Source organism: Vipera ursinii (genome assembly GCF_947247035.1).
Source record: "Vipera ursinii genome assembly, chromosome: 4".
In the NCBI taxonomy this organism is placed as follows: domain Eukaryota; kingdom Metazoa; phylum Chordata; class Lepidosauria; order Squamata; family Viperidae; genus Vipera; species Vipera ursinii.
This window is the reverse complement of record NC_139514.1, coordinates 64,612,129-64,736,536: the sequence shown is the minus strand read 5'-3', so window position 1 is coordinate 64,736,536 and position 124,408 is coordinate 64,612,129. Positions and strand designations below refer to the sequence as shown.

General features: G+C 38.4%; 2 protein-coding genes and 1 long non-coding RNA gene across 11 annotated transcripts; 1 reads left to right on the top strand and 2 right to left on the bottom strand.

Annotated features, from left to right (window-relative positions):
• Positions 1 to 17,587: 17,587 nt before the first annotated feature.
• Positions 17,588 to 30,878, bottom strand: LOC310640490. The gene is made up of 3 exons (XR_014492541.1): positions 30,742 to 30,878; positions 24,346 to 24,495; positions 17,588 to 17,757 (listed from the first exon to the last, which is right to left on the bottom strand). It is a non-coding gene; the product is annotated as an uncharacterized lncRNA (long non-coding RNA).
• A 233-nt stretch (positions 30,879 to 31,111) lies between these two features.
• PDK3 (pyruvate dehydrogenase kinase 3) lies at positions 31,112 to 71,261 on the top strand. 9 transcript variants are annotated; one of them, XM_083362065.1, is made up of 15 exons: positions 31,112 to 31,583; positions 41,852 to 41,993; positions 44,673 to 44,744; positions 46,700 to 46,884; positions 55,323 to 55,412; positions 57,421 to 57,498; positions 57,998 to 58,074; positions 59,955 to 60,056; positions 60,558 to 60,665; positions 64,353 to 64,466; positions 65,107 to 65,231; positions 67,377 to 67,421; positions 69,126 to 69,184; positions 69,840 to 69,923; positions 70,970 to 71,261. In XM_083362065.1, the coding sequence occupies exons 1-12, from the start codon at positions 31,478 to 31,480 to the stop codon at positions 67,402 to 67,404; spliced, it is 1,227 nt and encodes a 408-aa protein (XP_083218191.1). In that variant the 5' UTR covers positions 31,112 to 31,477; the 3' UTR covers positions 67,405 to 67,421; positions 69,126 to 69,184; positions 69,840 to 69,923; positions 70,970 to 71,261. The 9 variants fall into 9 exon arrangements, with proteins under 9 accessions (XP_083218191.1, XP_083218192.1, XP_083218190.1 ...); XM_083362066.1 differs by lacking the exon at positions 69,840 to 69,923; XM_083362064.1 differs by having other exon boundaries at positions 69,840 to 71,261.
• A 16,805-nt stretch (positions 71,262 to 88,066) lies between these two features.
• On the bottom strand, positions 88,067 to 120,613 carry PCYT1B (phosphate cytidylyltransferase 1B, choline; the record flags this gene model as incomplete). The annotated part of the gene is made up of 8 exons (XM_083361745.1): positions 88,067 to 88,334; positions 89,844 to 90,032; positions 92,149 to 92,291; positions 102,765 to 102,843; positions 104,180 to 104,331; positions 105,340 to 105,456; positions 114,802 to 114,901; positions 120,497 to 120,613. The coding sequence occupies 8 exons, from the start codon at positions 120,611 to 120,613 to the stop codon at positions 88,122 to 88,124; spliced, it is 1,110 nt and encodes a 369-aa protein (XP_083217871.1). The 3' UTR covers positions 88,067 to 88,121.
• Between the last annotated feature and the right edge of the window lie 3,795 nt (positions 120,614 to 124,408).

Below are 124,408 nucleotides of genomic sequence, written 5' to 3'. Positions count from 1 at the left end.
TCGCAAGTACCCCAGGCCTAAGCTATGCAGGGCTTTAAAGGTTATTACCAGCACCTTGAATTGCATTTGGAGGGTAACCGGAAGCCAATGCAGCTCGCACATGAGTGGTGTAACATGTGGGTACCGAGATACTCCCATAAGCACCCGCGCAGCCGCATTTTGCACCAGTTGAAGCCTCCGGGTGCTCTTCAAGGGCAGCCCCATGTAAAGAGCATTGCAGTAATCCAGGCGAGAAGTGGCTTTGGGGTGAGGTATCACCAATATGCAGATGATACCCAGTTGTTCATCTCCACTCCAAGCCAACCCAGTGATGCCCTTGACATGATGTCCCGGTGCCTGGAGGCGGTGCGGGTCTGGATGGGAAGGAACAGGCTCAGGCTTAACCCCTCCAAGACCGAGTGGCTGTGGATACTGGCATCTCGTATTGTCCAACAAGTTCCATCTCTTTTGATGGGGGGAGGTATTGCCCCCCTCACAAAGGGCTCGCAACTTGGGTGTCCTCCTGGATTCACGGCTTAATTTGGAAGATCATCTAACAGCCGTGATCAGGGGGGCCTTCGCACAGGTTCACCTAGTGTGCCAGTTGCGCCCCTTTTTGGACCGAGATGCCCTATGCACGGTTACCCATGCCCTCGTCACTTCTTCTGTATATTCTTCTTCTAAAAGCAAGTTTGTGTGGGTGGGTGTGTATGTAGAAATGTTTTAATCAAGTAAGAAAATAATCCTATGCAAAGACATTGTTCAAAGATGCTATTAGAGATATTTGATTGATTTTTATTTCTAATCAGTTCTGTAACATGAGTTTTCTGAAGACATTGAAACACATAAATGTATGAAGCATGAACACAAAGGCTGAGCGAACATTTTTCAAAGGTGTTTTCAGAAAAATGTAAACTTATTGTCTTTTTTTTAATGGGTACATTGTATTTGCAACCGCCCCAACAATTCTTGTCCATCTTTGTTTAGCCTTGGTACCAAAAGCGTGTAACTACTCGCAAGTTTAAATATAGTGCTATCACTTTGTTCCTTTAAACTGCTTGAGGCTATTTCCTGCTGCACAGAATAGATAGTAGGAGAAGGGAAAACAAGCATGTTAATAACAGTGAGCAAATTAAGCAAATAAACTGTATTTATTTATTTTTTAAGTTACTGATTTTAAAAGTATTTATTTTTGCCTGTGCCAAGAAAGCAATGCAGGGAGGCACAGGAGAAAGAAATAGCAGAAAAGAAATCAGTTGTTGGATTTTCTTAACGCTAACAATTAACTAATGCAAATCTGTGTAGAGACGAACAGCACAGGCATGTAAGTTCATTATGGATATATATTATTCCAGCAAAGAACAAAGGCATGACAATTATTCTTCTCTTAATTTCCACTCTTTTCTACCTTTTCCCTGAAGCATAACAAACTGGTGTGTACCAATTGCTGCATCAGCTAGGTCACCATTATACCAATTTAAATTGTCACTTTCTATTAAAAGGTCTAACTCCAGTTGGCTTCTGCAGAAAGTGTATTGCTCTGACAGTGACATTAAACAAAGAAACTGTCTCTTTCCAATGTCACTGAGAACACATTTTAAATAAGGGTTTAGTTATACCATACTAATTTAAACTACATTATAGCTTTTTAATCAGAGAATAGATCCTTGATTTGTTTTCCCCAATCTTAAACTCAGTGACTGTTTCTTTGATTACTGTAATAGATTTAAATTTCTCTCTACATGTGATTGTGATGTAGCATATAGATATTTTTTGAAACAACATTATTTTCAGTTGCACTACAGAAGTTAAAAATCTTAAATTTATTTACATGATGCTTTACTTATTTTATTATTTATTTATTTATTTTATTATTATTATTATTATTATTATTATTATTATTTATTTTATTATTATTTATTATATTATTTAGCAGTTCAAAAGCATGTAAAAATGCAAGTAGAAAAATAGGGACCGCTACGGTGGGAAGGTAACAGCGCTCCGTGCGCCTTTGGCGTCCAGTCATGCCGGCCACATGACCACGGAGACGTCCTCGGACAAGCGCTGGCTCTTCGGCTTTGAAACGGAGATGAGCACCGGCCCTTAGAGTTGGAAACGACTAGCACGCATGTGCGGGGGACCCTTTACCTTTACCTTACTTTACTTATTTATTTAAGGATATGCAGTTAATTATGCTCTTATTTTCCTCTGCATTCTTCAAAATATACCCTTATTTTAAGAAAGATTACTAGATTCTCTAAAAAAAATGCTAATATAAAATCCTAATATTATAAACAGAAAAATTTTTTGATTTTACATTTTGTTTTTTTAAATGTTTTATTGATTTTTAAAAATTACAATCTTGAGTGCTTAGTAAACAATATGCTGTCTGGGTTCACATATTTAACATTAATTTCTTCAATGTAAAACTGTTCAATACTGCACAATCCAGTATTTTTTCCCTGATACTCCTTTCTTCCCCATATTTTTTCCATTTTCCCCTCATTACACAGTTACAATTCTTGGTACTATTGATGTATACAAAGCTAGATATAAACATCAACATATTTTACTAATATTGTACAAATAACAATAATATCCATTTAATCTCAAGAGCTAGTGGGAGAGAAAGAAAAACTTGACTTTTGACTATGTCTGGCTGGGAGAGACTTTTGAGCTCTTTTCAGGGAGGTTGAATATTTTGAACACTTTGAACATTGTGGATTACAACCTTGCCTGACTGACGATTTTTGGATACCTGAAACAAAGAATCAATATAAAATATTGCTTTCAGGACTGGATATATACCTATTGGATTATAAAGGATACATATAAAGACCAGAAAACTAGGTGAAACTTTCTTTTTTTAAAAAAATATATTTTATTGATTTTATTGATTTTATTGATTTTTTTATATTTTGATATTTGGTAAACAAAGGAGGCGGTCAGCCAGGTGGGCTCAGAAGACACGATGGAGAGGCGGGCTTGGGGCGGCCATGCCGAGGCCGGCTGGCGAGGGCCGCTGCGTGGTCTGTGGGCGAGAGGGGCGCCAGGCCCACCGGAAGTCCCCGGAAGTTCCTGGAACGGGCTGGTAGGCACGCTCTTCCCCGGCTCGCCGGAAGTCCCCGGAAGTTCCCCAAACTTGGAACGGCCTGGTGGTGGGTGGGCGCTCCCTCCCCAAGGGGGATGCAGGGAGGCGTCCTGCGGGGGGGGCGGTGCAACCACCCCACCAGCGCCTGGGGTCCAGCTCCACCCCACGGAAGGCGGCTCTCGGGCCCCTGCGGGGAAGAGGGGCTGCTGGGGGGGCTCTTGCCTTTGAGCTCTGGCCGGGAGGACGCCTCTCAGCCCAGGAGGCTCTTCTCAGGGGAGGGCGCGGGAGACGCGCAAAAGGGGCTGTTTCACCTGAGGGCTCCTAGGCCTTGTGGGGGGCGGCGAGGGGGCAACTTTTGCCAATTGCACCTGCACATACAAGACCTGCAAAGGCGAGAGCGGAGGGCTGCCCTGCCCTCCCTGTCTGTCGCAGAGGAGGCAAAGGCCCGACTGGCCCCGCTGGCCCTCCTGCTGCTCCCGCGCTTCTGCCGGCCCCCGAGGCGCAGCGCTTCCCGGGCAGCAGGCAGCGCCGGAGGGCAGCTGCCACCCCACCATGGCCGGTGCCCCTCCTGCTCCCCCCAGGCCTTGAACTTCTCCCATTGGGCGCAGGGCGGGGCAGCTCCGCCCACCGCCTTTTTTACAACTCATGTGCCGCTTCCTTCTCACTGTCGGCCGAGGCGCGCTCGGCCCGGGCTCCCGGTCCCTCTTCCTGGCCGGCTTCCTGCCCTGCCCCTCATGGAGCTGGACTGGGCGTGCAGCCTCTCGGTGTGGCTGCTTTTCCTGGGCAGCCTGGCGGTGCGGCTCCTGCGCTTGGACCTGTTGCTGAGCCGGCGGCTGCTGCTGCGTGTGGGACTGCTGGCCGTCCTGCAGGCGCTGGGCCAGGCCGTCCTGCCGTTGCCCCTCAGCGCCGCGCTCACGGCGGCTGCCTGCTGGCTCGTCTCGGCCAGCACCGCCCGGCGGAAGCGCATCCCCACAGGGGGGAGAGCGGTGCTGGTGACAGGTGAGTCCGGTGGGCGCGAGGCCCTCCCCTCAGGCCAAGAGCTGACAGGAAGCGCCGCCTTCGCATGGGGAGAGCCGCCCGACGCTCCCACCCAGCCGTGTCCCGGAGCCGCGCCGGAGATAGCTCGGTTGCGCGGGGCAGCCTGGCCCGGGCAGGGTCCTGGAGAGCCAAGGGTCCCAGGCCCGCTCCATCCTCCCCGCGTCAGGACCGAGCCTGGGTGAGGGGGAGGGGCTTCCTGCCGCTCCCAGGGTCTGGCGTTTGCAAGGGGGAGGGGAAGGGGCTTAGAGGCTCTTGGGGGTGGGAAGGGAAACTCACGATGGAGGGGGGACTGGACTAAGGAGGCTTGAAGTTGCTTTGCAAGAACGGGGACGCTCGACTGATTTATGTTTTTTTTCTGGCGTATAAGACGACCCGGCGTATAAGACGACCCCCCCAACTTTTGAGAAGATTTTCATGGGTTAAAAAGTTGTCTTATACGCCGGAAAATACGGTAATATTGCAACTGGAGCATTACACATGGCAATAAAAATAACATGTTTTATCAGCCTAATTTATTTTCATTTCTGAAGGACAAAAAGTGGACAAAACATAGACATTTCTCGGAGTGACAATAGATTACAAAAATAACACAATTACAATTTTGTGGTATTGTTGGCTTTATTTAGTTGTTCAAGAATATTTGAGCCAGAGTAATGGCTGTTATTTTATTTTAATAGCCTTTGAAGCTTTTTTCCAGTATAGCAGAGAGTCCCTTATGTCCTATGCAACATGTTCTCAGTGAAGTGTATTAGACTTGTTAGGAGTAAATGAGTCATAACATTTCAGCTTTCTGTTATGTTCTGAGTTGTTGCAGTTATTGCTCTGAAAGATATAGAGACAGTCATCTCAAGACAAATTTCTCTCTCTTTCTCTCTGATGGTTATATACACAATTTTTATGTCTCCACATTTATATTTCTAACTTCAAAGCACTCCACATTTTACCACTTTATAGCCAAGAAAAAACAGCTTCAGAAATCGATTCACATCTGACCCTCACAAGAATAATTTGCAAGGTAAGGAGATTGAAAATCACTTTCTTGACAGAATTAGGAACACTTTCAGCTTCCATTTTTCTAAGCAGAAGATACCCACACTTATCAAACAGTCTGTGAATTCATTGGTAATCAGGAAACCAGGAGGCAGGAGGAGAATAACATTATGACTGAGAGGTGCAAATAAAGCAAAAAGATTGTTTTACAGACAAGTGGAGGAAAGAAAGGTAATAGAAAATAGAATGAGGCTTTAATATAGATGCTATGTGACGGGGAGCAAGTACATAAATATGAGTTATGTAGTTAAAATTATTAGGAATCTGGAAGGCACTTGGCATCATGCATTATTTTCTTCCAGAGTTTTGTGGTGTGAAAACACTAAGGAGTATTGACATTACATTAACCGGTACCCTCAAAACTGCATTTTAAAGTCAGTTAGAGCCATCAGATACAGACCAAAGATAACTGGAAGGCACCACCTATAGAAAGCTACACTGTATGAAAATACACTGAACAGTAGAACATAAAATAATAGGGGTGGAAGGGATCTTGGAGGTCATGCTCTAGCTTGAGTCCCTACATCATTCCAGACAAATGGCTGTCCAGTCACTTCTTGAAAACCTCCAGAAACACAGCATCCACAATTTCCAGAGGCAAGCCATTCCACTGACTAATTGTTCTTGCCGACAGGGAAATTCTCCTTAATTCTAGGTTGGATTTCTCTTTAATGATCTTCTACCCATTACTTCTTCTCCTGCCCTCAGGTATTTTGGAAATTAGGTTGACCCCTTATTCTCTGTGACAGCCCCACACTATCCTCAAGTATTGAAATACTGCTAACGTATCATCCCTCTTTGTTAGACTAGACATACCTAGTTCCCTCAATCTTCATTGTATGGTTTAGCCTCCAGCCCTGTTATCATCTTCATTGTTCTTCTCTGCACTCTTTTTAGGGCCTCAACATCTTTTTTGTATCATGGTGACCAGAACCGGATGCAGTATTCCAAGTGTGGTCTTAATAGTGATGCTATTACTTCACATGATCTTGAAACTATTCCTCTGTTGATGCAACCTAGGACTCCATTAGCAGATTTTTGGCAGCTGCAGCACTCTACTGGCTCTTACTTAAATAGTGGTCTACTAGGACACCTAGATTCTTTTCACAGTTACTACTGTTGAGCCAGATACCACCTATTCTACCCTTGTGCATTTTATTTTTCTCTTCTGTGTAGCACCTTACTTTTCTTACCACTGATTGGAATTTGTGGGATTTTTTTGTTGAAACTTGTTTTATAGGAATGCCATGTTCTCAACTCTGGATTTAGAAAATGCTGGTAATCTACTAGAATCAAAGTGCAGCACCAATAGCAAAAGTCCTATGTTTCATATAGTGAATTTCAAATATAAACATGATAATGGAGTGAGAGGAGTTGCTATTGTGGAAGATTACCAGCAGAGAACAAAAAAAAATCAACTGTCAGCCTGCCATCATCAAGGCCTACCATCCAGAGGGGTTTCAAGGTATTTCCATTATGAAGAAGAATGCTATTCAAACAATACAGGACACAAACAATCCCTAGCATTACAGGGAGTGCAGAATTATTAGGCAAATGAGTATTTTGACCACATCATCCTCTTTATGCATGTTGTCTTACTCCAAGCTGTATAGGCTCGAAAGCCTACTACCAATTAAGCATATTAGGTGATGTGCATCTCTGTAATGAGAAGGGGTGTGGTCTAATGACATCAACACCCTGTATCAGGTGTGCATAATTATTAGGCAACTTCCTTTCCTTTGGCAAAATGGGTCAAAAGAAGGACTTGACAGGCTCAGAAAAGTCAAAAATAGTGAGATATCTTGCAGAGGGATGCAGCACTCTTAAAATTGCAAAGCTTCTGAAGCGTGATCATCGAACAATCAAGCGTTTCATTCAAAATAGTCAACAGGGTTGCAAGAAGCGTGTGGAGAAACCAAGGCGCAAAATAACTGCCCATGAACTGAGAAAAGTCAAGCGTGCAGCTGCCAAGATGCCACTTGCCACCAGTTTGGCCATATTTCAGAGCTGCAACATCACTGGAGTGCCCAAAAGCACAAGGTGTGCAATACTCAGAGACATGGCCAAGGTAAGAAAGGCTGAAAGACGACCACCACTGAACAAGACACACAAGCTGAAACGTCAAGACTGGGCCAAGAAATATCTCAAGACTGATTTTTCTAAGGTTTTATGGCCTGATGAAATGAGAGTGAGTCTTGATGGGCCAGATGGATGGGCCCGTGGCTGGATTGGTAAAGGGCAGAGAGCTCCAGTCCGACTCAGACGCCAGCAAGGTGGAGGTGGAGTACTGGTTTGGGCTGGTATCATCAAAGATGAGCTTGTGGGGCCTTTTCGGGTTGAGGATGGAGTCAAGCTCAACTCCCAGTCCTACTGCCAGTTTCTGGAAGACACCTTCTTCAAGCAGTGGTACAGGAAGAAGTCTGCATCCTTCAAGAAAAACATGATTTTCATGCAGGACAATGCTCCATCACACGCGTCCAAGTACTCCACAGCGTGGCTGGCAAGAAAGGGTATAAAAGAAGGAAATCTAATGACATGGCCTCCTTGTTCACCTGATCTGAACCCCATTGAGAACCTGTGGTCCATCATCAAATGTGAGATTTACAAGGAGGGAAAACAGTACACCTCTCTGAACAGTGTCTGGGAGGCTGTGGTTGCTGCTGCACGCAATGTTGATGGTGAACAGATCAAAACACTGACAGAATCCATGGATGGCAGGCTTTTGAGTGTCCTTGCAAAGAAAGGTGGCTATATTGGTCACTGATTTGTTTTTGTTATGTTTTTGAATGTCAGAAATGTATATTTGTGAATGTTGAGATGTTATATTGGTTTCACTGGTAAAAATAAATAATTGAAATGGGTATATATTTGTTTTTTGTTAAGTTGCCTAATAATTATGCACAGTAATAGTCACCTGCACACACAGATATCCCCCTAAAATAGCTATAACTAAAAACAAACTAAAAACTACTTCCAAAAATATTCAGCTTTGATATTAATGAGTTTTTTGGGTTCATTGAGAACATGGTTGTTGTTCAATAATAAAATTAATCCTCAAAAATACAACTTGCCTAATAATTCTGCACTCCCTGTAATTTTGCATCTGTCCCATTTGTCCTTTGTGTAACTTCATCCATTTGGTAGCCTGTCCTTTTATGTTTTCCCTGCCATTGATCCAAGGCAACTTGCCAAACCTCCCAACTTCACCTAGACATTAAGGTCTTTAAAGACCAAGGGGGAGAAAAAGCTGGATGTGCTTCAATAGGATGCAAAAGTTGTGTGTATGTGAATGAAAATGAATAAGCTGAATTTTTAATTTTTTCAATAAAATTAATGATACACTGTTTCATTTGACTGAGCTGTGATTTTTGTAATTCCATCAACTTAAGTTTATTCAAATATAAATGACATTATTAGAATAGTATTTTGAAATTAGACATTAGAATGTTTAGTATTCAGTGTTTAGTGCCTGCCCAGTTTTTTCATCATGCTAAGCCATCTTTTGTTTATCTTTGTTTATTGAATGAAACACATTGATTTAGCAATAAAGGAGAGTATTTGTAGCTCAGGGTTGAAATGAGGGGTCCTTGGAGCTCTCTGAGTTTGGTTCTTTTCTTGCAGACATTTCATTACCCAAACAAGGTACCATCATCAGTGCTAGTAAAGAGTGGGATTTGCTCTCAGTTTATATTCTAATCTAGGGGTTTGCAATAACAGCAAAGCAGAAGGTCAGAAGCTGAATTATGTGGCACATAAAAGTTCTGACTGCTGCCGGTGGTCTGGTAAGATATGAAGTAAAAAAATGTTTATTTATTTGTAAGTTTGTTTGTAAAATTTATTGGCCACCCATATTATTTCACAGTATTTTATTCATGCTCTCTAGTAGAACACCTAGTGACCTCTCATGGATTATTAGCAGAAGTTCTTCTGTGGAAAGATGCAAGTAGAACTGGAATCAATTTTCCCCATTATCAGAGTACAGAGGGTTGTGGGGGGGACGGGTTGAATCTTATGAAAAGTTCTGAATCTGGTACTTTCTATATCCATTGGACTTTAACTTCCATATTTCCCAAATGGCATAATCTTTGTGGACTGCAAATTATGGGGAATTTTGCCTATTTAAGTAAAAAAAAGTCAGTTATTGTTCCTTGAATTTGACTTGCTTTTTTGTTTCCTATAGCTGATTTGAAATGTTAATGTTAACAAATCCTTGGAAGATCAAATTCTTTCATGGTCTTGAGTCCTGACTATTTTGAATCTCCATTCCTAGAAGACAGGAAGTATATAGCAAATCTCAAACAGTAACCTGGACAGTTTGTTTATTGTTGAAGAAGGAGAAAGAGAGAGAGAGAGAGAGAGAGAGAGAGAGAGAGTGAGAGAGAGAGAGAGAGAGAGAGAGAGAGAGAGAGAGAGAGAGAGAGAGAGAGATGATGTTCTTGTTCATTTGTACACTTGTTCATTCTGTTTATAATTCTCTAATTATTTGCAGGAATAAAATTACCACTATAATTATATCATTATAATGTAATTATGGCTATATTAATTGAGCAATTATATAAAGCCAAAGTTCATTAATACAGAGTGCATAAAATAGAAGCTTGTCTTCACCGAGTGTCTGAGGAAGGAAAGGATGTTGCCAAAGTGCTGCCATTTCAAGCAAAATGCTAAATCATTGCAAACAAAGCTAATTTTTAAAACCACACTATTCATGAAATAGCATGAAATCTTTGCCCACTTCCTGGACAAAATATAATGGTCCTTTAAAAGCAGAAGAGAGGAGGAGGAGAATTAACTATGGTTAATTAAAATAAGTCGTGATGAATTTTCTAAATTATTTTATTTTTCTGCTGAGATTCAAATCCAAATCTCTTTAGAGATTTGCTCTATCTCATATAATATCTTCTATCAGATCTCAGTATTCTTGGCAGAATCTGACTTCTAAGATCATTGCCTGCAACTCCAATATAAACCCAAAAGGACCCCAAGGAAGTCACCATTATAATAAGTGGCTCATTAGTCAGCATGATGATGAGGCAACTGCAATTTTGGAAATAGCCTTTCTAGTAATAAACAGCACTTCTATGGAAAGGAAAGAAACATACTTAGCTAACATGCTAGGTATGATAAAGTATATAAAACTGTTACACCAGGCAACCAAGGAAATACTCTCAGCACCCAACTAATAAAATGTATGCCCAAGATATTTTTAAGAAACAATTTTATCCAATGTATGAAATCAGTTGAAATTTTGAAAGCCCACTTTAAGAGTACTCTTGCCTTATAGATAGCCTATAAGTAACTTTAAATAAATGAATGAAATTAAAATAAGATTATTTATGGATTATTTATAGGCCAAAATAATTCTCTCAAGGTAGATTACAGAATTCATAAAAAAGACATTCACAATTAAAATCTAGTAAACAATTTGGACTAAAACAAATAAAATAATGAAAAAGACTTTTTAGTTGTGCTGGTGAGCTGATGGAGTTACAAATACTAGCTGGTGAGCTGATGGAGTTACAAATACTTGTACAATGAGAATGCCTTACCTGAGAAAATTTAGCAGATATAACAATCAGAAAATTAGGTAAAAACTTTATTGACTCTCAGAAACAATTACGGAGAAAAAGGAAATCATTCGCTCTACACAGATATTACTGAATTTAACCCATGATTAAGTGGTTGAAATTTACAGGGAAAAATAGTTTATGCTTTTCTTTAAATTTTAAAATGGTAAGGTTCATAGATTTGCTATGAACATGGTAATAGAATCAGATGAGTTTATTTTATCTAAACTTCCTTTGGAAGTGGATATTATCTAAGATAATATTATATAAGATAATATTTTAGATGTTATCTAAAATTCCAGATCGTTCATCCCATTGGACAGTAAATGTGGTGCTTAATGCATTACAGAATTAATGCATAATTAATCCACAGTTGATGCACCTTCTTGCCTAGTAAAAAAGTACACACACAAGAGCTTTAGTAGTAAATAGATATCACAGTAGATCCAATAGTGTGCATCAATGGGTGGAATGGCTGTTGATTCTGAAACATTATTATTTTTTTTACAATCTCTCATGTTCACCAAAATCTGCTCCAGAGATAGAAAATTACACAGATCCATCCTGGAGCCAATTTGGTAAACAGTTTTGGGAACATCTTCAGTATCATCATGCAGAAATGTAGAAAGAAGGAATTTCTCTGTGGAAGTACTGATTTTTTCTAGACCATTTAATAGGTATGTTGGTTGTGGATAAGTGTTTAAAACATCTGGAAAGCTCAGAGTCCATTGGATTTGGGCCGCTAATACATTCAAATAAATCATCCATCCATCTGGAGGACACCAAGCTGGAGGAAGGCGGTCTGTCACATTCACAGCCTCAGATTTTTTATAAAGAACTAATAAGTAAAATCCTTTGCTAGAACAGATATTGTTGGAAGAATGGATTGTCCTGGCCACCCTGTTCCCTATGTAGGAACATGTTAGCAAAACACTCCTTTTCCACCTGGCTGACCTGGACTGACAGACATTTTAATTATGTTTACAATTTTTTATTTATTTTTAATTTTTTATTTTAATTTATTGCACAGATGATTTTAATTTTATTTTTATCTTAATTTCTGTACTTATTATATGTTATTGTTGTTAGCCGCCCTGAGTCCTTCGGGAGATAGGGCAGGATATAAATCCCATTAATAAATAAAATAAATAAAAAAATAAAAATGGGGAAAAGAAGGATCACCTTCAATGTATGAACAGAAATCCACTTATGCAGTATAGGTTGGAAATCGTCACTGTCACATATAACTAAGAAAATCACACATTTATTTTTCTAGTCAATCAAAAATTGTAGAAAAAATTGTTTTTAACAAAGCACAGAATAGTGGACAAACTGATAAGATTTCACGTATTCATATATTAGATATATCCAAATAGTTTAAGGCAGCAGTAGGAATATATTTCTCTTGATCATTTCATCACTAGGACTTCATAATATCCTTGGCTATCATCCAGCCATTGCTTAAGTAATATAAAGTCTATCTTTTTTTCTAGTATGTTGTCATCATAATGATTGATGATGCTACAAAACACAATAATTACTAATGAGGAAATGGCCTACTTGTTCACATTTTAATCATTTGGGTTCAGCAAATATTATTACTATACAGTATGGATTTTTTTTAAAAAAAACCTTACATGTAGACTCAGAAAGATGAAAGAGCATAAAAAATTAAAATTTACATTCTTTACCTCTATCCCATAGCCTCTGCTTGCATATACAGTAAGAGTAGTTTGGCTCTCTATTCACGTGCCTAATCATCTAAACTTTCTCATTGGTAGGATTTTTTTTCAATTTCTCACGCTATCTTGGAAATCAGAAGGATGTTACTTAGTACAGTGCTCTCTTTGTTCTTTCCTTTTTGCAGTCTCCTCTAATCCAGAGCTAGCTTCGTGCAATAATATTCTGGCTATGCAAGGGGTGATGACTTGTATTTTCATCTTCAGCAAGAGGACCTGGTACAGGTAGTGTTTGAGAATTGTAGTGGAATCAGTCCATTACAGTCACAAGTTGTGATGGTCATTAAACAAGGTGGCCTCATGACCACCTCACTTAATAGTCCTTGTCCCTACTCTTCCTGACAAGGTCATTAAATGACCGTGCAGCTCATTAAGTGGAGATTGAAAGGGGGGCTGGGAGGACTAAAGCAGGCCCAGGCTGACCTGCCCTAGACCTTCCGCACCCCTCCTTGTGGCACCCATGCTTTGCTTCTCAGCGCTCAATGTCCCCACAGGCCTTGGACGTGCTTCCCATCCTGCCAGGTCCCACACCCTCCTTCACTGATTATGCATTTACCTTCTATACAGTAGATCCCCAGGGAACGAGAGCAGGCTGCTTTGTTCCTCAGCATCCCTGCAGGCCACATGTCATTGTCACAAAAGTGGGTGCCATTTTTGAAGCAGCCACAAATAATTGCGGTTGCTCAAAAATCGATGCCTGCTTCCGGGATAAAGCCATGCAACCTAGAGATGCCAAAGAGTGGAGCAGCTTGCCCTCCTACCCTAACATAAGCTCTGGAACTCCAAATATCTACAGAAGGTAACTGAGTGATAAGCAAGCAAAAGCCCTGGACATGACTTGGGACCAGGGCTATTTGAAGAACTGCTTCTCCCTTATTACATCTACATAGCCCATCAGGACAGAAAAGCAAGGCATGTTATGGATCCCATCAATTAGGGATGTTTATCTAGTGGGACCACAAAAAGTAGTCCTTCTTGGTGGTAGCCCTTCTTTAGAGGTATTGTTGGCCACCACCCTGTTGTTCTTCTGAAAGGCCCTAAAAATGTGGTTTTGTCAGCAGGCCTGGGACCACAAATTGAAACGGAGCTGATCAGATGGCTGATCTGATTGGGTTGTTGCTGCCATGAAGAGTGAGGGGGGAGGTTTCTTATAAGATTATATTATATGGTGGACTTTTTTTAATGTTGTAAGCTGCCCAAAATCACCTGTGCATGAGTTGGGCAGCTATATAAATTATATAAATAAAATAAATATAGTAAAATAATAAATATGAAATAATAAATGTAAAATAAAATAATTAAAAAAAATAAAACAAAATATAAAAAAAATAATAAAATAAAGCAAGTAAGCAAACAGGGTCAATAGGGAAGCTGGCAGGAAGTCGAAAGTTGCTCCCACTGCTTTTTTGCCATGATCATTCTGTTTCCCTGTTTAGGTAAGGAAATATTTCGGAAAGGATGACCCAACAGGTCATGGGTTGTATAAAAAGGTAAAGGTAAAGGTTCCCCTGCACATGCGTGCTAGTCGTTTCCAACTGTAGGGGCCAGTGCTCATCTCCGTTTCAAAGCCGAAGACTTGTCCGAGGACGTCTCTGTGGTCATGTGGCCGGCATGACTAGATAGTTATCTGCTAAAAGGATAAATGAATTTGTGAGACACTCTTCTGTGAATAATAGTAGTGATTTTATTGAGCAAGAAATCAATCTACTTCTATTTACAAAATTAATTTTTAATGTACTGTATATTTTTATTTTTAGGGATGATTTTTTTTGTTTTTAATTTTTGTATTGATTTGGTTTTAACTACCCTGTAAACCGCCCTGAGTCCTTCGGGAAAGGGCGGTATATAAATCCAATAAAATAAATAAATAAAATAAATATCAAAGGATTTTCAAACTTTTTATCATATGCCCACTGGCATATGCAAAGTGAAATGTAAACCTTGCTCTCCCTGTGTTGGCAAACCTAGAGTGCTGGCAAAACCATTTTCTTTGGCCAAGCCTACATTCACCTAGTGCAGGCCAAGTAGGGAACAAAGTCCAGAAAGAATTTTAATAGTAGTCCTGCTATACATGAAGAAGTGTGATCAAGCTTTTATAAAATGTAATTCCTTCAGCAAGCTCACAATTTCAAAACTCCTGGATTAGGTCCTAGCTCTCATGCAACTATGACCCCAGACTGTATTTTCTCTCCTATACCAACTCCAATAGTGGTGGTGGTGGTGGGATTGTTAGATATGCTTTGGGTTTTGTATTGAAAGGTGAAATTCCTCTTCATCTTCAGCATTTTAACAGAGATCTGAAGGTTTAGTGCCAAAACTGACTGATACTTACAACTGTTCAAAGTTCCTTCCACCTTGACTAAACCCCCAATTCCAGCTGATGAGAACTAGCTCCAAAGCAAAATGCTGCCATCACGTTTGACTGTGGGCATGGAAAACATTTGCCAATGTGCAATGTTACTTTTGCACCATACTTTTTGAAATTATGGCCAAAACGTTCAACCTTGGTCTCATCAGAGCATAACACATTTTCCCATATGCTTTTGATAGACTTGATGCAGATTTTGGAAAATGTAGCTTGGATTTTATTTTTATTTTTTTTGTAAGAAAAGGCTTCTATCTTGCCACCTTACTGCACAGACCAGACATATGAAGAATATGAGATTGTTGTTATATGTAGTATACAACCAGTACTTACCAGAAATTCTTGCAGCTCCTTTAATGTTGCTGTAGGCTTCTTGGGAGCCTCTTGGACCAGTTTTCTTCTTGGTGTTTTTTTTTGCATCATTTTTGCAGGTACATCCAGTTCTTGGTAGTGTGACTGTTGTGCCATATTTTCTCCACTTGTTGACTGCCTTCCTTCATTGTGTTTCATGGTATAACCAGTAGCTTGGAAATCTTTTGTACCCCTCTCCTGACTGATACCTTCCAACAATGAGATCCCTTTGATAACTTTGTAAGCTTTTTGCTTTTGGTAAATAAATGTCAGAAAAATCCTACTGGAACAGCTGAACTTTATATGGACTTGATCAGAATTACTTTAATTGATGCCAGGTATTTACTATTTAACATCAGTGTCATTGTGAATGGTTTTGAATACAGCTATATCCTTCTTATAAGTAGGTGTGCACATTTATTGTAAACAAGTTTTTTTGCCCTGAAAGATTTCAGTTTGTTTTTCCATTGAATTGTACAGCTTATATGTTGTATTAAAGGTGGGGGGAAAATCTGAAGTGATTCATCTTGATCTGATTTTTTTAAATCTCAAAAACCTAGCGTTTTAGCAGGAGTGTGTAGACTTTTCATATCTGCAGAAGGGAGGGAAATAGATCCTATCTAGCTAACTAGCTCCAAAACCAGTAATGTGGGGTTGTGAATGAATATCATTCTTTGCACATTTTTATTGAGCTGCTGGACAAGCACTGTATAGTTCCTACACTTTCTCAGCATTTCAAATTTGATGGAAATAATTACCGGGTTAAGCATAATTTTGACAGAGTAGAAAGTAAAAATAGTGAAGATGTACATGTGTTTAAAATGAATAGAGATATATTCATTTCTTAGGTGTCACCAAAAGATAAGAAAGAGCAGGTGCGAAAGATAAGTATCCTTTTTACTGGGTAACCCAAAAAATAAATTTATCACCTATGGAATTGTACTTGACATCTTGTAGAAGCTTTCAAATATTATATAAATCAATGCTGTTTGTTCCTAGTTTGATGTATAGAATACTAATATGGGAAAATAGGTTTATTATCTTGTTTGAATAATAAGTTTCAATATTAATGGAACAGCTTGCCTCCTGGAGTTGTGGGTGCTCCATCATTAAAGGTTTTTAAAGAAAAGATTGGGCAAATGTTGTCTTTGGGAAGGGAGATGGACTAGAAGGCCTCCAAAGTCCCTTCCAACCCCAAGATTCTAAGTTCAAAAGATAATGTCTGATCCAGGCATGTAGTTTGCAGTTTTTGCCCCCCAAATCAGACATTACTCATTGGGGTATCAAATGAGCATTTGTGACTGAACATTGATTTAAGGAAATCATGCATTTGCCTTCTAAGATAATTAATGTGGAAATATAAAGGAAATATATGGGCTCAATGCTTTTTTCAGTTATAATAAATCAAATTGTTTTAGACCAAATTCGTTATAGCTAGCATACAATAATCATGTTTGTCACATATTATTGGCTCTGTAAATAAATGATGTGATTGGGATTGAATCTTTGCATCCATCTTATTAGGCAGATATATAGATTCTTACTGGATAGCAACACATTCTTCTGGAGTAAACAGATTTAGGATTATTTTAGCTGGATTCAATTTATATTTTTCACAAACTTTGGTAGTCTATAGTTATTAGTCGTCATTGACAGTCTTTTAGTATCTTTGCTTTCATAATGATACTCTTATTATCTAGGTTTCACAATAACAAAATACATACTTGCAACAGCTATTTTACTGGATACTTTAGTAATCATGCTGTTATAGAGAGAAAACAATTTTGCACTCACATCATGCTGTAGCTCTATTGTACAGCCTTCAATTAAAGATATGATCAATTTCATAAAAACCTAGGGCTACCAGCTACTGTAAAAATGCAGTCACTAGTTGACAGCAGAGTTAATGTTTACTATGTTTACTATGTCTCTTTGCTGCCATCTTATGGTCATCTAGATCTGGTAGCCCTACTTGGACTTGACTGATTCATAACATTATTAAAAGGAATGATGCCCTGGAAAATGACCCAGAGGTTTTGTGCTATGTGATCATACACACGTTCATGTATAGCCAGCGGAAATTAATTCAAGATATATATATCGAATTATGGTTTTGATTTCATTTATTTTGGCTGAAAATACTTGGATGAATGTTTGATCACTCACGTATAACTCTAACACACTTATCCAGTAAAAGGAATGAGCTAATTGTTAAATTCAGTTCAACAAGTTCCTCATTAAGAACAAATTACTTGAGTTTGAAATCTGCTAATTTTCCAATCAGGGTAAGTGTTTGCACTTGTGATTTGGAAATAATTACCACAATGTATAACATCTTAACCTATGTAGAAGCTAATGAGAGAATTCATTTCTGTGGAATGAGAAAAAAGCTGAAATAATTTGTGATGTCCTATAGATTTTTATTAGCTAAACACTATGTCATTTGTACATCTGATAACTTTTACAGACAGTTCTAATTGTTCTTTCAAGTTGGTATGTATTTCACTCTGATTCCACAGAGAATGTTAATTTATGTTAGAATTATGTCTATCTTGATGCTGAGCAGTCATTTCAAACCTGGAAGAAATAAATTACATTATATTATCAACACAGATGTCACTATAACTAGCTTTAGACAACACAAAAAGTCAAATCCATATTATGGTTAAACATGATGTATGAACTCAGCCTTTGTGGAGTCATGTTTTATGGCTTAATATATGAACTCAATGTAGCCTAGCTATGATTAAATCATGGCTCAGAATCTTACTGCTTTGATCTCTATGTCAGCCTTCCCCAATTTGTGGCTTTCAAAGATGTAAATCTATGTTTTTAATTTAGACTGCACTGTTTTTAGTATAATGCTAAGAATGATATCTGTTCCATTTGGGGATGTAGTGAGATAACCTAAAATAGACAACTTTAAAGTTATTGCCACTTGAGTAGGAATGTCTGTTAGCTTCCATAAACCCAGCTGTTGGCCCTGCTGCTTATAGCCTTCCTGGAGGCATATCTGACCACAGTAAAAACAGGATTTTCCAAATATACCTTCGCATGGACTCTTCTTGATTTTAGTGAAAGCAGCAAAGAAAATTCACCATTAAGCAGAAAATACATTACTCTAAAAAAAAGACAGAAATCTATATTTGGAAATACATGGTAATACATCTCATTATAATTGGGAAGACTGTGACCAATTGTTTGTTTCACTTTTGCTTTGTTGTTGGGGACATCAGGGTCTCAGTTCTGCCTTCATGTGATTTCAATTCTTCAGATTAAGAGAGAAATTGATAGTGTCCAAATAAAATATTCAAATAAAATACTTTCCAAAACAAGATTCATGGCTGATTTAGGTCAACAGTTTTTATCTGGGGAAAAACGCTTTGCACCCTTATTTCTTCCTTAAGGATATATTTCAAGATATCATTTCCCCCCAAACAATGCAATTTACTAGTTTTAACCATTTTCGTTGTTTCTTCCTATTGCAGACTTAAAGCTATTTAATACAATTTTCGGTAATACAGAAGACCAATGCCAGTATGCTATCTTATGAAATTGTACCAAAAGAAAAAATGTGAGGAAGCAAGAAATTTGTTTAGGAACTGATAGCAGTAGCAGTGAATTTTATTACTGCTCTATTATTTTAAGCAGTGCTTTTTTTGTAAAAGAAAAAGGTGCCGGAACTCACACGTCATACAACCCGCCTTGCCTACCCTACAAGGTTCCATCCAAAAAAGGTGCCGGAACTCCGTTCTGAGCGTTCTATGACAAAAAAAGCCCTGATTTTAAGCCAGAATGAGTCTTCAACAAAATTTTGAATATTATTACGCTTATTTTCTGAGAATTTAGAGACATTTAATCAGAGATAAGTTCCGGTTTTCAAGATGAAAAGGATGCAGAGAAGTGAAAAAAAGAGCACATTAAATCAAAGTTTATGTCAGAATCCATTTATATCATATTCATAAATGGAATGTTTCAAACATTATCCCATGGATTCTGCCATCTCCCGAAGAGAAGAGAATAAATGTGTATTGAACCGGCAATAGGCATTTCAAAGGAAAGGAGAAGCCTTTTGAACTGGGGAAACAAAAGGGGGGGCTAGCATCTGGCTTTTGTCACGGAAGAGAGCAATAAACATGAAGGGTCCTAACTTCTTTTTTCCCCACAAGATGGATGATACGAGAGGAAGGATGGGGGACTGACCAAATGGGGATTAAGGGGGGTTAAACCGGGAACTCTTTATAAGGGTTTACTTCGTGGAAATATTAAGTCCTGTCTCGTTTCCTACAACCAAGCATGTCATAGTAAAGATTCTTTTTGGAATAGATTTGACTCCAAGAATTTTGTCTTCCTAAGACGTGGTTTGGGGTGGGTCCTGACAGTTTAGCTATTAGTTTTGCCAATTATCACAATGAGTCAAAACGCGACTAATACAAAACCATTTCTATAACGCAAATGGACAATTTAGAAGCAATGCTTGTTTTAATAAATATTACAAGAAAGGTAATTTTATAATGAATTATATGAATTATAGTAAAAATAATTATTATTCCAAGAAGATCCATGTACAACCATTTTGGGCTTAATTCCAGATAGCGTTGATCTCATGGCTTCATCTACTTTTCTTAAGTATTGATGCATTTTTCCATTTAGTCTGGTTTACTAGCAATAGTAGCAAAATTGGCATTTTCCTTTGAATCAGTGCAGCTGAACAGTCATTGTGGTCAATCTGTTTTCTATTGATGGAATTTTTGCTTCTAGAAATAGGAGCATTTAGTTCCATAAGGTTTGTCTTAGAGATCAGATTTGTAGGGTATTTAGCCCATAATTTACAATATCTATATAAATTAGTTTTTAACCTTTTTCTATCATGAACAAGCTTTTCAGTCTCCACCTTTTTATGTTACGTAGTCACAGCTAGATCTTCATTCTGTTCTAAATTCCGGATTGTTTTCAGCTGCATCTTGGGCTTTAATCATCTGTTAAAAATATTATTCTTGATGTTGTGATTCGATTCATGGGAAAGCCTACTGAACAAGAAGTGCTGCAGAAATACTCTCAATTAAGCATTTATTTTTCTTCAATTCATTCATATTTTATGACAGTTGCAGTGTCCCAGGATCATATGATTACCTTTTGCAACCTTTTGACAAGCAAAGTCAATGGGGAAGCCAGATTCACTTAGCATGTTACTAATTTTTCTTTTAATTCCATTTATATCCCGCCCTTCTCCGAAGACTCAGGGCGGCTTACAAGCTTAGCAGTAGCCTTCATTCTATGTATATGCCTGCTTATTAGGGCTTTCGCCCCCCCCCAAGCGGCATTATTACAAAGTCAGCTTAATTGCCCCCAACAATCTGGGTCCTCATTTTACCTACCTCGGAAGGATGGAAGGCTGAGTCAACCTTGAGCCTGGTGGGATGCGAACCTGCACTAATTGCAGGCAGCTGGTGTTACTTAAGGAGGCATTAGCCCACTGCTCCACCAAGGCTCTTTTAAGAATTTAACAACTGCAGGGATTCACTTAACAACTGTGGCAAGAAAGGTCATAAAATGGGGCAAATTTAATTTAACAAATGTCTCACTTAGCTTGGGCTAAATTGTGGTTGTGGGTCAAGGCCTACCTGTACTGTATGAAGAAATATTAATATTCAATTACTTTTAAATTTAATTTATATTCTGGTTCCATTTTGCTCTGTATTAGATTGTAATCCCCACTAAATTCCAAGGCCAACAGAAAGTCAAACAAGATGAACACCTCTGATCTACAATATAATCAAAGTCATGTCCATACAGAGCTAATTTCCATTTGGTGTGAATGGAACTTCCATTGAAATAGATGATACATACTGTATATGTAATGTTAGTTTGCAAATGGTTGTAAGTCGAGGACTAGCTGTATCATTTGTAATTGTTTCCAGAGAAGAATCCTTTAATTCTTTTAAAAATCAAAGGTATTTAAGGCCATTTCCTCAGTAGTGACTTACAGCACTGTCACACCACTTCTAGCCATTTTTAAAGTAATAAAACCAATTCCTAGAACACGAGTGTCAAACTTGCCATGTCACGTGACGTGTCACAACGTATCACTATTTTTTTTTGCATTGCCAGAGCTGGGGTGGGTGTGGCCTCTGTATGATGCAACTGGCCCACGGGCTGGCAATTTGACACCCCTGCTCTACAAGATGCATTAACTGAGGACATGGTCTTAGAGAAGATGAAGTGTTTTCTAACTTAATAACGTTAAAAGATTGTTATTTTTGCTTAGTTCTTAAAATTAGCTATTTGAATTCAATCTTTCAGATTTTGATGCAATGATATTTTTCCACAGAGCCAAATGCATCGACTGGGTTAAAAAACAAACAAAGAAAGCCAAAGTTAATTTGTCATTCTAGACTTGTGTTATTGTTACTAGGTTTTTCCTAGAAAATCATCTTGAAACTATAGCTCTAGTATCAATTTTCACTATTCTGAGATTGTATGAAATACCCATATTTTGATCAAATACAGGAAATAAAATCCTTGCCCTCTTATTTCTGTGTATCATCTACCTAAAAGAGAAAATTTCTCTTAAATATAATTTATATGCTCTCCAAATGGTCACTAGATGGCATACTAAATTTGCTTCCTACACCAACCAGGGAAGCGACTGAAGCCTGGGAAGCAGGCCCCAAGTCAGTCAACAGGAGTGCTGATTTACCACCAGCCTATCAAGTACTTAGACGGTGAGGGCTGGGCAGCACAAGCAAATGAGCTAATGATTTAAAAGCCAGCCATCAACACACCCCAATCAACTTCTCAAAAGCCACCTACAACAGGCACTATAAATACCATACACAGAACAAGACACACTGCTAGAGAGAAGTTTTCTGCAGATGGGCTCCAGAATGAGTCCGAAAGCTCAGAAGACAAAACCTCTGGTCCTGATGACCGACCCAGATCCTGCAACATTATCCTGGAATAAATATATTTACCTTCACTCATAAAGGTCATGTTGTTTTAACAATACATATTTTAATTGTACACTCTAGACAACTTATGACCCACTAAGTCATTGTTTTAGAGATTTCTTTACCAGATATATACAATGCTGCTCACTTCAGAAACACTTCGGATGTCTTCCTGAGACGCCATTAAAAGGAAGGCTTTTCTGCCACCTGTATATTTGTCCAAATAGGACAAATAGGGTAAGGGCTAATCTGAACTCAGGGCAGGAAAGAAGGCTGCAATTGAGAACTCTCCATCTGTGGGACTGAGAGAAGGAACTGTACAGAACAAGCTGGCCATACTACCTGGCCTTGTTCATTGACCAGAAACCACTCAGAGCAAGATGTCTTGAAATCTCCAAGCCCTGAGCCATGTAGGACATTAATCTTTGCAGGACTTTGAATTTTGATCACAAAATCCTGCAGATGGATTCCTTCTAGAAGTTGGGGAAGGGGAATCTGCATTTTTCCCCACCAGTTATCAATCAATTAGTGGGCAGAGAATTTACTTTGGATTTTTTTTCCCAAGAGAAAAATTGCACAGCCATTCTCCTGGGTTCTCACATCAGTGCACTTATCAGCCTCGCATGGCTGGCTGGAGAATTCTGGGAGTTGAAGTCCACCCATCTTAAGAGTTTCCAAGACTGAGAAACACTGTTCTAGAGAGTTTTACTATTTATTTCTCCTCTCAAAATTCCCAGAATTATGCTGTTGATCTTCAATGATGATGATGTTGGTGACAATAAAAATAGCACCTGTCCACTTTCTATCAATTTTGTCCCATTTCTACTTTAATGAAAGAAATTCCATATATGATCCATCACAAAATAGTTCTTACCTGCCTTATTGCAATCTTCACCCATTTTTTCTCACCCCACTCTGCAGAACACCTGATAAAATTCCAGGTAGTTGAAGGAAGTGATTATGCTTTCCTCTCAGGCTTCTCTTCTCCAGGTGAAATGTGTCTAACTTCCTGAACTCTTCATGGATTGAAACCAATCTCATTTGAAGATGAGGAGGAAAATGAAAAACAGGAGTGTTGTTTCCACCAACTTCATGGAAAAGTAATCCAGCTACGTTTCTCGGGACAGCCTAAAATTCACCATCCGTCCAAACGTTCATTTACTTTACAAATGAAGACCTTGGCTCTCTCCTTCCAATGAATGGCAGACATTAACCTATAATTTGCTGGAGAAATCGCCTTTCCAAAAATGCTACTTTTTGTTTAGCACAGAACATAGAATCATAAGGCTAGAAAGAGCCTCAGAGGTCTTCTAGTAATCTAGTTCAGTCTCCTGCTCAAGATAGGAGACCCTATACCATCCCAGGCAAATGGTTGTCTGGTCTATTCTTGAAAACCTCCAGTGATGAAACACCACAACTTTGGGAGGTAAGTCATTCCACTGTTTAATTATTTTCATTTTAAGGACATTACTTCCTAGTTCTAAGTTGGATCTCTCTTTAATAATATTCTACTGGGTACATCTAGACAGCACACTAAAAAGCAGAGACATCACCCTGCCAACAAAAGTGCGTATAGTCAAGGCTATGGTCTTCCCTGTTGCAATGTATGGCAGTGAAAGTTGGACCATAAAAAAGGCTGAGCGCCAAAGAATTGAGGCCTTTGAACTATGGTGCTGGAGAAGACTCCTGCAAGTCCCTTGGACTGCAAGGCGATCAAACCGGGCAGTCCTAGAGGAGATGAACCCTGACTGCTCTTTAGAAGGCCAGATCCTGAAGCTAAAACTCAAATACTTTGGCCATCTAATGAGAAGGAAGGACTCACTGGAGAAGAGCCTAATGCTGGGAAAGATTGAGGGCAATAGAAGAAGGGGACGACAGAGAATGAGGTGGCTGGATGGAGTCACTGAAGCAGTAGGCGTGAGCTTAAATGGACTCCAGAAGATGGTAGAGGACAGGAAGGCCTGGAGGAACGTTGTCCATAGGGTCGCGATGGGTCGGACACGACTTTGCAGCTAACAACAACATCTTGTCCTGTCCTCAGCTGCTTTGGGAAATAAGTCAATCCCCTCTCCAGTGTGAAACAAGCAAAATGTAAAATCTCCTCCACATGGAACGTGGCACCAGCACTCCTCTGCTTAACATAACTGAAAACTTAGGAACCAGGTGGTTACAGAAACTTGTCCCTGTTTTTAAAAGCCAAGTTCCTCCCACTCACATTTATATTTTTTGCCAGTTGCTGCTTTCACTCACTGCTCACATTCAAACCCACAGCATGCGTTTGTAAGTCACTTGAACTCATGGCTTGGTCGTGAGGGGGTACCAGAGGTCAGTCCCACATATGGCTGCTTTGTATCATTAGTAGAAGCTAAAAGACATAAAAGTAGCACATTAAAAATGAAAAGTATCCAGAAAGTAGCAGACAATATCAACAAGAGTTAGACAAGGCAGCTAAATTCAATATCCATATTCAAGGGCACTCTTCCTTGCGCTACTGACAAACAAGAGAACAGTGTCTTCCTTTTCAAATTTTCACATTCTGGAAGGATCCGCCTGCTGTTTGCTAACAACCATTAAATTTAAGGAATGTTTATGTTATAGAATCAAAGGGCTGGAAGGCATCTTGAAGGTCTTCTAGTCCAACCCCGTGCCCAAGACAGGGGACTCTATACAATCCCAGGTAAATGGTTTTCCAGTCTTTTCTTGAAAGCCTCCAAGGATAGAATACCCACAAATTCTGGAGGCAAGTCATTCCACTGGTTAATTGTTCTCCCTGTCAGGAGATTTTTCCTTAGTTCTAGCCTGGATATCCCTTTGATGAGCTTCCAGCCATCTTTTCGTGTCCTGGCATGTGTGTGCTTATGTCTCCACAAAATGTGATTGAAGCAATTATTTAGCTTAGAGAAGAAAAAGAAACCTTAAAAATTGGATTTGGTTTTTTTTTAATCCACTAAGGAGTAGCCATTTGAGAAGTAAAGAGACCAACACCCCAATTTTCTTTTGCCCATTCAGCTGAAGGGTTACAGAGGGACTTCTAAGTATTCCCCATACTGACAGTTCATGAGTGTTAATAGATGTGCAGGTAACTACTCTTAGGATCTCAAGAACCTTCACAGCTATTTAAGCCTTTTGCAAATTAACTGGAACTTAGCCTGAAGGGACACCAATGGAATTCTCTTAGTTTCTCCAGTATCAGCAACCCTGCCAAAGAAACAAGAAATGATGAAGAAAGAATCATCCTGTAACAGTGGATTGGCTTCCTTAGCACTTGGAGTGTGTCAAGTTCAGAGAAGGGGAGAAAGACATCCTGATTCAAAGTCTGAAGAATTGTTATTTATCAGGGTAGATGCCTTTTTCTTTCAAGCCATAACTTCAAGCACTTTCCTTGGGATGTGTGCCAAAGGAAAGGCTCTCTGAACTTGGTCTATTTCTTGCAGATATTTCATTACTCAAACTAGGTAACATCAACAGTGCTGATTATATTATCTAGTTTGGGTAATGAAACATCTGCAAGAAAACAGCCAAGCTCAGAGGACACCAAGGATCCCAAAATTGCCCTCTTTCTCTCTCTTCCTCCTCCTCTTTACCACAAACTCCACTCCCTTCTCACTGATATTGCTAGAATAGAAATAGAAATAGAATAGAATAACAGAGTTGGGAGGGACCTAGTCCAACCTCCCGTCCAAGCAGGAGAACCTACATCAATTCTGACAGATGGCAGTCCAGTCTCTTCTTGAAAGTTTTGGGAGACTTCTTATAGTTTTGGGAGACTTCAATCTACCATCCCCTGGGAGGCTCATCTGAGCTAGCTCGGGAGTTCATGGCTTCCATGACGGCCATGGACCTGACGCAAGTAATTTCTGAACCAACTCATGAGGGAGGCCACACCCTTGACCTGATTTTTTTATCTGGACGGTGGTTGGATGATCTTGGTGGGGGCTCTCCATTTATTATGCCCCTGTCATGGACCGATCATCACCTCTTGCGGCTGGTCTTCCGTTTTGCCACCCCCCGCCGTGGGGGTACGGAGCCAATTAGATGGTACCGCCCCAGACGCTTAATGGATCCTGATAGATTCCAAGCAGCGCTGGGGTCCCCACCTGCCTCTATTGCTCACAACTTGGCGGATGCCTTAGTGGAAGCCTGGGAAAGGGCAGCCACTGAGGCACTTGACCGGGTTGTACCCTTGCGGCCCCTGACCCGGTGCAGATCCCAGCGAGCTCCATGGTTCTCCACGGAGCTCCGGGAGATGAAGTGTCAGAAACGGGGCCTAGAGAGCTGCTGGAGGTCTAGCCGATCTAAATCCGACCGGTTGCGGTTAAGAACCCATATTAGGTCTTATCTCGCAGCGATGAGGGTGGCGAGGTGTAATTACTTCTCCACCCTCATCGCGTCCGCAGATAATCGCCCGGCCGCCCTGTTTAGGGTGACTCGCTCCCTTCTTAATCAGGAGGTGAGGGAGGATCCCTTGCAGGGTCGTGCCGAGGAATTTAGTCAACATCTGTCGGATAAAATCGCTCGGATTCGGACCGGTTTGGACTCCAGCTGGGCAGAGTCTGGCGAACAGGACACGGGCGGTCTTGTCAATGTTATCTGGGAGGAGTTTGATTCTGTGACCCCTGATGAAGTGGACAGGATTATGGAGAGGCTGAGCTCCACCACATGTTTATTGGATCCGTGCCCTTCCTGGCTGGTTTATGCAGCTAGGGAGAGGACACGAGGCTGGCTCCAGGTGGTCATATCCGCTTCTTTGAGTGAGGGTTATTTCCCCACCGTCTTGAAGGAGGCGGTGGTGAGGCCTCTCCTCAAGAAGCCTGCCTTGGACCCAGCTGTATTGAACAACTTTCGTCCAGTCTCCAACCTTCGCTTTCTTGCAAAGGTTGTTGAGAGTGTGGTGGCGCATCAGCTCCCTCTGGTCCTGGATGAAGCGGATTATCTGGACCCCTACCAATCGGGTTTCAGGCCCGGGTACAGCACGGAGACGGCATTGGTCGCTCTGGTGAATGATCTCTGGAGGGCTCGGGATAGGGGATATTCCTCTGTCCTAGTCCTATTAGACCTCTCGGCGGCTTTCGATACCATCGACCATGGTATCTTGCTGCGGCGTCTCAGGGGATTGGGAGTGGGAGGCACAGTTCTTCAGTGGTTCTCCTCCTATCTCCTGGGTCGCTCGCAGTTGGTGTTGGCAGGGGGGCAGAGATCGGCCCCTAGGTCTCTCGTTTGTGGAGTTCCTCAGGGGTCGGTTCTCTTACCTCTCCTGTTCAACATCTACATGAAACCGCTGGGTGAGATCATTCGTGGTTTTGGAGTTGGGTATCATCAATATGCTGATGATACCCAACTTTTCATTTTGACCCCAAACCACCCCAGTGATGCCCTCGCTGTGATGTCCCATTGCCTGGAGGCGGTTCGGGTCTGGATGGGGAGGAACAGACTTCAACTCAACCCTGACAAGACTGAGTGGCTGTACATTCCGGCATCCCGGGACATTCAAAATGTTCCACCGCTTTCTATGGGGGGTGAGCTCTTACCCCCCGTGGATAGGGCTCACAACTTGGGAGTCCTCCTAGACTCACGACTTACCCTGGAAGACCATATAGTAGCCGTGACTAGGGGGGCTTTCACCCAGGTTCGCCTGGTGCGCCAGTTGCGGCCCTATCTGGACCGGGATGCCCTGTGCACGGTCACTCATGCGCTCGTGACCTCTCGCCTAGACTATTGTAATGCTCTCTACATGGGGCTTCCCTTGAAGACCACTCGGAGGCTCCAACTGGTACAGAATGCGGCCGCGAGAGTTGTCTTGGAAGTTTCCCGGTACTCCCATGTTACACCTTTGCTCCGCGAGCTGCATTGGTTACCAGTTGTCTTCCGGGTGAGGTTCAAGGTCTTGGTTATGATCTTTAAGTCCTTACATGGCATGGGTCCGGGATACCTCGAGGACCACCTGCTGCCGGCGTCAACTCCCCTCCGCCCTGTGCGTTCCCACAGAGAGGGCCTCCTCAGGGTGCCTCCAGTCAGGGAATGTCGACTGGTGGCCCCCAGGGGGAGGGCCTTCTCTGTGGGTGCCCCGGCACTATGGAACCAACTGCCGGTTGAGCTCCAGATGGCATCGGACCTCCGATCCTTCCGTCGCGGGTTGAAGACCCACTTGTTTGAGTTAGCTGGTCTGGCCTGAAGGGGAATATGGGTTTTTTAATTGGTTTTATTATTTTACTATTGCTGTATTTTAATTGGGCACAGTTTAATTTTCTTTTAATTTTTGTATACCTATTTATATATGCCCTGTGAACCGCCCTGAGTCCCTAGGGAGAAGGGTGGTATAGAAATCCAATAAATGAAATGAATGAAATGAAATGAAAGCCTCCAGTGATGAAGCTCCCACAACTTCTGAAGGCAATCTGTGCCTTTGGTTGATTGTTCTCACTGTCAGAAAAATGCTCCTTACTCCTAGGTTGAATTTCTCCTTGATCAGTTTCCATCCATTATTCCTTGTCTGGCCTTCAGGTGTTTTGGAAAATAGGTTGATGCCCTCCTTTGTGACAGCCCCTCAAATAATGGAACACTGCTATCGTGTCATCCCTGGTCCTTCTCTTCACTAAACAAGCCATGCCCAGTTCCTGTAACCGTTCTCAATCATCTTTGTTGCTCTTCTCTGCAGTCTTTCTAGAGTCTCAACATCTTTTTTATAGTGCGGTGAACAAAACTGGTTGCAGTATTCTAAGTGTGGTCTTACTAAGGCTTTATAAAGTGATATTAGTACCTCACACAATCTTGATGGAATCAGTCTGTTAATGCAAATTAGGATTGCATTGGCTTTTTTGGCTGCCACCACATAGTTGGCTCATATTTAATTGATTGTGCACTAAGACTCCAAGATCCCTCTCACAGTTACTGCTATTAAGCCTGGTTCAACCCAATCTGTTGTACTTTTTTTTGCCTAAGTGTAGGAATTTACTTTTCTCTGTAGTGAATTTCATTTTGTTAGATAGGGCCGAGTTCAGGTTTGTCAAGATCCATCTGGGTCTTGAGCCTAACATCTACTAATTTAGTCACTTTGTCAAAGAATTCAAATAAGATTGGTTTGGCATGATCTGTTTTTAACAAACCCATGCTGACTTTTAGTTATTATTTTACTTGTTTCTAGATGTTTGCAGATCTGTTTTTTTATTATCTTTTCCAGTCTCTTCTGGGTATTGATGTTAGGCTGATTGGTCTGTAGTTTCCTGGGTCTGTTCCCCCCCCTTTTTTTTTGAAGATGGGAACCACATTTCCTCAATGCCTTCCACAATGCAGCGCTTCTAATATACTTGAAAAGTTCTTTAAAATTCAGGGAGATATTCAGATGTATCTGCCTTGAAAGTAGCCCATGTTGAACTGCATAGCACAGTCACACATCAGGAGTTGACCACAGGAAATGGTTTGTGACATTATGACATTTTGTATTATGTTATAAAATGCTTTATGATAATTTTTATGTCATAATTGTTTATAAAATTTGCCAATTTTCAGTTCCATAAAAGGCATGAGTCCCGGATTTAGAACAATTCAGTAAGCTGGCTTGTTTGGTGTTGAAAAAATGTTGCCATATGCACTGTTTCGCCCAGTTAAAAGTTATAGACATGAGTTTAGTAGTATTTAGATATTGCCAAGCAAATTATTCAGGTAAATTATATTTCTATTTTCCCTTTATATTTACTGCATTGTTGTTGATGTTGTCCATTTTTTTGTTGAAAGTTTTTTTTTATGTCTATGCCCAATACAGTGACATACAATCATACAAAATCACTTTTTTTACTCTATCCTTGAACTAGAGCAGTGGTTCCCAACCTTTTCTATACCCCGCACTCCTATAATGCTTCTGATAACACTCGCACTCCTTACAAAAGTTTGAAATAATGGCAATGAATTATGCATATACACTCTAATTTTAAAAACCCAAGTTTTCACACCCCCTGGAATATAGTCTTGCACCCCCAAGGGTTGCGAGCACCCCTGGTTGGGAACCCCTGATGTAGACTATATTTTCTCATTTTAAAGATTTTATATTCATGTCTCTGATTTCCTGAAACACAGGAATTGGTGTAAAATGTAATTCAAAAATGAGATAATTTTATAATATTAGTCTCCAACAGGCAAATTAATATGAAACAAATTAAAAATTTGAACTGCTTAGCCTGAAAGTTTGCTAATTGGTTGAACTAACTCCATACTTTTTGGGAGATGACTCTCAACCTAGTAATCAGAATGACCGTTAGATAGTACAATGACAGTCAGAATTGAGATATAGAAATCTCTATACCATCTAACCATCTTCTGGATTTCTGGAGTACATATATGGTAATCCTAGAGACCGATCTTAAACTGCACTGGTGCATATTTATATATTTTTGTTACAGCTGCTAAAATTCTGCTCCTTTCCTTAGATTCTTAAGATATTAAAAACAGCTAGTGCTTGCATGTGTGCTCACATATATGATGCATATATTCGTTATTACCACTGCTTATTTGGATAATAAAAATTACTAAGCGAACGTGGGTTCCAAATACATTACAGTGGACTTCGCAGTTAACTTGTACATTATTTTTCTCCTGAGGATACAGTTGAACGTAGTACCTCTTGCTTTCCAAGGACAGGCTTCTGAAGACCGAGCAAACGGGAGAAGAGCTTCAATTAATAAGCAAAAGAAGAAGGGTTTATTTGTACGTCAATCCCGAGCGTACGAACATCTCATCTTCACCTTGAAACCCCGCTAGGCCCGTACACTACCATTTGCGCTTGCGCGCTTTTTTTGGGGGGGTTGTTTTTGTGTGTGTGTGTGTGTGTGTGTGTGTGTGTCATGGTGATAGTAGGCGGGGCTTAGGTAGGCGGGGCATTCAGGAAAGCAAGAGGGCGGCCGGTGGATGTTGGCTTTTGATTATCCAGTCAGAAGACTGGGTGCGCTCGGAAGGCGGGCGTTTCTTAAATAGCCGGCGACGTCGGGGCGGGCTGAGCAGCTACGAGGGGGGCGGGGCGAGGGCGGGGGGCGCGGCATAACACGTCCTCTCGCTTTCTCTTGTAGGTTACGGGGAGGAATGGAGAGCGGAGCGGCGGCGAAAACAACACCAACTGTTGCTGATGCTCGCACCTCTCCCGCGCGTTCCACTGGCCGCGGGGAGTTATTAAGCCGTCGCGAGCGTCTCCCCGCCCCCTCCGCGCGCTGTTTATGTGCGTGAGCCTCCCTGCGCGTCGCCAGGCGGTTGCTTGGCCGGTTCGACCGGGGCCCTGTTGACGTCCGCGGCGGCGGCGGCGGCGGCGGCGGCCTGGCATATCCGCGCACCTAAGCCGCTTCCTCAACTCCGGTAAAGGAACCATGCGGCTATGTGGGGCGCTACTAAAAAGCCCCATCCCCAAACAAATCGAATACTACTCCCGCTTTTCCCCGTCGCCGCTCTCTATTAAGCAGTTCCTGGACTTTGGTGAGTGATCAAAGCGGCACCTGTGCGGTCACAGCGCGCGCGCGCAACTACCATCTTCTCTTCTCCACCGCCCAACTAAGAATTTTTGATTCAATTTTGGACCTGGAGAGAAAGATACTCCCCCTCTGCTCTCTTTGACGTCATCACGTTTGGGCAGGTAGGGGGGCTGGAGACAAGGCAGTGCTGCTACGGGTAGGATTTAAGGAGACGTCACTGAGTGGGGAGTGAGTACCGTATACGGCAGCGTTTCCCAACCTTAGGAACTTGAAGATGCGTGGACTTCAACTCCCAGAATTCCCCAGCCAGCATAGCTGGCTGGGGAATTCTGGGAGTTGAAGTCCACGCATCTTCAAGTTCCTAAGGTTGGAAAACGCTGGTATACGGTATTAGTCTGGGAATTTAGAAGGCAGCTTGGAACCTGCTGCAGGAAAACAAGCTCAACAGATGGTTTTTTTCCCCCCTCCTACTACATAAAGAGTGCGGAAAGCTCCTAGCTCTTGTACGTCAAAACTGCTTCGAAGTTCTCCATAGGTCTCTCGTCCAGAGAGCGAACTGGAAGTGAAAAGAAATATTGCTTTACTTAGCCAGCACTCTGCATCTTCATGCTATGTCCTGGACCTGTTCGTTATTGAATTTCAGTTTCCTAAATCTTTTTTTTTTTCCTTCCAGCTGTGCAACAGCTTTTTTCAAGTTCAAGTGTTAACACTGCCCAAACTAAGCAAGCAATCATACTTTTTACTCAGGCCTGCAAAGCCTAGGTTAGAGTTAGTGCTACTTGTGTTTTCAGTATTGTGCTAGTTACGCAAGAGTCTTCAACCATCAATCTTATATACGAGTTTGGTGATTTAGGGTATGCAATGTTGTATTTGTGTTCTGATCCAACTGTACTTGGGTTGCAGTACAGCAGCTCATTAGAGGAAATTTGTAACTCAGAGGAAATTGGAGTTCAAGGTGAATGGAATTCAGGAGAAACAAAAATGGATTGGCTTTCAGGACAATTCTTATTTGAAGAATTATTTAAATCCTTTACTTTGGTTTCAAATGAGAACATAGTGAGCAGCCTGATTTAAACTAATTTGAACGTAGTTTGACTTACCTGAATATTACGTTTTTAGTATTTTGATATAATGTGCAGAAATGAATTTGCTTTGTGCAGTGCTGTTTGATTTGGGTAAGTCAGCAATTCATGTTGTCTTTTTTAAAAAATCAGTTCCTTGGCCATTCCAGGTTCTTAATATTGTATTTCTTTCACACAACTGCCAAACAGTCCTTGGTCTTTTACCAACTTTGACGCTGAAGAGCTGATGGGAGTTTTGCACATTCCCGTTCACCTTTGCAGCCTTAGAAGTAAAATACCATTATTGAGGTGTGACCGAGATGATCAAGGATAATTATTTGCGCTGGATATTTAAAATGGACTATCTATAGCATGGACTGATTGGTGGATCAAGAATTTAGATGAGAAAAAAACTCTATTTTCACTATTTTATTTTATGCATTTAAATACATCTTTCTGAGAAGGGGCTCACCAGCTTCTCAAACAATGCATAAATATTGAAAATGCTTGGCCTAAATATAATTCTTACATATTTATTTTGTTCCATAGTTCTTGTTAGGATCAGTTTAGTGGTTAAAGTACCAAACTACAAACCAGAATATTATGTTTGTTACTCCTGCATTAGGCATGGCAAGCCAGCTGGGTGACCTTAGGCCAGTCGCTCTCCCAGCTCAACTCACCTCACAATATTGTTGTGTGGAAATAGGAGGAGTATTAGGTGTGTTCACTGCCTCAGGTTATTTATAAAAATAATAAAGACAGCATATAAATAATATTTTATGCAAAATGTTTAATAAAATTAATCTTTAAGAGGTTACAATACTTTTGTGATATAAATCATAAAATAGGTAAATCATAAACATTAATATTCATTTCTGTATTCAGAATTCTTGGGAATCTGAAACTAAAAGAGTCACTTATCTAAATTGAGTGTAAATAAGTAAAAGTAGAGCTATTTGGAAAGGCTTCAAACTCAAGTATCTAGTGCTGATTTAATCCAAATGTAAAGATTAGATTAAATATTAACCAGCTGTGTTCTATTTCTAAAGGGTTTTTTATTATAAAGGTGAAAAGGTACTTAATTGGCTAAAAATAATTCCATCAATTTTAGTATTTATTTTTAAAAATATTTTAATATTTAGTAGTGTCATCAACATTGCAAAATGGTACCAAACTACTGAAAACCTCTGAAAATTATTGAGTTCATATTGCTTATACTGAAAACATTTCATTTAATTTTATGAAATAAAAAATATTAAAATATTCATAATTTCTCTGATTTGAAAAACAAGTGTGACAAAAGTGACATTAGTAACCATAATCATTCATAAATATTTTCACGATCAGATCTTGTTTTATTATATGAAGCAGGTTGTGCCCATGTTGAATTCCTTGTGCTTGGATTAAAAAATGATCTTCAGTTGTAGAATACATTCCAATTTCATTTATGATTATCACAATATAAAAAGTAGGAAATTTTGAAAGCTTAATGGCTTTCATTAGTAAAAACTTCACCTGCTCAGATAATCTGGGGAACAGAAGTAGTTGAAAATAATAAATGGCATAGATGATTAGTGGAATGCCTTCAGCTACTCACTATACTATATTTGTACAAATATCACATGATCAGAATTGAAGCTAATTCGCATTGTATTTTAAAAGAATATCCTTTAGTGGTAGGGCTGTGCAGGAGTCAGTTGAAAATGTGTACGATACCTATCTACAAGTCTTTAAGCCATTTCATTTCCTGGAATATCCTGCCAATGCTGAGGGCAGTTTCATGAGCTTTGGAAAAGAAGCTGTGGTTTCAAGGAGTTGCATATAGGTGCTACATAAGCACCCCTTATGTGCTCCAAGTTACCTTTTTGCTTTTGCTTTGAATCCAAAGTGCCACTAGTCCTTCTGAATGATAAATAATGAACAAATTGTATATATCAGTTCAACATTGCTCTTGCCCATTGGTTTTATGGTCACAATTGGTAACAAATGTTCTTGGTTGCCAAATGAGGTGCTTAGCAAAATTCCTAGCTCTTTCATTTGTTAGGGCAGTGTGCCGCGAGATGTTGCCTGGTGTGCCGTGGGAAAAATTGAAAAAACACTGACCTAGGAGACAGCGGTGAGAGGAGGAGGAGGAGGAGGAGGAGGAACAGCCGCGGGCGGAGCGGCGCTGCAAGACTCTCTGGCAGGGAGCGCTGGGCACCGGAGCCTTGGCTAAGCTGACGGCCCTACTTCGCTGGAAGCAAAAACCCGGGAAATAATAAGTTGGAAGGGACCTTGGAGGTCATCTAGTCTAACCCCTTGAGAACACAGGCCATCCTCGACTTACGACCGTTCATGTAGCGACCATGGGGAGGTCCAACGGTGCGGAAAACGGTGGAGTGCCTCATGATTTTTTTCATGAAACAAGTGTGCCTTTGCCCAAAAAAGGTTGAAAAACACTGTGTTAGGGAATACTAGGTAACCCATGATTCATTGGGTCATCCTTTCAGAGTTATTTACTTATGCACCTCTTACCCTTGCTGTGTCTTCTTTGTACCATTGTACAAACTACCTGTCTAGGACTTCCAACTTCCATTGACTTTCCTTGGTCAATGGAACCTGGTATTTGTCTGGCTTTCCGTGTTCTGGTGGCCAACACACAGGACAGCAGCTATGAGTTTACATGCTAATCTATCCTGTAGAGTTTTTTCCTGTTCTGTGTATTTATGCTAAGAGGATTGCTGAGAGTATCGCCCCATGATGAAAGTAGGAGACTGAAAGTATGCCTCTTCATTAACAGCCCCCATCTTATAGAACCATCTCCATGAGATATCCATTTGATCCATATTTCATGTTGATTTCATCCTTTGCTATGGATGGCAGACTTAAGACTGTAGTTCTGTTTTTGATAAGAGTAATGTTACACTTTTTATTACCTTGCTTATTAACAGTACATTACAGAGCATCTCAGGTTATGACTACTTGTTCAGTGACTGTTCAAATTTATGGCAGCACTGAACAAGGGGACTTATGAATGGTCCCCAGAGTTCTATCCATCACAGCATCCCCATTATTTTCATGCAACAGACTTACATATCTACCCTTTGTTGCCCTAATAAGTTATTTCTCGCTTAACAAGTGGTCACTTAATGACTGTTTAAAGTTTCAACAGATTTCAAAAAAGTTACTTATGATAAGCCCTTGAAGTTACAACTGCTGCACCACCACTCCCACAGTCATGCAGTTGCTTTTCAGGTGCTTGATAGCAGGCTCACTTTTATGACTATTTGCAGCTGTGGTCATGTGATGATGATTTGCAATGTTTTTTGCTGTTTTCTTCATTTAATACCATATGATTCACTTAACAGCCAAGGTGACTTGCTTAACGGCCATTGTAAAATGATTGTAAAATGAAGTCAGGTCACATGATGACCTGCTTAATAACTGCAACAACTTGCATCCAAAATTCCAAGCTCTATTGTGATTGTAAGTCAAAGACTAGTTGTAGGTAGTGTCCCAATTCATATTAGGCTAAATGGTCTCCTATGAAGAACATATAAAATGCTGAATAAATAACTAGGGATAGTCTAAGGCAGGGCTGTCAAACTGCTGGCCCATGGGCCAGACGCATCATCCAGAAGCCGCGCCCACCCCATTGCTGGCAATGGCAAAACTCCCAATACATTGCGTGACATCACTTGACGTTGCAAGTTTGACATGTCTGGTCTAAGGAAACAAGTGTGCAAGTATGTCATAAAAGTGGAACATGGCTCTATCATTGGATATCTAAAACCCAAATCTTCTGCTTCAGTTCGCTTATGGTTTTATTGATTGCAGCTAAGAACCTTTATAAGGTCTTATCTTGCTGCAATGAGGACAGCGAGGGCTAATTACTTCGCTGCCCTCATCGCTTCTGCAGATAATCGCCCGGCTGCCCTGTTTAGGGTGACTCGCTCCCTCCTTAATCAGGAGGTGAGAGAGGAGCCCTTGTTTCAGCCAAAATCTTAAGATAGCAAAATTTTAATTGTACTCAAGAGAAAATCAGTCTAATTCTACTTGTATTAGAGTATTAAGAGTTGAATATGGAATTCATAATAAGATTTTAAAACTGTAAACCAGGAAAGTCCTTATAAATAAATAGCTGAGTGCCACTAATATCTAACCCAGATTGTTGGCTTCAAATTCTTTAAAAGCTTCAGGGACATAATTATTAACAAATTGACCTGCAGATTTAGCAATTGAAAGATATGCTTTGGGAGCTTTTAGTAGAAACGTTTGAATAGATCAACAGGTAGAAGATTAAAACAGAGACGTGGATATATAAAGGATTTTACCTGATTGATATTTTTATTGTTTTAATAAACTTTTATTTCCAAAGTTAAAATACAAAATCAAAAAAGAAAAAACGAAAAAAAAACCAAAGATAAAAACAAAACAAAAAGGTATATTGAACAAAATATCAAACATTCACATAAAACATATAAAATGTCTGCCCTGGTTGAATACTGATAAATATATTACAGCAATAATAATTATTCCCCCCTTGTCTGTTTGATGTATTTCTTTTCATTGTCCATCTGCTTGGAGCCTTAAAGCATTTCCTAGAGAATACCAATACTTTTTGTTTAGTTTATTTTGATTTCAGTCATGATGTACTTATTAATGAGTTTAGGCAAGTTCCTGAATACACTGTCAGAATTAACGCCAATAGGCAAAGATTTATTTCCCAATACATTAATTAAAATCAACATTATGTGAACAATTCTAACAGTGCTATCTAACAGTGCTATCTTAACTAAATTAAAAAAGCCCTCTGGAAGAGAAACTATTTTAGCCTCTTCTGGAATGTCATTAGATTAGGGCAAGTCTGATTTTCAGTGGAAGACTACACTATGGTTTGGGGACATAATGGAGAAGCACCTTCTTGTTTCTTCCATTTTACAGTACTTGAAAATTGCTAACAAATTTTCCTGAGGCATTGCATCAGGGATGCATCAATTTTGATTCAGGGAGGTAGTTCTGAAAAGATATCAGCCATAGATGTTTTTATAGAATTAAACTAGCAGTTTAAATTGAACCTGAGAAAGTGGTAGTTATTAATAGGTTTGTCTGCATCTTGTGATATATCAATTTATCTGTAAGAGACTCTTAACACTGATTGTATTCTGGCAAAATGCTTCCTGCAATATGAAAAGCTTGAGATTTTATAGAAGAGGTAGTAGTTTAGACCATTGTAATTATACAGTTTGACTACTTGTGATGAATGGACTGAGTGCCTAATTGGAACAATAGGTCCTTATTCTTTTCAGCAGACCTATTAATTTCAGACATATATTAAATCATTTTTATTGTTTCCAACACAATTGAATATTGGAAGAAAATTATGTAAGGGCTCAGAACTCAAGAGGATAACTTTCCAAAAGTGAAAAACAATAGTGTCAAATTTGATACTATAGAGAGAAATTGATAAAAAAAACTTACATTCAAAAATGGCCAAGATTCTGGTAAGGGCTGTGAAGAAAAAAAAATCCAGGAAGTGCATTTGGACTATAATTTGGTATGTTGCTGACTCTTCCATTCTCACTCATTCCCACCTGGTCATTTGATGCAGATTAGAGCATGTTCAGAGGGACGCGGTGGCTCAGTGGGTTAGGACGCTGAGCTTGTTGACCAGATGGTCGGTAGTTTGGCGGGTCGAATCCTGAGTGCCGCGTAACAGAGTGAGTGCCTGTTACTCGTCCCAGCTTCTGCCAACCTAGCAGTTTGAAAGCACACAAAAATGCAAGTAGAAAAATAGGGACCCCTACGGTGGGAAGGTAACAGCGTTCTGTGTGCCTTTGGCATCTAGTCATGCCGGCCACATGACCACGGAGACGTCCTCAGACAAGCGCTGGCTGTTCGGCTTTGAAACAGAAATGAGCACCGGCCCCTAGAGTCAGAAATGACTAGCACGCATGTGCGGGGGAAGCTTTACCTTTTTACCTAGAGCATATTCAGGCAGCCTTGTGCTTCCATTGTGCATACACCCCCAAAGAGAAAAGATACAGGAGGGGAGAGCAGAAACATGATTACACATAAACAATATATATGTACTGACCCTGATTAATATTTGAGGAGGAAATGCATATGCACACATAAAAGACAATGTGTGACTTTATTATGCAAAAGAAGTGGAGCCATTTTTGGTAAGCGATTAGGAAAAATTCTAGACCAGGGCTTTTCAACCTTGTCACCCATTGTACCACTTTTAGGATATGGCAACATCCCAGTACCACCAGTCACCTAGCAAGTTGTCAAAAACTTGATGAACCCACCCACCCCCAAAAAAGGAAAAAGGTGATGAAGTACAGGTAGTCCTCAACTTACAGCAGTTAGCTTAGTGACTGTTCGAAGTTACAATGGCACTGAAAAAAGTGCCCCCCAAACCACAGCCGAGCAAGACACCTGCCTGCCTACGCGGTGGCACTCTTCCTCCTGTCTAAGGTTTTCATTGTTGTCAGCATTTCTGTTGAGGATTGGCAGCAAGGGAGGGGTGGGGGTTGGTTTTATTCCCCCCCCTGTCTGCTGGGTGGTTGCAGCAGGTTTTGATCACTTCACATGACCCTGGGACACTGTGACCATCATAAATAAGAATCAGTTGCCAAGCATCTGAATGTAAATCACAAGACCCTGGAGATGCTGTAACATTCCAGCTGATCAGTGCTTCTTCTGGGCTCAGCAGAAGCACCAGAATCAGCACCGAGCTGTAGCTGGAGCCTGGTGCTTCTCCTGGCGCTTCCGCTGAGTCCGGACAGCCCTGAAGAAGCGCTGATCCTGGCGCGTCCGCTGAGCCCTGACAGTCCTGCTGCTCCAACCATCTCTTGCTCAGGCTTGTGCGGTGCTGCCACCGGTTCAGCTCATTCCCGTCCCCCGCTACTACTTTCCTAGGATGGTGGCGTACCACCTGCCAGGTGCCAATGTACCACAGGTGGTGCCCATACCACTGGTTGAAAAGTCCTGTTCTAGAACCTATGATCTGCATGTTTCCCCAATCTTTATATAGCAAATTACATGGAAGAACCTGATCTGTATTTTAATAACATATTTTAATTTTAACAGAAAGGTTTTCTAGTTAAAAGGAAAAAACAATTATGGACAAGCATGAAAACATATTAATATTTTAGGTTCATATCTAAAACCAACATTACTAAATTATAACAAGCCATTGTTAGCCATAGCTTAAAAGAGCAAGGAAAAATTATACATAAGAAATAACAGTGTTGTATTCTGCCATTGTACATTTATCTGTGAACAGATGCTGAATGATGTGCTGTTGGACTGATTATAATGGGATTGCCTTAAAAAGTATGACCTTGATTGTGCCAGTTGCACTACACTTAAGGATTTTTCAAATTGCAAATCTTAGTTATTATATGCATAGCAATGCTTTTAACATTATTTCCTGGGCTGCAAGAACATAACTTAATCAGTACCTTGCAGCACTTGTTCATTTTTGAGGCAGTTGTCTTTTGTGACTATGACTAATGCATTTGCAATCTTTCTTTTCCATAAAATGGAATACTGACAGCTCATTAAGTAAAACATAGGTCTGAGTTCACCTGGCCTTTTTCAATATTACTGGGGTGGTGTCTGCTGTTAAAGAGGTGGGTGAGAGGAATGAAAGTTGGGTATAGTCTCTAATCTGAAATCTAAATGTCTGACTTTATACTGTATAGCATGGTTAAGTTTCCTTATAGGAATAGTGAATAAATTTTAATGGATTTTTAATAATTTGAAGATAGCATTACAATCCAATATCCACTTGACTGGGAACAAGCCCTATTAAGCTTACTACTTAGCTGAGTACATAAGATTATACATTAAAGTCATAACAAAGTTAAAGCTAAAGGCTCATTAAATTTCATGAGGATGAGGCACATAGTACAACCCTTAATTATCATTAATTTTAATGGAAATATTTTAGAAAATCTAACTTTCTGAAATGTCCCTAGCATTTTAAGAGTGTACCATTTTCAGAGAACAGATTTTCTTTTATCACACATGCTTTTCCAACAGAACCATTGGTTTATGAGAAGTACATGGAGTTTGTCGGAATATATGTACTGTGACACTAGTCTAACTATCATTGTAGAGAAATTCAACAATGAATTAACCTATCTCTTTATTCTTAAAACCATCCACATACAAAACCAAGTATTATACTATTAAAATCCTCTAATATTTGTTTTGAAAAGAAGTAATTTGGATCAAACAGATTGATTTAGTTAATCATTATTGTTATATCATGAATGTGAATTAATACAGTTGAAAATATATAAATATATATATAATGTTGGATCCAGTCTTCATCAGAAGCAAATGGAAGCTAATTAAAGATTGCATTATATCCTAAGCTAGTTTATCTAGGATTTGAGAACTTCAGGAAAGGACCTTCTTGTGATCTCGCTTGTACGTTAAATAGGAAATAGTCTATTTAAATTTTTGATATACAGGACCAGAAGTTCAGAGCATTGTGGCTGTGCCTTAATAATGGCCTTGGGTGGCATGACGGCTCAGCGGTTAAGACATCGGGCTTGTCAGCTGGAAAGCCAGCCCAGGTTTGAGACGTGAGTGTCATGCGATGGTATGAGCTCCTATTATATGCCCCAGCTTCTGCCAAGCTAGCAATCTGAAAGCATGCAAATGTAAATAAATAGATACCGTTTCGATGGGAAGGTTTCTGCGTTCCATATTTTCATACTGGCCACATGACAAGGAAGCGTTTTGTCAGGCAACGCAGGCTTCCTTGGCTGAGAATCAGAACTGAGCACCCCCTTTCTTGAGTTGGTTATGACTGGACAGGTGAAACCTTTAATAGATATGATATGTGAAATTGAGAAATACTTGAAGTTGATGATTTTGTTGTAGTTGATAATTCGGATACACTTGCAATGTATGTTTATATGTAACATATCAGATTTTAATCACTGAAGTTCATTATATTTCCCAGATCTTCATCCTTTACAAAATGACTAGTTTGTGTAAAAAAAGAAGCTACAATAAAGCAGCCATAGCCAGAAATGATGTTAAACTTGATGCAGAATTCTTATAATCAGGTTGAAATCATATTTAGTAACCAAGAAGAAAACTTACAATAAAGTGCAGTCCCAATAAATTATATTTTAATATCTTATTTGTATTGTCTAAGAATGTTTCAAGAACATGAAAACATAAAACTCTTTTCTTTCCACAGGGCGTGACAATGCATGTGAGAAAACATCATACATGTTTCTGAGAAAAGAGCTTCCTGTGCGACTTGCTAATACTATGAGAGAAGTAAATTTGTTGCCTGACAATTTGTTGAATAGGCCTTCTGTTAAGCTAGTACAAAGTTGGTAAGCACTCATTAAAATAAAGGCAAATGAAAATTAGTTATAACATACTGTATTTCCTTATAATTAATTCAGTAGCTGTGTTTCTGCTCCATTCTCTACTTGCCTTGTGCATTTTTTACTTCTTTCCTTTTAGGAAAGCTCAATTCCCTTTTTTTCTGGCCTTACTGGTAGAAACTATTCCCTGTTTTCTGTTCCCCTAATTTTCTAAGTGTTTTTTTAATCTGCTACAACAATTTAAAATAATTTTTGTGTATATGTATAAACATGGATACATGGATGTATTAATTATGTAATTTTATAGTATAAGACTAAGATTATCCTTTGCGACTGAAGATAATTTATGTTATGTTAAGTTGACCTTTCTTTAAAAAATTATTTTCCTATATAGGTAGTCCTTGCTTAATGACTGGTAACTTAACACAGGGCTTTTCAACCTTTTCACCCATTGTACCACTTTTAGGATATGGCAACATCCGAGTACTACCAGTCACCTAGCAAGGTGTCAAAAACTTGATGGCCCCCCCAAAAAAAAGGAAAAAAGTGATGAAGTACAGGTAGTCCTCAACTTAACAATTCACCTAGTGACTGTTCAAAGTTAACAATGGCACTGAAAAAAGTGCCCCCCAAGCCACAGCCAAGCAAGACACCTGCCTGCCCGCCTGGCAGCACTCTTCCTCCTATCCGAGGTTTTCATTTTTGTGAGCATTTCTGTTGAGGATTGGGCAGGTGGGGTGAGGTGGGGGTTGGTTTTTATTCCCCCCGTCTCCTGGGTGGTTGCAGCAGGTTTTGGTCATTTCACATGACCCTGGGACACTGTGACCATCATAAATATGAATCAGTTGCCAAGCATCTGAATGTAAATCACAAGACCCTGGAGATGCTGTGACATTCCAGCTCATTGGCGCTTATTCTGGGCTCAGAAGCGCCAGGATCAGTGCCGAGCTCCAGCTGCAGCCTGGTGCTTCTCCTGGCGCTTCCACTGAGCCCTGACAGCCCCGAAGAAGCACTGATCCTGGCACTTCTGCTGAGCCCTGACAGCCCTGCAGCTCCAGCCATCTCTCGCTCAGGCTTGTGCGGTGCTGCCACCAGTTCAGCTCATTCCCGTCCCCCGCTACCACTTTTCTAGGATGGTCATGTACCACCTGCCAGGTGCCAATGTACCACAGGTGGTACCCGTACCAATGGTTGAAAAGCCCTTACTTAACAATTGTCCAGCTTAATAGCCTTGGAAAGAGTACTTCCAACCATCACAAAGCATGTGTGCGCACACACACCACATCATGTGATTGTGATCTGAATGCTTGGCAATCTGTTGCTCTTATAGTCATTATCAACACCTCACAATCATGTGATAACATGTTATAGCTCTCTGTTACAGAAGCCTATCAAATAATATTGAAAAAATGTTGATCTTTCATATTACAAAATTATGATAGCTATGGTTGTTATTAACTTCTGTGTAAAAAAATCACCCCAATCTGGATACTTTTGTTATGCCTTGTTTGTATTGAAAAATTGTTCTATCCATCAGAACCTTCCATTTCTTCTTCTCCATGTTGACTACTTTTCTCACGAAAGATTGTCCATCCTTAGAGTGTACATTTGCATCTTTACTAACTTCTGTGGGAAGCTGAATTTTTTTATTTCTTTTCCCAAAATAATAATATTAACTCATAGAATCATGGGGTTGGGAGGGACCTTGAACGTCTTGTAGTCCAACTCTTGCTACAATTCCAGGAGACAAGCTGTTCCATTGATTGTCCTCACTGTCAGGAAATTTCTCGTTAGTTCCAGGTTGGATCTGTCTTTAATGAGCTTCCACCTATTGCTTCATGTCCTGTCCTTGGGTGTTTTGGAGAATTAAGTCAACCCCCTCTTCCCTGTGACAATACCTCAAGTACTGGAAGACAGCTATCGTGTCATCCCCAATGCTTCTCTTTGTTAGGCTAGACATATCTAGTTCCCTTAACTGTTCACCATCATCATACAGTTTAGCCTCCAGACCTCTTACCATCTTCATTGCTCTTCTCTTAACTCTTTCTAGGATCTCAACATCTTTTTGTATTGTGGCAACCAGAACGGAATGCATTGTGTCCTTTGTGGTGTAGTAGATAGCAGTACTATCACATCTTGTGATCTTGATGCTATCTTCTGTTGATACAGCCTAAGTCTGCACTGGCTTTTTTGATAGCTGCATCACACTGCTGATTAATATTTAAGTGGCTTGGTGGCCTGGTGGGGAGAGTGTAACTGGGTCACGTGAATGGTGGGCCAGCACGCATGTGCATGCAGCTTGACTTGCATAAGTTGAGCTGTGTGTGTGTACTTGCAATATCCTGCTGCTCGCACAAGTTGAGTGGTGCATGCATGTGGGACGGCCGCCACTCGTGCTGCCTGGTTGCAAATAGGCCACAGCACAGGCGTTGGGGATCCCTGCATTAGGACACATAAATCCCTCTCACAGTTACTACTGTTCACCCAGGTACTACGTATTCTATAACTGCATTTGAATTTTCCTTCTTAAGTGCAGGACCTTATTATTCACACCACTGAACTGCATCTTGTTGGACAGAGTCCAGTGTTCAAGTCTACCTTCCAGAGTATTAGCAATTTCCCTCCAGGTTGATGTCTGCAGATTTAATATGCAAATATCAAATATATTCTTCTTCTATGTTTCAGGTATATGCAGAGCTTTCTTGAGCTCTTACAGTATGAAAATAAAAATCCTGAAGATCCACAAGTTTTAGATAAGTAAGTAAAGAAAGGTGTTGAAACATGAAATCAGTATGTTGAACTTGGGCTGAGTTTAGTCTTGTAATAAGCTGGCAATAGTTCAATGAGCACTTTTGAACTTTTTAATTAAGTTTTTAATTGTAATTTTAATTGTATTAGAACAAATTATGCAATACTAATGTGTTTCTAAGTAGGAGCTTGATCTTGTTTAAAATGGAGAAATCAATATTACAATGTCAAGTGAAATTATTTCAGAAAGATGTAAGGACTAGATTGAGTTTAATAAATAAAAATTAAGCAAATAAATATAGAATATCTTGAAACTATTTGTTTTCCCTTCTTGAGCTAAAGCTTTCAATGAGCATAGCATTAAATAGTTTGGATAAGTTTAGTTCAAAGAGCATAGATAAGACTGAGCATAAACAAAATGCTGCAAGCCAAATTTCTTTGTGAAAAACATTACTAAGAGTGGATTTTTCATACTTTGGCTTTGAAAGTATGTCATAAAAATCAGGTAATCCAATTTTATTGCCATGTATCATATTTCTGTTTGGTATGTCTCTATTTTAGAAAATGATATTTTTTAAATTCACATTTTCTGTATACTTCTGTTTTCTTAATTTGAAGTAGCAAAGTAGAAAATTGACTTGGCATTATCAAATCGTCATAGAATCAGCAGGTTCTAATCTAAGTATTTAAGCATTAAATAATTTTCAAGATAGGGTGCCATTCCAATCAGCAAGCCAAGTGAGTAGTTTAAATACTCCTTGATCAATATAAAGTTTTGGGATTCAGTATTACTGTTCAGATTTTTCAGTTATTCTTAGAGTAATAAATCATTTGAAAACTGCACGAGGAATTTTCAACCTTCCTTAAGCTGTGCTGATTAGATGAGGAAAAAGGCAAGTAAGGAATCTTTGGAAGTATGATACTCTCTTGCAATCAGAAATATATGCTAGAAAAGTAGCTGCAAGGAAAACTGATACGATTTTATTACTGGATAAAAAAGGTTTTATTTACATTTCTTCACTCCTCTAAAGAAATTTCTGATAGGAGAAGTGAAATTTAAAGTCAGCTTTATGTGTCTAATTTTTTTTAAAGAAAGCTTAGAGTTTCATGAATAATGGCTGCTGGATCCAATACTATGTTGTGTGGAATTAACATTTACTATTCCTTGGATATTAAGATAATTTGAGAAAACAAAGCTACTAATAGTAATCAGAATACTCATAGAATGCCATATTTGTACTCTTGACTATATATTTATGAATTATATCAGTAACAGTTCATCATTACCCAGGATTATGGCTATCTTTATATTGCAATTGTCATTTTTTTCATGTAATGTATGTAGATAATGTAATCATTGTGTCCATTCTCTAGCCATCATGTTTCCAACAATTAATTTATCCAGCTTCGTTTAGCACAAATGTAGATTTGATCTGCTAACTGTAGACTGATCAGTCTTATTTTATTAGATTTATTAGATTTCCCTTTTGCATATAGTTTCTCTTCTCCATTTCTTTCTAAAATTGTCTGAAGCATTGTTAGTTTCCAATTACAATTTGTAGACATTATTCACAATGATTCAAATTTTTAAAATTCAAAACTAGCTTGAACTAATAGTGGTTGGCCCAAAATCACTAAAATAAATATAATACTAATAATATGTAAGTTTGAAAATACTCAATAATTACCTAACAGTGTACTGCTATCCCAAAATCACCATGCAAACTACGGTATATGATACATCATTTTTATTTTAGAACTATTGAACAACAATAATACAATTTTTAATTCTGCAATTATTGCACAGTAGAAATTTTCATTAACATTCTGGACAACTTAGTTCAACCTTTTCCTTCAGCAAACTTTATGGTTCTGAATTGTGAATGATATTTTGAAGCTGTTATCCAAAATTTGAAAATAACAGTAATTGTAATACTTTTGCTTCTATTTTTTTTTCTCTGCAGCTTTTTAGATATTTTAATTAAAGTCAGGAATCGTCACAATGATGTTGTTCCTACTATGGCCCAAGGAGTTATTGAATACAAGGAAAAGTATGGATTTGATCCTTTTGTGAGCAGTAACATTCAGTATTTTTTAGATAGATTCTATACCAATCGCATCTCATTTCGCATGCTTATTAATCAGCACAGTAAGTATCTCTTTATTTAATAATAAGGAAATAAATTGGTCTTTTACAGCAAAAAAGGATATATGCCTGTAGTGAAAACATATTTTTAAAGAATGTAATTTTTGACATATATTATTTATATCTTTGTTACTCAGAATTTCATTTCACTGTATATGGTTGTCTTTCCTTCTCTTTTCTTCTCATTTGAAATTTGTGCAATAGTCTAGCACTAGACATGAGGGATAATTGGCTAAAGAATATACAAGAGAGTATAATAAGCCATTGGGCATTTGGACCTGGATTTTCCTACATTCTAGTAAAACATGTTATTTACTATCCTGCCCTGACTTCATTTAATTCCAGCTAACAAAATAATTAGCTATTGGAATTATTTATTGAATTTGTGTCTTTTTCCTAGGCTAACTGCAGTACTGCACAATTTCTTATCATTAGAAATTAAAAAATATGGATGTTTAATGGACAAAAATACTTTTGGGAGTAGGTGGGGATTTTATTTATTTATTTATTTATTAATTCCATTTATATCCCGCCCTTCTCTGAAGACTCAGGATTTTATTTGGCAGAAAGAGAAAGTCGTATCAGTCAAAATTAATAGGAAACAAGCCAACAGCTTTTTCAGATTTTTTCCCCCTCCAGCTTCTAAGGAGAAATGAAACTGGTGAGGAATCTAGAAAATGACTTTGGAAAATACCTGAGCAATATAGGGTATATACTGTAGAAAAATTAAAGATATATTAATTTTAGGACATGTTGCCAGGAAAAGTCAAAACAGGGATGTATAATGAATGCCTTTGCTTGTTTGGCAAGGAGTAGTTGCTTCAGCTTGTACATTGGGCAGAAAGCATTATCTTGTATGACGTCTCCAAGTCACAGTAATTGCCAAGGCTCAGTGGTCAGGAGACTTATTTTTTTAAAAAAAAATAAGCAAGGCTCGTTTGAATTGCATATCGTTTATCAGTTAAGGAAATCTGATTTGCATTGTCATTGTGATTGTGCCAGTTTTTACCCCCAGCCCAGTTTAAAAACGTACCAGTGGAACCATTTTTAAAATTGCAGTAAATATGATTCATCTAACATTGTGATATTTCACAGATTTAACTTTGAAATTAGTATTTAAATTATTCTGCACTAATTATCCACTTGGTCAGTTTTGTTTTGATGATGGCATATTTTAAACTGCTATTTCAACAGCTGTAAATAAATTACAGAAAAATGTGTTTCTTACTCAGTTATTTTCAGGATATCTTTTTGTTTGTATACATGTGTTGTCCATGGGGTCGTGATGGGTCAGACATGTCTTTGCAACTAACAACAATAACAACAACAACATACATGTGTAAAGAGTGTGCACTGTACATACCATTCCATTGCATAAAGCTTGCAAATTTGATTTAATATGTGCAGTATATTTGGATACGCTTCTCAAGAAGCTGCTAATTTACCAAGACTGATGAAATAAGCTGAGGGATATTACTTACTGTATTTTTAATGTTATATTTCTAAAGGACTTATGGCAGTGCACAATTAAAATTAAATTTTAAAAAATAAACATAAGAAATCAAAACCAGTATAATGAAATCTAACCACAGATTTAAAACTAATATAAACTGTCCCACTATGTTAGACAGCAAAAGAAATTCCTGGGACTTTTAAAACCAAAAATATAACTTTACTGTAGATTTCATGTGGTTACAGAAATAGGAAAGCCAGTTCTAATGTTTTCCTGAGAAAACAGCATAGATAAACTTTTCCTTCATCCCCTGGACCTCCTACTGTCCATTGTCCACCAGAAATTCGCCCTCTCAGTAGAGGCAGAGAGTGAATTTGAAGTGACTGAAGTATTGGGCCCATCAGACTTGTTTGGAAGACAAATTTCAGGAAGACCTCATTTATTTTTAAGTTCTTGTGGTCTGTCCACAACTTGAAAGGAATCTTACTGCCTTGCAAGAATTGCCTCCAGGTTAGGAGAGCCCAATGGACCACATAGACTTCCTTTTCCCAGATAGCCTATCATCTCTCAGTCTCTTAAGAGCTTGCGGGATGTGTAGGCGCATGGCTGCAATTCCTTTTTTCATTCTTCTGGAGCAGCAATGCCCCCACAGCCACATCGCTGGTGTCTGCTTGTATCACAAAAGATTTGTCTGGGTCAGGATGCTTTAAGTTCGGTGCCAAAAGACATTTTAGGTTCTTAAATGTGGCTTGGCATTTGAGTGACCAATTCAGGGGTTGGCTGGGCTTGGAGTTAGCTTCCACTTTCGTCTTCAATAAGTTCATGATCAGCAGGGCTATTTGAGCGAATGTGGGGATGAATTGGCAATAGAAGTTTGCAAAGCCGAGAAAACTTTGCAATTGTCTCTTCGTTCATGGGGGGTCCTACTCTAATATTGCCCAGACCTTCCCGGGATCCATCTCTATGCCATCTTTCAAAATCTGGTCCCCTAGGTAGTCTAGGCTGGCTTTATGGAAATCACACTTAGAGAACGTTGCATAAATTTGCGCCTTCTGCAGCTTCTCAAGCACTCCTCTGACTAATTTCACATGCTCCTCCTTGGTTTTGGTGTAATTAATATATCATCCAGACACATTAGGCCTCCTTTATACAGGTGCTTGTGCAGTACGTCATTTATCAGCTGCATGAACACTGCTGGGGCGCCCTGTAATCCAAACAGTATCACTTGGAATTGGTAGCAGCCTAGGGGGCAGTTTCTGTTTTCCTCTCATCCCCTTCCTTAATTCTCACTTGATAGTACGCCTCCCTCAAGTCCAGCTTAGTGAAGATCCTCCCCTTTGCAAGGTGCCCCAGCATGTCCTTCATCAATGGGAGGGGATACATATTTTCCATGCATATACCATTTAGCCCCCTATAGTCGATACACAGCCTAAGGGACCTATCTTTCTTCCCTTTAAAAAACACAGAGGCCACCATCCTCAACCTGGCCAGCTGAATGAACCCCCTGGCTAAAAAATTTTCAATGAAGGTACAGAGCTACTCCATCTCCCTGGGTGTCATTGAATATAGTTTTGGCTTTGGCAATTTAGCCCCAGGCATGATTTCAATTGCACAGTCTGTGGGGCTCGTCCCTCACTCGCTACTTTGTGGCCGTGGCTGGCTGTTCAGACTTCTCAGTCTTTGGTTTCAGACATGCGATGGCTGGCTGTGCTCCTGCTCCAGCCTGAGGTGGTGCTACCTCTTTCTGAGCTGGGGTCTCTCCCAGTTTTTTTCCCTTCTTCCGAGTCTTTGCTCATAGCCAATATCTCAAGGTAACCTCCTGGTGGGATCCAGGTAGGCTATTTCTGTGAGAATTGGCTTAATGTCAATCATTCCACTAAGTTAGACAGCAAAAGAAATTCCTGGGACATTTTTTTACCAAGAGTATAATATTTACTGAAGATTCCATGTGGTTACAGAATTGGAAAAGCCAGTTCTAACATTTTCTCGTGAAAACAGTATAGGTAAACCTTTCCTTTGACTGACAGCACTGTAGTTGTTCAGTAAGAAAATTAATCCTCCAAAATACACCTTGCCTAATAATTGTGCACATGGTGTAGTTTTTCACTGTTAGCTGCTACTGTAACACTTCCTAATGATCCAAGTAGCCAAAATTAATATTTAATTGATATTTTAGACCAAGCATGTCAAACTGCCGGCCTGCGGGCCAGATGTGTCATGCTGAAACCACGCCCACCTCATTGCCAGCAATGGGGAAAAAGTTGCGATATGTCACATGACATCGCAAGTTTGAAATGCCTGCTTTAGACTGTAGAAAATTGCTTTGGCTGAATTTTTTAAAAATGAAAAAAAAGGTAATATTGGGATGTGTTCAAGCCTGAGCTACAGATATTCTCTTCTATCAGTATGCATATGTTATCCATCTTATTAATAATGCTTTTTCTAAGAATTGATTCTCATTTGTAGAAATTTAATTTTGGATATAAATGCCGAATATGGATGTTTTAAATGTTTATATTTCTAAAGAACACACATGTATGCTTGTGCTTGTGTATCCCCAGTTAACATTTCTGAGCATTTTTCCTGTGTGTGTGTTTTATGCATATATGTCCTATCACAGATTGATTAAATAAATAAATAATTTATCCTTAATGTCATAAATAAATAAATCTGCCCTCTTTGCAGTTCCAAGTACTGATCAGAAAACATTTGAATAGGACAATGTGAATTTATGCATGCACGTTCTGAAATAAATGCCACTGAATTTAATAATACTGAGTCCACTTGAGTTGGCATTTTTCAGTAGGCAGTTTAATCATTCTTAATCCTAATAGTATTATCATCATGACTTAGCAATAATAAATGGTTGTAAGTGAGTAAATTTAGATTTCCAGCCCAACTTTCCACAACTGCCCTTCCCAAGCCAAGGACAGGAAGGCATGGCCTTAGTGGAAGAGGGAATAAAGAAAGATAATATCGAAGAAATGATGGGTTAGAATCATTAAAGAAGGAATGCTAAAGGAGGGGGAAAATGAATTATGAATGACAAAAATTAAAATAATGTCAAAGGAACTGGTGGTTATGTTGCACTGAGTTATTGCACATTGGATTTTCCCCATGCTGAGTTGTCCCGCAGCAAGTTGGCTGGGGCAAGATGGCCGGGGCAAGTCAGCCAGGGCAAGTTGTCCTAGACCTGGATAGCAATGAAGATTATGAAAATGATAGTCAGATGCCCAGTGTATCTTTTTTCTTCAAAAATCAGAGCAACAAAAGTAGTTTTTCCTCTGACACTCTATTGATGTGAAAGTTGAACTTCAAGAAAAAGGATAGAAAAAGTATTGGCATTTTTGAACTTTGCTTTTTGAGATGAGTCTTGAAAACACCCTGAATAATAAAATAAAATATATAAAAATTAAAAAATAAGCAAATAGATCGTAGGACAAATCAGTTCAGAGGACAAACAGCAGCAAGATAGATGGACTTAATTACAGTGGTGAAGGATTCACAGTTGGAGGATGTAAAGGGCCAGGCTTGGGACAGATCACCCTGGAAAATGTCAGTCTGCTCTTTTAAGAGTTAACATTGACTTAATGACACATAAATCATTAAAATATATGCATGGTTTGCTTAAGGAGTGGTTACGCAATTATATATATGCATCTATATATGAAAGAATGTTATTCCACAAGGAGAAAAGTAGCAAGTATGCCTGCAAAAGCTACAAGAAAATTGGTTTGTGTAGGGTGCCCAGTAAGGTGTTAGCAGTATTTTGATTGAAAAGGTGATGCAAAGCCATATATGTGAAATATAACATTATTCTGGACAAAGACCATGCAGATCAGATTTTGTTTTTAGGAAATTATATTAATATTTTCTGCCAGCTTATTAGTACAGTATAGTATATAGTTTGCTGTCTAGTTGTTTACTTAGAGAAAGCATTTGATAAATTATTTTTGATTTCTGTAATAAATATGAAATTGAAAGTTGTTTTCTGAATGCAATAAGTGATATATGATGGAAGTAAAGCACACATGAAAATAAATGGAATGGTCAACCTTCTGCAGAGAATAATTTAATTTAATTTAATAATTTGATTTCTATACCGCCCTTCTCCCGAAGGACTCAGGGCGGTGTAAGACGGATTAGTGGTATCTCCATGTATATTTATAAATGAATAAGGAAGCTTGGGGAGATATTACAAGTGTATATGGATGATACCATTAGGTGGCTGAGAATCTAAGCGAATGTTAGCTAGATGACATAATTTTATTGCCTCTATGAAGGATTCATGTGGAGATAGTGGTGCGGAGTGAAGAAAAAAGTTGAACAAAAAAGGCAATGTGTGATGCTCTGTGTATAGCTGAGGGGAAAGCTGTTTCCTTTTCTCACGCTTTAATTTCTTTGTCTTACTATTTCTTACTCTTTTTTTTTGTACTCTTGCTTACCCCCCCAAAGGGAATAGCATGATCGGTATGTATGTATGGAATTGTAGGTTGTCTTAAACCCTCCCAAATAAAAATTAAGCAGGTCATAACTATACCAGTTTTATGAACTTCAGTAGGTTTAATCTGAAGGCTGCTTATTAAGATGTTCTGCAGGACCATTTTATTTTAAAAATAGAAATGTACGGATTAAATGATATTTAATGAAACGCACCACTGGCAAAGCCATGTGACACTTGTGCTGCTTGACGTAAAATAATGATTTCAGTATTTTTTTTTGTTAAGTTTGCATAAAGCCAATCTTAATTTTTCCAGATATTAAGTTGATTAGCTGTATGAATTAAATCACAGAGATACAGGGAGTGCAGAATTATTAGGCAAATGAGTATTTTGACCACATCATCCTCTTTATGCATGTTGTCTTACTCCAAGCTGTATAGGCTCGAAAGCCTACTACCAATTAAGCATATTAGGTGATGTGCATCTCTGTAATGAGAAGGGGTGTGGTCTAATGACATCAACACCCTGTATCAGGTGTGCATAATTATTAGGCAACTTCCTTTCCTTTGGCAAAATGGGTCAAAAGAAGGACTTGACAGGCTCAGAAAAGTCAAAAATAGTGAGATATCTTGCAGAGGGATGCAGCACTCTTAAAATTGGAAAGCTTCTGAAGCGTGATCATCGAACAATCAAGCGTTTCATTCAAAATAGTCAACAGGGTCGCAAGAAGCGTGTGGAGAAACCAAGGCGCAAAATAACTACCCATGAACTGAGAAAAGTCAAGCGTGCAGCTGCCAAGATGCCACTTGCCACCAGTTTGGCCATATTTCAGAGCTGCAACATCACTGGAGTGCCCAAAAGCACAAGGTGTGCAATACTCAGAGACATGGCCAAGGTAAGAAAGGCTGAAAGACGACCACCACTGAACAAGACACACAAGCTGAAACGTCAAGACTGGGCCAAGAAATATCTCAAGACTGATTTTTCTAAGGTTTTATGGCCTGATGAAATGAGAGTGAGTCTTGATGGGCCAGATGGATGGGCCCGTGGCTGGATTGGTAAAGGGCAGAGAGCTCCAGTCCGACTCAGACGCCAGCAAGGTGGAGGTGGAGTACTGGTTTGGGCTGGTATCATCAAAGATGAGCTTGTGGGGCCTTTTCGGGTTGAGGATGGAGTCAAGCTCAACTCCCAGTCCTACTGCCAGTTTCTGGAAGACACCTTCTTCAAGCAGTGGTACAGGAAGAAGTCTGCATCCTTCAAGAAAAACATGATTTTCATGCAGGACAATGCTCCATCACACGCGTCCAAGTACTCCACAGCGTGGCTGGCAAGAAAGGGTATAAAAGAAGGAAATCTAATGACATGGCCTCCTTGTTCACCTGATCTGAACCCCATTGAGAACCTGTGGTCCATCATCAAATGTGAGATTTACAAGGAGGGAAAACAGTACACCTCTCTGAACAGTGTCTGGGAAGCTGTGGTTGCTGCTGCACGCAATGTTGATGGTGAACAGATCAAAACACTGACAGAATCCATGGATGGCAGGCTTTTGAGTGTCCTTGCAAAGAAAGGTGGCTATATTGGTCACTGATTTGTTTTTGTTATGTTTTTGAATGTCAGAAATGTATATTTGTGAATGTTGAGATGTTATATTGGTTTCACTGGTAAAAATAAATAATTGAAATGGGTATATATTTGTTTTTTGTTAAGTTGCCTAATAATTATGCACAGTAATAGTCACCTGCACACACAGATATCCCCCTAAAATAGCTATAACTAAAAACAAACTAAAAACTACTTCCAAAAATATTCAGCTTTGATATTAATGAGTTTTTTGGGTTCATTGAGAACATGGTTGTTGTTCAATAATAAAATTAATCCTCAAAAATACAACTTGCCTAATAATTCTGCACTCCCTGTAGGTAACAGATACGACTTTAACAATGTGTGGGTTTGTTGTACTTATGTACTTGTATGTTTAGTATTAAATACTATTCCTAGTGTTATTGATATGACATTTAATTTGTTTAAAATTTATCCATCTGTCTTGGGCACTGTATAGATTACAAAGCAATTCTATACAAGTCTACTAAGAAACAAGATCCATGGAAGCTTTCTCTAAGTCTTTCCTAGAGCTAAATCTCAAAACCAAGAGATTGTGAATGTTTTTGAGGAGCATAGGGACATTTCATATGATTGTTCATGGCATATTTAAAAGGTTGAGTAAAGGGGATCAATTCAATACAACCTGCAATTAGGCTAATCTGTATTGTAGTACATTGTATGCAGGAATTTAGTACTGCTGAAGAAAGAAGCATAGCAGTTGTCACCAGGATACATTTTGTCTGCACAAGGATTTCTTCACAATCACTGGAAACACATTTTTCAGTATTAATAATTTTATAAATATAAATATTTATTTTATGAAGGATTTTAACAAGGTTTGTTAAAAGGTTTGTTTTTCCTTTGCATGGATTAGAAACCTACAATTTTTAATCTTTAAAAATAATAGTATTTCAATTGATTCGGCCTTTTTATCCTCATAGCACTGCTTTTTGGTGGAGTCACCAATCCTGCTCATCCAAAACATATTGGGAGCATTGATCCTACGTGTAATGTGGCTGATGTAGTAGAAGGTAAAAGTAAAAATAATATTGCTTTGCATTTCAAATGTAATTTCTGATCATAAATTCAGTAGCTATATTAGTTTTCATCAAAGTAAGTTTGCTTCTTCTTTCTGTATTTTGATAGCTTGATCTTTGCATTATTGATGCTAACCATAGTTAAAAATCAGTCATATTTTTTTCAGCCAAAATTTCCATACCCACTTCAGGTTAAATTTGGTATCATTGTTAGTGTACCATGATTAAACCAAGACACAAGTAAAGTGGCTTAAGATGCAATATCATGTCTGGCTTTAACTTTGCTAACTATGTTTTGCAGTGAGTTACAGATATTGTTGCCCTATTTGTAATTAATCATGACTTTGGACTTGACCTTGGCCCTTTTCCCATCAGTGTCTCATAGTCAATGAGATTATATTATTCCTAATTTTCTGTCTTCAGAATTCTATATAGTCCTCAATATATTTATTTTCACGTTACCTTTTACATTACACTGATTGCCATTACATAAAATAATTGCAAGTTGTATTTTATTTGTGATGGCATTTGTGTTCCTAGTATATTGGAGATGAACCAATAGCTTCCTCAGTTTAAATAAATAAAAAATATTGCTTAGCTTGATTATGCAAAAAATGATTCAGGAGCGAGCTGACTTTTTTGTCACTAGATAGAGGCACAACATACATAACGCCAATGACAACAACAACAACAATAATAATAAGTTGGAATGGACCTTGGAGGTCATCTAGTCCAGGGGTCGGCAACCTTAAACACTCAAAGAGCCACTTGGACCCGTTTCCCAGAGAAAAGAAAACACTGGGAGTCGCAAAACTTGCGCGCGAGGGGGGGAGCTTGATTGAAGAGTTTGATTTAAAAGAAATAGAGGCTGCTATGCATGAGTTCTCTCTCTCTCTCCCTCTCCCTCTCTCCCTCCCTCTCCCCTTCCCTCCCTCCCTCTCTCTCCCTCTCCAATCTTCTCACCTGGCAAGCTGGCTTCATGCTGTTGTCCAACAAGCTGACACACATTCTTATTGGGCTGGCTCTCCTGCCCTTGGTCTGCCAGTCCTCTTCCCCCACTCAGTGTGAGTGTCTGTGGCTCCAGAGCCGCGGGTTGCCGACCTGTGATCTAGTCCAACCCCCTGTTCAGGCAGGAAACTCTATACCATTTCAGATACATCCAGTCTTTTCTTAAAAACTTCCAGCGTTGGAGCATTCACAGCTACTGGAGGCAGGTTGTTCCACTGGTTAATTGTTCTAACTGTCAGGAAGTTTCTCCTTAGTTCTAGGTTGCTTCTCTCTTTGATTAATTTCCATCCGTTGCTTCTTGTCCTGCCTTCAGGTGCTTTGGAGAATAGCTTAACTCCCTCTTCTTTGTGGCAGCCCCTGAGATACTTAATATAATCAAGTGTATATTCTTCTTAGTAAAATATAATAGTAAAAGTAGTCATAAAAATATTTCAAAAATTTTTTAAATGCCCCAATGAAATAAACTGGTAGGATACAGAGACCTATCTGTTTACATTTTCGTGCTTGTTACATTCATTGAATATTGGAAATAGTGGGTTAAATGTCCATTTCCTTGTTCAAATAGGTTTGTCAACTATGAAACTGCACTGGAAAATCCATTATTGAAATAACTTTATTTCCTTGGACTGTATTTTATATCTACATTATGAGTGAGATGCCAATAATTACTTTGTCTACAATTTTAAGGTAGTTTTCACGAAAGGTGCAGGTGTAGCTTTTGAAATTTAGCTTTTATTAATATGGGCATTTTGGGTTCTGAAATTGGGCTGTGCAATCTTACATATGCCTAATGAAGAATTGTTACCATTGATTTCAATAGAATTTATTCTTCAGGTAAGTGTGAGTAATACTATATCTTAAATTTTTCTCCCTTAGCAGATAGATATTAGGAGATTCAATTAGGCATCTCTCACATTACTTGAAATCTTATAGGTTTTGTCTAAAAATAAGAAGAACTTGTTACTCTTCCCTAATTGTTACTCTTCCCTAACAGATGCCTTTGCAACTGCCAAGATGTTGTGTGAGCAGTATTATCAAGTAGCACCTGATTTGGAAATTGAAGAATTCAATGGTGATACAGATATGAATGCTTTTTAATATTAAAAATCTTTCAGTGTATTGATTGCAAGAAATTGTTATTTAAATGAAAACTAATTGCTGAATACATTTTTAACTGAGAACTGTAACAGTTTTCTATCGTGCAGAAAATACTTTTCCTTTCATTCCACCATTTCTTTCTTTTGGATTTGATTGACTGATTGATTGCTTATGGGTCACCCAGTTGGTAACAACTTAGCAACCATGTACATTTTATCCAGGAGAATCATGTCCTCAGCTTGTCCTTCGGCTCCTATGATGGTGCAGCCATTACTGCTGTAATTAAATCCATTCCATTGCTGCAGGTTGTCCATTTCTCTTTCCTTGAATCTTTCCTAGTATTATAATCTTTGTGAGAGAGCTAATTTAATTTTTAGATGATGTACATTTCTAGGAAATAATATAAATCAGAAAATTACTGTTATTTGTGTTAACTTTAATTCTCAGTTAAAAGTTTTATTTATGTTTTCTAGCTAAAGCACCAGGCAGGCCCATTCAGGTTGTCTATGTACCCTCGCATTTGTTTCACATGCTTTTCGAATTGTTTAAGGTGAGTATAGTAACATCAGGGGAATGGGATATTATTTGGCTTCTTTTTGAGTTTGCCAGAAATAGTGTTATCACGCTTCACCCTGAATATAGCTGTAGGTACACCTTTGGATGCAATATTGTCTTTGATTGCAAACTGTTCATGCTAATTAAAAGTCAGATTTCAGCAACAGATTTTAACAACATGGGGAAACTTTTAGATGCTAAATGTATTGCTATCTGAAATTGGAAACTCATCTCTTCTGTTTCATTTATTGTTATTTCATGAAAATAGTTAATATTAGATAGCCCATGGAATGGATGGATGAAGGTTGCAAACCTCACCTCCAGGAAGTCATTGAATCTTCACATCTTGACCCTACTGTCTGTTTTAGAATAGTGACTTGGTAGTTCCTGCTAATTTCACCCATCCTGGCATCCACTTTTCAAATCCTGATGTATAAGAAGCATATGGCTCTCATACCTCATTTTGCTTTTCTGATGAAAAGGCAAATCTAGTTTAATTCCTATAGTATAATCTCTGCTCACATGGCATCAAGGTATGGTTAGAGGTTTCAGCCTACCCCTGGGAGATAAACTAAATTAGAAGAAATAAAAATGATGTCAACATTAAATTTAAAAATAATGATAACTTTGAATACCTAATTTTAGATACAGAAATACTAGTTCATGTTAAAGTAAGTAAATATGCAGGATTATACCAGATTGATTTTATGGCACAAAAGAATTGGATAACTTTTTTTGCAACATCAGCTCTTCCACATGCAGTCTGAATTTCTTTTCACTTTTGGGTAGTGAAAATCCCAGGAATTGAGAAGTGCCTAGATTAGAGCAGTTGGAAATCTATCCTATGAGTGAAGAGGGACTGCATCTTCCTTGAAGGGCGCCTCCGCCACAAGAAACCATTGCTCTGAACATCTTAGCAGTAATACACAATGCAACCTCCTCTTTGGGGTGAAGATTGTGGAGGCTTCAGAACTGGAAAAGGTTTTGGGTCTGAGTTCTAACATGGATAAAAAAAAGGATTGCTGTTGTGAATAACATCTGACGAGACTAGGATCAATGAGTACAATCCACTTGGTATACTTTGTATGCTTAGCCAGGTGTCTGCCATAGTATGTTAATTGTTTCTAACTGAAGTGATCTATAAAACCTGAAAAATAAACAAACATCCATAAACAAAATTTCTGAGCTTGCACAGAGAAACATCCACATTTCAATGAAAATTCCTTAAGAGATTTGTTAATTATTCTTAGTATTGAAAGAAACATTTTCAATTTTTTTAGAGTTCTTTTTTCCCCTATTAAAATCTGAAACTAAATTTTAGCTCTTGGAAATAATAATTCTCTCTTCTCAGCTTTGGTCGAGCAAATTTTGTCCTGGTTTTAAAAGTAGAGCAACTTAGAGCAATATTTTTTACACTTTAAATAGGAGAATGAACTGAGGTATCTATGAACATTACAAAGGATATCTCTCATGAAGATGTGGATTATATATCTACAGCTATCTGCCAAGCAGGCTGGCTGACTGTTTCAGACTTGCAGTCTCCTGATCACAAGAAAGATTGAGCTTCAATTTAAAAATAAAATTACATTAATAAGATTAAGCTTCTATTATAATTGCAGTAATTTTTGTACAAAGAAATATGCTCCTACTTGCATGACAAGAAAGAATGTTTACATAGTGTCATTTATACACTTGAATACTTTATACATTCAGGTTACTTTATACATTCAGGTTACTGTCTTCTTTTTTAAATTGTATATAAATGAGACAGAAGTTCATAGTTTTAAATTAAAAGGTGACCAGAATTTGTAAAATTTTCTGGTGTTACTACTAACATGAGTTAAGTGTCTTTAAAAGTTTTGTTTCGAATTGCAGAATTCAATGCGAGCTACAGTAGAGCTGCATGAAGGTAAATGTGAAAGCTATCCATCAGTTAAAACATTAGTCACTTTGGGAAAAGAAGACCTATCAATAAAGGTAAATAATATACTAAAATTTAAAAAATCTTTTTTGTTAACTGAGGTAGAAAATAACTGTATATATTGAGTGAGTACCTTTGTGAATAATGTAGGTAACTTAAAAGGCATAGGTTGAGAAATTTTTATGATGAGATATTGGTGTTAATTTTCTCAGGTAGAATTTTATTTCAAATTATTATGACTATTTGGCTCTTTGAATAGTTATTTACACATTCATTTTAGTTTATAGCACCTTGATGAATTGAGTAGGCTTTTCTAACATGGGTCACCTACTTTTCAGTACACTATAATTAGGATAGTGTCTATCAGTATAGGGAGGCTGGATATTGGGCTTGCTTCATGAATGATGAATTTGTTTTATGTTTCTGAATTGCTGCTTCTCAATCTCTCTTCCCTAGTTCTGTAAATTTAACCTGTGGAAATTGTAGACAAATATGGTACATTCTGTTAGTTCCTTGGAGGTCATTGTGTTATGTCAATTTCTGGTTTTATTCTATAGATAAGTGATAAAGGTGGTGGTGTACCTCTGAGAAAAATAGATCGCCTTTTTAATTATATGTATTCAACTGCTCCCAGGCCTAGTTTGGAGCCATCAAGAGTACCTTTGGTAAGTTCTTTTCTGCAAGCTAAAGTGCTCTCTGGATTGTGTTTCAACATAAAGCACATTAAGGGAATAATAGTTTGTACTATGAACACAATCTCTTCACTTGAGATGTCATAATAATACATACATAATAGAGTCTAAATTATAGATTATTCACATAGCAATAGCAGACCAGCAACTCTCACGTATTCCTATAGAATTCTTTCTGTTTTTTATATTTTGTATTTTTTGATTATCAGATATCAAATGCATGCATCACTTTATATAAATCACTGTTTGTATAATAACAGGTATGTGATTACTTTTCATGTTGCCATTTCCATACATTTCATGAAAGCAGTATGCTCACAATTTTCAAATATGCTGAACCTGAATTCTGTGGCTTTGATTTAGTATTGGTGAAAATAGCAGAATTTAAACTAAGAAACAGTCTTGAACTGTTTGAATAACATCCTTGATGGAGTACCATTCAGTAAACATTCAGGTAAAAGTGAAATCACAGTAGTAAAACTATCTAGTGAAGTGGATATTTATACATTTTGAACTTATTCTTCCAACTCTCCCTCTTATGATAATAAGTAATATTAGTAGCACAAACCAAACTGAATGTTCCTAAAAGATTTTAAGTTCTTTAAACTATTCATAATTCTAGCTGAGTTGTCAGATAAGTGCAAACATCTATATGGCACATATCTGCAATATTCGACACTACCTACTATGGAAGAATGGTTGATTAAATTGACAGATCTTGCTGAGATGGATAAACGTAACTTACTTGACCTTGTTGATTTTAAACTTTATATTTTCAATTTTTTATAAAAAATCTTTTTTCCATTTTAATTTCTTCAATTTTCAATTTCTTTTTTCAATTAAAAAATAAAGTTTACTTATTTTAATTCTTTAGAAATTTTTAAATCTTAATAATCTAAGGGAGAAAAAATAAGCCATGGAAAAACAGACACTTCAAAACAGGGAAGATAATGAATTTTTCAAGATTGAGAGCATAAGACCAAGAACTCCAGTAAACTCTTGTAAACTGACACTTGCAACAGGGAAAATATTATTTTTAAAGAAATTTTTACTTTTTTAACAAATAAACAAAAGGTCATGAAAATAGAGACTAACGCTATAGTGAGTTGCATAGTGTGTGATATGTTTCAGCTTATGCCCACAGAAGACCCAAATTATGTATGTATCAAATGTAAACTACCTGAATTACTAGAGGAAAAGGTAAAGAATCGAGAGGCTACTCTAGCCACTCTGAAATTCAATGAACAAAGCGAGAAGTCCCAACCTAAACAAGAAGACTACACCAAAATAAAACACAATAGGGAACAAACAGCTTTAAAAAATGACCCCATATATGAACATAAAGAAGAAAGTCGATACACCCAAATTGAACACAATAAGGAACAAACAGCTTCTGTAAAAAATGACCCTACATATGTACCTAAAGACCAAGACCAGTGGAAACATCACTTTTAGAAGAAAACAACAACCAAGAGCAAAGCCCTTAGTATCTACCCTAACCTATTCCAATGAAGCCCTTCTGGAACTGAACAATTGCTTTCATAGCCTCCCCCTGAAAGAAAATATGCAGACATCCACAAAAGAGTATTCATCAGTTTCTTAAAAAGAGACACAACCCAGCATTCCCATGACAGGAAGAAAAGTACCCCACATTTCCCTAAGGAAAAAAAAGGTGACTATTAGTAATAGATTCAATTCTTAGGGAAAAAGAAACTAGTTTGCAGACCAGACAGTCAATCTAGGGTACCTTACTAAAATAACCCCATGGATTACTACCCCTTTCTTTTCTCACATGTGAGGACCAGTGACACAACAATGAATCTGAAAACAGTAACAAGGCATTATGAACAGCTGGGGGAGAAAGTTAAAGAATCGGGAGCACAAGTGGTGTTTTCACCTATATTTCCAACAAAAGGCAAACATCCAGTGAGGAAGCAAAAATTTTTAACGAACTCCTCAGAGCCTAAGAAAAATTCCATGGATAAACATGTGATCATAAAAGCGAGTCCAACAGAACAGCATTGAAAAAGGAAAACAAGAAATCAAAGAAGAAACCAGGATGGCTGCACAAAGATCTCTTTGATAAACTGAAAGACAAAAGGGATAATTACAAAAAAATGGAAAGAGGGACACATAACTAAGACAGAATATCAGCAGATAGCCAGAATATGCAAAGATGAAGTCAGGAAAGCAAAGACTCAGAATGAACAAAGACTTGCAACAAAAGTCAAAAATAATAAAAAAATTCTTTCAACGTGTAAGCAGCAAGAAAACAGTCAAGGAAACGGTCCACTAAAGAAAGAAGATGGCAAGGAAGTAACAGGCAGTAGAGAGAAAGTGGAGCTGCTTAACTCATTGTTTGCATCAGTTTTCACACAAAAAGAAACTATAGTCCAATCTACCAAACACATAACTGTAAAAGACAGACTAGAAATAATTAAAATAAGCAAGAAAATGGTAAAGGAACATCTGTCATGTATTCATTATCATCTTGATGAATATATAAATCACCAGGACCTAATGGAGTACATCCCAGAGTTCTGAAGGAGCTGGCAGATGTTATCTCAGAACCACTGTACCATATCTTTAAAAAATCCTGGAGCACCAGAGGATTGGAAAAGAGCTGATGTGCTTTCCATCTTCAAAAAAGGGGGAAAAACAGATCCAGGAAATTACAGACCAATCAGCCCAATATCAATACTGAAAAAATAATAATAATAAAAAACAGATCTGTGAATATCTAGAAACAAAGTTATAACTAATAGCCAGCACAGGTTTGTTAAAAACAGATCATGCCAAATCAACTTTATTTAATTCTTTGATAAAGTGACTAAATTAGCAGACCAGCAAAATGTATAGCATAGTATATTTAGACTTCAGCAAGGCATTTGACTAAGTAGATCAAACCTACGTGGTGAATTAGAAAAATGTGGGACAGCCAGCATCACCACCAGATGACTGACAAACCATAGTCAACGAGTAATCCTTAATGGTACTACATCTACATGGTAGGAAGGAAACAGTGGGGTACCACAAGGTTTTTTCTTAGGCCCGGTACTCTTTTATATCTTCATAAATGACTTAGATGAGGGAATAGAAGGGGAACTCATCAAATTTGTAGATGGCACTAAAGTGGCATTTGAAAGTCACTACTTGTCAATTTCATCTACATAATAAAGCCTCAATTTAACAGACTAATAGGAGGAAAGGCGTGTCCATTAGACCTGATATACCTTAAATGTGAGTGAGATTCTACATATATTAAAAGAGCAAGTGCCACTTTATGTGTGTAAATTTCATTTTTATGTAAAAAGGAATAATTGAATAGCATGCTTTTTGTCTCTGCCATTAGGCATTTTAAAATACAGTAAGGCATATTAATTCCAAATTCAAGAGTAGAAGTGTCACAAAAGTTGAATGAACATTTCTCCATTGTTAAACAGGGCAGGTTGTTGATTAATTTAAGTATAAGGGGAGACAGTTGTAATCTATCATAGAATACTGTGGCACAAAATAGGAGATAAAACTTTGGATAATCTGCTCATCACATAATTGACGGGAAACATAAGTTATTTTTAAATCTCTGTGAAGATTCTTGTCTCTATTTGACGATTAACATTTCAGGTTTTTTAATTCTTATGTTACTGATTTTTTTCTTAGGCTGGATATGGGTATGGTCTGCCAATTTCTCGTCTTTATGCTCGATATTTTCAAGGTGACCTCAAACTATATTCTATGGAAGGAGTGGGTACAGATGCAGTAATCTATCTGAAGGTAATAATGGATTATTGTACAAGAACAATATGGGATGTTAGTACTCTTACTAACTTTTAAAGTTTTATAGCTGATTATATTTTGGCAAGTGCTTTATTGCTATGCATCTGTAGTAGAAGTCATTCTGATTTATTCAAGATAGTACTTTCCTACATTCTGGGAACATTTTTTAAACCCTTTATTCATAGATAATAAAATGGCCTTTGGAACCAGATTGGTAACTAGGTTCAGTTGTAACATTACTAAACTTTTCTCTGTTTATTCTTTCCAATAAAGCTGTTCCTAAATAGAAACAATGAGATAGCATAATTCCAGCTAATAGACAATGGAATGTTTCATTATTGAAACAAACTCCAAATCTGAGATAGAATATATTATATTGTAGGGCTTCAGTAACTAAGCATGATTATGTGTCTGTAGTAAGAAGGTATAAATCCACATGCTGCAGTACAAACAAAAGTACAGAAAGTGAAATAAAGATTGAAAATACAAAATATGAAATAAAATACATGTTCCAATGAATATGTATTGAGCATGTATACTCTTTCTTCATTTAGGATGATGATCTGTCTTTATTGAATTTTCTTGTAACCAATTGGAATGATCTGAAGCATGTATGTGTTCCTGTTTCTTTTTTTAGGCGTTATCAAGTGAATCATTTGAAAGACTACCAGTTTTTAATAAGTCAGCTTGGCGACATTACAAAACCACTCCAGAAGCGGATGATTGGAGTAACCCTAGCAGTGAACCGAGGGATGCTTCCAAGTATAAAGCTAACAGATAATTCATCAGCCTTGATACATACTTGCATTCAACAATGCTTTGTTTCAGTTTCCAAACTCCTCTAAATCTTATGTAGCCAATTATTTATTTGGAAAGATCTGTTAAGGGATTTGAAATAGCAAGAACAGAGGACTTTGAAGGACTGGCATTATGCATTTTTGGTGTGAGTTTTTGTAATTATTTTGCCAAAATATGCTTGATTACTATGTCATAAATTACAAAGAGGGTTGCACTATGACTACAGTTAGATTATAAAATTGTATAGTAAAAGGGTACTATTTTGTAAGATCACTTTCTACTCCTATGTAATAATTGAAAAAAATGCTTTGACTTGTTATTTGACAATAATGCCTTGCACAGCAATATAATGCAACAGAAAAATTCTTGTGTACTTGAATGTGTGCATAGAAAACTCATATTGCTGCATTTTATATGGCACTATATATAATCCGTTATCTTAAAAAAATCCTTATTATGAAGTTTGTCAGATCTTATATCAGTATATGATTTTTGCTATAATCAAAAAGTCCTTTAGGCTTTAAATGTTTTCTTTCTAATTCCCAGTTTCAAGAGCCAGTTTATTTAATATTGATTTAGTTTTCAGGGAAAATAGTAAGACTTTCATTTTGCAGGCACTATCCTGATAAAGTTTTCCTTTTTAGGTTAATAGCTTCAATACTGTAAATGTGCAAACTGCCTCTTCTGCCAGGCCAAACCTATTGATAAATAAGACAATTATGTTTTATAATTGAAGTATTTTCTACTGATCATAAAGAAAAGAGTAATTTCAAATGTTAGGTTCATAACATCAGATCTTAATTTATAGTATTAATGTTAATATGTTAGTCATTAGAGACCCATTTATATTAAAATGAAAATAATTAGCAAAAGGATCATAAAAGGAATGTCAAATATTGTCAGATTAAATATTCAACAGCACACTGACATAAATGTCTAAAAATTGTTTAAGAATTTTCTTTAATGGAAACAGAATAAAAGTGAAACAGATGACACATTTGAATGATACTTCATCCGATATTATGACTAGAAATAGAATTTTATTTTCAAAGAAGTCAAGTAAGAATTCTTGTAATATTTTTTCACAAAAGCAGTACTAACGTGAGGAGATCTTCAAAACACACAAAGAATCTTCGTTATCTTTAGATTGTGTCTTTATGTTGTTTTGACAAGAACCTATGAACAAAATTGTAATACAGTTTGTTCTAATATGAAAATAAGGAGAAAGTTTGAATTTTTGCCTAGATGTTTAAAAATTACTATGGCAATCTATATTTAGATGTAGCAAGAATCCTAATTCCTAATTAAAACAAAGTACCCCAGTTGCAATTGAGGCATCTATAGCTTTGTTTTGAAACTTTTGTGATATACATATTTGTGTATCTAAATATATACATGCATTTTAATGATGTTTATTAATTTTATGCTAATGTCTTCTTTCTGAGCAGTAGAAATCCTTTGCACTCTGAAAAATATCCGTATTAGCTCTATGTATATTTCCAATAGCTCACAATTTAATTAAAAGGAAAATAAGGTATAGAGTGATCAACAGAATATTACCATATATCAACTTTTAGAACTCCTCATTTATCTTGTGTGTAAAGCTGTTAATCTTACTGGGTTAAAGTGTCTTGGCATCTGAAAAACAGATGTAGTAAATTCTTCATTTTTCATCTGGAAAGGACAAGAATTAAACAATGGTTCAGTCACTATAAGGTACATTCAAATCCCCTTCCAGAAGATTTGGAATGGATACTATTTGATTGAGTACCAATTTGATATAGTAGTTAAAGCATCAGGCCAGAAACTGAGAGATTGCAAATTCTAGTCCTATTTTAGACACAAAGCCAACTAGGTGACTTGGGCCAGTCACAGTTTCTTTGCACCAGAAGGCAGTGGCAAACCACTTCCAGAAATCTTGCCAAGAAGACTGCAAGGATTAATTCACACAGTTTCCAAGACTTAACATTAACTTAAAGGCATCCCTGCCTCCCAAACTACAGGATTAAAACTTGTATCTCTATCTTAGATACGACTGTGCCATTTTGATGTGGAGTTATTTTTAAAAATACACTGTTGCCCTCTGGAATTTCTTTTTTTATTCCTCAGACTAGCCTGCAGTCCTGGGATTTCCTGAAGTATTTTCCCATCCAGGTACTAAATATCTGTGACCCTATTTTGCTTTTCAGGGTCAACTGAGATTGGCTAAAACCTCTCAACTAGCTGTTTAAGTGTTGGCCAGTAAGTAGAAAATAAGGCCTAGATCGGGTGTCAAACTCGCGACATCACATGACGTGATGTATTGCAACTTTTTCCCCATTGTCGGCAATGGGGTGGGCGCAGTTTTGGCATGATGCATCCAGCCCGTGGGCCAGCAGTTTGAGCCTAGATAAAAGCAAATTATATGTAGGTGATTCAGTGTTCCTTCCTTCTGTAGTTTCATTTACACTATTGTGCTCTTATGTATTAGCTGTGGTCTAAAATATGGGCAACTTCATGCTAAAGTCTCAACATTCTTGTTTTATACACACAAGTATGATTTAAGTGTAAATGCAGCATTTTAATATTTGGAAGAATTGTAGTGATACTATCTATAGAATAATTTGAAACCAAATTAGAAATTACATTCAGTTCTATGTCTCTGTTATATATGAAAGTAGTATTGGACTAAAATAGCATCAGGAAGCTTCATAAAAATTATTCTAGACTTGTTTCTCTCCTAAAATGGCCCTCAAATGCTTTTTTATCTACATCATATCCATATGTTGAGATGCTTGGTTTTAACAAAACAGGGTAAGGATTTTCCTGCTGTTCCTTTTTTATTTCCAAAGATTTTCAAGGATTGTGTGCTTTTTCTAAAATAAATTACAATGCAACTTCAGTTTAACAGATCAGTTGGGAGGAAATGCCCATTACTTTTGCATATCCATCAAAATGCAAATTAAATAATGGCAGATTGAGGCAAATGTGATTTGCATCTTTGAGTAAGGATGTCATTACACAAAAGATACAAATTGAATGTAAATTTAACTAATTTTTAACTGTCTGGAGTATTTTGGATGCAATTGATCTCTGTTATTTAGGGAGAAGTGGAGGTGAAAAATATACATTTAGTCAATTATATCCAAAATCCACTAAACCAAGGTTTTATTAAATTCCATTGAGAAAGAGAAATGTTAGATTCTCAAACAAATTTTTATTGGCTCTGTCTGATTTATTAAAGGGAGGCAAGAATAGTATGTAATGTGTGATTTCTCTGCAATGCACTTTCTCAAAAATTTGAATGTCTCATTTATTTATGGGAAATGTTCTGGTAGATGTAGATGCCCTACACTGATGCATCTGAATTTGGGCATTTATTTTTTATAACATCTGGAATACATTAATGTCTCAGCAAAGATCGGTTGGGGAGAGAGTGGGGCAAAAATGTCCAATGCAATCAGTACCTTGTGATATAGAATAGAAATCACAAAAAACGTAAAGTGTCCCTAACGGATAAACTGCTTTCAGTTAAAAAGCATTGTGCAGTTTTTTTCTCTTTTTTTAGTATTAAAGTAGAAAAAATTGTGAGAAAACACAAGAGGTTATAAAAAGGAACATGAAAAATTTCAGTTTCTTTAAAATGTATTTTGTTGAAGGATTATACAGTAAAAGTTTCATTTGGAAAAAAAACCGAGATGGCAGTGGTTTTAGTATTAACTTGTACTAGGAAGAAAATGACTGCATTCATGTTTGCGCTATTTTAGTTTGCTTAACCATTGATAGTTCACGTATCACACTAAGCAAAACCAACCAAGTCATCATCTAGTGTAGCACAATGTGTGGAAGCCACTAAGTTGTTTTATTTCTTTCATGCAGGTAGCAATTAACGGCAGTGCCAGCTCTTGGCTCTTCATCTATCTTGGGATCCTCCTGCTGTAAGAACATGATGCCTCCACCCTTGTAGTGTGCTGTACTCTCTCTCTCAAAATAATTTGAAAACCTAGGATCTAACAGCATCTTAAAAACTCTCTCTGCTTCTTGGCTCTTTCCCTTGAAATTGTCCTCAAGCAAGTGTTTCACGGTACTTCACTCATTCCACAGAAATTAGTCTGTTTTTAAATTCATTGATTCTGTTAACCTTAATGGAACTTTGTGTTGTTCTGTACAACACCTATATGTCACTGTTAGGTAGTGGTATTTTTATTTGGTTAGAATGGAGCTTCATTTGGTTAGAAAACCTTTTCCTTTCCTAAGAGAAGGAAAAACTTGTTCATGCACATTTATTGAACATAATCAAATATTAGCTCATTGGTTTAATATGAGAGAGGAAATAGCTCCTTTTGTGCCTCTATGCTTTTTAAATTATTTTTAATAGTGAAATAAAAAAGAATAATGTCAGTAGGAAAAAAATGACGATTATAAGTGAAGAAAACGTAAAACACCAAAATATATTGTGATGATTAAAATAAAAACAAGAAAGAGGAAAAAATAACAAAAATGTAAAATATCCATAGGCATTGATACAAAATTAATCCAGTCCATAAACTTATTAAATATGTCAGATGAAACTATATTTCATATTATTTTCAGAACACATAAACTTCTGAAAAGGACAGAAAATCGTATCCTGAACCCAATCCTTAAAAACAGATGGATATGTTTCTTTCCATTTAGGTAAAATTATTCTCTTAGCTTTGCCTAGGCTTGATAAAGCCAAAACTCTTAATGAGATAACTAACAACTATACTTCGACAGCACATTAAGTATTTTAAGGATATTTTTTTCTCAGAATTTGATATATGTAGTAATTTGAAAACAATATGACATAGCTGAATCAGTTCAGATTACATGAATTAAGGAACTTCAAAACTTTTTACAGCATTAGCATGAAAAAAATCTTAAAACATTTAAGAATGGTACAAAAGCATGACATACTTTCTGGTGAATTAATTTTGTTTTTAAATCATAGGAAGTATAGTTTATATTTCTTAACAGAATCCACTGATTCTTTAAAATTAAGTATTCCAGTTCTTCATTCCACAATTCAGGTAAAGAACTGATAACAAACTTTTTTTTATCTTTTATTTAAATTGGATTAATGGTTTCCATTAGAATGCTGCTTCTATTGAGGTTCCTAAAATTTCAGGTAATTCTGCTAATGTATTTGGGCCATTTTGCTTTGTAGATCTCTCAACTGTACCGGTATCTATTGTTGTAGGAAAGTCATGTTCAAAATGCAGTCTTGCAAAAGTTTTCGAAACAACCTTTAGAAGTCAATCAGATTAAAGTATCTTTTATTTGCCTAAAGTGTTCTATTAAGCTATCTTACCTGCTATTTTCACATTTGGCTATTCCTCAATGTTGAATTCTCATGTGATTAACCTCTTAACAGTTAGTAACCAAATGTTTCTGGCAGCTATCAAGGTTAATAACAAAGATCCCTCTTTAATACTTGTGCCCTAAAACTTGCTAGTATTTCAGAGGTGTTCATGTTTACCACTGTATACCCAAAGAGAGGAATATTCATAGAAGGTTGCATTCTAAACAAATATAGTTGTTAAATGCCTTGTGATGTAATTGAAAATCTGGCAGGTTAAAACCAAAATCATCATAAGATAACCTCATTATGGCCAAAGATATCTGAGGAAAGTTAACTTGACATATAAATGTACTCCATAGTATGGATCAATCTTGCAATATTTAACATGTCCACTTTAAAGGCTCATAACGGTGGAAAAGCCCTGCATTCTGACCTCAGAAAACTTTTTTGGACCAAGTTGGGAGTGCTTGCCTAGGTAGTTCTGCATTACAAAAGAAGCTCACACGAATGTGACAGGATGAAATACACTGGAGAAAGGGATTGCCTTCTCGCGGAATTCCAAACACATGGAGCTCTTCATAATACTCTGTAACATGTTCTAGAATTCTGGTGTTGCCACATATAAAGTTATTTCACTGTAAATGCTGTATCTCTCCCTTCATACTGTGCAATAAAAATACTAAAATGATAAATTGTTATTGATTCTTTTGGGGCTATATTTTAGCCATATATTCTTAAAAGTAGCTAGGGTTTGGCCAGTTAAATTTACTTTCCAAACTGGACTGCATTCTTTAGTCTGAAGTACCGTACATATGGTGTGTTTTGTTTCAGTTTTAGCATCCTATTACTTAGCCTGCCTTAGCAGTGTTTACTGTACAAAACTCCCATAATCTTTTGAGTATAATTATGCCTACTCTGCCTGTTCTTGATTTCTCCAGCTAGACACTTTATCTGAAAGGTCCTAGCTCTTTACCTTAGTATCCATCTGAAACAGAAGTTCGCAACCTCTTGGGCACCAGGGACCAGTTCCGTGGAGAGAGGTTTTTCCATGGACTGGAGGGTGCGTGGTTTTGTGTGCTGCCTGCATCCCGTGGATGGGGCTTTGCTTGTTTGTGCGGACTGGTTGCTGGCATGCCGCGGCCCGTAACTAGTCCACGGACTGGGGATTGGGGACCCCTGATCTAAAAGGCTGCAGTTGTGATTGATGGTGGTTTGATTGCGAGGGTCAGTCTGAACTATTTGTTAATGACTACCTGCTTCTTTTCAGAAGATATTTTAAGAAAGCAAGCACTGATACATACATTCCCCCCTCCTCTCCCTTTGTGTGTGTGTGTGTGTGTGTGTGTGTGAGAGAGAGAGAGAGAGAGAGAGAGAGAGAGAGAGAGAAACCATAGTGCTTCTGTTTGCAATAGAGTAATAATCTGAAATAACAAATCAGAACCAAAAATATACTGAGTCTGAACAGAGCAGGTTAAAACTATTTACCCACACCAGTAAGTAAAAGTGTCTTTCCCACTGTACTGGTGATTTCAGCTGCATCCTGTGTCCAAGCATAGGGATAGGATAATTTCACTGAATTTTTTGTCATTAGAAGAGAGGGATTATTGCTTGTTATTGTTTGTGATTCCCTATAGCGCCACCCCAAGGGGAGGAGTTGAAACCGTTTATGGCCAGGATATGAGGGGTCTTGATATTTTCTCAAGCCTCAGACCCGTGCAATGTACAGATCTTCTATGGAAGGCAGGCTGGTTGCAATTGTTCTTTCTGCAGTCTTAATTATCTGATGGAGTCTGTATCTGTCCTGTTTGATTGCTGTACCAAACCAGGCAGTTATAGAAGTACAAATGACAGATTAAATAATTATTCTTTAAAACTGTATTAACAGTTCCTGAGGCAGTCTGAATTGCCTGAGTTGACGCAGAAAGAACATTCTTTGTTATGTCTTTTTAATGATGGTTCGAATGTTAAATGTCCACTTCAAGTTTGTGATCAATAAATATTTTAAGGATAACCTGTGATTATTTTTAAAATACCTGTGTAATGTATCAACATAAATTTTCCCCAAGGCACTATCTCCATTTTACGTGGCATTCAAATTGCAAAAGCAGAAAGGATTGATTTTCCTGGCCCCAAGGTTATACCCCTGTTACTGTCATGATTGCTTGGAGAAGTTACTTTCAGCATAAGCTTAACATGTCTCTGATAGTGATTCAACAAACCCATATATTCCTGCCTTTGTATGCCACCATTTGGACTTCCTCACATGGGTTTGTCTAATGCTTCAGTGCTTTTCTTGAAAGGGTATCTGTGCCGAAGAGACAGGCCGCTAATTTTAATGAGTTTTAGAATAGAATCTGCATTCATGAGGATGACTTGCAATTTGAACTTCTTATATATTGCTTTAGGGAAGATTCATATTAAAATGGGTATTAATCTAGTTAATATTCATTTTGTATATATTGCTGTGCTTCAAATTTTAGACAAAGTAGGCAATTATATATGCAAATCATTTGGAATCAGTTTCCTATTCGCTTTTATGATGTCTGTACTTTGTATCCTGAACAACATAAAAAGAATACTTAATGTAGGTGATCATATTACACCTTATTTTGCCAGTTTTTCTACTGCAAAAAGTGTTTAAAATCCTTGCTATTATTTCTGTTCATGAACTTTTGGAGCAAAATTTACAGTGATTTGCATCTATTTGACTTACAAAATGCCTGATTAGTCTAATCATCTTGTAGAATTTTTGCCATTCTTTATTCACATATACAGTATGAATATTTTAAAAAATACACTTTTTGTTGGTTCTACTATCAATATTATTATGCACACCTGAGGCCCTTCAGTAAGTCAAATCAGGAAAGTCAACTCAGCATAAATCACCCAAGTCAGGGATGAATAGGTTATAAGTATCAAATTGCATTTGTAATCAATTTACATAAATTGAATTTGGGAGCACTTGACTAACAATCATAAATTCCAATTTCTAATTGCTGAAATATCTCTTAAAACTGAAAGTCCTTGACTTACAAGTTTAAGGACAATAAACATTCTTAAAAACGGAATGCTTGTAAAAAAAACCCCTTATATTGGCTTGTATACTGAAGTGTAAGAAAAACTGTCACAGTTAAATACTTGGTGAATAAGAACTCAGTATAAGTTATTAAACTTAATTATGTTAGCATTCCAAACCTATCTTTTACTTGTAAAAAGGATGTAATAATGAATGTACTTTTCATAAATGGTTGATGGGTTTCATTGCTCAAGTTTAATTTGTTGCGTTTATTTTTTTAATGAAAAAAATTGGGAAATGTGGTTTCTGAGACTCCTACATAAATATTGTGGAAAGTCCTCATTAGGTTAAAAATAATCCAACAATTGTTACCGTATTTTCCGGCGTATAAGACGACTTTTGAACCCCTGAAAATCACCTCAAAAGTTGGGGGGTCGTCTTATACGCCAGGTCATCTTATACGCTGGAAAAAAAAACAAATCAGTCGAGCGTCCCCGTTCTTGCAAAGCCGGGCCGCCGTGCGCAACCGAGCTATCTCCGGCGCGGCTCCGGGATACGGCTGGGCGGGAGCGTCGGGCGGCTCTCCCCACGCGAAGGCGCCGCTGCCCGTCGGCTCTTGTCCGTCGCAGAGGAGGCGAAGGCCCGACTGGCCCCGCTGGCCCTCCCGCTGCTCCCGCGCTTCTGCCGGCCTCCGAGGCGCAGCGTTTCCCGGGCGGCAGGCAGCGCCGGAGGGCAGCCGCCACCCCGCCACGGCCGGCGCCCCTCCTGCTTCCCCCCCCAGGCCTTGAACTTCTCCCATTCGGCGCAGGGCGGGGCAGCTCCGCCCGCAGCCTCTTTTTCATGTGCCGCTTCCCTCTCACCGTCGGCCGAGGCGCGCTCGGCCCGGGCTCCCGGTCCCTCTTCCCAGCCGGCTTCTCGCCCTGCCCCTCATGGAGCTGGACTGGGTGTGCAGCCTCTCGGTGTGGCTGCTTTTCCTGGGCAGCCTGGCGGTGCGGCTCCTGCGCTCGGACTTGTTGCTGAGCCAGCGGCTGCTGCTGCGCGTCGGGCTGCTGGCCGTCCTGCAGGCGCTGGGCCATCCTGCTGCTGCCCCTCAGCGCCACGCTCACGGCGGCTGCCTGCTGGCTCGTCTCGGCCAGCACCGCCCAGCGGAAGCGCATTCCCCGCAGGGGGGAGAGCGGTGCTGGTGACAGGTGAGTCCGGTGGGCGCGAGGCCCTCCCCTCAGGCAGCGGCAGGACGGCCCAGCGCCTGCAGGACGGCCAGCAGCCCCACGCGCAGCAGCAGCCGCAGCGAGAGCTGCAAACGCAGGAATAATGTGGAACGTGTGGATGGTGCTTGCCGTCGCCTTATCGGCCTGCGTCTCGGGCGAGGCGGTAAGAGGTTGTTTTAATTTCATTTGGGGAGGGTGAAGCAGGGCAAGAAGCAGTTGCGAGGAGCGCTTGCGTGGATTCGGACAATTTCCATCCCCTTGGTCAGTGGTTGCCTCGCCTTTCCTGCTCTAACTCTTGGGGAACTTTTCCTGTCTTCTCCGTTCTGCATTAACCGGCAATTTAGCTCGATCCTGGGGCGCCTTGCACTGAACTCCCCTTTCTTGGTTCAGAAACTGGCTTCGGCCTCAAATTGAAGAGGGGCGGCAGGACGGGGATCAATCCGGAGCAGGAGGAAGGATGAGACGCACCCGCTGTTCCCACATCTGCTGCGCAGAAGTTTTGCTAAGGTCATTTGCAAAGATCAAAACTTTTTAAACAGCAGGGGCACGGGGTTTTCGGCTGTGCTTAATGGTATGTGAAACGGGGGAAGGGAAGAGTAGAGAGCCATTATATTTTTATTTGACGGGTAGAAAATGTTTTTTTCCTCCTGGGATTTTTTTTTTGGTGGGGGGAGCAGACTTCTGAACTCGAGGGGCCTTAGTTTTTTGTAAAGACTATCGATAACTCTTGGGATACGTTTTTTATTTAAACTAAAAGCTGCCCGAAAATTGCAGATGGAAAGAGATGGGATAAGAACATCGAAAGACAGGACCATAAAAACAATCCTTTGAAAGGGGGGGGGCGTGTGAGTGTTAGAGTGGTGATTTAACACTCCAGTTAAAACTGTCTAGCGTATTTTTCATTCAAACCTCTCCTTCATTACTTCAGTCTGTTGAATTCAATGGAGGACTCTCGGAGAACATGATACCATGGTGATTCTGAATGTGACAGTTTTGGATCTGTTTACAAATCCAGTCTGGCATCACTGAGTTGTGTTTGATTGATCCAAACGGAATTTTGGATTATGACGGACAGGGAGGGCAGGGCATGTAAGTATTTTCCGGCGTATGAGACAAAAAACCTTGAAAAACTTCTTAAAAGTAGGGGGTCGTCTTATACGCCAGGTCGTCTTAATACGCCGGAAAATACGGTAAGTAAGCTACATTTTGTTACAAATAACTTATAAATCTGATAGATCATCATTATGTACACATCCCTTAAGATCTATATCCCCCAATTAGTGTACATTTGTGAGACTGATCTTAAAAGGTGTGTGTGTACAATGATGTGCATGGACACCAATGTATCCAGCAACATTTTTGCACGCAACAGGTTTCATATTTCACCCTCTTAGATTTCAATTCTCAATCAAAAATGGAAAACTAACATGCTCCAAAGATCAAGCTCCAGACATAATTTGGTATTTCTAGGAATACACTGGTTTTTCACATATACTCCACAAACATTCTAAATTAAAAGACAAAAAACCAAAAATCCCAAGATGACTGGCTAAAGTCTAGTGTTTTACTGGAAGAATGGCCATCTTTCAAAGAAAAAAACCCACAGGAGAACCTGCAGAAAACAACCACATTAGTTTACTTTCTGAAAAATTGATGTTTTTTAATTGACTGTTATATCCATTTAGTGAGAGAGCTAATTATGTGCTCCTAAAATTCAAAATACAGAAATTAATATACGTACGGAAAATGATTTTTTTTCTTGGCTTTTTCCCCAAAGTGCAAGTTTCGCTTTATTTGGATCAACCAATGTTGAGCCATTGATTGTAACAGAAATTGCCTGGGTGGCTTGTTGCACAAGCCTGACGTTGTGGGCTGAGAAAGTGATTGGCCCAAGGTCACCTAGCTGGCTTTTATGGTTAAGGCAGGAATCGAACTCATAGTCTCCTGGTGGTTTAACTACTAGGCCAAACTGGCTGTCAAATGTATATAGAGAGATCCCTATGTTAATAGATGTATTGTAAAAGTTGGTAATTCAGTTTTTTTCCCCAAACACTGACATTTGGACAATCGCATTGATAAGCAGGGTCATCTTTTGTGTCCCAGGAAATGTGCCTTCTCTGTCATAGTGCCTGCCTTATGGAATAGCAGCTCCCCAGAGATTTAAATTTCCCCTGAACTGCATGCTTTTAAATGAGCCTTGGAAACCTGGCTACTTCCCTGAGCCTGGCCATTGGACTCCTTTAGATTAGATGTAAAATGAGAAAGGAGGTGTCATGTTTCCTCTGGGTGACTATCATTCTTTTCTAATAACTGTCATGTTTCTTGCCTTTTAAATATGAAAGAAGCCTATAGTTCTGGAGTCAAGTGGCTTTGAAGCATATTCTATAAATAAGTCTAAAATTCATGAATGATAGTAAATACAGTTAAAGAACTTTGTCCATTCCATTTGGGTATATCAGCAATCCATATAATTTGAATACAATAGCAGCTAGAACAACAAAAACAAAATTGTAAGAGTCTATTCACATTTTAAAAAATAGAATATTGATGAAAATTAGGAAATTGAACAATTGAATACTCTTCTAACATTTTGTTTGGGTTTTTAAAAAATATTTTTTTAATATTAAATATATGCAGTGCTTTTTTTGTAAAAGAAAAAGGTGCCGGAATTCACACATGTCATACAACCCGCCTTGCCTACCCTACAAGGTTCCATCCAAAAAGTGCCGGAACTCAGTTCTGAGCATTCTATGACAAAAGAAGCCCTGAAGATATGTATTTTAATCATGATACATTTTGTTGTTGTTGTTAGTTGCGAAGTCGTGTCCGACCCATCACGACCCCATGGACAATGTTCCTCCAGGCCTTCCTGTCCTCTACCATCTTCTGGAGTCCATTTAAGCTCACGCCTACTGCTTCAGTGACTCCATCCAGCCACCTCATTCTCTGTCGTCCCCTTCTTCTATTGCCCTCAATCTTTCCCAGCATTAGGCTCTTCTCCAGTGAGTCCTTCCTTCTCATTAGGTGGCCAAAGTATTTGAGTTTTAGCTTCAGGATCTGGCCTTCTAAAGAGCAGTCAGGGTTGATCTCCTCTAGGACTGACCGGTTTGATCACCTTGCAGTCCAAGGAACTCGCAGGAGTCTTCTCCAGCACCACAGTTCAAAGGCTTCAAATCTTTGGCGCTCAGCCTTTCTTATGGTCCAGCTTTCACTGCCATACATTGCAACTGGGAAGACCATAGCCTTGACTATACGCACTTTTGTTGACAGGGTGATGTCTCTGCTTTTTAGTGTGCTGTCTAGATTTGCCATGGCTTTCCTCCCCAGGAGCAAGCGTCTTTTAATTTCTTGGCTACAGTCCCCATCTGCAGTGATCTTGGAGCCCAGGAAAATAAAATCTGTCACTACCTCCATTTCTTCCCCATCTATTTGCCAGGAATTGAGAGGGCCGGATGCCATGATCTTGGTTTTCTTAATGTTTAGTTTCAACCCAAGTTTTGCACTCTCCTTCTTCACTCGCAACAAGAGGCTCTTTAGTTCCTCTTCAGTTTCTGCCATTAGAGTGGTAATGATACATTTAATTCATCTAAAAAAGTGATTTCTGCATATTGGGCACCTTGGAGGATTTAAGCATAAATGTCAATACGATGAAAGTGCAAAATGGGAGAGAGACATATGTAGAACCTGCTGTATTATATCGATTTAATATCCATATTACTGTAGTATTGGAAAGAAAACAGATTCAAAGATGCTTATGTTGATATATCAAAAAAGTGAAACTTAACAACTTAGGAATGGATTTATCGTACATGCTCTCTTACTACAAATGCTGTTTTATGTTGATGCAAGGACTTGACACACCTGATTTTAAATATTATCTGATTTAGATATTGTTTTATTGATGAAATTTATAAGCCACCCATCTTATATAAAGGACTCGTGAGTGGTTTACAAATACAAAGAACACCATAAAAATCCTTACAAAAATACACAAAGGTAAAAACACCCGAGAGAGTGTCCTCAAACTGCCAACTACACCCAGGGCTGTGTACCACTATTGGATCCCCACGCCACTTGGCAGACTTGGATCTTAATGCTTTTCTGGAAGGCCAGATGAGTAGGGGCCAACTTCACCTCTGGGGCAAGATATTGCATAGAGCAGGGACAACAGTAGAAAATTAATTTCATTTTTTTCTATTTTCTGGAAATTATAAGCAATAAACATTGTTTTAAAACAATCAAATCACATAAGTATTGTTTTACTAATGTGTTAATTTGAAGTAGAATTCCAATACATAAATTCTTTTGAAGTACATACAGCTGTATAACAAAGCATTTTTAAAATACTTTGTTATTCACCCAGCATAACCCATTATCCGATTAGAAATTAGGTATGTGAGTAATAATGTCTCTGATAGTCCTTAATGGCCCTATGAAATACTGACAGCTAAAGCAACATGTACTTCTTCCATTCTTCTGGAACTTCCCTTAACACAATGCCTATAATTTAAAGCAGGAGTTCCCAACCTTTAAAGGAGAACTTGGCTTTGCGATAAAATGTGGCTTGCTGAGTGAAATATCCAATATTACTCAGCAATCCAAGATAAAAATTAAGACTTCAAGTATTTAGAAATATTCCTACTACAGTGAGGGGAAAAACTATTTGATCCCCTGCTGATTTTGTACATTTGCCCACTGACAAAATGATGAGCCTATAATTTTAATTGTAAGTTTATGTTAACAGTGAGAGAGAATAACAAAAAAATCCAGAAAAATGCATGAAAAAAAGTTATAAATTGATTTGCATTTTAATGAGTGAAATAAGTATTTGATCCCCTATCAATCAGCAAGAGATCCGGTTCCCAGGGGTCTTTTATACAGGTAATGAGCTGAGATTAGGAGCACTCTCTTAAAGGGTGTGTTCCTAATCTCAGCTTGTTACCTGTATAAAAGACACTTGTCCACAGAAGCAATCAATCAGATTCCAAACTCTCCATCAGGGCCAAGACCAAAGAGCTGTGCCAGGATTTGAAGGACAAGATTGTAGACCTACACAAAGCTGGAATGGGCTACAAAACTATCACCAAGCAGCTTGATGAGAAGGTGACAACAGTTGGTGTGATTATTTGCAAATGGAAGATACACCAAATAACTCTCAATCTCCCTTAGTTTGGGGCTCCATGCAAGATCTCACCTTGTGGAGTTTCAATGATCATGAGAATGGTGAGGAATCAGCCCAGAACTACCATAGTCACTTAGTAACACCTTATGCCATGAAGGACTGAAATCCTGCAGCTTCCGCTAGGTCCCCCTACTCAAGAAAGCACATATAAAGGCCCGTCTAAAGTTTGCCAGTGAACATCTGCATGATTCAGAGGAGAACTGGGTGAAAGTGTTGTGGTCTGCTGAGACCAAAATTGAGCTCTTTGGCATCAACTCAACTCGCTGTGTTTGGAGGAGGAGGAATGGTGCCTATGATCCCAAGAACACCATCCCCAGTATCAAATATGGAATTGGAAACATTATGCTTTGGGGGTGTTTTTCTGCAAAGGGGACAGGACAACTTCACGGCATCAAAGGGTTGATGGACGGGGCCATGTACCATCAAATCTTGGGTGAGAACCTCCTTCCCTCAGCCAGGGCATTGAAAATGAGTCATGGATGGGTTTTCCAGCATGCGAATGATCCAAAACATGGCCAAGGCAACAAAGGAGTGGCTCAAGAAGAAGCACATTAAGGTCCTGGAGTGGCCTAGCCAGTCTCCAGACCTTAATCCCATAGAACATCTGTGGAGGGAGTTGCAGGTTTGAGCTGCCAAATGGCAGTCTCGAAACCTTAATGACTTGGAAAGGATCTGCAAAGAGTGGGACAAAAATCCCTCCTGAGATGTGTGCAATCCTGGTGGCCAACTACAAGAAACATCTGGCTTCTGGGATTGCCAACAAAGGTTTTGCCACCAAGTACTAAGTATGTTTTGCGAAGGAGTCAAATACTCATTAAAATGCTAATCAATTTATAACGTTTTTGAAATATGTTTTTCTGAATTTTTTTGTTGTTATTCTCTCACTGTTAAAATAAGCTTACCATTACAATATAGACTGATCATTTCTTTGTCAGTGGGCAAACACACAAAATCAGCAGGGGATCAAATAATTTTTCCCCTCACTGTATCACTGGAAATTGGAGATGATAGGACAATACAAGTATTCCCATGCCTTTTTGCTAGTGTGTTACATCATAATAAAATTACACTGGAAGCACCATTGCTTACTGTATGTTCAGTCAAGCCAAAAATATTTGGACTTGATTAAAATTTGAATTGCATCCATTCTGGATATTTGAAGCGGGGGAGCTGTTATAGGTTGTTCACACAGTATAGTCATGAAAAAAAAGTTGAATATTGCTTTTTAAAAAATCTGTCCCTGATTATCTCTTATGATTCACTATCTCACATTCTTTCTTATATTTCTAAAGAAAACATTAAAAACTTTAATTCTATAATATTGCTTGGATTTTATTCCTACTTAGTTTAAAGTGCAATGCTAAAAGCTGGATTTATATTCAAAATCATGTGGACAATTATGCAACTATGATCAGCTCAGGAATTCTGGGAGCTGAAGTTCACAGGTCATAAAGTTGCCAGAGTTGCCACCCCTGATTCAAAATGCTGACTGCTGACTTTTGAGTGCCAAATGTCAAAGACAAGCATACTTTTTTATCTCCTTGAAAGCAGGTGGGGAAAGTTGATCCATGCCAAGGCTTTCAACAATATAAATTTTGATGATTTATTTTTGGGGGCCACCTGATTCCATAAAGATTCTGGGCAGCTTACAATATTTAAAATAGTTTGTAAACATATTCTTCCAGTACCCTTCAAACAAGCCCGAGCGTTAAGCTGTCCTCAAACCTGAAAGAAAGATTTGGTCTGAAAGTTTGATCCTGATTTAATTCTGAGATGTTGGTGCTGAGTAGAAGAAAGATAAGGGAAAAGCTTAAGGTAATTTGTGGCAGTAGAGAGCAGAAAAAAAGGATGGGATTTCTATATATTACGATCATTAGACAATCATTCCAGGGGTCATTGGAGTTACAATGAATTATTATTTCCTGAAAATAAGCACAGGTTGATGTTTATATTTGAAATGCATGACTAGAATGAATTCCACACACTTTAGTTTGGTATTTTATGCATACCACACAGTTTTTCAAATTTAAAACATCCATTCGTAGCAAGGTCAAATCAGGATTTGGCTTCCAAATGATTGTTAATAAATTATGGCTTCCTTTAATCTCTGCCCTGTTTTTTCACCACAAGAAAAAAAAGTGGCAGAAATGTAGTAAGCCATATTTAAGATACTGGAAAGTGTGCAGGGAACAGCAACAAAAATTATTAGGGGGCTGGAGGCTAAAATACATGAACAGTTGCAGGAAATGGGTATGTCTAGTCTAATAAAAAAAACTAGGGGTGACAATGATAATACTGTTCCAATATTTGAGGTGCTCCTACAATGACAAGGCGGTCAGACTATTTTCCAAAACATCAAAAGGCAAGACAAGAAACAATGGTTGGAGAGAAGCAACCTAAAATTTCTTAGTGGTGAGAGCAATCAATCAATGGAACAGCTTGCCCTCAGAAGTTGTAGGTGCTCCATCACTGGATGCTTTCAAAAAGAGACTGGATAATGATTTGTCTGAAATAGTATAGGACCTTCTGCTCGAGCAGGGGATTGGACTAAAAGATCTCCAAGGTCCCTTCCAACTCTTATTATTCTATGAAAACATCTATAATGTATACTGTACTAATTCAGAGAAATTCATCCAAAAATCCATGTCACCTAAAATGTAGAGTAGACAAAGCCCAGAAAGACCAGCTGGATGAACTGATTTTGATTAACTAACATCTAATAGCAATTATTTAATAAAAAAAAATCAAAATTGCATTTCCAAGCACCAAATATCCTGCTCTTGCCTTAAAAGTATTTTGCATTATCTACTGCCATTTTTTTAAATAATCGAAGCTTGACATCATACACCAATTATATATGTGAGGTAAGCCACTGTAAAAAATAATGTCAACATATCTTCCAATGTACGGGATTTACTTTACATGGAGTGTGAGTACACTGGAATTTGATACATAGTACAGATTTTAAAAAATATAAAAATGCAACAACAGCAAAACAAAGTTAAAAACACTTCCTATGTGACCCAGCATAAGAATGTATTCTATCAGTGTATCATGGAAACAGGAAATCTTCACTATCAGTGGGAGAAATTATATTAAATTGATCAATTACATAAAAATCTCTGAAATGTAAGTATCATAGAGGCATATTTTCACATTTCATCCATCTGCTTCCTTAAAATCACTGCTAAAATAATGCCCTGACATCGTCTTTTCCCCTCAAGGCAGATTGCTCACAAAATACACCAAAGGTAGTCTTCAATTTATGACCACAATTGATACCAGAATTTTGGTTATTGAGTGAAGCAATTGTTATGTGAGAGGCCCACATAGCTTAAATCAATGACTCTAATTTTGTCTCTCATAGTTGCAAGTGTTAAGCAACCATACAAGTTATTAACTGGAGTATGGGATGCCTTGGTGTGGGGAGGTCCGGTGCCAACCAGTGCATGGAAGCCTGCTGTCTTATCCCCCATACCAGGGGTCAGCAGTCTGAAACAGTGAAAGAGCCACTCGGAACCGGTTCCCTCACAAAAGGAAAAACTGGGAGCCGCAAAAAATGTGTGTGCATGCGCGTACATGCGTGCATGCGCAGAACAGGGTTTGACTGAAGAGTGGAGCCAAGGCAAGATATGCACCTACCCTGCATATTTGAATTGATTGGTTGAACTTTTTTAGTCCCCCTTTTTTGGGGGGGGACTGCACATGGCAGAGGACTGGGAGCCGCAGGAGATGGCTGAAAGAGCCGCATGCGGCTCCGGAGCCGCGGGTCGCGGACCTGTGCCCCATACCATCATGCCCAGATTCATCCCCAGCCTAGGAAAGCTAGAAAATATGATCATTCTTGTGATGGTTTGGAAGGTCCCTTGTCCAAATTGCGCAATTTTCAGAGGGAGCTTTCTGTCTTGCCTTGGTTGGGCATGCCTGTCAGCAGCTGCAGAACAACATAAAGGTAAGTGGAGTCAGGCATGGTAAAGTGAAGAGAGGTCAGAAGGGAACAGAGGCCTCCAAGGCTGAGACAGCTTTGAGTGTTCAGGTGGGCCCAGTGGGATTTGAGATGGGAGGTGACAGCGCCCCTGTGACTGATTGTAAGGGTTGGTAAATTGCCAATCACCCAAATTTTGATCATGTGGGGAATGCTGCAACAGCCGTACCGTCAACCAGGGATTGTAACTGTGTTTGTTCAACAATATTGTAATTTCAAACGGACATTGAATGAACGGTTATTAGTCAAGACTACTTATAGTTAGGATTTTGGAAGATCATGTTAAAATATACAATTATGAACCTTGCATACAAAAATTCCTCATAGCATGAGATTAGTGCATCCATCGCTGCCTGAGCACTAAGTAAAATTTAACTGAACTTTTTATCATATGCGGATATTTACCATAGAAACTGTAGAATATTTATCTGTATAATTAAATTTGTTATTATAGGTAAAGAAAAAGTGAAGAAAAAAAAGCCTTATGTTCCTGGGCAAGCAAGACAGAAGTTTGGCTACCTTAAACAGCTATTTGGATGCTTTAAGTATCTCATGAAACTAGCCTCTGGTTTTTTGTGTGTCTGATCTTACTTCCATCAAATTCCATAGCTTTTCAATATTTCTCAAGGGTTTTATGCATTCCATGCTGCCTCTGACTAAATCAACATTTAGTTACCGTAACTAAGCCTGAATTTAGATCAGAAGATGGTAGAGGACAGGAAGGCCTGGAGGAACGTTGTCCATGGGGTCGCGATGGGTCGGACACGACTTCCCAACTAACAACAACAACAACGAATTTAGATCTCAAATTCTGTCTTCCCCAAGTGTTAACTAAACTTGACTGTCTTTGTCTCCTTCAGTTTCAGATATGCAAATTCTAACAAGTCATAAGGCACTGTAAGCTAATAAATGAACAAAATGATTACTGAAGCAATCTTCAACCTGGCATCCATCAATTCTCTTTGGCTTCTCAAGACAGTTGTCTTCTTAGTACCAATGAAGATTCTTAACTGTTAGGATTGCTCCCTATACAGTACATATACTAGCATGGACAGTTGCTTATAATTGCTGACAGTGCTTTTTTTCTTAAAAAAAAAGGTGCTGGAACTCACACACGTCATACAAATCGCCTTGCCTACCCTACAAGGTTCCATCCAAAAAAGGTGCTGGAACTCCCTTCTGGGAGTTCTATGACAAAAAAAGCCCTGATTGCTGATAAGATTGCATCTGTATGTCATGCATGCCAAACCTGTGTTGATCAAAATAGATTTGCATAATATATATTGTATAGGAAAGGCACATCTGATACCTCAAGTAAATAAAATTGTTGCTGCTATTGTTCTGCTGCTGCTGTTATAGTTACGTTCCATCTTTTTATGCAGAGGGCAGCTGAGGCAACTAAGTAATTCAAAAGGAAAGGACAGTGCTACCTGTGACCAGAGACATAAACTATACATTTGACCAGTGATTTTCAATCATCACAGGTGATTTGTATTTGTAATTATATGACTGTCTCTTCTTTCTGCTGGAATATTTAATTTTTTTCCTTGCAATTTCCTTCTTTAGAAAGTTCTATAGAGCCACCTATGATAAAATATATCATTCTTGATTTAAAATTGAATCTTTCAATTGAGTTCTATGATTCTTGAACAAAAGGCTCTCTACTCAATATTAACCAGAGCACTGGACAGTGTATCAAAAATGCAGTTATATTTTATGCTACCTGCAAGAAATATAAAATTAAATCTGTCTTAAAATTGGACTCACAGACTGCTAAATATATGAAAACACTCATATTACTTTGTTTTTGGCAATACTACTGAAAAAAATTTGTCACTGCTTTCTTTTAGGATGTTGTTTTAACTTTCAAAACTAGCCTACAGCTCTATTTGTCCTGGTGGCACCCATTCAAGTATCACCCAGACCTGATCCTGCTTAGCATTTTTAATTCTTTTAAGGCCAGGTAGAAGCAACCATCTAACTGAGAGAGAGAGATCAACTGTACAGGCCTGCCAATTTGTAAATTAAGAAGCAAAATACAGTTTGTGAGCCTTATACAATGGTTGACATCTGGCAATGCCAGATGTGTCCATAGTTTCAAGATATAAAGAATAAAGATTTTTGTGGAGATCTATCTTAGTTTGGAACATGAACAAGATTGGGTTTCATTGAGAACTCTTCAGGGAATACAGAGCACTAGTGTAGATGGGAACTCTAATAAATATTTCAAAAGAAGGTGAGGGCAATCCACTTTGTATTGTTGCAAAAAAAATATGTTTCCATGCAGGCATGGGAATCAGTTTGATTTGAAGGCCACTTTAATAGCTACAACCTGATAGGTTGATAGGCTTGATAGGCATAAATTAGGCAGGCCTGCAATAATACCACAAATAATTTTCTTTCACTTGGTAATCTTAATTGTCATTTAAAAAATTGAAAGGCTGATGGGAGACATTTCAACAGTTAGTTGATCAATAAGAACTGGTGTTTAAAGAACATTGTAAAACACAATAGGGCTATCCACTTCCCTGCAAAAAAGACATTAGGCTGCATAGGAAATATTCTGAAGTTTCAATCACTTTCTAAGTATTACTTTGCAAGGTAAATTTCCTCGTGTCTGCTTTTGAATATTAACAGATGTGATGCCAGGGACACAGACTACTAAAAAGGATCTGATTACTTACGATGTTTAGTTATATGCTGCATATGTGTGTTTCTAGACAGGTTTTCCCCAATGCACCCTCAGATATGTTAAGGGCTATGGGAAATTGTCCAACACATCTGAAAGGCACTAAGTTGAGAAAGGCTGCTCTAGAGCAAGGGTCCCTAACCTGTGGGCCATGAGGGGTTTGCAATCGGGCTGTGGAAATGGCAGGCAAGTGCAGGCGTGAGCATGTGTATCCTCACTTGTGCAATGGTTGAGCACAGGCACTTCATTTAAGTGAGTGGCAGACGTACGTGTATGCCATTCATGCAAATGGAGCTGCGCACACAGTCTTGCCAGCACTCACGTGGAGCCATCCCCTCTTTCCCCCACCCGCCCCCCGCCGGTTCCCCAAACCCTAAACATTGGGGAACTCTGTCCTACAGTATTATAACAGCATATAAAAACAAAAATGTTTTATTAAGTCCATATGCAGAAAACAAAGCTGCTGAAAAGTTGACTACTAAAATCTAATGATATTTTGGCAATAAAAACTCAGTTGTAATGTAATGCTTTGCTTCTATAGAATTACACATGGATTCTCAGTGGAATTACATGCATATTACCAAACACTTTACCCAATGGGACAGCACCCAGGCCACCCTTGATTGCTTCCAGGTTTATTATCTGAAAACTCTCTGTAATAATAGGTTATATGCAAAAATTGTTTTAAATGATATAGTGTGTGATATAAACATTAATGAATGAATTGGACCTTGCTCTGTGAGTTAATTTACCAAATTCAACAGATATAAAATCATACAGAATGAACAGCTTTAGGAAACCCAAACAATAATTCTAAAAAGAGGAAAAAAATAGCTTTGGAGGATATATGATAATAAAACTGAACCCATCATTTTTTCACATTAAATAACTTTCTCTGGTGTGTACAAAAGCCTTTTCAATAAGCAATATTAATCAAATTCAATAGAACTATATTGTGTCCATTGTGAAAGACAGAGCTTAATTCTAATGGCATGATTTTATTTGAGAGTTTCCTGGCACTGTAGGAACTTCTGCTGTTTCAGGCAGTATTTCATTTTATTCTTGTGAGATCCAACTTTTTAGTGGAGTGCAGTGTTATTCAAATTTAAATGTGTCTTCTCTAACCGAAAAGAATCCTTCTTATCATCATTTGCCAAATTAACCTTTCAGCAAATCGTCACAACAGTCCAATAGCTTCAAGCAGCAAAAGCTGCAACAGCATAAAAAACTACTCATAACTGTTGGGAAATAATGGCAAGTTGTTATATGTTCTTTCATCATACGTGACTTTTTTTGACAGGCTGTCCTTTGGCAAGTACTACTTTATAGTTGAGATCTTCAGTGCTCCAATAATCTGAATTTTTTTTTTTCCCCCAGAAACATCTCATGCAACATTTTCTTTCTTCTACTTTGAACAGTGTGGTGAGCCATTGGCATATTTCTTCTTTCTTTTACTACAAATTTTCCCTTGTTTACTTCTCATCCTCATCTCCTTCACTCATGCTGCTAATGGATGCTGAGGCAGCCTTTGGGGAGGAAGGCGGTGAAGCCTTTCTGAAGAGCCAAGGGGAAGGAGGAGATGGGGAACGTGATGGGGAACGTCCCCGGGTTGGACTGCTTGTGGGACTTTGCCTTGGAGATAAGGCTTGAAGCATGCGCCCACTCCTCTCTTGAAACATCTGCTTCTGGAAACAAAGAAATGTGGACATGTATGGATACAGTAACAGATATGTCCCCAGCACGCTCTCCTAATTCTATTTTTGCTCAATAACCTTTTTATCTTTATGTCTGTTTTCATGATGGCCCTTTCGGTGATGAGATATCTTCCCCCAAAAAACTGATGTAGCCAAAGTACATGCAAGTTAGGAGGGATTTCAAAGGGCAATGAAGTGGCAGAGAGAAGGAAAGGGCCACAAGTGACCTTGGAGGCATTGTTCCTTACATTATTTGAGTGCCTTACAGTGTTTCTGATAAAGGGAAAAAATAAAGTGTAAAACAAAAATTTTCCTTCATCAGAATATAATCAGGCTTAACAAGGGCTAGCTCTTATATTATTTCTAGCAAGTTACTAAATACTTGGGTAAACCAGGAGGATTTTTAGGCAGGAAAACAGTGATTTTTAAAATATAATGGAAAAACTAAAAAACTAATCAAACACTTATGAACCAGAATTGTGAATAAGCACAATTAAGGTTTGTTTTATGCATCCTTCCTATGCAAGTTTACACACTTTTTTTTAAAAAAAATAAAAAGTATAAACCCAACCAAAATAATGTAACATAGAGTACTGCCTATTTTTCACATAAGAAACATATTTTATAAAGCTTTTCATGCCAGCACCAATTACTGCTATGCAGATCAATTGAACTTCCAACTCCTTAAGAAAAGAAATAAGATTAAACTGTAATGGATTGATTTCTCCATTTTAATGGAGAAAGTGCATGGGAGTTCAAATATATTATTTTATATAGTTATGATAATAGCATATTAATACATGCACATGTATGAATCAAGAGATGAATTAATCTTCTGTATTTAATGTCAGCATTGAAAGCAATGTTTGAAAAGAAAAATTAACAATGTTGATAGACTTAATTTGCCTCACAGCAATATCGTTTATTTTTCTAGAACAATGCTAGCTCAAGTTGTACTCTTAAGCTGATTATTCTATGTGGCCTCTACAAAGGCTTTCATGCAACTATTAAACTTCAGTAGTGTAGGTACTGCCATGCTGAATTGTAGGAAAAAAAACAAAAGATCTTTTCACTGAAAATGGTTTACCAATACAGTTATTGTGAAATCAAATCCATTACATGCAACTGTATCTCTTAAAATCAGTATTACTGATTACTACTTTATATAGTATAGTGCTTTTTTTTTAGCACACATGTTTTTCATTACAAACTGAGGCAAAAATCTTACATTACTACTTAGTAATTTATCTTGCATGAGAATGGCCTCAGATTTAATCCCAGGCATTTTAAGAGACTTTGTTCTATCTGATTTTGAATGTTGAATGATTTTAAATATAATACAGCTCAGGATATAATTTTGCTGTTGTATTTTTGTTATATTAATTGTTTGAGTAGGTATAGCATGCTTTATTTCTCTGTTATCTTTAAGATATTTGGGGCATACAAGATGATGTATCAATAACTTATAAATTATATGTGTGTGTGGAAAAAAACAAATACCCAAGCTCCATCTGGTCCAAATAGTTCTAAGAAGTTGCCAATAAATTCCCTAGACTTTTCTTCCCATTTCTGAATGAGATCATGGCTTTTTTCTTCAACTCTATTCACAAATTCTTTAGATCTTTCTTCCACATTCTTCACTTTTTCTTTCATCTTGTCTACCTGATTTTGAAAACGATATTTCTTCTCCTAATAAAAAAAATAAAAGTAACATGAGACATGAAGAAATTTTGGTCACTATATATTGAAATTCATATAAGTAACATATTAAATATTTACATAAACATTTGAGTATTAAAGATAGCAAAATCACAGGTTAGGAAATAGAAATAAAATGTATTTTCCATGAAAAAAAGCACTGAATAGATGAAACCAACATAGTATGGGGTAATTTGGGATGACAGACAGGGAGCTCATTAACTCATACAGAAAAATGACCTTATGGTACCTGATAAAGGTATTTGCTGAAAGGAATATTTTTAGGACATGCAAGATATTTTAATTGTGACACAGCATGCTTTTTTCAGGACATAGCAATGCTTTCTCCAGCCTAATGGATATATATGCATATTTCTTTTTTTCTTGTGGATTTGATCAAACAGATTGAAAAATAGATTTGTTTATTATTTAATGTAAAAGGAGATATACATGTACATTCAACAGAAAAAGCAATATTGGTCTGTGTGATCTTTGTTCTAGAACTTCTCAAATTGAGCTTTTGGGCAGGAAACTTACCTTCTGGAGAAACCATTGACATTCACTAAATCCCTGAGTTCCCAGACCACCACTGTGCTACTGATAAGACAGCATGTATAGCAAAGAAGAATTAGAGGTGGTGAATATACAGATGACCACTTGAAAAATTAAGTTACCTGTTCTAGACATTGTAGAAGGAGAGCTGTATTAGTCTACGGTGGGCAAAAAAACCCAGAAGGTGTCTGATAGCATATTTTCTGACTACCAAATTTTATTAAAAGACACAAGCTTATGATTTAATAAATTGTATTAGTCATAAAAGGTGCTACCAGACTCCTGGTTTTTAAGGTACCTGTTATTATTCTCTGCACTTATTTACTTATTTAGCATATGGCATAACATACATGGACTTACAGTGTATATTAATGTGTCACCTAAAATGAAAATACAGTAATACATGAATATTAAAAAGATCTACAGTATATTCAGATACCAATGTCTAGGCCATCTAACCATTGAAGCACAGCATCATTTATCTGAAAGAAATCAGAAACTGGACTGGTAAATGCCTCAACTTACAGCCAGTCATGATGTGATCTACAGTTTGATGTGAGATCCCATAGTCACACTGAGGGAAGGATGCTATACCCCAGGGATACAATGAATGTCAGCAGATGCCGTGTGAGGTGCAAATCTTATTCTCTGCAACTTTTGCGCAATACACATTTGGAAGATGTTAGCTTACCTTAAGGACATGTGAGCTGGATAGTATTATATAAACATGGATAAGATAATGTGGATAAAGGTGCCAGCCAATGAAATCTAGTTGTTATACTGTTTTGAGAAATTCAGAAGAGCTTATTATAAGTAGACTCACTGTCAGGATCCACCCCAATCCACACAGTGAGGAGAGTGTACTATTGGCTGCCAAAACCGGGCAGGCTGGGGTCTGGGCGGTGTAGTGCAGGTAACGTGGACTATCATGTCACTCGCAGCATCCCCTTCCTTGGAGTCCAAGAGTGTGTGAAGTGGGTGAGGGCCATTTGCTGGTCTCCTTCAGGTATGTTGCCTTTCTTCATTCCTCCTGGAGGGTGACCCTTCCCCAGCTGTGTTTCTTGCTTGTTTGTCACTGCCACCATCAGCTGCCGGCTGGCCTGTTTTTTATTCTTTCCTTTCTCGCCCCTCCTCCTCCTTTTCTCTTCAGTGCAGCTCCAGCTGACTCCTCCTCCCAACACTGCATCTTTTTTTTTATCCCTCTCCCACCCAAACTGACTCCTTTTATATCCCTTCTTGTTTCCACCCCCCTCCTCCTTTCTCTTCTGGGTTTGCTGGAAGTACCGATCCTGCGGCCTTTGTCTCGCCCCAGCCGCCCTTCACCTCCCAAGGTCTCTCTCACAGCAAGCCCTGTGCTGCACTGCTTTGGTTCATTCCCTCCCCTGTTATACTTGGCTAGGCTGGGCATGGCTGCATACCACCTGCCAGGTGCCAATGTTGAGAAGAAATACAGCAAAACAAACCACTGTCTTCCTAACCATGCCACAATCATTACATAATCATAACACATTTTTTCCAACTACAATGTAACTGGAATGATTGATGATGCACTTACATTTATAAAGCTGACATTCAGCTCTTTAGCCGTATATCCTCTTTGCAGGTTGCGACGGGCATAGACATCATAATCACGTACAATTCTAGTGATAATATCTGAAGTTGAGATGCCTTCAGTTCTTTGAGTTGGTACAAACATACCTTTTGAAAGGAGAAAATGAAAACAGAACTGTGATAAAATCTCCAGCTTTCATATGTTTAATTATTTCAAAGTGCTTGATGTCTTTGTCTCCTATCACTTGAGTTAGTGAAATACACTTTACATGGGACTGCCCTCGAAGAGCATTCATCTTCCCTTTTGGCATTTAGAAAGTCTACTGTATACTGATAGGGCCTGAGGCAGAAGTGGTATGATTGACCCCATTACAAAGGGAAAATATTTTACTTTTAGATGAGTTGTTTGTGATATATTTCTGTCCTATACGTGTGATTTTATGGAGTCACATCTATTTTTTATATTTTTTATCCTTAATCTGAGTTATAGAACTGGGAATTGTATATAGCTCAGAGTTGATTCTGACTGAACCATCCTAGAAGCTCTGTAATGTAATAATAAACCAATAATTTATTGTTTGATAACAGTGGCTCTGGAGAAGTTATTTCATAGTACAAAATAATCAACTCTATAATGACAAATGTTTAAATAATTGGCTTATTATGCAATTTATTTTCATAATTTATTTCAATAAATTTATTTCAGTAAATTTTCAAAATAATTTCAGGGAAGTGATTTTTGACAGAGAAAGGAATTTTTGCACAATTTAATTTGAGAGAGAGTACTAGTTAATAAAATATGGATATTCTCTAAGCAAAAGCATTTGGACAAAAGGCCAATGATTCTGAGAAGAATAAATTAATACCTAATATGATTGCAAGAAATCTGCATGTCCTACCTAATTCTGACTCTGGGGTTTAGGGACACCATACTGGTGGAATACAATGGGTTATAAAATAAGGAATGTTAGTATCATAAATTCAGTGCTAATTATTACATAGGCAGACCCTCAGAAAATGACAGAAAAGTTGCATACATATTCTAGATATTGTGAGTATAATTTTATCTCTTTAAATTATATTATACCAGAACTGAGTTGAATTAAATTATTTCTCTAAATATGAAAAAATATGCATTGTTACATATGTTTGATGCCAAGTTTATGATAGGAAAGTTATCTCAGGAAATCAAAAACCTGTCAAGATGAAATTGAAAAATAAACTAAACACTATATTAAGAAGATCATAAGTAGAAATTCCTACTGAAGTCCCTTCAGCTATCTAAGAATGACACCTGAATTACTTTTTACTTACTATTTCTTTTCCTTCCATTCAATCTTGTCTGATTCTTGAATAATGCCTGGACAAGACCCTGCAATTTTCTTGGCAAGGTTTTTCAGAAGTGATTTGCCATTGCCTACTTCCTAGGGCTGAGAGAGAGAGAGTGGCCCATGATCACCCAGCAGGCTTTGTGCCAAAGACAGGATTACAATTCATGGTCTTCTGGTTTCTAACTTGATACTTTAACAATGACAGGCTCTCATATGCTGAACATATGAGATTGATCTTACATAATTCTTTATAAAATCTGATATAGAAATATGTCTGTTACTTGATTACATAAATGGTATGCCATGTATAATTCTTACCATCTTTAATGTAGACAAAATTGCACTTTACTAAAAAGTGCATTCGATGTCCAGTTGGCATTTCCAGAAAAAGAAACTCCTGGAACATGATTTTACCAAGAGTATAATACTTTAATGAAAATTTACATTGGCACAGAAGAAGTGAAACCAGCTCTGGTTTTCCTGCTCGCAAGCTTACTTAATGAAAAAATAGATTCCCTCGCCCCCGCCCACCAGGTGTTCACATTGTCCAATAGTAATACTTCTTCTTGCTATGGGAAGTCCACTTCTCCATCAAGCACCTGCATTAGTCACCTTGGCATTCTTGCAAACTCTCAAAGATGCCTTGGTTGCCTAGATACCACCCCTTTCACCTTTTCATTCCATTCCACAATCTTGTCAAGCTATGAGCAAGGGAGAAAATGTAGGTGAAAAGGCGAATCAGTCTTGACACTGACTTTGAAATGATTTGAAGATACTGAGCATTTAAAAGATTAAAATCAAAGTAACTTTAATGGTATATATATTTCAAAAGTTCTTATAAATATGTATTGTAATTGTTAAACTAACGATTTAATTAAAGCATTAACTATCATTTACAATTTTTATTTTATTTAACAAATTTGTATAGCCATAAATATAATTTACACCCAACACATTAATTGTTACAAGTAGCTTAAATCATTCTGCACCTCAACGTTTCATTTATGTTAACATAAGCTTGCATCATCCCCTAGAAACATACTTGGAAGTAAGGTATATAAGACTGTCATATAATCTTGCATTTTGTACAGCCTAATATAAATATACATCTTCTTTTTTATAATATATATGCAAACATGTATCCAGCAGGTTTTCAATAATCCACCAAAACACACATTATGTGCAACATTGTAAGCATTTACAATTCAATTGTCCCCATAATTGGTAAAGTAATATTAATAAGAATTTCTCTAGAAATAGATTATTCTTTGAAAGAAAACAATAGTGAGGAGCACATGAATCTTACAGGAAAATTTTCCTTTAAATGTAAGAAGAATTCAGACAGACAGATTATATTCTGATTATAATCAGAATTGGAATTGTAAAATGAGTCAAAGGACGGCTGAACAATCTGAAATCCCTATGAAATTCAGGGAGAAAGTTGTTACTGCTTTCTTTAATTCTGTTAACTGTTGATATTAACAACTAATATTATAGGTTGAGAACAAGATTAAAGATTTCTAAATTTAAACTTCAATTTTGTTTGTTGTCTTGGGCTTGGTTTTGTATCCAATAAAACATTTTTTAAAAAAGTTTTATTGTCTTTTTAAAAAGTATGGAGCATCATCACTGCCTCACAATTTAGAGAACTGTTGAGACTACTTTGCAAACAAAAAGAAGCCCCTTCATCGTTTAACAAATATATTGTTGGAAAGAAATAATGGTCCAGGAAGCACCAATAATTGATATCAAAGCTAAGGTGAATAGATAATTGTATGAATTAACTGAAAATATCAGGTTTCAAGGCATGGCTAGATATTACAAGAAATAAAACTGGCACGCTCTATCATTTTTGTCCCTTTCTCCCAGCATCAAAGCAGGCAGACTATGATGTAATTATATTGTGCATTATTCTGCTTGTAACTAATGTCTGCCACCAATAGCTATAGGGAAATATCTGAAAGTCGAAAGGAAAGGAAAGGAAAGGAAAGGAAAGGAAAGGAAAGGAAAGGAAAGGAAAGGAAAGGAAAGGAAAGGAAAGGAAAGGAAAGGAAAGGAAAGGAAAGGAAAGGAGGAAAGGAAAGGAGACAACTTCTAATAATATCTAGGTCTAGTTTTAAAAGAATCAAGCTTTTCTGTTATTTGGGTTCCTGAATTTCCATAAAGGTAAAGGTAAAGGTTCCCTCGCACATGCGTGCTAGTCGTTTCCAACTCTAGGGGCCGGTGCTCATCTCTGTTTCAAAGCTGAAGAGCCAGCGCTAGTCCGAGGACGTCTCCATGGTCATGTGGCGCACGGAATGTTGTTACCTTCCCACCGTAGTGGTCCCTATTTTTCTACTTGCATTTTTACGTGCTTTCAAACTGCTGGGTTGGCAGAAGCTGGGACGAGTAACAGGCACTCAGTCTGTTACGCGGCACTCAGGATTTGACCCGCCAAACTGCCGACCATCTGATCGACAAGCTCAGCGTCCTAACCCACTGAGCCACCGCATCCCTTTTGAATTTCCATACTTTTGTACAAATAATGAAACGTAAAAATATATTAAATTCAAAAAGTTAACAGCCTCATTATCTAGAAGAGGAAACACTGGGTCTTAAAATGAATGTGACTATACACTAAAAGTTTACCATTTACAAAAAACTGACATATCAGGGTATATAATATTGACTGATTAAAAAACACACTCTTGTTAGAATTGCTACTAGATTCAGATTCTGAAAAATTCCTTGACAATCAGAAATGTACAGAGAGAAAGACCTTTTATCACAAAAGGCTATAATATTTGTAGATGTTTACCTAAGGAATGGTAGAGGAATTCTGCATTGGAAAATTGTCATAGGTAATTTTTAGTTCAGTTTGCAGCCAACAAATTTCCTGTCAATCTCTGTATCCAGATCAAAGCAGGCAAATAGAGTCCAACTCAGTTCCATTATAAAAATAAGCTTAATGTTTATTTAGTAAACATTAGCAAACATCAAAAACTGCTAACTAACAAAATCGGACGAAGCAGACAAAATCAGGAAGAGAGACAGACATGAACAACAGATAGGACTTTACATTATGTATATATTCATACATCAGCCCTTCAGGGTAGATAAAATCAGTGGTACTTTTCAGTTTAGATTTTATTAGATTTATTATAGATTTATAGATTTTATTAGTTGCAAGGTATAATAGCAGAATCTTGAAAGCCTGTCCAAGTTTCTCTTTGTCACATCTTATATGAAACAAAATCAAGGCAAAGTTATTTTCTTTTTTGTACTTCCTCCTACCTCTGGACTATATAATCTCATATCCAAGTTCCTCCTTAACAGTTCATTCATGCTTTCCCCAAGGTCAGTTGTAAATATCTCTATATATCAAAAGTGACAGAATTTTGCAGAGCCCAAGAAAACAATGCTGTGGGTAACTGCATGCACAGTTCCAAGGAGAACGGCCTTTTTTTGTTGTTGTTCTACAAAATATGTGGCAACTATTAGTAAAACATCAGCTTAATCTGGGGAAAAGAGAAAAGTGTGGAAAGTCAAGATAGCCGCTTCACTGTCTTTGGAATAAGAGAAAGGAAAACGAAACTGTAGGCTTTTAAGATTCTGTTATTAAAACCTATAGAGAATTCTATGTTACTTGAGGTACCTTTTTCCTAACCTGGTCTAACTTAAAGGACCAATGGTATCTAATAGTTTGTTGTTCATAGACATGTTTGCTTCTCCCTATCTCAAATTTAAGAATGTTCCTCTAGAACAGAAAAAGGAAGCATTTTAGTATAGAAATAATTTATGCAATGTATATAATGGATTGAGAGCCAATTTTGTGTAGTAGTTAAGGCACCAGTCTAGAACCTGGGAGACGACAAGTTCTTGTCCTGTCTCAGGCCAAATCCAGCTGGTGACCTTGAGCCAGTCACTCTTTTTCAGCCCTATGAAGCAAACTATGGCAAACCACTTCCAAAACCTTGCCAAGAAAACTATAGAGATTTGGCAGTTGCCAGAAATCAATATGGATTCTGATTCAAAGGCACAGAAAAGCATGCAAGCACACACACAAGCATAATTGATGACTCCCAGGGCTTTTTTTCTCATAGAACACTCAGAACGGAGTTCCGGCACCTTTTTTGGATGGAACCTTGTAGGATAGGCAAGGCGGGTTGTATGACATGTGTGAGTTCTGGCAACTTTTTCTTATACAAAAAAAGCACTGATGACTCCTATTGTTGTAATATAGCAGGTAATGGATATGTTTTGTTACAAAGGAACAGGACTAATAGAAATGGAGATGTTGTACTATATGTTGTCTCAAAGGTGCTTTTACAAGAGGCACCTGGACTTTATTTTCTTTTCTTTTTTTTCATTTGAAGACAGTTTGCTTCTCACCCAAGAAGCTTCGTCAGCTCTCTTGGATGAGAAGCAAAATGTCTTTAAAGAAAAAAAAAAGAAAGTCCAGTTGCCTCTTGAAAAAGCACCTTTGAGACAACCATGACCTGGATGATTGAGAATCTCCATAGAAATATACTATATGTTGCAATATCCATTCTTCAAAATCCAAATTCCTCATTTTCATACCCAGTAACCATGGCATGAACCATGGCATGATTGTGGTTGATGATCCTAATAGAGATGGCATCTACTGAGTTCTTATTAGTCACTTTAAACTGCCATGGGAACATCCATGCCTATTTGGCTTGGACTGCAGGAGAGACCAGGTATCTATCTTCTGATGAGGCATATGCCCATGTAATCCTTGATCACTGTTTTCCAAAATATTTATCAAATGTAACATGAACTCCTTAAATGTTTAAGGATTAGCATTCTTCTGAAAAATCCTAAATCTATGTTTAAAAATCCAAATTATCATTCTCTTGAGAAGGCTTTTATTGCATTCTGCACAGAAAGTCAATTTAAATTGGGAAAGAGAGCTGGGTTCTGTAAACTGTGTGGTTCTGGTTCTGTCACCAATGATATTACAGTTTTTTCCTATGGGAAAGGAAACAAAGTAAAGGAACCCATTAATCCTTTTTCTTAACTTGTCCCATATTAAAATAATAAAAACAGCATCATTTACTGGTCTTGTTTTTGATGCAGAATGCAGATTGGCAGAGAGAAGCACAATTTATGCCAGCCTACATTTCTGCTGACTATCAGGCTAAAAAAAACCAATATAAAATAATCACACTACATTTGGTATTGTTATAGAGAGTAACTGAATTAAAACAGTATGGTTGTTGGTGTAATCTATTGCCTGTCCACCAAAGGATCAACTGTCCTTGATTTGATACCATCCCATACAGTAAGTAAGATTTAGTTGTGAAGCTAAAGAACTTAGAACATTAGAAGACAATGAACATGTAATTCTGGAATTCTTCATTTTAAGAAAAATTAAAGCTAAGTGAAATCCAACAGGTGCCTAGGACAATTATGATTTATTTATTTATTTGTTTGTTTTATATACCGCCCTTCTCCCGGAGGACTCAGGGCGGTGTACAGAGCAATAAAGTAATAATACAATAAAGCAATTAACCTATGACACGTGTTTCAAAGAAAACACACCAGTGTTCACCAATTCCCAACAACTATCTCAGAATACATCATGTACTCACATGACTTTTGATGCCTGCTGAAGCTATGTGAGAATGGGGTTTCTCTTGCCTAGTCTTCGGACCCTCCAGAAATCACTTAAGTGGGCCATGCTCTCACAGGGCCTCTGGAGCCATCAGAATGAGACTTATTCATATTTCATTTTTATAATTATTTGATGTTTCTTTATATACTATATAGCACCACACATGATTGGAATGTATTTTTTACATAAATGGATACATAGAGTTGTTTACTGTACCTTTAGTTTAATGAAAAGAATGACTCGGAGTGACATCATAGCAGTGTTCCAATATCTAAGGGGCTACCACAAAGAAGAGAGGGTCAGTCTATTCTCTAAAGCACCCAAAAGCAGGATAGGAAGCAATGGATGGAAACTCATCAAGGAGAGAAGCAACCTAGAGCTAAGGAGAAATTTCCTGACAGGACAATTAATCAGTGGAATGATTTGCTTCAAGAAGTTGTGGGTGGTCCAACACTGAAGGTTTTTAAGAAGAGATTGGACAACCGTTTGTCTGAAATGGTATAAGGTTTCCTGCTTGAGCAGGGGGTTGGACTAGAAGACCTCCAAGGTCCCTTCCAACTCTGTTATTCTGTTTCTCTTTTGTTCCATATGTGGTTTTGTGTGTGAGAGAGACATGGCAGCAGAGTCAAGTTAGGCATTTGCCATATGTTTGACATAATGTGCCCAAAAGTTTCACCATCATTGATCTAGGACTTTAAAATTAGATTTTAATAACTGTGAGAACAATAATCAGGATTTCAAGACAGCAGAAATAAATAGGAAGGCAACTTAAAATGATTCAGCATTACTTAGAAAAGAATACTAAAAGCATGGGAAACAATTTGAAGAGAGAAGAAGGAGGAAGAGGAGGAGGGAGAATTGAGAATAGTAGAGGATGCAAATGTGACTACACAAAAAACAAAGTGAAATTATAAAAACAAAAAAGGGTAGTCCTCTACATACAACCACAATTGGGGCCAACATTTACATTGCTAAGCAAGGCAACTGTTAAGTGAATCATGCCCAATTTTACAACTTTTTGCCATGCTTGTTTAGTGGATTACTGCAGTTGCTAAGTGAATTATGTGGTCATTAAGTGAACTCAGATTCTCCTATTGTCAATAGCAATTGCAAATAACAATTGCATGATCCCAGAACACTACAACCATCATAAATACATGCTGATTGATAAGTGCCTCAATTTTTATCGTGTGACTGTGGAGATTTGCAATGGCTGTAAGTGCAAGGCCCAGTTGCAAGTCACTTTTTTCTGTGTCATTGTTACTTTGAACGGTTACTAAATAAATGATTGTTAATCGACTACATGTACATATAAGCGACTGGAAAAAAAATCCGAGCGTCAGAGAAAAGTACATGTAGAAAGCCCAACACTGCAACTGTAGTATCAGAAAAACAAAATCTCACATAAATCTAAGCTAAATTACTGCTAAGCTTGTAAGCCGCCCTGAGTCTTCGGAGAAGGGCGGGATATAAATGGAGTTTTAAAAAAAATCTCCTTGATTAGTTTCCATCCATTGCTTCTTACCTTGCCTTCAGGTGTGTTGGAGAATAAGTAGACCTTCTCTGCTTTGTAGCAGCTCTTTGGATATTGGAACACTGCTATCATGTTACCCCTAGTCCTTCTTTTCATTAAATGAGAGATACTCAATTCCTGCAATATTGTTCATATGTTTAAGCCTCTAGTTCTCCTAATCATCTTGCTCTTCTCTGCACTCTTTCTACAGTCTCAACATCTTTTTTATATTATGATAATCAAAACTAGAGGCAAGCTAGATAATCGAATCAATTTTTTTGCTTAATCACCATCTCTCCCACATTGGTCCAAATAGTTCAAATTACTGTATAGAAAGAAGCTTAACAAACTCTTATTTGCAAGCTACCTTTGTATCTTTATGATGGAATAAAAAACAAATAGTCTGAACTTGGTTTTTCATGGTAATTTTTTCTCTACACCTTATGATGTTTGCAGCTTAGTTTAAATTCTTTCTGTGACAATTTAAGTATAGCTGATTCTCTCTTAAACTGGGCAACTGTCCTATGTAACACAGTCACCTTGGGAACATTCACAATAACTAGGATACCGAGAAAACATTTCACGTTTAAGTCATGTATAAGAAAAGTATTTTAAAGAAGTATTTTACTTATGTTTTATAGTTCAATCCCCTGCCCAAATGGATCCTGGACAAATGGATGTCCAATCTTTTCTTAAAAACCTTCCCCAATGGAGCACCTACAACTCCACGAGGCAAGCTCTTCCATTGGTTAATTGCTGTCACTGTCAGGAAATTTTTTCTCAGTTCTAGGAAGAATCTCTCTTTAATGAGCTTCCACCCATGGATTCTTGTCCTGTCCTCAGGTGCTATGGAGAATAAATTGACCCCTCATCTCTGTGGCTACCTCCAAATACTGGAAGACAGTTATCATTTCTCCCTAATCATTCTGTTCATTACGCTAGACATACCTAGTTCCCTTAATTGTTCATGGTATGGTTTAGCTTCAAGACCTCTTATCATCTTTATTAGTCATACAGTGATTACTAGGAAATTTCTAGAGAAGTTTGTAAATTCTATAAGTACCTTAGGAAAAATGCCATAATCACCAGAATTATTAGCAAGCATTTGTCAAGGGCATGTCTTGCCTAAATATTTATGGCATTATGTTATGCCATGTTGTTTGTCATGTCATGTTATTGGATAGGGTCATTTCTATAATGAGAGTCAATTTGGTATAGTGTTTAAGGCAAGGTGACCTTGAGTTCTAATCCTTACTTAGGCAGAAAACCAACTGGTAACTTTGAGCCACTTACTCTCTCAGCCTTAGAAAGAAGGTGAGGGCAAACTATTTCTAAAAATACTGCCAAGAAATCTGCATGAACTGATACAGCCAGTTGCCAGGATTCAAGACTGGGTTGAAAGCACTCTCTCACACAATTTTAATAAATTGTAGAAATGTGATAGATCCAACATATTTTGACATTAGCAAAACATTTGCTGAAGTACCTCATGACATTCAGATTAGTAAGTTAGTTAAGCATAGACTGGATAGTATGACATTTAGGAGAACTGATTATGAGTCAGCAGTGTAATGTGGCTGCCAAACAAGCAAGTATAATTAAGTCTGAATTATTTCCAAATCACAAGAAGTAATCATTTCATTTTTTCTATTTTGATCAGATCCCACTCTGAATGTTGCATTCAGTTCTGGAAACCACACAAGAAGAAGTATTCAAAGAAATTAGAAGGGCAATGGGAATGATCAGGGAAATGGAAATACACCTCTGAAAAAGTTTGAGGAGACTGAAGAGTGTACAACATTCATCAAATGTGTGAGGATGTCACACAAAGAAAGTCAAGGTTGTTTTGTTTTATTCCAGTGTGAAGAATAATAGTTACAGAAAGACAGATTCCAACTGAATGTTAGAAATATATCCTATCATTAACATCGGCTCAGCAGTGGAACAATTACTTAGAAAGATAAATGGGTTCCTCTTCAGTTGGCAGTATTCAACTGAAGGCTGTTTTGCCACCTGTCAGGGATGCTTTTTAAAATTTTTATTGTGGTCTTAAAATTTAAGATTTAAAAAAAATCACTAAAGAAGTATTTTTTCAGTCTGATAGTTCTGTGAGGCAATAATGAGGTTAGCTACTTAAAGGAACAACAAAGCATACCTACCTGCCTCCTTTATATGCTTGTAAACATCATCTGAACCAGCAGAAGAATATGGAATATCATCATGGGCTACAAAATCAATCTAAAAATACAGAATAAAAGGAAATTAAGTTGTCTCTTACTTTGGAAACCTAACTTCCTTATTTGCTAAACAAATTTTAAATAAAACATATTTTAAATGATTATAATAGATTTTATATCACTGTATAGCACATGAAACTGCAAAACCTTTTAGTTATATATGTGATGTTAGTTAAAGAATCTAAGCTGTTTACAATTATATTAAGTACCACATCAGTAATACAAAATATTCACCATGCTGAAACCTAAAGAATCATGCTAAAGAAAAAACTTATCTCAGAATATTTTAATGACATTTTTACTATTATACTTTGCTTCTTAATATAATACAACTTAATAAAGTTATTCAAAATACGTGGAAGACCAACCATAGCTAATTATTTACTTGAGCTTTGTATATTATTGAGAAATGTATGACATAAACATGTAGTACGTAGTGAAGAGTAGCTAATCTTACAATTCAATCAACCAGCATGATTTTTCATGGATATATGCTTGCACAGCAATAAAACAATTAACAGTTTCCTCCCAAAATATCTAAGTAACCTGTATATACAGTTTATAAGAAAGAAGAGAAAATCCAGTTTTCTGCAACTGTATTATTAATTTGGTTACTAGCAGCCCTGGTTGTGTAGAGGTTAGGTGCAGTATTGCAGGCAAACTGCCCACAGTCTGGAGTTCGATCCTGAAAGGGCTCGAGCTTGACTCAGCTTTCCATCCTTCCGAGGTCAGTAAATGAGGACCCAGATTGTTGGGGGCAATGTGCAAATGATGCTTACATTGTAAACCATCCAGAGAATACTGTAAAGCGCTATGGGGCATTATATAAGCCTAAATGCTATGCTATTTTGGACATTTGGGGATTTGGATTGTTATAAGAAAGGCCTATGAAAGTAACAGATAAACGGATGGAAGGAAGATTGCACACGGGATTTTAATTCAGTTGCATTATCATTGTTATTACTGGAACTGAGTCAATGTTTGAAAAGATATTTTCCCTTTTTGTTATAGTAGCATGAAAAGTTTTTTCCCCACTTCCTCAAATCCTAATTACATTTTCTAAGATTTTGATGCATAGCATCTAAAAGGAGACAAGAAAAGGAAAAGAGTTTTTCATAGTGTTGTTACCATCACAGCTATAAGCAAAAGAATTATTAGCACTTTTGAATTACAACCTGAATTACACGAATAATATGGTAGGGATGGTAGCAAAAGACACCTCAGTTTAGAGTCCAACTATGCTTTATAAACATGACAAATATGCAGTATTTGGCACCATCACTAGTATGAAACTGGTTTATGAGGGGGAGAGGTTAAAAAAATAGAAAGAAAAATACCTTATGCTTTTCCAAAAACTCTGCTGTGAGTGTCCATGGAGCATCTCTGATTACTTCATCTACATAACGACAGTGTCTGAGAGCCTCATAACGTTCCTCTTCATTCATTACAGTGAAACCTTTAAACTTATGTGTTAGATCATCACTGCAAACTGACATACATGCAAGAAGAATTCAAAAAGAGTAATCTTGACCCTGTAAAATTCAGTGCATCTCTTTGGCTATAAATGATTCAAATCTATTTTCAGAGTTTAAAACAGTAGTTGTCATACCAAATCACAAAGGTAGCAATCTAAAATTGGAAAACCATTTTCAGTCCCTTGATCACATTTAGTCAGTTGAAAACTTGCTTATATTGGACGGCCATTACATTAAAAGCTATTCTATGTTGGATAGCTGTTTCTCTAATTTGTTGGTCAGATAAATTGCTAGCTGAGTTTCTTTCAGAAGCAAGTCCCAAAGCTTCTCAACTGTGGAATGGTGGATCTTTTCTTGCAGTTCTCTTTGCTGTCCTAGCTGGAAAGTCTGAGACTTGTCTCAAGACACAGAGATAGCAATGAAATTGAGGGAAGCTAGACTGGCCATTGTTTTATTTCAGCATTTCCACATTCTCCATGGCATTTCTTTTTCTGGATATTACTATTGTTCCAATTTCTTATGGAAATATCAGCATACCAGTCATAGGGACACGTTCATCATTTGCCTTCTCTTAATACAAACTAATGGAAAGAAGCAATTATATTTCAGCATATAAATTTGGATGAAATGACATTCAATAGGCTCCATTCCACATTTCTGTTTTTAATATCTGAGAAAGAAGAATCCAGAATTGATCTTGAACATATGTAATATTAAATTTCTTTTCTTATCTCAATTTCATAGGTTCTACAAGTCTTAGGGAACTGGTCAGCTTTACAAACAGAAAAAAGATCTTCTGGATCAGAGAAAAATTACCTTATTGATCAGCAAGCTGCTTATGTGACATTTGCAAGCACTTTAGTTCTTTCCTAATATTTCGTAGGAAAAGGTTAAAATTAAAAGCTTGCTTTTCAGTAAATTAAAATTAGAAAACTCAGAAAATCTGGGCATGTTTAGCAAACTATATAAAAAAGAATATCAGTCTAAATGTACCGTAATAATTGTTTGAATATCAGGCTTACCTCCTACTAATAAGTAGCTATTAGGAAACAGAGTTTTGGCTTGCATGAGAGCTCTTGCATGACCAGAATGGAAGAGATCAAATATTCCATCTGCGTAGACTCTGACAGGTCTGTCCACTATGAACATAAGAAACAATTTTCATGTCATACCAGAAGTTTATCTCAAATCTAGTCAGATGATAATGATGCATTTGCTACTTCTATTCAAAAATATAAGGAAGAGGTTCAGGCAGTGTTGAGCCATTTAGCCCAATAAAAATCCATATCAGAAAAAGTATTTACCATAAAAAAAAACAGTGATTGGCTGGTCTTGGCTGGGCTCAGAAGCTAACAAGAGTCAGGCCCAATACTTGGATACAAGAGCACCAAGAAATTCCAGAGCCCTAGATCAGATTGGGAATTTGATTTGCATCCCAGAAGAAAAGATTGCTCCATTACTCTGTTTCATGGAATCTGTACAATATCACTATAAGGTGAGTTTAGCTCAAAGACAATTTCCTTAATAAAGAAATAAACTACCAGATGAATTATTATTATTATTATTATTATTATTATTATTATTATTATTATTATTGTTGTTGTTGTTGTTGTTTTGTTGTTGTTAACAACTATTACTATAATTATTAAATTATAATAATGCAGACCAGAAATCTGCAGTAACAGTAACAGTAACAACAAGCCTTGGTTTACAGCTAAACGCAAGCAGCTACGTCATGCCAAGGAGGAAGCCTACAGGAAAAGAGATAGAATGTTGTACAATCAGGCCAAAAATGTATTAACAAGGGAGATCCGAGCAGCAAAAAGAAGCTACTTTGAAAAACTGAGGAATCAAATCTCAATAAATGAATCAGCAGATGTGTGGAAAATTCTTAAAAATATCACTGATTACAGCAAACTTCCTCCCCATGCTGAAGGGAATTGACAACTGGCAGATGACCTGAATGTGTTTTACTATAGGTTTGAAAGGAAACCACTGGCAACTATCGCCACCATCTCCATCTCAGATACACCAACAACAGCCAAGCCTCCTACAACTGACCCCATCCCTTTGGGTCCCCCACTTCTGGTGATCACAGAAAAAGATGTGCGAGATCTATTTCACAGAAAAAGCCTGGAAAAGCACCAGACCCAGACAAGATAACTGCAGTGGTGGGATTCAGCTGGTTTGCACCACTTTGGCTGTACTGGTAGCTAATTTTTTGTTGCCCAGGCCCAGAATGGACTTTCGGAAGCAGCATCCACACAGAGAACTGGTTGTTCACATTTTGAATCCCACCACTAACTCCTTCTTGCTTGAAAGCTTGTGATGACCAAGTGGCCCCCATCTTCACCCGCAACTTTAATAAATCACTAGAGATGTGTTATGTTCCTTCTTGCTTAAAATGCTCTACTATCATCCTGGTGCTGAAGAAGTCCTCCATCAAGGAACTGAATGACTACACACCAGTTGCTCTGACATACGTAGTTATGAAAACCTTTGCAAGGTTAGTGCTGGCTTACCTGAAAACTATCACAGATCCTCTGTTAGACCCCTTGCGATTTGCCTACCAAGCAAACAGATCAGCAGATGATGCTGTTAATATGTCTCTGCACTATATCCTACAACATCTTGAATCTCCAAGGACCTATGTCCTTTTGTAGACTTCAGCTTGTAGACTTCACCATCATTCCAGATATTCTTCTAACTAAACTAATTCATTAGCTGTGCTTGACCACACTTGTAAGTGGGTCATAAGTTTTTTAGCAGACAGGAAGCAGCAGGTAAAGCTAGGCAAAATCACATCAGATACCTGTACAATTAGCACAGCCCCCCCCCCAGGCCAGGGCTGTGTGCTCTCTCCATTCTTTTTTCTTTCTATACCAACAACTGCATCTCAAAGGATCCCTCTGTTAAAGTACTGAAGTTTGCAGATAATACAACAGTCATTGGTCTCATTCAAGACAATGATGAATCTGCATACAGATGGGAAGTTGAACAACTGGCCTTGTGGCGCAGCCGGAACAATCTTGAACTGAACACAATCAAAACTGTGGAAATGATAGTAGATTTTAGGAGAAGCCCTCCAATTCTACCACCTCTTACAATACTAGACAACACAGAATCAACAGTATAGATGTTATAGTTTCTAGGTTCTATAATATCTCAAGACTTAAAATGGACACCTAACATCAAAAATGTCATCAAAAAAGCACAACAAAGAAGGTTCTTCCTGGGCCAACTTAGAAAGCTCAGACTACCCAAGGAGCTGCTGATACAGTTCTACAAAGGAATCTGTCTGTCATTTGTACCTCTATAACTGTCTGGTTTGGCACTGCAACCAAACAAGACAGACACAGACTTCAACTGATAGTTAGAACTGCAGAAAAAAAAACAATTGCTACCAGCCTGCCTTCCACTGAGAACCTGTATACTGCACGAGTCAGAAAGAGGGCTATGAAAATATCTACAGACCCCTCACATCCTGCACATAAACTGTTTCAACTTCTTCCCTCAAGACAACGGTATAGGGCATTGCATGCCAAAACAACTAGACAGAAGGACAGTTTCCCCCCCCCCCCCATGCCATCATTCTCCTAAACAACTAATTCCCACAGCACTGTCAGGCTACCTAGTAGGGCTGTATTACTATCACCTTTCTCATCTTTTTTTATTACCTATTCCTTATCTTCTTATAAGTTTGTTGCTTGTATCTTACGATTTATATATTTTTATTTAGTATGCTAGAATGATTTATATTGATTGCTTATTTAGTATCCTATGACTATCACTGAGTGTTGTAACGTATGATTTATGATAAATGTATTTTATGATTATAATCATGATTTATCACCTTTTGCTTGTATGTTCACTGAGAGCTTATGCACCAGAGACAAATTCCTTGTGTGTCCAATCACACTTGGCCAATAAAGAACTCTATTCTATTCTAATTGCTTCTATGTAGTAGAGCTAAAACAGAAAGCGCTCTTCTAAAATGAGAAGCATATGCACACATTTATAACTCAAATGTTTATTTCTTGGTACTTTTTCATCTATATACTATTAAAACTCTCTTTCCTATAACCTTTAACTGGATGAAATGATGCACCACAGGACAATTTGTTTTGAACCAAAGTATGGTTCAGCTTACTTGATTGCTTACAGAATGTGACCAAAATCTGGAACCTATGACTTCCATGCAGTTGAAATTTGACAAATTTTATACAACATTTTATGACAGAAAACTTATCTGAAGCTCTGTAACTGTTAAAGACATTGAGGAATCTGATAAGGAAATATCTCTAAAAGGATGATCCAAGGGGTCACGGATTGCCTAGTTTCCCTTGAAAAGCAGCTGAACTTGTTATGGGACAAGACTACGAGGGCAGCAGGCTAATTGGGCTAATCATGTGCCGAATGCAGACCCCTGTCCTCCTGAAAAGGAAAGAGTGAGAAGGAGAACCCAGAAGGGATAGGAGAGTGATTTCTGCTATCCCCGCTATCCCCAACATCTGTTGCTGTGGTGATTGTTTCAGTCTGTCTATTTGCAAAACTGCTTTTAAATATGTCCAGATGTTTAATTTAGTTATTTATTTTGTATGGCTGTCAAAATTGCAAAAAGCAACTCTAGGTGGCTAACGTAGTATTAAAAACAAAACGAACAATAAAAATAAAGCTAGAAGGTCACAAAATATGATCTCAGGTCCCAGAACAGTGCAACTGCCATAAATATGAACTAGTTCCCAAGTATCTGAATATTGATGAAGTGATCATGGGTGTTATGTATTGGGCTCAGTTGTAACACCATGTGGTAAGCTGGAGCAACTAACGGCTCTCCAGCTACCCAGATTCCAGGTCTCCAGTGCTGCTATTGGCTGCCCCTAGGTGGCAATGGGTTGGTTTAAACCTATTGGCTGCCACCTAGGGGCCAGGCTATAAATTGCTGCAAGCTGCAGCCCAATTCTCAGTTCAGATCCTGCAAGCAATAAACCATGAGCTTTTTTGAACTCACTTGCCTCGTCTCCTTTCCTGCGCGAAGAACTCACTACACAACACTGGCGACAAAGATGGGATCCTGCTTCTCCAAAAGAGCTGAAGTTCACTAGGGGAGAGGCAGCTCATGCCTGGAGGTAAAAGGCATTTCTCCCCCCCCTACGGTCGGCTAGGAAGCCATGCTAGCAACCATGTGCTCAGCGGATTCAGTCCCTGGGCCTTGGAGAAGCAGGATCGAAAACCGCAGGAACCAGCCGAAGACGGAATGCTGAAGGTCGGAAGACTTCGCAAATTTGATGTCAAGCATCCAGAGGGATGGCCTTCCTACTTGTCCCAGGTAGAAAACTACCTCTGGGCAAACCAAATCGCAGAAGATGGGCTGAAGGCTGCAACGCTGCTCTGCGTGTGTGGCCCAGCCACTTTCCACCTGGCTGAAAACCTCTTTGCTTCAACACCGCTAGAATCGATTTCCTACACGGACCTCAAGAAGAAGCTGGGAGAGCATTTTCAGCCCAAGATTTCAGAGATTGCCTGGCACTTCACGTTTGATCAGCGAGTGCAGCAACCAGGCGAAACAGCATCAGAATTCATCGTGGCCTTGAGGCAGGCCGCATGCCTCTGTAAATTCTCGAACCTTGAAAAGCGACTGCGAGACCGGCTCGTCTGCGGCCTGTGGAACCGAACGCTCCAACAAAGACTTTTTGCCAGACCGAAATTAACATTTTTAGAAGCTCAAGACAAAGTTATGGCAGACGAGGCCGCTGGGGATGCAGTCCAAACAGTCCAGCCTGCCAAAACGATGAAACGTGAAGAAACAGTCCACCACGAGGACGCCAAACGCTTAGAGGAATCTTCAGAGGAAGAAGATCCTGAAGTCAACAAGCTTCACAAGCAAACCGACGTGCAGCAACACAGCAGCAAACAGCAAGAGAACACTTACAAGGCAGTTCTCTTACCTAGATGTAAAGGGTGTGGTGGCAACCATTTTCGCGCCGATTGCAGATTCTGGTCAGCCACGTGCAGGACCTGCGGCAAAACAGTCTGAAGAGCTCGCCAGAGGCACCGGCTGTCCAAACACCAGTCAGAAAATCCAACCAGGAAAGGTACCGGGGTCCAGGGTCCATTCAGTGTGGGGTTTTGTAGAAGCCGTAGAAGCATATGCTGCACAGGGGCCCGTCGCCCCCTCAAACCTAAACTCAAACTGCAGGTAGAGCTACAAGGAGTCCCTTGTAAAATGGAGTTAGACTCTGGCTCTGCTGTCTCCATTATTTCCCAGGACACCTTCAATTTCTTGTGCAGGCGCAGTAATAAATGGGCCAAGCTGAGGCCCTCAGACATAATTTTAACCGACTTTCAAAATGCTCAAGTCAAAGTTAAGGGAGAAGCTACTTTGGCTGTAAAATTTAAGGGGTTTTATGGGCACCTGGATGTCATAGTAGTAGGGGGCCAGAGAACAAGTCTCATAGGACTCGATTGGTTTGATGCCTTAGGCATTCAGATAACTGGTATCAACTGGACACAAGCTGCAACCCTTTCGTCAGTTTGCGAGGACTTTGCAGACGTTTTTGATTCAGTCCTAGGAACATACACAGGACTGCCTATCTCATTCAAGCTAGACCCCAACATAGTTCCCATTAGGGTTAAGTCACGAAGGGTCTCAAACATAAAATTGACTCAGAAATAGACAAGCTTGTAGAACAGGGTGTTTTACAACCAGTTGATGGTGGGGAGTGGGAAACTCCTATAGTCACCCCACTTAAGGACAACAGGGAAATTAGGATATGTGCAGACTATAAATGTACAATTAATAAAGCCCTTAAGCAACATGCTTACCCTGTCCCAGTGGTCAACCACATTTTAGCTTCCTTGCAAGGGGGTACTATTTTCGCTAAATTAGATTTAGCACAGGCCTATCAGCAAATGCTGGTTGATGAGGCCACAGCTGAGGCTCAGACGATTGTGACTCACAGGGGGGCTTTCAAGGTTAAGCGTTTACAATTTGGAGTCAGCGTAGCTCCAGGCATTTCCCAGGGGATCATGGAGCGCACACTTAAAGGCATTCAGGGCATCTGCCCTTATTTTGATGATGTTCTTATCGCTGGGGAATCTACAGAAGTGTTAGCCAACAGGCTCAGGGCTGTCCTACAGAGGCTTCGTGAAGCAGGCCTCAAACTAAAAAAGAGTAAATGTAGTATTGGGGTCCCTTCAACAGAATTTCTGGGATTTCGAATTGATGCTAAAGGTATTCACCCCGCTGAGTGAAGTGAAGGCCATTAAAATGGCTCCTAGTCCTAAATCCAAAGGAGAGCCTACAAGCATTCTTGGGCCTCCTCAACTTCTACCATGCCTTTCTGCCTAACAAGGCTGCATTAGCAGAGCCTCTTCACAGGCTCTTAGATAAGAAAGCTCCATGGAAATCAACCAGCATTCATGAAAAAAGCTTCCAGGACTTAAAGGCACTGTTGTCAGTTAAATCCACTGTAACTCATTTTAGGGAGTCTAAACCAGTCTGTTTAGCATGTGATGCATCTCCTTATGGGGTGGGAGCAGTCTTGAGTCATTTAGAAAAGAATGGAACACAAGTCCCTATTGCATTTTATTCTAGGACACTGTCCTCTGCTGAGCATAACTATGTCAAATTGACAAAGAGGCCCTATCCATTGTTGCTGGAAAAAAAATCCATGACTATTTATATGGCAGGGACTTCATGGTCTTTACAGACCACAAACCACTGTTGGGACTCTTCACAACAGACAAACAAACCCCCCACATACTTTCTCCAAGAATGTTGAGATGGTCTATTTTCTTATCTGCATACACTTTTAAATTGGTTCACAAACCTGGTAAAGAAATGGACCATGCTGATGGCCTCAGCAGACTCCCACTGCAGAAACATTGCTGCAGAAACAGCTACAGATAGAACACTTAGTAGAGTGCTTTCATGGGTACACACAGGGTGGTTAGATAAAAGCCCAAGCTCTGAGTTTCAGAGTTATTTTGTCAGAAGACATGAGGTATCAGCTCACAAGGGGTGCATCCTATGGGGAAACAGAGTCATAATCCCTTCTTCACTGAGAGACAGGGTTTTACAGTCATTACATGAGGGCCATCCAGGCATTGTCAGAATGAAAGCTTTAGCAAGAAGCTACCTTTGGTGGCCTGGCCTTGACAAGGACATTGAGGCACAGGTACATGGTTGTTATACATGCCAGCAATCTAGGCCTGAGATGCCACACGCCCCAGTTCACAGGTGGGAGGAAATGCACACTCCCTGGTCTATAATTCACATAGACTACACTGGGCCCTTTCAGGGACAGCTCTTTCTCATAGTGGTGGACAGCCATTCCAAATGGCTGGAAGTAATTCCAGTTGCAAATATGACTACTGCTAGGACCATCCAGGTGCTGAGAAAACTCTTCGCCACACATGGGTTGCCAGATATCTTAGTTTCAGACAATGGGGCCCAATTCACTGCTGCTGAATTTCAGGCCCTCCTAAGAGCAAATCTTATCAGGCATGCAACATCTGCCCCTTTTCACTCATCCTCTAATGGTCAAGCTGAACGAATGGTGAGGACTAGGAAGGAATCACTCAAACGCATCGTAACAGGTGACTGGCATCACAGACTGGCAGATTTTTTACTCTGCCAACATTCTATGCCCTGCACTGCTACAGGCAAAAGTCCTGAAGAACTTCGTTGGGGGAGGCGACTGATCACTAAACTGGACAGGTTGCATCCAGATAGAGTGGCAGCAGAAGCCTCTCGACCAAAACCCCCAAGGGGGCTGCAAATGGGCGATTGGGTATGGGCCAGAAACTATGGACATGGGAATCTGTGGGTTCCTGGTAAAATTACCAAATCATCTGGTACCCTTTCTTATGAAGGGCTGGAGGGAGGGCGAGTTATCAGACACCACATTGATCAACTCAGAAAACGGTTTCCAGAATGGCCACTAAGCGAGGACTGCATCATAAGTCCCTCCCAAAGTCCTCAAACTTGCAGCCAAGCCAGCCCATACATGGACTCTCAAGACTCTTCCTTCTTAAGCAGTGAGGAACTGGGCATAGAGGAGGGGAGTCCAGAAGTGCAACATGGATTCCCTGAAGAAGCAAGCCAACCAGACTTTAACAAATGCTATGCCAACTCTGCTGATCAGTATGACTCTGGGGTGGGCCAACCTGGAGAGGCCAGCCAGAGAGCATCTAATTCCTTTGACTCAGGTGCATCAAGGGACATTGGTCTACCTGGCCCGATGGGTAAGCTGGTAGACCAGAAAGTGACTGGAACCCCAAGACGTTCCACAAGGGCATGCAAGCCTCCTTCTTATCTAACTGATTATGTTGAAAAATAAAGGAACTATAATGTTGCCTGTACTGTAACTTGTCGCTGTACTGAAACAGTATTGCTATGATGTTAACTGTCTTGTGTGCTATAATGGAAGTCTATTCATTCGGGCTAACTGATGCTATAATATAACTTGCATTGTTTTGCAAAAGTTGTTTTGATGTTAAGTCTTGTAACTTGTAAAGTAAAGGTAAAGGTTCCCCCGCACATGCGTGCTAGTCGTTTCCAACTCTAGGGGGCGGTGCTCATCTCTGTTTCAAAGCCGAAGAGACAGTGCTTGTCCGAGGACGTCTCAGTGGTCATGTGGCTGGCATGACTAGACACCAAAGGCACACGGAACACTGTTACCTTCCCACCATAGTGGTCCCTATTTTTCTACTTGCATTTTTATGTGCTTTCGAACTGCTAGGTTGGCAGAAGCTGGGACGAGTAACAGGCGCTCACTCTGTTACGCAGCACTTGGGATTTGACCCGCCAAACTGCCAACCATCTGATCGACAAGCTCAGTGTCCTAACCCACTGAGCCACCGTGTCCCTTTTTTGTAACTTGTACTGTTTGCCAATTATTGCTATGATGTTGTCTGATCTAAGAGGGGAGGGGTGTTATGTATTGGGCTCAGTTGTAACACTACATGGTAAGCTGGAGCAGCTAACGGCTCTCCAGCTACCCAGACTCCAGGTCTCCAGTGCTGCTATTGGCTGTCCCTAGGCGGCAATGGGTTGCTTTAAACCTATTGGCTGCCACCTAGGGGCCAGGCTATAAATTGCTGCAAGCTGCAGCCCAATTCTCAGTTCAGATCCTGCAAGCAATAAACCATGAGCTTTGTTGAACTCACTTGCCTCGTCTCCTTTCCTGTGCGAAGAACTCACTACACAACAATGGGGATGCTGCAACAGTTGTAAGTGTGAAAAATGATCATAAGTCACCTTTTCAGTGCCACTCTAACTTTGAACAATCCCTAAACCATTGTATGGCAAGGACTACTTGTATCTGATTCCAATTTTCCCAACTAGTGCCCCTTCGATGGGGAAAAGTGCTTTAAATTGGGACTACAAAGTCCAGTCTGCTGGGAATTCTGGAGGCAATGGACTAATGTGGTTGAAATACATTCTGAAATTAATTTATAATGCATAATACCAGACTCACCTGGTGTTCCAAGACGGGCCTGAGCAATGGTTAGCTTCTCATGAGGAGCTTTGCACTGACAGCTTGTTTCACCCGCAAATGGAGCCGGTGCTGTCAAAGTCTAGAAGATGGGAAAGGTCAGATTATGAAAAAAGAGAGCAAAATAAATTGTCAGTTGTGGACATTATCAGATATGATGTTATTGTTCCTTGCTTCCACCAATACCACTTGATAAGGATTTTTTTAAAAAAGTTAAATCTTAAGCAGAGTGAATAACTTTATAATATCCTTCACATTTGTTTTCTTTCAGTGAAATATTTTAGAAGTGGACACAGGGATGTAAATATTTCGTTCACCTACTGATTTCAAGTGCATTCTCATTGCTATTTATTCCAATTCCTGAGAAAATTTTATTTGAAATATCTATAATTTTCCCCATTAAATAAATTGCATTAACACGTGCATTCATAGTATACATAATATGAGCTGAGAACAGAAAAAGTTTAATTAAGAATTCAAATAGAGATTCTTTCCACTAATAATAAAGAAGCTGGATATTATGCATATCATTTTTCTTCTTTTGGCTTCTTATGTCATATTAAGCAAGAATAGAAAGAACAGAAAAAATAAAAAGGAGTGAAGTTTGTCACGGTCAGCTTTCATGTGAAACTACTGTAACATTGCAGTGTCAACAGTTCTGGAAAGCTGGGAAAAAACTTGAAACATTCCAACTCCCACATCCTTATGGCTGGTACCAATGTGTGTGTAGGGGAACCAATAAAGCTTTCTGGGCACAAAGATAAACCTCTCAGATGCAGCCTGCCAATGGTAAGGCCATGCAAATACTGTTCCACTTTGGCTGCAGCAGGTGACGATAGCAGGAGAAAGAAAATAGGAGAGTTCTTTATTGCCATTGCAACAGTGGGCCTGAACCCCAAAAGGTTTTCCCTCAATTCTTCAGCCACCATAAAATATCCTTTCCTCCTTCCGTTTTACCTTCTGCATTCAGACCCTAACTTCTCCCCCCTTAGAGCTTTTCCTCTAATGTGACCTAGTCACTGCTTTTTTTCTGCCATGTCTGCATGGCTTTGCTCTGATTCATCCCCAGCCCACATCTGAGGCTGGGGATGTACAGTCATCCATAGCTATTAATTTAAAGATATTTTTCCCTTCTTGTATCCATGGATACAGTTTGGCACACTTCTCCAATGAATACTGATGCTATCAGGGGATGGAAATTGCCCAACTTTCCTATTAGCTATTTTAGGTTACTGTGGGTACTCCTTTTCTATGGATCACTGAGAACTGCCCTCCAAGGCCACTTTGTCTAAGGCTGCAGGAGAATGCCTAACCCAGGGGTCAGCAGTCTGAAACAGTGAAAGAGCCACTCGGAACCGGTTCCCTCACAAAAGGAAAAACTGGGAGCCGCAAAAAAATGTGTGCGCATGTGCATACATGCGCGCATGCGCAGAACAGGGTTTGACTGAAGAGTGGAGCCAAGGCAAGATATGCACCTACCCTGCATATTTGAATTGATTGGTTGAACTTTTTTAGTCCCCCTTTTTTTGGGGGGACTGCACATGGCAGAGGACTGGGAGCCACAGGAGATGGCTGAAAGAGCCGCATGCGGCTCCGGAGCCGCGGGTTGCAGACCTGTGGCCTAACCAGCATTTTTCATAGTGCTTGTCAGATCTTTCATGGGGTCCTTAAAAATACAGGTTTCGTATTTTTTGCAAGAGTGTTAAGACTGCTTTTTTTGAGCTGCACAGATTGATTTAAATCAAAAGGTGTTCTCCCAGATTAATACTGGTAGTTCTGTTACCAGAACTATTTTTTAAAGTAGCTAATTGAAAGATACCCTAGGTATACTGTATTTGGGTTCTATCTCTTTATTGGCATCTGTGGACCTCCACAGCCCAGATATGGCAGTTTTATTATCTTTACCTTTATAAGTAGGAAAGAGAAGAAAAAAGAAGAGACTAGCAAGCAATTGCCAGGAAGACTCCTGGTAGGCAGGACTCCACCTGCAGCGTATGATACTACTGTTGAGGCAATAATAAGTGGCTTGAGAGTAGCAATTGTGGCAGCTCTTACTTTTCAGTCCATTGGCCCTTCCTTTTTCTATGTTACTTTTTTGTCATGACGCTATTGGGGATCTGTGCTTGCACTTATGTATCTCGGTGCAAAAAATCAAGCTGGTTCTACACAGGAAAGAATATCATGTAATCCACTAAGAGCAATGACATTCTGTTATTTTAACTTTAAACCCAGTTTGGGGAGCAATTTCATGTCCACCCTGTCTTCACCCCTCTTCACCCACTCATTCCAATTTAAATCCTACACCAGTTTAACCACCTCATTGCACTGATAAGAGTTATAACTCACAAAAGCTTATACCTTTTTAATAAAAATTGTTAGTCTAAAATAGTACTACCAGACTCCTTTGTTTTTTGGGCTACCACAGGTCTCAGTTAGAGAGGAAATTTCTTTAGGGCTAGTTCAATTTTAGAATAGGATATGGAAAAATCTATGTCATAATGACATCTGCCATTGGAATAGATTTCATGTTCCCTGTGAAATCACTTCTGTCCCTGCAAATTTTAGAGAACGGTATTAATTCCTTGTTACAAAGAAGAAGACACATTACATGATTAGATGTCAACTCACATAATGTTGGATGTAGCATATGGTATCTTTGACAGAAATAAATTTAAGAGTAGTCTTACCAAAATTAAGGGAACTTAATTTAGGCATGACTAAATGCCACATGACCACGGAGATGTCCTTGGACAAGCGCTGGCTCTTCGACTTTGAAATGGAGATGAGCACCGGCCCCTAGAGTTGGAAACGACTAGCACGCATGTGCAGGGGAACCTTTACCTTTTTAAATATGTCTTAAGCTCAGTTTTTTTATTCTACCTTACAATTTTGAGATAACATAAACCAAACTTAGAATAACTATACCATATCATTCTTTACAAATATACTGTTTAGGTTAGTTCCATTGAAATATATAGCACTGAATAACTGTAGACAGCAATTAGGGTTCTGCAAAATATTGTTTTTGTTTACATATATTTTTATTTAATTGATTCTTTGACAAATCCCTAAGCTGATTTTCAAAATATTAAAAATTTTAAATATGTAATCCATTGCATAGGTTTATGCAAAATATATTATTTTCAATGTAAGGATTATTTATTTAATTAGTTTTCTATACCGCCCTATTCCCGAAGGACTCAGGGCGGTTTACAGGGCAATATTTAAAAGACAATATAAAATTAAGATAAAAATAGAATTAAAAAGAATTAAATTAATAATAGCCCAACAATAAAACAATGTTAAAAACTTAAAACTAAAAACCCCCTCAGTCCAGGCCAGATAGATCGAAAAGCCAGGTTTTCAGGTCCCGGCGAAACGAACACAGGTCAGGGGCAGTCCCGAGTTCCACAGGTAAATCATTCCAAAGGGCAGGCGCGCCCACAGAGAATGCCCTCCCACATAAATGCATATTTCTAACAAGGCAATAAATGTAATTAAATGAAAAGGTCTCTTTTTCAGAAACCATGCTTTTGCACTGAGTGAGCACGAGGCAGTATTTTTTCCTTTTAATTATCCATGATAATAGAGGCTGGGTCCTTTCCTTTCCTTTCCTTTCCTTTCTCATTGTCAAAAGACAATGATGGAATGGAATGGAATTGAGCGCTAAACTGCCCTTTTGTTTCTAAGTAAGACTAAGTTATACAATAACCAATCCAAATGGTTCATACTGAGTTAAATAGCAAAGAACAAATGTTAAAACAATCATGGATATAGTCTGAATCTACAAGTGCTAATCCTAATCTACATAGGAAAAGCCAGTTTCCTGGGAGTTTACTTTTAGGAAATATCAGTTTCCCAGTGCCACAGGAAAATCCTTTGACAGTGCTAGTTCAAGTATTCTATAGTGCTTTGCACTACCTAGCTTCATAAAACTACTATGCTGGCCTTTTGCTATCAAGGGCAATACTTCACAGAATATTTCTACAAAATTTACCAGCATGGTGCCCATTGGGTTGAATTATGCTGTGAAAATGACTATAACCACTGTAATATGTGCAGGAACTATTATTAGGTGGTTTCATGTGTTTAAATGTACAGTAAGTTTTTAAATGGCTGTAAAAGTTTGACCATAAGAAAAGTTTGACCATGAGCGCCAGAGAATGGAGGCCTTTGAACTATGGTGCTGGAGAAGACTCCTGCGAGTTCCTTGGACTGCAAGGCGATCAAACCGGTCAGTCCTAGAGGAGATCAACCCTGACTGCTCTTTAGAAGGCCAGATCCTGAAGCTAAAACTCAAATACTTTGGCCACCTAATGAGAAGGAAGGACTCACTGGAGAAGAGCCTAATGCTGGGAAAGATTGAGGGCAATAGAAGAAAGGGACGACAGAGAATGAGGTGGCTGGATGGAGTCACTGAAGCAGTAGGTGTGAGCTTAAATGGACTCCAGAAGATGGTAGAGGACAGGAAGGCCTGGAGGAACATTGTCCATAGGGTCGCGATGGGTCGGACACGACTTCGCAACTAACAACAACAACAATTTGTAGAGAGCTCTTCTGAGTTTTCCTTTCTCAGTTAGCTGCTACCTACAATACATCAATAGGAAACCTTCATAGGAAAAGTTTTTCCTACAGTGAAGAAAATGATATATTTTTGTGTTTTTTTTGTTTTTTGTAACTTCTGTTATTACAGAGAGCACACTGTTACTGGGCCATTGTGAGTCTAGGTTAGGTTCTCAGGCCTAATCTTAACTACATTTACTTTCAGAGAAGTAGGCTTAGCATGCTTCCTTACTTTTAGAGAAATCTTCTCATCCCAGACATATAAATCAGGAGAAAGTATGTTGGTCTTCCAAATCTCATTATCTCCTAAAATGATTGCTAACTTCCATGCAAATTTTTAATAAATTCTTATGGAAGCTCACACAAAGCTAATAGAATAAAGAACAGAACAAACTCTTATCCTTACTACTTTTTAGAAAAGAGTTTCCTTTAATAGAAAATGTATATGCCAAATGATGCCAATGAAAATGTTAGGCAGCAAGGAAAGGATGCTATATTCTATAGACAACTGGCTGCTTTATACGTACTGCTTCAATAGATAAATTACTAAGGAAATGCAGATTTTCTCCTAAGGTAACTCTCCCAACTCATATGTGCTGAACTACTTGAAAATGACATATATGTGTACAATTTCACATGATTTATATATACAGTTTAACTGCATCTTTGGAAAAAAAAAGAGAGTGAACTGTGATATCCTTTCCTAATGCTGAGTAGGCTTTTTAAAAATTAATGTGAAAATCTGTTTCTAAGCAAATTTGTTTTAATAAGTAAAAAGGCAAATTAACAGACAAGAATTAAGCTTTGTAGGGGAAATCCAGCAAAGACTAGAGGAAAAGCCTATTGCAGAGCTGGATGGACTTTTTATTGAAAAAAGCCAGGCTGCAGAAACATACGGTACTGTAATCCCAGATTCTCTCTCTGAATGCAGCAGGCACAATAATTGCTTTGTAACCCCCATTCTTGTAATAAAGAAAGCAAACACAGAGCTAACACAGATTAGGTCCTTTTTTTATATTTCTATTCAGACTACAAAGCAGGATTAGCCTGTAACTTCATAATGCACTGAGCTCCAGAAAAGCAAAAAAGAAAGTATCCTTTGTCTTTTACTTACCAGTCGAGGCTGAGGACATGTGTGCTCTATCTCCTCCATGGTTTCTGAAGGAAGCTCATTAGAAAGGGATTTTGGGATACCTGTTTCTGACTCAGCATTAGTTGCAAGCACTGGCATGGCCAGTGAATGCTTCTTGTGGTGATGCCCTTTCTGCTATCCTTCTCTCAGCCAGATAATGTTTTCGCATGTAATTCTTTCCCTCCCTCGCCTTCTTCCGCTTCTCTTCTTTTCATTCCCTTGAGAAATTAAAGGTTTTTCTTTCAAGGAGAAGCCAAGAGGCAAGGCCTCAGTTTATCACTATAACAACCAGCTAGCAGCAGAGCAGTTGGTACATGATACAGTATTCTAATTTGCATATCGCATTCTGGTTGGTTACTGTCATCATAGTACCACTTTGACTGAAGTAGCTGATATATGCTGGAAGGTAGGTTGATACGAATGCCTTCTTTTCTTTATTTAGTGCTTTCCTGCTAAGCATCACATGACTTTACACATTTGATAATATTCTTCACATTGATTATTACACTTTTATTTCATTTTGAATTTTTCTTCCTCTTCTTTTAAATAAAAAGACACACACTGAGATTTTTTGATGACTAAATTGCTCCAAGTTTTAAATTCTATTTCTGTATTTAAAAATAAATGTATGATTTAGAAAAAGAGGGTGGGATGAGCATAATGGAAAGTCATAAATTGAGAAGAAATATGGAGAAAAATATTGATCTCATTTAGCCCTGAATTTAACAATGCTGAGTGAATTGAGAATTCATAAATTCATCTCAAACTTGTCAAAATAATATATACTTTCCACACTATTATTTCAAGCTTGCATTCCAGTTCTTACACAATGGTATTATGGTGCTGAAAGGACAGCTCCTCTTAGTAGTAACTATGTCAGTCAGTGATCAAATAATGCTGACTTATGTAAACTAGAGATATACATAATTGATGTAATTTTAAGTAAATATTTTTGAAAGGGAATAAAAAACTAATGCAAATTAATATGAAGTTGAAAGAAAAGAAAAAGAAAGAAAAAATTAAAGAGAAAGCTAACAGTGAAACAAAGGGGAAAATGTAAAAGAAATTAGAAACAAAGTAGGTTTATTATTGTTTTTATAATTTATCCCAGTGTTTATCAACCTTGACAGCTTTAAGATGTGCAGACTTGCAACAGTCAGAATTTCCCAGCCAGAATGCTGGCTGGAGAATTCTAGGAATTGTCATCTACACATTTTAAAGCTGTTAAGGTTGAGAAATACTGGTCTATCTTATTTAATAATAAAAAGCATATATCATGTTCATTTTTTCCTGTTTCATACAAAAAGTCTATGCAATGTTTCCAAACAGCAATAAGCATATTGTCTTTTCTCTGATCAAAGTAGTCAGTTTAACTATCTTAGCCAGTTCCATTATCTTAACTAATTGTGGGTGATGCAAAATCTTTCTATTTTTGTGCAACTTGCTGCAGTTATCATGTATAAAACAAAGTTTCATGATTTGTTTCCAACTGTTTGTTCATCAATCCAAAAGAAAAACCTTTAATCTTAATTGTTTATTAATCTTTAAAATCCTCTGAATCAGTATACTGTATGTATTTGAATCCAGAATTTTCTAGCTATTTAACAGGTAAACCAAAGTCCCTTCTTGTTGTTCATATTTCTAACATAAATTTGAAGTGCTTTAATACATTCTAGACATTTCTCTTGTGACATATACAATCAATAATTTTATAAAAATTCTCTTTAATATTATAATATAGTTTATATTGCAATCCTTCCACACACATATTTTTCCATTGTTCCATCTGTATATTATAACAAATTTTAGACCATTTTATCAAACATTTTTTTACTTGTTGCTCTTCTGTTTCAAATTAAAAGTTTATGTTTTAGCAATTACATCTTCATCATTTATCTACCTTTAATCCTTCCAATAATTGTAAATAAGAGACCATTGATAGCTATAGCCCTGAGCCACAAAGCTATTTTCAGGCACAATCTGAGTTTGATCTATTGCATATTCTCAATATGGCATGTCTCACATTACTTTTAACTTTATTGTATCACAAATACCCAATTTTCAGGTTATGTTGTACTAACAGCAGAAGTTTTCTATTTCTCAGTAATACACACTCTTCCATCAAAACCAAACAGCAAGCTGCAAAATACAATTTCAAATCAGGTAATCCCTATCCTCCTTTTTTCTTTGCATCTTGTAACACCTTGTATTTAACTCATGGTTTTTTTTCTCCTGCCACAGATAGATATGTCCCTCTGTTACTGTTTAAATGGTGCATCAGTTGTCAAAACAACTATTATCTAAAAGAAAAACATCATTCTAGGGAAGGCATTCATTTTTATCATAGAAATTCTCCCCAGCAACGAAAGTTGTCATTTCTTACATCTTAACATGTCTTTTAAACTTCATTTCATGTCTTAACATGGTTATTTTGAAATAACATACAATTCATATTTGTCTTACTGATACTCAGATATCATACCTCCTTCTCAATCTTAAAACCCATTTTATTCATCAATTCTATTTTCACATTTTTGCCAACACCAAATCATCTGCAAAATGCCTTAACTTATAAGTTTCTTTTTTAACCTTTATTCCCACGAACTCATTTTATATCTCTATTTAGTTTTTCAAGAACCAAAATAAACAAGAAAGGAGAAAGGAGACTGCCTTGTTCCTTTTTGCATCTCATAGGATTTTGTTAGATCTCCATTAACAATTATTTGTGTTTTCTATTAAGTGTAAATCAGTCTTATCCATTTTGTAAAGTTCTACCCAAAATTTATCTTACAAAACCTTGAACAAGAAAGCCAAGTTCAAACTGTCAAAGGCCTTCTCTGAATCTAAAAGACCAATGTGGCATGTTTTTCATTATGTGCTCCAAATATTCCAAAGTGTCTAATACATTTGTAATATTGTCCTTTAACTGTCTTTTAGGTAAAACCCATATTGATCCTCAAGAATAAATTCTTGCAAAATTATTTTCAGTCTGTAATGCTCCTGTGTGTGTGTGGCCCAGCCACGTTCAACATCGCGGAGAACTTGTTTGCACCAACGCCATTGGAGTCTGTAACGTTCACGGACTTGAAGAAACAGCTCGGCGACCATTTCCAGCCCAAGCTGTTGGTAATTGCTTGGTGCCACGCATTCGAACAGAGGGCTCAGCAACAAGGTGAAACAGTGTCCGAATTCATCACGGCCTTGAGGCAGGCTGCACACCTGTGCCGGTTCTCTGACACAGAGGAGAGGCTCCGGGACCGGTTTGTCTGCGGTCTCCGGAATCGAGAGTCACAGCAAAAACTCTTTGCCAAAGAGACTCTGTCATTTCCAGATGTGCTGAAAGAAATCATGGAGGATGAAGCCGCCGGCGGGGCTGTACGAGCCATGTGTCCCACCAAAACAGCACACCATGAGGAAGCCGTCCACCATGAGGACGCCGAACACGCGGAAGACCCCGAAGACAACACGGAAGTTGACAAGCTACAAAAACACAACAACCAAGTGTCACAGTGACAAGCAACAAGGGGCGACTTACAAGGCAGATCCCTTCCTTAGGTGCCCAGGGTGTGGCGGCCGCCACCAATGCATGGACTATAGGTTCCGGACAGCCACATGCCGGGCCTGCGGGAAGACTGGCCATATCGTGTCCGTCTGCAGAGGTCGCCAGAGGGACTGGCAATCGAATCGCCAGTCGGACATTCTGATTAGGAGAGGTACTAGGGCCCTGGGGCAGTATAGCGTAGCATTTTGCTCCAGCCACAGAAGCATTTGCCGCATGAGAGCTCACCGCCCTATTAAGCCGAAGTTTAGAATTCAGGTGGAACTGCAAGGGGTCCCTTGCAAGATGGAACTGGACATGGGCTCAGCCGTATCCATTATATCATTTGAGACATT

What these genes read in the sequence shown, in the direction of transcription:
- PDK3 (XM_083362067.1), top strand. Translation starts at nt 31,478, where the DNA reads ATGCGGCTATGTGGGGCGCTACTAAAAAGCCCCATCCCCAAACAAATC. An exon ending in TGTGGCTGATGTAGTAGAAG is followed by an intron (nt 55,413 to 57,420) that starts GTAAAAGTAAAA and finishes CTTCCCTAACAG; the next exon opens with ATGCCTTTGCAACTGCCAAG. An exon ending in ATGCAGTAATCTATCTGAAG is followed by an intron (nt 64,467 to 65,106) that starts GTAATAATGGAT and finishes TTCTTTTTTTAG; the next exon opens with GCGTTATCAAGTGAATCATT.